The sequence below is a fragment of the Electrona antarctica genome (genome assembly GCF_951216825.1).
Source record: "Electrona antarctica genome assembly, chromosome: 10".
Classification (NCBI taxonomy): Eukaryota; Metazoa; Chordata; class Actinopteri; order Myctophiformes; family Myctophidae; genus Electrona; species Electrona antarctica.
The window spans coordinates 22,116,653-22,260,831 of NC_136791.1; the positions used below are offsets into that span (position 1 = coordinate 22,116,653).

At 43.7% G+C, this 144,179-nt stretch overlaps 3 protein-coding genes across 4 annotated transcripts in view; all 3 read left to right on the forward strand.

Annotated features, from left to right (window-relative positions):
- Window positions 1-2,921, forward strand: part of LOC306931214 (lysophosphatidylserine lipase ABHD12-like) — a 41,678-nt gene extending 38,757 nt beyond the window's left edge. For both annotated transcript variants that reach the window (XM_079512472.1, XM_079512473.1), the window contains one exon: window positions 1,631-2,921. In XM_079512472.1, coding sequence (XP_079368598.1) covers window positions 1,631-1,664 — 34 coding nt within the window. In that variant the 3' untranslated portion in view covers window positions 1,665-2,921. The remainder of the gene's footprint in view (window positions 1-1,630) is intronic.
- A 12,590-nt stretch (window positions 2,922-15,511) lies between these two features.
- dlg5a (discs, large homolog 5a) lies at window positions 15,512-112,995 on the forward strand. Its single transcript, XM_079512514.1, has 40 exons — window positions 15,512-16,333; window positions 41,579-41,647; window positions 44,911-45,097; window positions 48,246-48,392; window positions 54,521-54,704; window positions 57,507-57,623; window positions 58,921-59,063; window positions 61,320-61,398; window positions 61,610-61,840; window positions 63,167-63,397; window positions 65,646-65,830; window positions 66,404-66,529; window positions 67,811-67,943; window positions 69,402-69,529; window positions 69,649-69,827; window positions 71,394-71,497; window positions 74,678-74,770; window positions 74,905-75,066; window positions 75,456-75,758; window positions 76,367-76,632; window positions 77,152-77,464; window positions 80,058-80,163; window positions 81,668-81,812; window positions 82,187-82,296; window positions 82,495-82,584; window positions 85,415-85,583; window positions 90,330-90,492; window positions 93,525-93,658; window positions 94,278-94,436; window positions 95,112-95,295; window positions 96,638-96,786; window positions 100,071-100,157; window positions 100,322-100,405; window positions 101,097-101,158; window positions 103,449-103,583; window positions 104,886-105,029; window positions 106,490-106,617; window positions 107,494-107,603; window positions 111,561-111,670; window positions 111,941-112,995. The coding sequence occupies exons 1-40, from the start codon at window positions 16,024-16,026 to the stop codon at window positions 112,042-112,044; spliced, it is 6,063 nt and encodes a 2,020-aa protein (XP_079368640.1). The 5' UTR covers window positions 15,512-16,023; the 3' UTR covers window positions 112,045-112,995.
- A 17,519-nt stretch (window positions 112,996-130,514) lies between these two features.
- The window catches only part of LOC306931232 (calcium-activated potassium channel subunit alpha-1-like), a 247,320-nt gene continuing 233,655 nt past the window's right edge, over window positions 130,515-144,179 (forward strand). Inside the window, 1 exon segment of the mRNA XM_079512515.1 lies at window positions 130,515-132,059. Coding sequence (XP_079368641.1) covers window positions 131,775-132,059 — 285 coding nt within the window. The 5' untranslated portion in view covers window positions 130,515-131,774.

Consider the following 144,179-nt stretch of genomic DNA (forward strand, 5'->3'; position numbering starts at 1 on the left):
GTGAAAAGGGCAGTCTTGGTAACATGATTAATGTGTGAATTCAAATTATGAGATTATGAGAACTTCTGTCTCATTTAGCTTGAAGGCCCTAGTGAAAGTTACTAGTTCTGATCAGAAATTATTGTCTCCTGTCTTTCCACAAAATAATAGCAAATGCTCGATAGTGGGCTCGATAAGGTGCTCCTTAAGAATATATATGAACGAGCTCCATCCCTACCTAGTCTCTACTAGTCCCTACCTAACATTGTAGTCTAGTTTTTATGTGTTGGACGAAATAGACCAGTATAGTTTTAGTTTAGTTTTCATCAGTGAAAACGGGCAGTCCACGAACATTTATCGTCATAGTTTAATAAGTTATCACGGACACACAGATACGCGCACACACATACGCAGTATGCGCGCACGGACACGCGCATGCATGCAGTGATGACAGGGGTCACGGCCAAATGTGTCCGTGGCAAAGACTTGGTCTTGTCTGTGGCTAATTTTTGATTTGGTTTTACACACCATTATTATTATTATATTGATTATTATTTTGATCATATAATGAAAAGGGTATCTTTGAAAGACAAAGAAGAGCACACTGTCAGACACTTAAACCTTCAACAGGACAGACAATGTCTGTCTATAGACGTCTAAAGACCTCTATATGCGTATATTGACGTCTATAGACGTCTACATTTTTCAGAATGAACAAAATTATTATAATTTTTTAATACAGAATGAGATCATATCGACATCGGTAATATCGGTTATCGGCCATAGCGGCAATTAATTATATCGGATATCAGTATTGGCCAAAATGTCTCATCGGCACATCCCTGGTCTATAGACATCTATAGACGTCTATAGACAGACATTGTCTGTCCTGATGAAGATTTAACCCATTTTGGGCGGGAACCCCTTTTGGTGTTTTAACTAAGCATTATGTTATACTTTAGCTATTGAAAAATAGCAGATCTACAAGCTCATAGCGCGCCACCGAGTGGCGCGCTATGAACTTGTAGGTCTGCTATTTTTGAAAAATCGTAAAAATGTGGCACAAATCTTTGAATATATATTCTTTCAGAAGACTTTTTTATTTATTTCGATGTCAGGTCTAAATGGGTTAAGCGACCGAAACATCGACCTAATAAAGAGCAACATTTTTGTCAAGTGTCTGACAGTGTGCGGGACCTCTTCTTTGTCTTTCAATCAAAGATACCCTTTTCATTATATACTCCCTACGCACCTGTCACCAGCCTTTTGAGGTGTGCATCGGCCTTTTGCTATAGACTTATTTTGATCATAACACCCACTTACTGAATGTCAAGTCTCCAGGTTTTCCTCAGAATATGTATGACAATTATTTACTACGACTCTATGGCACATTAGGAGTCCATTGGTACTAGTGGTTCTCAAATGTTTTATTTGCAAAGACCCCCTTAACGCTGAGAGTGTTCGAATGGAACCAAATGGACCCGCATTCGAACACTCTCAGAGTTACAGTCCTGTTATGGTCATTCAGGGCTATCTATTCATGTGTTTCTGGTAATATTTTTTTGTCCACTCATTTTGTAAAGCCAACATGACGACGAGCCCTGGCTGGGTGATGATGTAACACTGTGTGTGTGTTGTTGTTGTCTTCCAGTGACTTCCTGGGCAAGGATCACCCTCACCCATAGACTGACAGCCAGGGGAGCCAATCAGGAACCACTCTACACAAGCGTGTGTGTGCACGCACGCACACACACACACACATGCACGCACGCACGCACACACACACCATGCATTGTTGCACACAGTGGGTCTCATTTGTGTATTTTGTAAATAATGACGTACGTTTCCTGGTGAAATGGAACAGACTGAACGCGTTTGATGGAGACATTGTGGATGGTTTGGTCACTGGGACTAAAGGTGCTGTAAAGTTATATTCATGGGTCAAAACCAAAACCTTATCGGTAGGAATGTCCCGATCACGTTTTTTTTATTCCGATTCTGATCATTTCATTTTGAGCATCTGCCGTTACAGATTTTTCCCGATCCGTTATTTATATATTTTTTATAGAACACGTTTATGCCATATCACAATAGTACAATATCCCAAATCACAGACAATATCCAGTCTAATATCATGATATGGATATCATTTTGATATTAGTAGGGATGTCCCGATCACGTTTTTTGGCTCCCGATCCGATTCCGATCATTTGAAAATGACAACCCTAAAAGGGACAACCCTACTTTTTGGTAACACTTGCTATGCATCCCACCATGCCTATGAAGCATTATAAACTTACTTATAATGTGTTTGAATCGGATTATAAAGATCTAATATTGTGGGTGCTTGTTCAGGAGTCTCCTTTTTCCCCAGGTGGGTTGCTGACTAACCATTCCAGCAGGCTCTTTCTGCCTGGTTCCACCTTGTTTTTTTGGAAAAAAACTAAAAACATCAAGTTTAAAATAAGAATTTAATGCACAGAATATCAATACGAAGCAACTGAAAAACATGTTATTTCAATGGTAGTGGATGGAGAGAAAGGATTTTTGTCCAACCACGAAACGCCAACCAATGGATGCGAAGAAGGGCACAGCCATGGGCGGATGCCAACCAATGGGTGCGAAGAGGGGCACAGCCATGGGCGGGACTTGACAACGGGTGAATTTCTTCCAATCTGGAGAAATATCCCATTTATCAGCTACAGTTTTGGAGTTCCACTTTTGTCTGCTATTTTTATTTTATTTTTTATTTTTTATGAAATAGCTGGAGAGAGACGGGGAGACTCCTGTTATTAAACAAACACTGTATATGGCAATTATTACTATCGCAATATATGAGCAGTAACGGTCCATAATTGCCTCTCCGAAAAGGCCTAGCTGTCCTTATTCATAATTTATACATTATGGATAATTAGTGTGGACTTAGACTGTTATTCGTCTCAACTGCTCATATAATAATAATATATAATAGAATAATGTAATTTATAATGTAATATAGAGCTATTTAACACTTATTCTAACAAAAACTATTTTCCCTTACTTTTAACAAGTGCAATGAAAGTCGAAGTTCGATGATGATAGCCCAATTCAGCCGTGTCGAACATGGCCGTCGCATGACGGAGCATAAATGACTTATGTTCTTGATTAATGAAGCCCATTGTGTACACACGCACACACACACACGCGCACACACGCATGCACACATACACATTACGCACACAGCTTTCTGAGGTGCTGTTTTGCGTCTCAAAGATGAAGCAAAGGATCTGAACTTTTACAAAGCGGACCCCATTCCTTTACCTTAGCATTCATTCCTACAGGACATGGGATGGTCGCCCGGACAACAGTCTGTGCACTGTGACTGGTTAACACGGTAACCAGGACGATGGGTCTGGAATATTATGCACTAAACCTCAACACAACGTTTTTAAAAGAAAAAAAGAAGGACCTTAATGCAAAAGAAAACACCTTTTGGATTTATTGTGTTTTTTCAACCTTTTGATGGTTTCTGTATCTGGGGGCCCGGTTGACCTCTGACTAGAGGGAAGGCATTTTGAACGATCAATGATGAATCGATCGGAGTCGGCGGAGCAATGAACTCTGGGAAGTGGAGTTTGGACTGGAGTGGCACTGTACATTTGTTTGAGTGTGTGAAGGGAGACGATGTGACGAATTGTGTGTGCGTGTGTGGTTTTAAATTCACGATTTGCAATGTAGGCATTTAGCAAACTGTTTCCAACAATTTGTATGGGTCGGGAGTAAATATCTCTTTTTTACGTTTCCAACATTTAAAAAACAAATATATATATATAAATATAGAATTTCAAAAGATTTAAAAACGTTTAAACAAATCAATTGAAAACAAGTATTTATGAATAAAATATGAAAAATATGCATTGATAAATAATGAAAAAATGAATGAAAAAAGTAAGTAAATGAAGATCTACAAGCTGGCAACACGGCTCCTGTAATGTAAACGAGATGCACGATATACTAATCGGTAGCGTATCGGAATCGGCCATACAAATACCATATCGGTATCGGATTGGTCTAAAAATATTGCAGATTATTTTCACCGATATTGATGACGCAGTAATAATGTGACCATCAATGGCTAAATGCTACATTTCATTTGTGTACTCCTAACTCATCTCATTGAGTAGTTATTCAGTAGTGAAAACAGACACTTGGAACAAGAGTATATTCATTGATCGAATACTGTATTAACAGGCTATAGGGCCTAGGCTTGTTTCCATTGTGGTCCTCTGTATAATATCGGAATCGGTCAGAATTGGTATCGGCAGATATGAGTGACCCTGCAAATAATCGGAGATCGGATATCGGTCATAATTTCATAATCGTGCAACCCTATTGTAAACGGTTTGGATCGTGCAAAGCACGGCACATCATCTAGAACGGTGGTTTTCAACCCTTTTCATGTCAAGGACCTCCAAATTGATACCTGTTATCCCACGGATAACAGGTATCCAGTTTGACATGCATTAGTCTACGGACCCCCATTTAATGGCATTTCCATCTTTGGAACCACAATTTATAATGTAAAATCAATGCTAATTTAACTCGGAGAGTGTACAAATGGAACCAAATGGACCCCTTAGGGTCCATTTGTACACTCTCTGAGTTACAGACCCATAAGGGTCCATTTGGTTCCTAACTATCATTTAGGTGCGGACCCCCTGTAACTCCCTCAACCCTAGGGGTCCCCGGACCCCATTTTGGGAACCAAGAACAGTCGTTTTCAACCCTTTTCATATCAAGGCCCATTATTGAGCCACGGACCACCATTTGATGACATTTAGCCTCAATATTTTGATATCGTTGTAAATGATTTTTCCACAATTCTATGCTGTATTGATGCTGGTACCGTAAGGAGAGATAACAAGCAAACGTTGATCAAAATAAGGATTCTTCTACATTCTCTAATAGTGTAGACTTGTAAATTAAGTAATGCAGATGTTTAGCAATAATTTAACTCTTGAGAGCGTAACATGAAACCAAATGAATAGGTCAGGGTCCATTTGGTTAACAACTCTCCGTCATTTAGCTGCATGTAGACCACCTGGAACCCCCTCAAGGACCACTGGTGGTCCCCGGACCACTGGTTGAAAACCACTGATCTAGAATGTCAGCGGAAATGAAGTGGAACTTTTAAAACAAACGTGTATTTATTTTCTGTCTTTTAGTTTTAAAGCGATCGTGACATAATTGTAATTTTTATTTATTTTTTTGTTAATATGTTTTCTGAGCTCAATTGCACCCAAAATACCTGAACTTTTAACATTCAGTAGATTTTCTGTGGTCTGGGGTTTTCTGGCTCAAACAAGTTTCCTGTGGACTGTGAGGTAAGAGTCCACAAATCCCATATATATGACATAACAATTTGCCAGCAGATGTCACTGTTGAGGCCTGTTTGCTCAATAAAAAATAATTGGCGACCGCGCTGGACCGTTTCAGCTGTGATCACTGACCATGTATCTAGAGTGCACCCCTGAAATGCTTCCGTGTTCCCGGAAGTGCGTCAATTTTGTCGGTCTCGCTTCTAAAAGAGGCCGCATAGGGCTAAAACCGTGGCGTTCTGAACTTCTGAGCCATTTAGTGGCGGCAGGGAAGCCGCTTCACCACAGTTCAGAAACCTGTACACCAGTGACATCATCGCTATGCAGATTTTTTTTAATATATTTAGATTTTTGTTATTGTGAGAACGATGGCTTCCATTATCGCAATGCAACTTTTCAGGACTATAGAAAGCCTTCAGTTTCTATTGGCTTCCAAAACCTTTCAAAAGGACGTAGGCCTACAGCTTAAAATAAAATCCAATCACAAGCTCACGACACGTTGTGATGCGCCGCGATGTGCGCTCGTTTAGCCAGGGATGTCACAATTACGACTCTTGATTGTCAAACAAACAATTGCGATTAACGATATAATTGTGTTTTTGGCATTCTGTTTGGCTTTTAGTCTTCATAATCAAAAATTGCACAGGGCAGATATGACATTTAACTTACAAAGAACTGACTGAAATATTGAAAAAGGAAAAACAGCAGTGACCCGTTATAAGCTTTTCTTTTACTTTTCTTTTTTTTTTAAATGTATGAACGTTTTTTCAACTTGGAAACGATAATGACGATCATGGTCTACTTGTAGTGTGTCTATTGTTTGTTTTTGTTTTTTTGTATTTGACGCTCTGGACGTCGGGACCTTCTGCTCTTAAAGGGACAATTCACCCTTTTTGCAAAAAAAAATATGTTAATGACGTTTAGAAGATTTAGAACACTTTCTTGGGGGTCTTTATGTGTGTAATATGTGGTTTTAGATATTTTAGATGTTAGCAGTGAGCCCAGTGTCTCTGATGTCATGGACACTGGGCTCACTTACTTCCTGGACTACATGTTGTCTCAGTAAGACAGCCCTCCCCCTATCCACAAGGAGGAGCAGTGCACCAAAGCATTATGGTAATTGCAGTCTAGGAAGTAAGTGAGCCCAGTGTCCATGACATCAGAGACACTGGGCTAACTGCTAAAATCTAAAATATCTAAAACCACAAATTACACCCAAAGTCCCCAAGTGTTATAAATCTTCTAAATGTCATTAACATATATTTTCTTGCAAAAAGGGTGAAGTGTCCCTTTAATTGTTACACTGAAGTTGTGCTAACAAAAATGGAAAACAAAGAGACACTTTTGTTTTGCATGCTCTAAAGGTCACACAGGCAGGTCACGATGAGTGGAGTTGAGCAGTGGTGGAAAAGGTATCTCAGTGCAAATGTAACCAAATGGACCTGCAAATGTAACCAAATGGACCTGCAAATGTACAAATAAACACAGAGGAGGTAACTGTTGTACCATATCATGTATGGAAAGTGTGGAAAGTGACAACAAATCAACTCATGAGCCTGGATTGCTTTTCGTCGCACGTTGCATGTGGCGCAGATAACATTATACGATGTAGCCTACAATATCACAGCGGATGAGATGCGTTGAATCAGTTCTGTACCGTGGTAAGAAGCACAAATCAGGCAACAGTAAGCTATAGGGTGACTATATATTATGTATCTGATTCTGTGTGTTGTGTTTGCGGGGAGAAAATCATCTTTATTATAGTCTATCTATTATTTATTAATGTGTTCGGCTTATAGTTGAATGTCCCTTAAATAGAAAGTCAGGAAATGACTTTAATATTTAGGCTACATTCTAGTGATTCTAGTCTTACCAGCTATATAGTTTAATAGTTAATTAAATTCCGAGGAGCCGATGGACAAAAACCTGTCCCTGGACAGCCTCTGCACAGCATAAAGGACTTGTAGCCCAATTGCCAACCAGGCAGTCTGTATAAGCCGAAAGCCGTACAACACAAATGTTGTGTCAAACCATGTGACTTCCATTGGAAATGCATTGGGGCAAGATGTAAACAAACCCTTTCATACATGCATCAATGTTGTATGCTAGATGCGAAGGTGTGAGTCAGGCCTAAGAGTCTCCAACGTTCAATGTGACTTCCATGTTGTGGAAGGCATAGTTACTAGTTACTTTGTAGAGTTTGATTATTATTACAAAACATACAAATTAACGCTTAATTTGAAAATAGCCGATCTACAAGTTCCTGCAGGACTCCAGGATCCTGTAGGATCCAGGACTGTTGGCAGCCCTGGCCATTTCACAAGTTTCCAAATGTATAAATAAAATGCTTTGAAAATAGCAGATCTACAAGTTCACAACACGTCACTTTGCGACATATGTTGTGAGCTTGTAGATCAGCTATTTTCAAATCGCCTATATATGCATAGGGCTGAACTTGTTACTTTAGATGCCAGGGGGCTCAGGGAGTTCACTTTCTGTTTCTGACCCTCCATCTGTGTCTGAGTCTCACTCACACACACAACACACACAAGCGCACGCACGCACAGCTCACACAGCAAGCTTAGTATACACGATTACACACATAGAGAATATGTATTGTACAGTATTGGACACATGACCTGACCAAATGATATGAGACAAGGACTAAGGACAAGAGCAGAATAACAAACGCATCTCGATCGTATCATTGTGCACAGGTGTCAGTCTGATCTGATATAGTATATTGATGGTCATCGTATCCAAGGATATCAATTATGCTAACGCAGATGCAGTGATTCAATACATGTAGGCTACTGTATACAGGGTCAAGCAGATACAGGGCATAGTTCTCTCTTTCCAAAAATATATTCCTCAAAAATGATTAAAATAAATTCCAATTTGGAAGCACATTTCAGGAAAATAATTTGAGCACAATGCTTTCTTTTGACAAGTTAATACATCTACGTGAGACTAGTCTATAGATCGATATGTGCCAGTGATAATATCTTGCCAGGTAAATTCTGTTATAAATAGTAATACATAATATCAAAGTCCTTATATAATGTTAAAATTGAGACCTGAATAACCCCCCCCCCCCACAACTCTCAGTTAAAAGTTCCAGTGTTCCTGTCTTTCTCTCAGAGGCCTTCCACACGAGAACGGCTCAGACAGCGTCACAGAGCAATGGACCTACGACAACAAAAATTAAGACGTTTATCTTGGTTTTGTTGTGCAGCTTCTTTATTTCTGCTGTCGCTCCTTCTGTCGCTTCGGGCACTTCACAAGGTAGAAAGTTTATCTCCATATTAAACTATACAGTAATATTTTTTTGTTTTGTTATGTTTTTTCCCAGAAACTATAGTCTGTCACAGGTTGTTTGTTACAGAGCTGACCAGGTGTGTTTGTGTGTTTAGGAATACTCCAATTCTCTGCTCAAGGACACATCTGGAGCTGGCCCGGCTGGCAAGAATACGAGGCTGCTCGGCGACGTCTTGCCCTAGCCTGGTTAATAAACCAGACCGAATCAGCCGTTGGCAAAAAAAAGTTGCCTGACAGTGTTGTGTGATATTAGTCTGGCTTATTAGCCAGGCTAGTCTTGCCATACTCTATGGTCTTGCCCCACAGCGACTGGCTCCGCTGGCGCGGCTGGCTCGAAGGTCACGGCTGGCCCATGCACGACTGGCCCAGCTATACCCACCGCAGCATTGATGATGTCGAACCGAACGTTGGAAACGCTTTCAACAAAGAGACAGTTATGCTATGCAATTTTCTGTACTTTTACTTATATACTCCACTACATCTCAGAGGCAAATGTACTTTTACTCCACTACAAATATTTTCGTTAATAGTTACTTTGTAGATTTGTATTGTTATTACAAAACACATATTAACCACTTTAGCCCTATATATATTTTTGGACATGTGAAAATAGCCGATCTACAAGCTCACAATTGTATAGTGATGCATTGTGAGGTTGTAGATCTGCTATTTCCAAAATATTTTTATACAATTATTATTACATTTGGCACACTTAACTGAGTTAACTCAAGTAAATTTGGAATTCGGGACTCTTATTTGTAACGGAGTATTTCTACATTGCAGTAATGATACTTTTACTTAAGTAAAAAAATGAGTAGCCTACTTTTTCCACAACTGGAAGTATCAATAGGCCTACTGCAATATAGAAATACTCTGTTACAAGTAAAAGTCTGCATTCAAAATTTACTTAAGTAAAAGTACAAAATGTAGCCTAATTAAAGAGTAGAAAGTACTCATTGTGCAGAATGTTTTCAAATGTTTAAACATCTTTTGAAAATAGCCGATCTTCAAGCTCACAATGCGTCACATTGCAATGCCTTGTGATTGATTGATTGATTGAAGAATTTATTAACAGTTTGCAGAATTACAGTACATTTCAAGCACAAACTCAATACAAAAGCTGTTAACTGTGAGTGGACGACCCAATTAAGCATTACACTTGTTTCCAATAGGGTCCACCATGTTCAAATCATCAAAACATTTAGAGACGTACAAATAGACACTTCTATAGACAGAACAGGAATTCATAAAGGAGGTAAAAAGGGAAAAGAAACATATACAGTGAGGGGAAAAAGGGGGGGGCGGTGGGGGGGGATTCAGATTTTACGGGGGCCAGTTTCGAATTGCAGCCATCCGTAGGTGCCCTTTGAGAGCGGTTTTGAAGGAGTCAAGGGATTCGCATGTCTTAATGACAGTTGGTAGGGCGTTCCACATTTTGGTGGCATAGGAGCGAAAATAATTTAGTCCCTTGTTTGTGCCGAATCTGGGTTGTACATGGTTCGTTGCACTCCCTCTGGTGTTGTGGGTGTGGACTTCGTTAACATTAAGGAAGTATCTAGACAGGTACATGGGTATCTTGGTGGTGTATCGAATCTTGTGGACCAGACCCATTGCAAGATGCTGTACTCTGTCGTCGACCCTAAGCCATTCCAGCCTGTCGAAGTGGGCAGGGGTGAGGTGGGTTCGGGGGGCTAGGTCAAGTAGGAGCCTGACCAGTTTGTTTTGGGAAGTCTGGAGCCTGGTTTTAAGGGCCTTTGAGGTGCTGTGGTACCAGGAGGTGCATGCATAGTCAAAGAAACCCTGTACAAGGGCTCCTGTTAAGGTCTTCAAGGTGTTTTTGTTGACCAGTGAGGAGATCCTGTAGAGGAATCTTGTTCTATGGTTGACTTTTTTGATTACGTTGGTGGCCATTTTATCACCGGAAAGATTAGCCTCCAGGATGGAACCTAGGTAGGTAATTTCATCTTTACGTGTGATAACATTGTCACCCACTCTAACCAAGAAGCCATTTGCCTTGCTGAGATTACTAATAGAGCCAAAGAGAATGGATTCAGTTTTTCCCAGGTGTAAAGATAGTTTGTTATCAGCGAGCCAGGTGCAGATTCTACCGAGTTCAGAGCTGAGGGCATTTTCAACCTGCAGTTTGTCCCTGTCCGAGACCAGCAGTGCTGAGTCATCTGCGAACAGGAACAAGTTGCAGTCACAAGCTGAAGTCATGTCGTTTACATATATTAGGAACAGTAGAGGCCCTAGTATGCTTCCTTGTGGAACGCCAGAGCTCACTGGGAGGGGGGGGGACAGTGTTCCGTTCACTTCCACCATCTGTTCTCTCCCCTCCAGGTAGGATTGCATCCAGCTCACTGATGTGCTATCGAAACCAATTGCTTTTAGCTTGTTAACCAGTATGGAGTGGTTCACGGTGTCAAAAGCCTTTTGGAGGTCCAGCATGACCATGCCGCAGTATTTGCCAGCGTCCACCTCTTGTTTGATGTGGTCGCTCAAATAGAGAAGGCATGTGTCAGTGGAGTGGGATGTTCTGAAGCCAGATTGGAACTCGTACAATAATTTATTAGTGGCAAGATACTTTTCAACCTGTTCATAGACTATTTTTTCCATCACTTTCGAGATGGAACTAAGAATAGAAATAGGGCGGTAGTTGCCGGGGTCTAATTTACTCCCTTTCTTGTGCAAGGGGGTTACTTTGGAATGGCTATTTTCAAATGGCCGAAATTAAGTGGTAAATTCATGTTTTGGAATAATTATCAAACTCTACAAAGTAACTAGTAACTAAAGTTTTCACATAAATGTAGTGGAGTAAAAATACAATATTTGGATCGGAGATGTAGGCCTAGTGGAGTAGAAGTGAAAATTGGAAATACTCAAATAAAGTACAAATATACCTCAAAATTGTTCTTATATGTACAGTACTTGAGTAAAGGTACTTATATAGTTACTTTACACACCACTGCCTAACAGCTATAGCTGCTATATGACTGAGCGTAAAATGTGCAGATGATTAACATCACAAATCCACTTCCTTTAGGTGAATTCACTGTTCCGAAAGATGGCAAGTACGAATTCACCCTTACCATCGATGAGGCGTTGTGGCCTTGGATGAGTACTGTAGAGATCACTCGTGCGCTGTCTTCCACCTCGCAGAAAACGATTGCATGGATGACCCCTCCTCTCCCGACTGACCCCTTGCCCTATCGAATCCCTGACTACGCTGAGCTGAAGGCGGGGGATCGTGTTTATGTCGAAATTCGACCTATGTATGGACATCCATATCCACGTCGATATCCATATGACTATCAATATCCATATCCATATCTATATCCATATCTATATCCATATCTATATCCATATACAGAAAATGCACATCTATATCCATATCACTACATGTATCTTAAAGTGAAGTTCAATGGCACACTCCTTGAGGGTTAGGGGTTAGGGTTAGGGGGTCCCTAGCTAAACTACAGTTTGTAACCAAATGGACCCTTATGGGTCTGTAACTCCACACAGAGTGTACAACTGCCTAACACTACACTCTCAGAGTTAAATTAACATCGATTTTGCAATATAAATTATACCGTATTTTTGCTCCACTACAATCATTTGAAAACGTAGTTACTAATATGATTACTTCGTAGATTTTGATTATTGTAACAAAACATGCATTAACCACTTCAGACCTAGCCTATATACATTTTGGCCATTTGAAAATAGCTGATCTACAAGTTCTACAACCTCACAATGCATCGCCATGCGACCCATTGTGAACTTGTAGATCTGCTATAGTTTCAAAGGATTTGTATCCATTTTATACGTTTGAAAACTTGTGAAATGGGACATTTTGCACAATGAGTAGGCTACCTTTTACTTTTGGTACTTGAAGTTCATTTTGATAGCAATACTTTTGTACTTTTACTCAGTTAAATTTTGAATTCCGGACTTTTTTACTTGTAACTGAGAATTTCTACATTGCAGTATATTGATACTTTTACTTATAAGTAGCCTAAATTATAACATGTGAGTACTTTTTCCACCACTTATGTGTGACCATGGGGTAAAGAATGGGTCAGATTCTGTTCTGACCCATTCAATTAGCCCCATGGCTTCTGACCATCAGAACCTGTGGTTCTGTTTACTTCACAACCTGCTTTCTTTATTATCTGTAGTCTGTAGTGTTGGTGTAATAATTCAAAGTACAAGTTCTTAAAACCAACACACGATGGCGCTGTTGTTCAATAGATGGGGGAGATATAGGGGCCAGGCATCGTTTGAAAATATGAAACTATACCTTATGCTATGCTACCCCAATAAGGTTAGGGCCGAGCCCGACTACATATCTCCTGTCATAGACCTATATCTTTTCAATCAATAATATCTTTGGCAGCGTAGCCAATAATATCTGTGTAATAATAATTCAGCCTTTTTTTTCTTTCTTTCTTTAGTATTATAATTTTAACATACATACGTATTTGTATTGAGTTTGTGCTTGAAATGTAGTACTGTAATTCTGCAAACTGTTAATAAATATTTCAATCAATCAATCAAACCGTCGATTGGCGTTGTACCCAAATGTAACCGATGAAAAGTTCTCTACACAAATGTCAATCAAATCAAATCAAATGTGTCTTTCTGTCATTTTGAGAATGAAACAACCTATAAGGTATACAAGCAGTTGGAAATCCAAACTATTATTGTAGATCGGCTATTATTGGCATGGTGATCATGGTGTTGTTTTCCCTCTATGACTTGTAGAGGGGGGAAAAGACCAGGCTAAGTACAGAGCCAAAGGTCAAGTATAATAAGTATAAGTATAGGGTTTATAAATAAAAATACATTGCATGGATGCACCTGGGACGTATCTTCAGTGATGTTTCCTGAGGTCAACGGGGTTTCGGGTCTTCCAACATCCCTCACTCAGGTGACCCAGCCGGGGTTGATCAAATCCCGATTTACGTCCCAGTAGCTACCCTTGATCAGTCCATCAGGGAATGAGCCAGGCCACACAATCCGTTGCTCCGGAACTACTCTGCCGGTACTGGGAGAACCAAAATCTGGCGCGTGGAAGGACTAGGCTCTGTGGGTTGACTCCTGACGGGGCCCCTCCTACGTCTCACCAGGTCCACTCCTGCTCTCACCAGGCCCAGGACCTGTGCGTTGCACCAGACTCCCAGTACCAGGCACACCATTCAGGAGTGGTGGATTATAATGTCCCTCCCTCCTAAAGGCCTCACCAAGGTTTGTTGGGCTTCCTCACGGAGGACACAGGCTGGGGCGCTAACCCATACTGCTCACCTGGGTGCCGTCTACATTCCGGCTGTCACCTGTCTCTCCGGTGGTCACCAGACTATACCTGGTTGTCACATAGTCTATTCCTATGAGTCACTATACATAGAATAACTATAAATAAAAATACATCGCATGGATGCACCTGGGACGTATCTTCAGTGACGTTTCCTGAGGTCAACAGGGTTTCGGGTCTTCCAACATCCTACCCCTCACTCAGGCGACCCAGCCGGGGTTGATCAAATCCAGATTTACGTCCCAGTAGCTACCCTTGATCAGTCCATCAGGGAATGAGCAAGGCCACACAATCCGTTGCTCCGGAACTACTCTGCCGGTACTCATGCCTCATCAGATGTGCAACCCAACTCCCGTGTTTCTTCAATCATGGGAACGACATGGTATAGAAACTTGTTTCAACGTTTTCCAGGCCAAGGGACCCCTTAGGTGAGAGAGATGATGCAGGGACCACTATTTAATATTGTACAACATACAACTATGTTTTGTTTGATTTTATTTTAAAGAAAGGCTTTAACAATGCAATTCCAAGTTTCTTGTTCATATAGGCTACTTTGCGGCGAAAACAATCTACAAGCTCACAACGCATGAAGTAGGGCCTTGTGCCCGCATTCTCTCCCCAAAAGATGCACAGTCTCTGGCAGGGACAAATTAGCCATTGGGCCAGTGGGGCCATGGCCCAGGGGCCCTTGGCTCTCAGGGGCCCTTCGGGGAAATTGAACCGTGCGGTACTGGGTTTGACGCCCTGAAAAGGGCTCCGGGGCCCTTCATTGGCCATTGATTTTGTTAAATTTAAGTAAAAAATATGATAAAAACACGGAAAATGTTGCGCGCACGCGCGCTATGGGGGACCTGCAAAATGTACCGGCCCAGGGGCCCTGGTGGTGGTTAATCCATCCCTGGTCTCTGGGGGGAGATGAGATTAAGAGGCACCTGAATACTGTGCCCAGTCTTCTACTCTTCTCCCTCCAAAATGCCCACACTTCCAGAAGAGTGGGCACTGCCTTCCCCCACAATTTGCCACAAATGGTGCCCAGATTTCCCTAGCCTCGGCTTCAGTTTGACTTTAGAAAATGAATGAATAAAATCACTGCAATGGTATTTTTTTCTTCTTTTTTTAAATTGGTTCTAACATTGGTTAATAGTACATTTTCTGTCAGAAGATTACTGTAGTGTAGTCCATTCTCATTTCCCCCCACATGGGATTCGCTAAACTAGCCCACTATACACGCCCATTGAAAAGTAATAATAATAAAGGCGTGTTTGTGTAATCCCCGCCCCATTTGACCGTATACGGGCATCTGTGTTGATTGACAGCGGGGCAGCATCAGCTGCTGATGTCAGATTTCGCCATGCGACGGTGTCGCGCGGGCCAACATAGCCCAGCCCCACCATCGATGTACAAGCCCACCGGCGCTGCGTCCGCGGCGCATGGTGGGCTTGTAGATCTTGTAGGAGGGGCTAGCTATGTTCCGGCGCCCGGCCGCCACACTGTCGTACGACGAAGTGTGAGCTACAGCTCCAGACATGGCGGACTAGTACTGGATACAATGTAACTGGAGGAATATCATCAGCATCGGCAACATAGTTGCCGTAGTTTGAAGAGCGGCGTGCAGTTTTTAAATGGTCCACTGGACTCCTGGAGACATGGGGATGTATTCGGGTAAAGTGTACTCGGAAAGAAAGCCCAGGCGACGATATTATGAACCGCTAATACTACACAAGTAAGATGCTCTTTTAGTGCAGTCAGTCAACAGCCCTCTGGGCAACAAATATGGCTTCTTGTGCCCCCCCACTCTCATTTGCTATAAAAATTGATCTCTCCCACCGTGCGACCTAAATCAATGCCCGTTGCGGTTGAGGCGAAGTTCCGTAAATCCACCACGATAAGTTCGTTGTTCGGTTAAATCGGTCGTGGTGTTTTGTTTTAAAGCTACGGGGAGGGATAGAACCACAACACACCTGGACAGACTGGACTGTCTCCATGAGTCTAGTTAGCTTGGAAAGCTACGGAACTATTAACGGCATATCATAATACATAATTTTAAACGGCATTATAATGGAGCCAAAGCACAGAGAGTTGTTAGACCAGTGCCACCAGAACTTCTTGGAGTCCATCACGGACGCCGACCGACTGATAGAGCTGCTGGTCGTGTCCGGGACGCTGAGCCAACTCGACAGGTTCGAGCTGGAGCAGAACTGTTCGTCTAGCGCCGAGAAAGTGGAGCACCTTCTGAAGATGCTGATGGACGACAAGGACAGCGACCACTTCCTCCAGCTCTGCGTGGCCCTGGAGAAGGCGTACCCCGACCTCCACGCTGCCCTCTTCAGCTGCAGCAGCGCCGGTGGACCCGTGGACTCGTCTGGTGGTAAGACTTGGAGTGCTGTTGCTGTCTGACATCTCATCAGCTGAGGACATGCAATAATAGCAAACGATATAGCAAAATGTAAATTACATAATGCAGATGCTTAACAATAAGTTAAGAGGGTAAAATGATTTCGGGTCCATTTGGTTTCATTTTTACACTCAAGAGGGATTTAGGGGTCTATTTGATTATCATCAACTCCATTATTTAGCTGGGGACCACCTCTGGAACACCCATCAAGGACCAGTGGTCCCCGGAACGGTGGTTGAAAACTGCTGCCGGTGATCTTTTAGTGCCTACCTCTGCTGCCGGTGATCTTTTAGTGCCTACCTCACTTCACACCTGTGTGAAGTGAGTGGTGCAACTCGGTGTGGGGGTCCCTGGAACTTCTAGACCAACAGGAACGCACCCAGAGTGCCGGCCCTGTTCCAGCAAGCTGCCCCACTTCCGAAACGGTCGAGAAATGACCGTGTGGGGGTACTGTACTGTCACTGTACTGTACTGTACTGTCAGAATCAGAATATCTTTATTGTCATTGTACAAGACAACAACATCGATTTGCAATCCAGCTCAAGTGCATTTAAAACAAAATACATAATACTCATAATACTCACATATTGCACAGTAAATCTCTTTAGTCCATAAAGTGTCATGCTCTGGGGTAAAAAATATTTTTCAGTCTGTTCTGTATAGCGCCTCCCTGAGGGCATAAGTTGCAGCAGGTGATGACCTGGATGGGATGGGTCCTTGAGGATGCTGTTGGCTCTTCTGCTACAGTGTCTCTTGTAGAGGTCCTCCAGAGATGGAAGAGGACATGCCATGATCCTCTGGGGTCTGGGCCATGTTTATGACCCCCTGAGGTGACTTTCTTTCTGCTGCCGTGCAGCTGGAAAACCACAGAGAGATGCCGTAGGTCAACACTGACTCGATGGAACAGCGGTAGAAGGAGAGTAGCACATTCTCCAATCTCCATTATGTCCATTTTCCTGAGCACTTTGAGAAAATACAGTCGCTGTTGACCTTTTTTCTGGAGCGCAGTGGTGTTTGTTTTCCAGGTCATGTTGTCTGAGATGTTCATGCCCAGGAACCTGAAGTCTGAGACCCTTTCCACCTCCTCTCCCTTGATGTAGATAGGCTGGATAGGCTGAATATTCTTCCTCCTGAAGTCGACTATCAGCTCCTTGGTCTTGGAGGTGTTGAGAATGAGGTTGTTCATCTCACACCATTCTGACAGCACTTGCACCTCTTCCCTATACGCAGTCTCATCCCCTTCTGCAATGAGTCCCACCACTGTGGTGTCATCCGCAAATTTGATGATGGCATTACTCGGATAGATGGGAGTACAGTCGTGGGTGTAGAGAGTGTAGAGTAGGGGTCTCAACACACAGCCCTGTGGAGCACCAGTGCTGATGCTGAGTGCTGAGGATAGATGGGGTCCTACTCTCACTCTCTGAGGGCGGTCTGTCAGAAAGTTTTAAATCCAGAGGCAGATGTGATGAGAGAGTCCCAACTCCAGCAGTTTAGGGATTAGTCTGCCCGGCACAATGGTGTTAAACGCAGAGCTAAAGTCTATGAAGAGTAGCCTGGCGTAGCTCCTTGGCTTTTCCAGATGTGTAAGTGTGGAATGGAGAGCTGTTGCTATGGCGTCTTCTGTAGACCTGTTGGCTCTGTATGCAAACTGGTGGGGGTTGAGTGTGGATGGTAGACTATCTGTAATATGACTCTGGACCAGTTTCTGGCCGGTAGTCATTTAGGCTGCTGACATTTGCCTTTTTTGGGAGGGTAATTATTGTGGAGGACTTCAGACAGGGTGGAATCAAGCCCTGTTGGGACTGGTTGAATATCTTGGTAAAGACACCCGCCAGTTGGTCTGCGCAGTCCTTCAAAACCCTTCCTGTCACACCATCCGGTCCTGCAGCTTTCCTTGGGTTGACCACTTGCAGTGTACGCTTGACCTCCTGCACCTGTACTGTGAGGATGTGGCTGCTGTGCGATGGTAGATGTAATGAGGCAACCTCAAAACGAGCAAAGAAATGGTTTAACTCCTCCGCTGATGAGGCGTCACCGCTGGCTGCAGCGCGGTTGCTGGACTTATAGTTGGTGATGTGTTGGACACCTTGCCACATCTTCTGCCTTGTGTCGTTGCTTCTGAGGTGGTCCTCAATCTCACCCGAAAGAGTGTGTGTGTGTGTGTGTGTGTGTGTGTGTGTGTGTGTGTGTGTGTGTGTGTGTGTGTGTGTGTGTGTGTGTGTGTGTGTGTGTGTGTGTGTGTGTGTGTGTGTGTGTGTGTGTGTGTGTGTGTGTGTGTGTGTGTGTGTGTGTGAGATAAGTTTGGCAATCAATCACTAGGTCACCTATATGTTTCACAGTAGTCATCGCTAACCCTAAACGTGGGCTCTCTAATGCTTGTTTTTTCCCATTGGTAGGCTTAGGCCTGTCGCCTTAATTATGCTCATAACGTGATTATTTGATATGATAATAAATTGCATAGTTGTCATAATTGTTTCCATGTTGAAAAATGTTCATATATTTTCAAACATTTAATAGTGGAAATAGCAGATCTACCAGCTCACAACACGGCACACTCACAACATGAGCAAGCTCATGTTGTGAGCTTGTAAGATCGGCTATAACCAATTTCTTTTCACAAAAATGTTAAAATATAAATTGATTATATATATCGGTATATTATTTGTATATTTAATATTTAGTTAATTGGCATATTTGCCACGGTGCAGGTTTTGTTTACAAAGCTTAAAAGGCATACAGCAAGGCTATTTTATTCATATATTCCGATAATATAGATGACAATAATTGTCGAGTAAGATTTCATGATCGAGGCAGAGCCCTAAACCAGATTTTCTTTTTAGACGAAGAAATTATAGAGGAAAACTCATTGTTATAAGCACACAGCGGTAACCTCGATGTGTTATCAATACCATGCTATTATTATGGTACTTTAGATAGCTGCCTGACTTGTTTCCATGACAACGGGCCCTCCACTGGCGTCATGGTCCATATCGGGGGGGGGGGGGGGGGGGGGGGGGGGGGCGCGCGCTTATCCTACCAATGCATTATTATATTAGGCCTGCATAATTAACTGAAAGTATATCTAAAAATGTATATTTAGAAGCAATAACAGACTAAATCATGTAGGTTAATTGAGAGAGAGTGTGTGTGTGCTTGTGTAAATTACGATTTCATATAGGCCTAAGCAATATGTAACGTAAGAATATTAGGTAATGGGTGATTTTTTTGGGACAATTTAAAAGTGCACCCTGGTGCACACACACACACACACACACACACACACACACACACACACACACACACACACACACACACAGGCTAAATCAGTTCAGACTCAGGGCAGATGCTACGATATCAATAAAAGCAACGGAAGGGGTTCTGTAATACAACTGAAGCAGTTAGCCAAAATAAGTTGTCATCAATGTCATGAGAACCTATATGACTAAAACAAAATCAATAATAATTTGATGTCAAAATGAACACTGGCAAGGAAGGCAAAAGGGCAACCAGGTTTATTGTCCAGTTCTGCCCGTTCAGGGTTTTGCTCTGTGAATGACTGAATCCTCAGGGTTTTGCTCTGTGAATGACTGAATCTGGTGGCTTACCAGCGACATGCCCTGAGGGTCTGAATGCAAGGATGAGCCTAAATATCCAACCAAGGGAAGGAGATGAAAAGTAATACCGCCCTGACACATATTTAAAGTTTAAAAAGAGCCTTCCCGGCTGCCTGGCAGGACTTAAAGCTTAACAAAGTTTAGGCTGGTGCCTACTCGTTCCTTTTAATTCCGAATGACACGGCTATTTGTGATTCCTGACTTGCGTTGTGTCACTTGTGTGCCTCTGCCATTTGCCAACAGGGACAACTTGGCTAATATAGCAGGTATTGCTGAGTCGGTGCCTTGATGCTCTTGCTGACTTACTGGATTTCAGATGCTTCCCTGAGCTTTATCACACTATTGTCCTTGGTGTGGGAACTGCAGAGTAGCTACTCAGCCCCTGTCACACTGAAGCTGTTACATGCAGTGGTAGGTTTTCAATGTAATGAGTCCCAGGGATGCAGGGACGGTCTTTTAGATGAGTCCCAGGGACATTTTAGGAGTCCCACTTCAACGACGTATTTTGCCATTTTTACAAATTGCAGCATTTAACCCATTTAGGCCTGACGTCGAAATAAATAAAAAGTCTTCTGAAAGAATATTATATTCAAATATTTGTGCCACATTTTCACGATTTTTCAAAAATAGCAGACCTACAAGCTCGTAGCGCGCCACTCGGTGGCGCGCTACGAGCTTGTAGATCTGCTATTTTTCAGTAGCTAAAGTATAACATAATGCCATTGCTTCGTTAAAACACCAAAAGGGGTTCCCGTCCAGAAGGGAATGAAATGGGAGTTAACACTCTCATTTCATTTTATACAGTTATAATGTGGTTATATTCATGTAGAAAACGGAAGAAGAAATGATTATGATGATAACTAAAGCTAGCAAAATAAACTAGAATAAAAAAGGTCACTGTTTTATTGCGTCCCTTAAAGGGACACTTCACCCTTTTTGCCAAATAATATATATCAATGACGTTTATAAGATTTAGAACACTTTCCTGGCGTTATTTTTTGTGTCATCTCTGGGTTTAGATATTTTAGATTAACGGATGGCTCTGACGTCAGTGACACTCTTCCGTATTGCTACCGGACTACATTGTCTCCTCACACTGCAGCTAGACCAGCCCCAAAACACAGCCGTCACGGACACTGCGATTTGTTCCACCTACAACCTTCGTTGACCGCACCCCCACATGCGCATTTGTTATTGTGTTTGTGTCATGTCGCCGTCGTCAGCAGAGCAGCACCAGAGAGACGCGCTATGTTGCCACGAATCCCCCCCCCCCCCCCCCCCCCAACTCTAGATTTATTATAATGATATGAAGTGACTTGCCATAAACCATCCATTAACTCCCCATTCATCCAATTTGCATCTGCTTGTATTAAACAACATTAAACTCACCAACATTGCAGCTGTAGGGAAAGCTTGAATATCCACTTTCAAACTGCAAAGCTTTTGTTTCATAAAAATCCACCGAATCTTTTTCCCACTCAGCTCTGCACTTAGTTTTTCTTCTTTTTTAGTTCTATCTCACTACTAGAACTTTCTGACTCTGAGGTAGATAAGATTTTTGGCTGTCAACAGCATCCATTTGTTTTTTCAATGTTGTGGACCCGGAGCGTGGTGAAATAGTTGCTAAGATACGATACTGCATAGTGATTGGCTCTGCTGCATGCCTATGAAGAGTACTGACCAATGAGCTGAGCCTAGCGCCCTTCCAGACACCAGGTTCCAGTGTCTTGCTTTCCTGTTCCTATAGCTCAGTCGGCTGCCCCTTCTTATTACTGCATGGGAGCGAGTGACTGAGAATCACCATAACGCGCTGTAATTTTTCCACGAGACAAAAATACGGGATTAAGTGCGTCCCGTATCGGTTCATTACGGGACAGGTCTTTTAGTTGCCAAATACGGTACGATCGTATCTTAGCAACTATTTCACCACGCTCCGGGTCCACAACATTGAAAAAACAAATGGATGCTGTTGACAGCCAAAAATCTTATCTACCTCAGAGTCAGAAAGTTCTAGTAGTGAGATACTAAAAAAGAAGAAAAACTAAGTGCAGAGCTGAGTGGGAAAAAGATTCGGTGGATTTTTATGAAACAAAAGCTTTGCAGTTTGAAAGTGGATATTCAAGCTTTCCCTACAGCTGCAATGTTGGTGAGTTTAATGTTGTTTAATACAAGCAGATGCAAATTGGATGAATGGGGAGTTAATGGATGGTTTATGGCAAGTCACTTCATATCATTATAATAAATCTAGAGTTGGGGGGGGGGGGGGGATTCGTGGCAACATAGCGCGTCTCTCTGGTGCTGCTCTGCTGACGACGGCGACATGACACAAACACAATAACAAATGCGCATGTGGGGGTGCGGTCAACGAAGGTTGTAGGTGGAACAAATCGCAGTGTCCGTGACGGCTGTGTTTTGGGGCTGGTCTAGCTGCAGTGTGAGGAGACAATGTAGTCCGGTAGCAATACGGAAGAGTGTCACTGACGTCAGAGCCATCCGTTAATCTAAAATATCTAAACCCAGAGATGACACAAAAAATAACGCCAGGAAAGTGTTCTAAATCTTATAAACGTCATTGATATATATTATTTGGCAAAAAGGGTGAAGTGTCCCTTTAAAGGGGCATTCCACTCATTTTCAACATTTTACTATGTCATTAATATACCTTAGAGCTGTTGTGTGGAAATAATAAAAAAGCTGTGTTTCCTAGTGTGAAAAGTATGAAAAAAATCATTAACATGGTGAAACACATCTTGATGATGTCATCAAGATGTGTTTCACCATGTTAATGATTTTTTTCAGACCTCCAGTTCTAGGAAACACAGCATGGGGGGACTTTTTTATTATTTCCACACAACAGCTCTAAGGTATATTAATGACATAGTAAAATGTTGAAAATGAGTGGAATGCCCCTTTAAATATAAACTGCGTTTTGGGATGCAGAATGCACCCTATTTTAATCTTTGTACATGTTCAATCGCAAGCTGCTATTTAGAGTTATGTTGGTGCCGGGTGGGACCACCGACCACGTGTACCATGTCTTCGACTGACCGTCCTGGACACTTCAGGCTTTAGGCCAGTAGTTATCTGTTTTCTCCCCCCGGGGAAGCTCTGATGATTCATATTTCCACATACTAAGAATGAGAACAATGTGTCGACTGTGTTCAACTCGTGCTCATGTCGATTCTTAAAATAGATTTTCTTTTTATGGCTTGCTTGTTCAAAAACGCCAAAATAAAATGGCAGTACAATAGCAAAAATGGCCACATATACACACACCTTTTTCTTCTTTTTACATTTAGTGCAGACTTCTTCAACTATCATACTGTAGGAGGGGATATAACAGCGAGAGTATGTGCAACCTATTTTCTGAATAGCCATTCTTCTTATTCTGACTTCTGAGAGATGACATTTAAGTGTTACTCATTTTGCTGGGGATCCCCATGGAGCTTCCTCGAGCCTCCCTTCCTCTCTTCCATTCTACACTCACCACCGCAGTCAGTGACTCCGTGGCTACCTATGGTGGTGGCTACAGAGGCTAGGCTAACGGGCTGATGTTAATTGCAACTACAGTTAACACCACACCTAAAATCAATACGTTTTGAATGCCATCCTGAGAACTTTACAGCTAAGCATATTGGCACCATGATGTATGGGACAATGAGAAATGCTGCGCGAGCAATGACCATTTATCCATATGGATATATATATATATATATAGTAAGTAATCAAATAAAATGTACTATTTACCAACATGACCTCCAACCTGGAGGTCACAGGGCTTCAGTTCAAGTGGTTGAACTGGAGTGATGCTACAGTAGTATATTGACAAATCTTTGCGGCGAGCGCCTGGAAACCCCGTCAAGGACCCCTGGGGCCTTCCTGGACCACACTGTGAGAACCGCTGACCCACAATAATAGGATGGTAAAGTATAGCACTACACCTGCACCGCCCCCTCTCCCCACCGCTGGGAGTGTGACAGTGATTTAAACCCACTAAGAAAAGGAGGGCAACTCAATGCTCCCTGACAGAATGCAGCGTCCACAATCTATTCTATAAGGTCTGCTCTCTCTCTGCTCGTTTTCACTCTTGCGTATATCGCGACGCTCACTGTGTTGCTTGCTTTCTTGTTCTGCTCCCGGCTCTGCCTCTATCTATCTATTCTAGGGCTAAGGTTGAGCGATATATATGCCCAAATTTCGGCCACCGTCGGTGAATCGGTGATTGCCGATCATATTCACGCCCAGTTCAATTTCTACCTTGCCGTACAGCGGAGAATAGCAGATCTGCAAGCTCACAGACAATGTATCGCGTCCGCAACGTGTTGTGAGCTTGTAGGAGTATAGATTCGGCTTTAACACGGGTAGTGTCAATCACCCGCCTGGGTCACCCCCCCTGGATGGAGTGGGGCAGCTAACAAATATTTCAAGTGGCATTGATTGACAAGGATATGCAAAGGCTAAAATGATGTAATTTAGATTATGTAGACATAGCACTGTGTATTATGCTCATAGTTTCATTGTACAGATATTCTACTGTTAGCTCGGATGCTAGGTTCTTAGCTTGCTTATGATCCTTGATGACTATTTATATATTTGATGTATTACCATGTGTTGTTCTTGCTTACTGTAAATCGCTCTGGATTAAGAGCGTCTGCTGAAAGCCTAAATTGTAAAATGGAGGGATGCACTAATAGATGGGGAGACAGATAGAGAGAGAGAGAGGGGTGTGAGTGAGAGGGTGGGTGTGTGGGGGAGACAACAGGCCTTTTGTTTAGAGTTTGAGCAGGGCTAAAGTACCCAGTCAGCAGCTTGGTCCGTGTACAGCCTCCTAGGACATTATGAGCGGAAGGTGTTGCCATGTCCGCTTATTTATAAGCCACTTTGCCTGGGCTTCTTTTTCTGTAAAGTTGCTTTGCTTGTTAATATTGGTGGTTGTGTTTTTTTTTGGAGATTTCTTTTTCTAAAGTGTAGTTGCTTATTTTGGGGCGGACCTCCAAATTAACGCTTCTGATGAAAGCGAAAGTATCCAGCAGCAGATCCGTAATGGCCGATAACTACTTCACCGACGTGAATTTCGGGGTGTTCAAAATAAAACGTTCGGCAGGGGAGGGGTCAATGGTGGCAAAGAATGAGTTAATATGCATTTGTCCACGGACCTCCCCAAATACATTGTGCCATGTGCAACCTCATCAGATTTATTATTAGAATGTTTCAAACAATATTCAAAATGTGTCACTTTTTTCACACAAAAAAATAAACAAAATAGTCGATGCATAACCCGGTTGGTCGTTTCCCTCGCAAAATCTGGCAACACTGATCACGAGCCAGAGGAGGGGCTGTCAACCAGTGTCCCTCGCTGTCCCACTCCATAAAGCACTGGACAGACGGAATGACTTATTGCCCTGACACTCTGTCACCCCCCCCCCCTCTATTTGCCCTGTCACCCCCCCCCCTCTATGTCTGCCTGTCTGCACGGTGGAGGAATGTAATTACATGTACGTTTACTCGAGTACTGAACTTGAATGGACATTTCACTTTCAAACATGTTTGGGGTCATTGTATTCATTTGATCAGGCATGCCCCTTTCCTAACTATACAAACCCATTGTAACTCTGGGTTGAAACACAAAAGCCAGAGTAGACGTTCAATGTCCCCAATATCCCTTTAAGTAGAATTGTTTAGTATTTACACATTTTGTATACGTCATATCCGTATTGTCCCGAATATAAGACGACTCTGATTATAAGACGACCCCCATTTCTTGAGACTCATTTGTGGAAAAAGAACATTGAATGTCAAATAGTCTAGTTCCCGATTATAATACGACCCCGTTTGTGAGGATATTTCCATTGGGGGAAAAAAAAAAAAGACGATACATGCCAGAGACGACGCTTTTCTCCACTGCATTTAGTTGATGGCTTTAGTTACTTGCTACTATTATACTTTTTTAATATGGCAGTCACAATGCATGGCAGTTTGGTTATTTCTGAATAGCCAAAGTATAGCCTAACACAGGGCTTAAGTGGCATATGATCAATAATAATATAGTCCAATAACAGGATATATTATTATGATTGTGAAAATGGCATTTTGCATACATTTTGAATTTAGACTTTTTTACTGCACACTGCAGTACTTTTACTAAAGCTATCTCTCTCTCTCTCTCTCTCTCTCTCTCTCTCTCTCTCTCTCTCTCTCTCTCTGTGTGCCCCTTGATGACGCACACTGCCCTTCTCCTCGATCGCCCCATTGACTTTCCCCCACAGCTCTTTGGTTCCACCGGTGTGTTTTTTCTTTCTCTTTGGTGTTGTGCTCCTGGTTTGTTCGTAGATGGAGCCATCAATCTCTCACAGTTACTGACATTTAAGGGTCCATTTGGAACCCCCTCAAGGAGTGTCCCTGGACCTCACTTTGAGAACCGCCATCCTACATTTCTTTATTACACAATACACACTGTTATCGGATAGGATTGGCTCAGAATCAGTATCGGGAAGGGAAAAAATATCGGTACGTCTCTAGTTGCTTGAGTTGTAATTTAATTAGCCGCGGCTAATGAGAGACTGACCTAGGGCTGGGTAATTAACCGAAGGGAAAAAATAATAATAATGAAAAGAAAAGAAACGTGATACATCTCAGAAGCTCTCTAACTCCCATTAGTAAATATCAGTTTTATTTTGGTGAAAAAAAGATTAATTACGGTATGTAAAGTCCTGGGTTTCTATGTTGATGAGCATATGAGTTTTGTTCATGGTTCCACAGTCCTCTGAGTCTGCAGGCAGAGCCTTATAGGAGGAGTAATTGGTAAAATCAAGGTACTTAGAGTTGTTGGGTTCTTCACCTAGACGCGTATATCTATAGTGTGCGGCTGAGCATAGGCATGGTAACTCCCCGCCTGCCTCTGATTGGCCTACCGACACTGCCCGTCTTGACTGTCTTCCGAGATACGAGGTTACTCCGTGGTGGGAAAATAATACAAGAGAATGACAGCTTGGCACGTGCGACAGAATGCAGCCTTGTAACTAACTTGTATGTTTTATTTTTGTTGAAGAGCCAAACTAATATTGTTTATGCCGTAATGCCGTTTGCTTATTTGATTGAATAATTGATTGAACACACTTGTACGATGTAATACACGGAATCATGTACTATGATTTGATTTGGGTGTGTACTTCTAAATAAAGTGTTAGTGTTATTGTGTAATAATCTAATTATAGTAAACTAATACTATTATACTAAAAAGGATAAAGGTAAAGGGAAAATAGACCTTTTTACAGTACAATAATGTTTCACGTTTACACATACAAATAAATTACACAATAATCATCACACTTTACACTTTATTTAGAACACACCCAAATCAAATCATATTACATGTTCAATCAATTATTCCATCAAAGCAAACGGCATAAACAATATTAGTTTGGCTCTTCTACAAAAATAAATCTTATAAGTTACAGGCAGGTCTCTTGTATCATACCGATACCCTATACTTCTATTATTTTCCATCACCTCGCAGCAGAGATCAGACTATCCAGCATAGCTATATATCCACCTCAGTGGACACTGGACAGTCAAGACGGGCAATGCCGGTAAGCCAATCAGAGGTAGGCGGGGCGTTACCATGTCTATGCTCAGCCGCACACTAGATATAAGCATACAACACTGGGGTCGTTATTATTATGTCCTGTGAATATGGAATTGAAGATGTGTTTCTTGGATTGGAGCAGGTTAATATTGTGGGGCTAAGTGAGATACCTTTTGATAAGGTCAAACATACTTGGACAGATGAGATCTGGAGCAAACCAAAATGACGTACATATAGGGAAATCAAACATGACTATTATATTAAAACTATGTTTTATTGTCTCCACCAGGCCGAAGGCATGGGGAGAGAGTATGTTTTGCACTCCGTCCGTGTGTGTGTGTGTGTGTGTGTGTGTGTGTGTCCTTCCTTCCGTCCTTCCGTCCGTCCGTTATCAGCTAATCTCCGGCACCGTTGGCCCGATCCATGCCAAACTTTGCACACACACTCCCTGGATGCCAACGACGAACCTCTCCCCCAAATATTCCTCAACGGCCTGTGATAGCGCCACCATGAGGCCGATTTAGGCAAAACACATTTCTGTAGATAACTCGTAAACATTTTATCCATACATCACACAATTCGGTATACACTATCTCCATAGTCATGTGATCAACACAGATCTGCACAATTTCCCATCTTCCATCCTGTTTGGCTAAGATTGGCTTCCAAAGATGATATGATTGGTCCGTTTCGAACAAAATGCCACAAATCACAAACAGTGTCCAATTTCCATTAAATTATACACGCACATTTCCACTAGGCCGAGGACGACATGCCACTTTTTTTTCCCAAATCAGCCTCACGGTGGCGCTATAACAGGCCAATTCCTGTTTTTACCTATAACTGCATCGACAACTTATGTATGTGCACTCCCTAGAGGCCATGGAAAACATTTTCCCTGCATCCCTCCACATCTGCCGGTTATAGCGCCACCATGAGGCCGATTTCTGCAAAACCCATTGTTTATGTAGTCGCACAGATTTCATCCAAATCTCACGCAAATCGGTACACATGATCTCTGTAGTCATGTGATCAAGACGAGCCTGTTGGATTTCTCAGATTCTACACTGATTAGCTAAGATTGCCTTCCAAAGTTTTCAGGAGTAGCCCGTTTTGTACAAAATGCTGCACATGTCCTGCTCATCCAGAATTATATCCTCAGAGATGCTATGAGATGCTATGCTACGAAAAAGTACTGCCCTAAGGGGGTCCTGGATGCCTGTTGAAGACCCCTGAGCCCTGAGGTAAACCATTACATCAGCAATGATTGCGGTCCGGATGTTAGAAAGTCATCACAAAGTGTGGTCCCTATGGCAGCGTCTTTCGGGATACCGGTTCGGTTTCTAGGATTGGCTTGGATCATTTTATGAGATCACTTTCATTCATAGTTGCAAAGATTATATCATTTTCCTATGACATAGCGTAAGACATTAAACTGCAAAAGACATTGTCACATTTTTGGAAATGCTGTATTGTCCATATTGCCTTTGAATCAGCATAACAATATGTCATCATAGGTCAAATATAGCCACCTTGCAGTCACTACACTGGTATTCTTTGCAATAGCAAATTGAGAGCGTTGTTTTTGCCAAATTCACTTTACCCAACTTAATGATCGTAGATTTGTTTACATTGAGTGACAAATCGCTGTAATCACACACACACACACACACACACACACACACACACACACACACACACACACACACACACACACACACACACACACACACACACACACACACAGACAGAGGGATCTGGAGTTCTGGACCCCGAGCTGCTCAGCAGTTCTGACAGGCCAGCTGGGCTGAAGGCTGAGGGCCATTTAATGTCGGCTCCACACATTTTAATGTCACCCCTTGGCTTCTTCCCATGTGGCTGTGTGCAGTCTGTGCACGCATTCACACAGATAGCGGTTCCGGTGAGCCTTCCCGTGTCCAAAACGGTCGAGAAATGTCGGAGTTATCGTGTTGCAGCTTTCTGTGCTGGGACGCGTACATACGGGGGGACGCGTACACATACAGTACATACATACAGCTCCATCTCATGTAATTATTATATTTTGTAAAAGTAAATTTTCTTCCGTAATGTAATTCAAAAAGTGAAACTTTCATATATTCTCAATTCATTGTGCATAAAGTGAAGTATTTAAAACCTTTTTTTGTTTTAATCTTGATGATTATGGCGTACAGCTCATGAAAATCAAAAAATCCTATCCCAATGAATTAGAATATTTTACGAGACCACTAAAAAAATGATCTTTTAAAAGAGAAATGTCGACCATCTGAAAAGTATATTAATGTATGCAGTTAATACTTGGTCTGGGCTACTGAAGCACACAGTGCTGTAAAATATCATAATAGATGGTTGTGTTGAGACAATGGACATGACAAAACACAGTGATTTAGGCCCATGTTATATGCTGGTGTTGATCCACTGACTGACTCATGACTGAATTATTTTTGTGAGTATATTGTGCTTCAGTATGTTGACAAGCTTCATGGCGATGCTAATTTTCCTTTCCAGCTCGATTTGGCACCTGCCCACAGAGCCAAAACTACTAGTAACTGGTGTACTGACCATGGCATTACTGTGCTTAACTGACCAGCCAACTGGCCTGACCTGAACCCCACACAGAATCTAGGTTGTATTGTCAAGAGGAAGGTGTGAGACATTATTAAAAAATAATTTACGGCTGTTATCAAAGCAAACCTGGGCTTCCATAACACCTCAACAGTGCCACTGGCTGATCACCTCCATGCCACGCCCCATTGATAATGATTTGTTCAAAAGAAGCCCAGACCAAGTATTAACTGCATACATTAATATACTTTTCAGATGGTCGACATTTCTCGTTTAAAAAAAACGTTTTTTTAGTGGTCTCGTAAAATATTCTAATTCATTGGGATAGGATTTTTTGATTTTCATGAGCTGTACGCCATAATCATCAACATTAAAACAAAAAAAGGTTTTAACTACTTCACTTTATGCACAATGAATTGAGAATATATGAAAGTTTTTTTAATATATTACGGAAGAAAATGAACTTTTACAAAATATTCTAATTACATGTGATGGAGCTGTACATGCACACCTAGACCACAGTCTTTTTACCCCGCTTCCCTCAGGCAGCAGGTTGCGTTCCCTAAAGACTGAAGGCCTGACATTCAAACAGCTTTTTCCCCACGGCTATCTGGCTCCTCAATGCTGCTGGTGTCCCCCCCTGACCCCCTTCTATCCTTCCTCCATCTGACCTGAACACTTTAACTCTCTGCACTTTCTATTTATTCACTATTGTGTGAATATATGTTTTTATATATATGTTTTTGCACTGTTTTGTCCTGTTTTGCACCAAACCAAATTCCTAACATGTTTACATTTCATCATGGCAATAAAGGCTTCTGATTCTGATTCTGACATGGGGACACACATAGCTCCGTAATGGAGCGAAGGCACCGCAAAAAAAAAAAAAAAAAAAATGGATTTAGCACACATTGAGCTGTGAGTCAGATACTGTACGAAACATTGAGGGAATAATCATATAGTTGCTGTCGGACAGAAACCACCTTATTTCCATATTCAAAGTTTTTGTGTTTTTTTGCAAATGAATGTCCTACTTGATCATACTACAGTACAGCGTCACACAAAAGCATGACAAGTGGTGGACTTGAAACAAGCCTACAGTATATCTGCTGCTTTTGCAAATTATTACATTTGAATCCTGGAAAGCAACAGTTTTGGACATATGAGGTTTCCACCCGATAGGTCATGGATTATTCATGCTTGGGTTGATTGGAGACTATGAATTAATCACGTCAAGGTGCAGCACATTCTTTTTTCCCATTCACACCTGGACCTGTCTGACGGCTCACCAGTGTGCATCCACATGGATATTTTTTTATCAGGGAAACGTTGATCAAAATAATATTTTTTTTGTAGACTTAAGTAAAGCCTAATGCAGTTTAACAATAATTTAACTATTGAGCGTGTCAAATGAAACCAAATGGACCCATGGATCCATCATTTATCTGGGGACCACCTGGAACCACCTCAAGGACCACTGGTGGTCCCCCGGACCACTGGTTGAAAACCATTGTTATAATGGGTTAACCCAGTCCAGCATACACTGACTAGCTCATTGCAAAATATGTGAGTGGAACAAAGGCATCGATTTCTCCCCAGAATACACTGCTCTGAGTCTGGGATGTATATATAATAAAATCACACCCGTGTGAAGTGAGTGGTGCAACTCCGTGTGTGTGTGTGGGGAGGGAGGGGGGTGGGGGCGGAAGTTCCAGACCCACAGGAACGCACTCAGGTGCGAAATGACAGTTACCGTGTGGGGGTCCGGGCCCGGGTCCCTCTACTGTACTGTACTGTCACTGTACTGTACTGGGACACCCGAAATCATCATATATACAGTTAATATGTGCGTGTGTGTTTGTGTGTGTGTTAGGTTGCGCACAGGTGGTGAAAAACAACCATGCTGTTTTCGTGCTCAGACGCACCCAGCCAGCCAGATACCCAGCCACACACATAGCTCCGTAAGGGAGTGGTTGCACCACTCAAAAAGAAAGTGGCTCGTCACAGAGAACCCCCATGCAGTGGGTCTGCAGTGACGGCATTAGAAGGCTCCAGACGGTGTGTGTGTGTGTGTGTGCTCCTCTGGGGGCTGACAGCCCCTCCCTCTGTGGCATCCACACTGTGACGGTGTGTGCTCCTCTGGGGGCTGACAGCCCCTCGCTCTGTGGCATCAACCCTGTGACGGTGTGTGCTCGGTGTGTGCTCCAGAGTTTTTCATCCATGAGCCAGTTCCAAACTTGGAACATTAATTATTAATTGAGTGTGCAAAACCATACCTATATTAAATTGTTTATAGGATCAATATAAGTACATTTTTGCACATGTTCCTATATAATGCCTAATTTGCATATTTATTTGTGTAAGTAATCAACTGGGGAAGTTTCATGGCGACAATTTAATTCTAGGTATGGTTTTGCCCACTCAATTCATAGCTCTGGCTCATGGACTAAGAACCAAAAAGAACTAAAAAGGGCCTGTGACCAGGACCAACTGGCAGCCCAGGGGAAACCAGCTGGTTTCGGAACGCATTTTTGTCATGTCATTGTCATGAGTCGCGAGTGAATATCCTGTTAGTTTTTTTGGTTTCCTAAATGTTGTCATTAGTTATTATTTAGATTTTGTAAAGCCTTCCACAAGTTTTCACGATTTGAAAACCACTATTTCTCTTTTGGACCTGGATAAAAATGTCGCAGGCCGCTTTGTGCAAAACATGTTTTTGGACAGTACACCTACAGATTTTGTCCAAACATCATGCAAATTGGTACACAGTCTCTCTAGAGCCATTCAACGAAACGGGTCTTTCAGATTTTTCAGACTCCATCCTGATTGTCTAATATTGGCTTCCAAAGTTCGCAGGAGTGCTCAGTTTCAAATGCCACAAATCTGCTCTCCATAGTCATGTGATCAAGTCGGGTTTGTTTGATTTCTCATAATCCATCCTGATTGGCTACGATTGGCTTCTAAAGTCTCCTCAACACAGCGTCCGAATGCGGTGAAACTGTGAATGCATAATATTCCCACTAGGCTGAGGAAGAAATGCCAATCAGCGTCATGGTGGCGCTACAACATGCCAAGTGGCGGCACACACACACACACACACACACACACACACACACACACACACACACACACACACAAAACATGTTTATATTACTCCTAAACATTTTGCCAAACATCACACACACTCCTATCCTCCTGGTGGAGACCTGTACCCAGAAGGGCACTTTTTCTAGTTACCAATGTTTTAATTTTGTTCTTTTTGACCGATATTTTGTCCAAAAAAGATTTTCTAATACATTTTAAAAGCTTAGAATCTATCAAAGTTTCTATTGGAGGAGATATAACTTATGAAAACAACATGACATGAAAAAGAGAAAAAATTATAATTGGGGGTCAAACATTCTGCTTATCTGCTTGTGGCCAAGGACTCACTGCTATCTGATCCTCCAGTCACAGCCATGTTAATGGGGATTACAAATTCAATGTTTTTACCTTTCCACATTTGGTAGTTTTAAGATTGGTGAAGATGCTTGGATGTAGGGATGGGACGATATGAAAATGACATGATTATTATGGCAAAAATAATTGCGATTAACAGCATTATCGTCATAATCAAAATATGCTTAAAACGTACTTACTCATTTACTGGCAGAATTGTTTCAGTCTGTATAGTCCCTTCCCTGCCGAGGTCTCCAAGCCTGATATCTTATCACGACGCGTGATGAGCTCATTTCCACTATTTTTGAAGTTCAAGTTGTGAAACAGATTTTGGCCCCCTCAAGGACCCCTGGGGGGGACCCCACTTTGAGAAGCACTGTTCTGAAGCATGGGAGTGGGGGGAGTGGAACAGATGAATGTGCTCCCCCAAGGCAGAGCTCTCCTGACCTACTTACACCACAGAGTAACCTCCCGCTCTCTCACTCGGGGCTATTTAGAACCAATCTGCCTTAATCTTGCTCATGTGACGTCGACAAAATCACCTGTAAAATCTAACGATATTTAGTCGACTAAAACTAGACTCGAACTAAAACATTTCAGATGACTAAAATATGACTAAATCAAAATGTGCTGTCAAGATCAACACTGCCATGTGTCCTGTCTCCGGATAAAGGCCCCGAAAATAACTTGAGGTGTCTTCAGGTCAAATGCCAGGTGTCTTAAGTGTGTTCTTCATCAGGATAGCATCCAGCTTCCTCCTCCCCTCCGTGAACCATCTTGAGCTGCTGCACTGGGATCCGGAACCGAAGGATCCAACATCGAGGAACCATAATCGGTTCCATCACATTTTGGAACCTTTTCCGGGAACCGGTTTTATCACGCTGCCAGAGCTGGTTATGTGGACTATGTGCATGTTGACGTCTGAATATACAATCATAATAACCAGTGGTGAAACCAAATGTACAATGTCACAGAGTTACCGACCTGCAAGGGTCCATTTGGAACCCCCTCGAGTAGCCCAGAGGGAACCTGGACCGCGAGGACCACTATAATAATATGCATGCAGTACCATACGCATGATTGAATTTGTGTTCATCAAAATTATATACAGTATATTTTGTTAAATATATAAAATCCTAAACGATCCCAACCCTAGCTTACACCTCATTAGCATATCATCCCTGTCGTGTGAAATGTCCAAATAAATCTGTTACTTTTCAGGACTAAAAAATAGTAAAATGATCTTTTCGTGCATTTTGATCAAAGATCCTGGGAGGAGATGCATTTTAACTGATTTTCATATAATTCAAAATGGCGGCTTGTGGATCTGCTACTTTAGTAGTGCAGTTAAAATATGGAGATGAGAGGTTTCTGCCCCGACAGCGAGGATATGTAATGGCCCTTGATTAAATGTGTGTGACGGCTGCTTGTGCCACTTGCATCATTCAGATCTACATGGCTCTGGATGCAGGCAGGCGGGCAGGCAGGGCTCAGCTGCTGCAGTTTGTCTTGCAGCCAGGCCGTTAGCCCCGGCCACAGTGTTGCCAGATTTAGCTGGAAATTTATAAGCAACCAGGTCTATTAAAACGAGCGCAAAAAAAGTGGCGAAGGCCACATGAACACTTTATAAACATATACTGTACTGTACATTGGCTTTTTGAAAGTAGATTATCTACAAGCTTACAACTTGCAATGTGAGCTTGAAAGAGCTTGATTGTTTGGGGGGGAATATTTCGGAATATTTATATTTTTTTAAGATATTTTTGGGGGCTTTTTATGCCCTTATTTGATAGTGTAAAAGTAGTCTGACAGGAAATGGGAAGAGAGAGCATGGAGCAAAGGTCGCCGGGATCGGGACTCGAACCCGCAACACACTGGCTGGATTAGCAGCCTAGGTGCCCAGATGGCTACGCCAGCTGCCCGAGCCATATTTAGAAATATTTTGGTCTGTAGGACAAATATATATTTATAATAAACAGTTTGAGATCAACTGTCTGGTGTAAATAACATTCGGAAGGAATCCAAATAAGCCAAGTAGACTTTAGAAACAAGCCCCCCAAAAAATGCGCCCAACAACTACCATTTACAAGCCACAAATGAGCGTACATGGCAAGGCTGAGCCGGGTACCAACTGAGTGTACAGGAAGCAGACTGAACCTCAGGACTGTCCCAGAGTACATTCATCTGTTAGTCAGTGGTGGACTGTAGTGGAGTATATTTAGCTGAGTAAATGATGTACTTTTGCATCAGTGTGTGCTTACTGTGTACACTATGGCTGGTGGATGTACTAGCACAGAAGGTACTCGTTATGCAGAATGTCCCATTTCACAAGTTTTCCAAATATATATAAATTGTTTTGCAGATCGGCTGTTTTCAAATTGTCGAAATGTAAATGGCTGAAAAAGCTGTTAATGTATGTGTTGTAATAACGATCATAATCTACAAAGTAACTAGTAACTAAAGTTTGCAAATAATTATATTGGAGTAAAAGTATACTATTTACCTCTGAGATGTACAGTATAGCTGAGTAGAAGTAAAAGTACTAAACATTGTAAATACTTCACTTACGTTAAGTAAAACAATAAAAACTCACAATTTACTTAAAGGAGAATTCCATACTAGAAAACTTTATTTGTAGTTGTGCATTATTGGCTATTTCCCCTACCACAAGCCCCAATGAATTGAATGGGGCTATGGGGTGTTGTGCTAATTCGCTTATTTCCATCGCTCAAACATCTATTTATTTTGTATATATCCTCTCTTCATAATGTAAATAGTATCCCAAGCGGCACACTTTACTACTTATTTTGATGGAAATAAGCAAATTAGCACAAAAACCCAACCCCCACTGAGGGCTTATGGTAGGGGAAATAGCCAATAATGCACTTTTGCACAAAATAACACCTGGACCTCTTTGGTGAGGACGTAACAACTACAAATAAAGGTAAGAAAACCATCTAGTATGGAATTCTCCTTTAAGAAACAGTACTTGTACTTAGTAAATGTACTTAGTTACTTTACCCCACTGAGTGGCGTCGAGTACCTTGTCTACTACTGACTGCTGCTGACTGTACACAAAGCTTGTTGCGCCACCTCAGGGTTGTCACGATACGTTTATCTGTTGGTTAATAAGGACGTCAGGCCCTGGTTGTGACTGACGGGCCTTGGGACCAATGGTGACAGGTGTGTTGTGAGTGATGGGCCTCCGGGCCAACGGTGGTAGGTGAAATGTCCCTTTGTCTCTCCTGCGGACTAGATACTCCTCTGTTATTAATGAAGGCAGGCTTTATTGCTGCAGTCCAGCGTGTAGACAAATGTTCACCCCACCCCCGAATGAGGCTGGCGCTAATTGCTATGATTAACGGGTGTTGCGTGAGGCTAACTGACCGAGAGAGATATCTGATATGGAATCTATACTCCGTTTGAGTCTGTTAATTAGTGTGGTTTGTTACTAGATGTATCACTGTGTTCCATGATAGCCTCTAGGGCGGTGTTTCCGTAACACAGTGGAAATAGCAGACCTACAAGCTCACAGAGAGTTGCTCACTATTGAATATGCAGGATTATACTGTACTAGAGAGGTGCCCGTGGGGCCTCTACGGCGGTGCCCGTTGGGCACTGGCCTACTTGGAATGATTGTCTCTCTGTGTCCCTTTATTCCTATATATGGAGTTCTGTGTCTGCCCAAATATGGAGTGTTGTGAGGTCAGAACAGGCCAGCTCCATATATGGATGCTGGGTAGGGGCCCGATCCAGAGCCCGGGCAGAGAGGCCTGTTTGGGGCGATTCTGGACAACCGTGGGTCCGACCAACTCGACACCGGGCACTGCTGTGGTGTGGAACGCGTGTGTCGAATTTGACTTGGTGCATTTATAGATAGATAGACTAGAACGGTGCCCGTGGGACCTCTACGGCGGTGCCCGTTGGGCACTGGCCTACTTGGAACAATGCAAGTTGGAATAGCATGCCCCACCCCGATATTATGCGTTGGAGCCTCTACAGGTTCTCGAGTTACGTGGATTACACACACACAGACAGACAGACTTGGTGCATTTATAGATAGATTATAGATAGATAGATATAAGGTATTTTGGTATGTCCTGGGGAGACCCCAAATTTGGGTTCTGAGCTGAAAAGTTTGGGCAGCACTGCTCTATGGGATTTTGATGTCGTTCAAGCCAAATAAATGGTTGTTCTTCAGTGACAGTATGGCTTTGTTGTATTTCTATTGGTGACAACTTTTAACTGTGAAACTCAGCACTTTATACTTGTATGCAGCACTTGATTCAGCACTTTATTCGTTTGTGCAGCTTTTTCATTCTTTTACTCTGGTCCCAATCCTAGAATCACATACAAGATTCAGTACCTCCCCATACCTACACCCCCACCCCATTTGATGCACCCTATGTATGTGGGCTTTTTGTATTTTATTGTCTGTGTCTGTGTCTCTTGCTTGCTGCAAAACCAAATCACCCTCCACTCCAGGGATAAATAGATTTGATAGGGATTCAATAAAGTTGAAAGTTTCCCCGGCTTTTCCTTCTCTGTGCTTTCCTCTTGTGTGTATGTGTGTCTTTGTGTGTGTGTATCATGTTATTGCTGCAGATGACATTACTGTCACTTGTTTCACTGCTTTGAATTGTGAAATCATATAAAAACGCTCCCTCCACTACAGTGTACAGTACACAGGGTTTTTCTCGAACAAAGCTTCACTGTACAGCAAAGATGTGAACAGTTTTTTTCCCCTTCAGTTTGAGCTGGCGCAATGCTTGTTAATTGCGGCGGTTGTCTTCATTTACTTAACTACGAGACCGGGTCAGATGAACTTGTGTCTTTCTTGCGTTATAATGCGCCCAGGGAGAAGTGCATCAGTACAGTCTAGTGCAGTGCAGTGCAGACACACTGACACTGCACAGCCCCAGAGAGCTTGCCAACATGTCTCACAGAACAATATGAAATCGGCGCTCAACGCTGTGTGCTGTGAGCATTAAGCTTCAGGGTATGTCAGAACAGATTACAAGCCTGCTCCTCTCTGCTCTTCTCCGCTTTTTCCCAGCATCTCTCTCTCTCTCTCTCGCTCTCTCTTTCTCTCCTTATTCCCTTTCCTCTCCTTCGCCCAATTGCCTTCGTCCCTTATCTCGTTGGCTCCTTACTAAGCCATCTTGGCCCTAGTGTTCCATCCATGCCTCATTGTCTCTTCCTCCCTGTCCTCTGACTGGAGGGCCACAGTTGAAGTGGCTGGCTCTCACAGAGCTCATCGTTCTTTAGGCTTGGACTAGTCCCTCGTTGAGGGCCGGAGGTTTTAGCTGGGGCCCAGAGGGGAGGCCCAAGATGGATACCCAGATCCAGGGTCCGTCGTTAAGGTTTTTTCATCCTTGCCCTGCAGGGCAAGTAGTACCTCTCAGGTCTACTTGCCCCCCATCTAAATTTCCACGTACCCTACAGAGGGGTATCGTTCCTTAGTTGAAGCATGGACAGTTAAAGCAGTATGGCAGAAACTGAACCGATCAAATCAACCAGTAGTCACAACAGGGTTGGGTTCTAGACTAAACTTTTCCTCCGGTAGCACTGGTGTAGTACTATCCCTTTAAGACTGCGTTGCATTTAATTGACATTAAGCGAGACCTTTGTAGTTATGCAAGCAAACGCGCGCCGTGCATGAGGCAATTAAAGTGAATGTGATAATCGGTCGTCTTTTGTACAACGGAGGCTGGGGTTCGAATCCTCCCGAGTATTGGATTATGTGCAGGATGTAATTTGTAGACGTGAGGGGACTTTATTTGAATATTCTATTTTAATTAACTTGGGTTCTGTACTTCTGTAGTAAAAGTGTTTAAAAGTAAAAAATATCTCTCGCGTAATTATGCCAGTGTGCCAGTGATCACTCTCTCCTGTGCCAATGTTGGCACCCGTGTCTAAGGATGCCTACCCCTGCCTTACCCAATGGTTGTATCCACTTTCAACCTGCCCATGATCATGTTTGGCGTAATGGTGCAGCCCTGCTGTTTCACATCACTTGGTTCATGAGTTGGGAATGTGATTAAGCTGCTACCCATACTGTGCGTACATCCCAAATACAAACAAACACATTATGCAACAATGGCTTCTGGAACAAACCAGCCTTTTTTTTTTTTTAAGTTGTGCCTTTCTGAGATGCTCGTCAGCACAGATCTGTCGCCGGCCATATGGATGCTGCTCTTTCAGAGCGGCGGGGGCTTTGCTCGCGCTAGGAGGATGGGGGATCATCTGCATAGAGCGTCTGCCCCTATGGATTGCAGCAGCACCATGTGTAATAGCCCCCCCACCCCCAAGCTTAGCGGTGTGTGTGTTGGACAGCTATTCCCTCTCTCTCTCTCTTCCAGACAGTGTTGCCAGATTTTGTGTGAGAAACGAGCGCGGCCAGGGCTACGTAAAATGAGCCCAAAAGAAGAAACTAGCAGTATTTATCCACAAGTCCAAAGTCCCTTATAACACTGGTTCTCAATGTGGGGTCTGGGGTCCTTTAGGGGGTCCCAGGGGGGTCCCCTAAAAAATACGTTACAGCATCACAATCATTTCAACCCCTTTATCCATGTAGGCTATTCCAAAGTGAGTAGCAGATATACAGGCTTGTGTAGCCTACATTTCTGTTTTTTTTTAATTTAAATGTTTGATTTCTTTAATAATTATGCATTTTTGTAACAAATCTTCTCTAAGTTTTGGCGGTCCCTGGCACAAACCATTTTCAGATAGGTGGGTTCTGCGGCCAACTCATATAAATTTTGGGGGGGGTCCTTTCCTTGGGGACAATAAAGTGAGAACCACTGGCTTATAATAAGCAGACTTGGCAACGCTGCTCTCTTCACGTGCTTGACATAAAAAGAGGAAATCCCATTTCAGCCGTGAACATTGTGCCTGCGTGGCAGAAACGGGCAGGGACCATATACATCAAAGCACGGTGACAGAGTGGAGGTTTAATGACAATGACAATGGCAGATCAGATTGACAGTGCATAGTGTAGTGGTGGCAGCACGGAACCACTGACACGGAATATCCTTGTCGTCGGCTGCTGACTATTCATATGAAAAACAATCTAAATAAATAATTCTGACTGCATACATTTGAATTTAACCTATTCTGGACGGGAACCCCTTTTGGTGTTTTATTAAGCCTTTATGTTATACTTTAGCTATTGAAAAATAGCTATTGAAAAATCGTGAGAATGCGGCACAAATCTTTGAATATATTATATTCTTTCAGTGCAAACGTTTTTAACTCAAATATTTGCTTCTGAGGGGTTCCTGGAATAACATATTTTCAGATGCGGGTCGGTGGCCAAATTAATTTAATTCGGGGGGTCCTTGACATGAAAATGTTTGAGAACCACTGACATACTTTAGAAACATGGGTTTTTCAGAAAACTGTTAGGATTTAGAAGGTATTTGTAGAATCGTCTTCAGGTCAAAATGGGTTAAAGAATACACATTTGTGCAGGCTAAAGGGTAGCAGTGCCCTTTTAAACTCATATGTCATAAAAAATAGATGTTTGGTAGCTGTTCAAGCCATATTCTTTTGTTTTTGATCCTATAATTCTGCACGCACACGCAGGTACAGATGTAGCTGTATTGGCTGTAATGTGGTTCTGCATAGGCCGTTGCCATTGTTATGTGCTACATATTTTTTCTTTTCAGTGTTTATTGTGCAGATTGTAAAGGAAGAGAGATGGCTCACTCCTCCTTAGCTTAGCTACGTTTAACACTGGAAATACAAGTGGAAAGACACCTGTGATTAATTTACCAAAAAACACCACCGATTAATCGATTAACCCATTAAAAGCATGGGTCATTTTAAGATTTTTGCGTTGGCTTTTCAAAAATAGCAGATGCACATGATTTTTTTTTATAATTTTGAGTTACAACTACTGATTTAGAAGTCATTTGTAGAGTCTGCCTCAGGTCTAAATGGCTAAATTGTTGCACCCCTCAAATGCACTCACTGGCCCTTTGTGTGTGTTGACAGGTTCCACATACAGCGTTCTCTCCACCATGCCCTCGGACTCGGAAAGCAGCAGCTCCCTCAGCAGTGTTGGTATGTACAATGATGACAGAATTAAGGGCATATCTCTCTCTCTCTCTCTCTCTCTCTCTCTAAACGGCACGGTTCATTTATTTTATTGTTTAAATAAAAGCTCTATTTTCAAATAGGAATCATTGCTATAGGAGAGTTTGTTCCATATTATCAGTGGTCCCGTACAGGATACATGGCAAACAAGTGAAGTTGGAAGTGAAACAAATGGAACTGGAAGATTTGAAGCTGAGGTCCTCTGTGATGATTAGATGAAATTGGTGAAATGGGGAGACCCCTGTTACTGAACAAAAATAAAGAACTATCAGATTATAATGTTTTAACATTGTTTTAATCAAAAGACTAAATATAACCCCTGATGAATACCCCACATATTATTATGTATTTATTTTTGAGTGATTGGGTGTTTACATACATTCTTGAATACAGACCCATACACAATATCATAAGCAAAGAGTGTTATCAAGGAGGAACAAGGGGGCACGGTGGCACAGTTGGTAGTGCTGTCGCCTCACAGCTAGAAGGTCATGGGTTCGATTCCCGCTCGGGACGCTGTCGGCGTGTTTCCTCCTCTGCGTCATCAGTGCCCATACCAGAAGGCGGGGTTGGCGAAAGGGCCTTTCTGTGTTGAGTTTGCATGTTCTCCCCGTGTCACCTAGGGTAGGTACCCTCACAAAAAACATGCAGTAATCCTGGTCTCTAAACTGCCTCCCCCTGGCCAGCCGGGGCGCCTGATGGAGGGGAAAGGAACTGGTTGGAATAACATGTTCCTTCCACGCGCTACGTCCAACCAGGGAAACTCCCCCCTGTCAGGTGTAAAGGAGCAACTTGGACACTCAGGCATGAAGGAAGCATGAGTTCAAGTCCGTTGCTCTCCCCATGTCCCCCATATATGGGGACTAGGTTGGCGGAGGGTGTGTAGAGCCCAGGATCACATTAGATAATTGACACAGGGGTGAAAAATGGGTTACAAAATTGTGGGATCAAAATTAAAATTACACATGTTTTTTTTTTTTTAATAATTTTTATCCCACGATTTTGTAACCCATTTTTCACCCCTGTGTCAATTATCTAATGTGATCCTGGGCTCTACACACCCTCCGCCAGCCTAGTCCCCATATATGGGGGACATGGGGAGAGCAACGGACTTGAACTCATGCTTCCTTCATGCCTGAGTGTCCAAGTTGCTCCTTTCCACCTGACAGGGGGGAGTTTCCCTGGTTGGATGTAGCACATGGAAGGAACACATTATTCCAACCAGTTCCTTTCCCCTCCATCAGGCGCCCCGGCTGGCCAGGGGGAGGCAGTTTAGAGACCAGGATTACTGCATGTTTTTTGTGAGGGTACCTACCCTAGGGGACACGGGGAGAACATGCAAACTCCACACAGAAAGGCCCTTTCGCCAACCCCGCCTCGGGTATGGGCACTGATGGCGCGGAGGAGGAAACACGCCGCCAGCACCCACAGCGTCCCAAGCGGGAATCGAACCCAGGACCTTCTAGCTGTGAGGCGACAGCACTACCAACTGTGCCACCGTGCCCCTGAAAAAAAATTACACATGTTAAACATTATGTATTTCAGTAAGGTTGTGGCTTGCACCTCATTCTTACTCAGCCTCTCGCTCGCACGCACGCACGCACGCACGCACGCACGCACGCACGCACGCACGCACGCACGCACGCACGCACGCACGCACGCACGCACGCACGCACGCACGCACGCACGCACGCACGCACGCACGCACGCACGCACCCGCTAACACCCGCACGCACGCACCCGCTAACACCTGCACAGACAAGCTACCTAACTAACCTACCTACGTTGCTACATGTCTATCCCCACCCACCCACCTACCCAGCCTTACCTTACACACACACGAGGGAAATGCGGGAGGAAACAAGAGGGGAACAAACACGAAACCACACACACACACACACACACACACACACACACACACACACACACAAACACAAGGTTCCTTAGGTTATTTAGCACAGGTTGATTCAGCGGCTCCACTCCTCCTACAATGCCTCATAAATTGAACTCCACAGATCGTTAAATTGGTTTTCTGTCCTCAACACCCCACATATTATCATATTATGTTTTACTTCCTAATAAAAAGTAAACTGAAACAAGGAAGCCCAGTCTGAAATGGTGCTGAATAGAAAAAAATAAATGAAATGCCCTTGTAGTTAATTTAGGCACTGCAGTGTAACACAGGTTTCCCCTCCATCCACCTCTTAACGTCACATTCTTGCAGAAACCTCTCAACTCCATATTTCAACGTATTGTTTTTCTTCATAAACTATTAATTCCCTACTTTGTCATACTACACAGTGTTACACAAATGTAGCCAAAATCTGTAGCCAATCTACAAGCTCACAAGTGAGCTTGTCTTGTGCTTTGCTATTGTTTTAAAAATGTTATAAGTAAAAGACTCACCCGAACACATCTCTCTGTTTTTACTAACAACCGTTTCACCGAGTCACCTTATCACCTAAACGTGGAGTATGAATAGGCCTTTAATAACGATTGGATCCACCAAAAGTAACCGTTTTGAACATACAAGGTTTCCATTCGGCGGTGGCGATAAGGAAGGTGACCCTGTTCATTCTCTCCCACTTTTGACAGGAGTCCAAGTGACTCAGCGCCGGTGTTACATAAAGGAAGCAAAAAGAGCCAAATGTAGATACAAAAAAACCTTCCTGAAAATCCTTCCTGTCGGGCAGGAAACCTTGTATCTCCATAATTACAATGGAGATTCAGTAGATTCTTAACTAGTCTCTCTTAACGGTCCGATTCCTTACCGGTTCTCTTCAACGATTCCTATATTAAAGATGACGCAGGCATTATTGTATCCAATATTCATGCAGGTCTGTAACTCAGGGTATACAAAATTGGAACCGAATGGCCTCTTATGGGTCCATTTGGTTCCATTTGTACAAGTCAGAGTTATGGGTGTCCTTGAAATAAATAAAGTTTGAGAACCAGAACCACCGGTATTGTAAATGTGTAGCAGACGTGTGTGAGGAAAAAAGAAAAGGTTCTCCAACCTCACTTGTGACTGGTGCATCATACACAATGATCTTTATAAATTATAAAGATCATTGTGCTTCACCTATGAGAAACAATAGAACAGAACCCGCACAATGTTTTGTGAAAAAATGATTTTTTTTATATGTAATTTAGAGTAGCCAAATATGTTTTGGCCTCTTTGTTTTATCCTCTGAAATGTTTAATCGTGACTGCCCTACTCATGGCTGCAGGGTCGCCCGTCAGTGGCGAAGCAGCGTCGCCCCCGCCCCCCACGGCCATGAACGACAACAACCGCGTGCCAGCGGGCGACAGCCTGGACGCCGTCCTGTGCCAGCTCCGCCAGGTGACCAGGGAGAGGGACGAGCTCCGCAAGCGCCTGGCACTGGCATCGCCTGGCACCACCTTCGACGACTGCAGGTACAGTGGTCACCCCTGCACGCACGGAACGTGCTCGCGCATGGGTAGACTGACTTGTCATTTTGAAAGTAGATCTCACGTCATAAATGTGTGGGCACCCCTGATGTAAGACTAGTAGCATGCCAAAGTTTGTGCTATTGCCATTGAGAATGCATTGGGCGTTTAAGTTAAATAACTCAGAAACTACAAATCATTTAAAAGTAAAAAGTTCCAGCATTTGTCTTCACAGTAAGCTGAATTATAAAATGTGTGAATGAAGTTTCTAGGTGAAAGTGATTTTTTGACGTGCCATAGAGCTGCCATTGAGCCCCATTATAAATTTATCAAATTTGAAAGCACTATATTTTTAAAACTATGAAACATTTCAAAGATTCATTTTCAGGCAAACATGTCCACCGTAAGATGAACCTAAATAGGTTTGAATGGGGTTTCTAGGTGTAAGTATGTAGGACTAGTAGCATGGCAAAGTTTGTGCTATTGCCATTGAGAATGCATTGGGCGTTTATGTGTGGGCACCCCTGCCCTAGGATGACCCGAGGCCCACCACTTAAAAACCACATGCTACAGTGCTCAGATCTGAATTTAGGTGCTCAAATGAACTCAAACTGAAGCAATTCTGTAAAGGTCAACACTTCCGCCTGGGGTCATTTTAGGGGCTGGGACCTCCAGTAAAAGGCCTAAATACTCTCCAAGAGTTGGGGAACAACATATCAAGAGAGTGGAGTGGTAGGCCCTTGGATTGACCCAGGACCAGTGATTCAATGTACCCCACTGAAAAATAGCAGATCTACAAGCTCGTAGCGTGGCACTCGGTGCCGCACTACGAGCTTGTAGATCTGCCCAAAGTTGAAGGGCTTCAACCTTGGGTACTGGGGTAGCTGAAGTTGAAGCTCTGCCCTTCAACTTTGGGCACTTTTACATGTAGGCTGACCCAAAGTTGAAACAGTTGCCAGGGGGACATCTTTTTTCGCCTGGGGACCTCATCGTTGGATATGTTGTTCCCACAACCGAGAAGAGTATTTTACCCTTTACTGGAGGTTATAGGCCCTAAAATGACCCCATGAGGAAGCGTTGACCTTTACTGAATTGCTTCAGTTTCAGGTCATTTGACCACCTAACTTCAGATTTGGGCACAATTACATGTAGGCTGACCCAAAGTTGAAACAGTTGCCAGGGGGACATCTTTGGGCCTGGGGTCCTCATCGTTGGATATGTTGTTCCCACAACCGAGAAGAGTATTTTACCCTTTACTGGAGGTCCTAGGCCCTAAAATGACCCCATGAGGAAGCGTTGACCTTTACTGAATTGCTTCAGTTTCAGGTCATTTGACCACCTAACTTCAGATTTGGGCACCCTAACATGTGGTCTTTAAGTGGTGGGCCTGTGGTCATCTTAGTGGCTAGGAGGTCCAGTGAAAGGCCTACATACTCTCCTAAGATGGAGGAACAACATTTTACAATCTGGGAACCCTAGGCATTTGTATGGCTACAGGGCGACTGGTTCAATCCTACCCTAAATCTAGGCCTAAGACGTGACACCTCAAAGTGGGGTACATTGCATCCACTGGTCAATCCAAGGGCCTACCACTCCACTCTTTTGATATGTTCTTTCCCAACTCTTGGAGAGTATGTAGGCCTTTCCCTGGACCTTCTAGCTCTAGACCACCGGATAATCAGCAAAGACCTCCGAACATCGCACGTTTTATCCAAACCATGTAGAGCTCTGTAGATTTTGAGTTATTCCGCTTTTTAGTCAGCCTGTATAAAGGGAGGTGAACGGCAGCACGGTTGTGCAATCCGGTCTAGGATCGCTAAAGAAGGAGAGGCCAAGCAAAAAAAATAAAAAATAAAAATAAAGAAATCAGCAATCCGGTTTGATATCAATAATAAAGCTTATCAGATGGAACGTTACGCCAGAAGCAGTTGCCGGTTGGATTCCTACTGGCGGAACCTTCCGTCAGAAGCAGTAAATGTGTTAAAAACATACATTAGCCACTTCACCCTCTATGTATTTCGGCCATTTGAAAATAGACTATCTACAAGCTCACAATGTTAGATCTGCTTTTTTCAAAAGATGTTTATACAATTTAATAAATGTATGGTGTAAAGCAATGTGGGTTAATGTATCTTTTGTAATAATAATCCAAATCTATACTACAAAGTAACTAGTAACTAAAGTTTTCAAAAGTAGACAAGGGATGTAGTGGAGTAGAAGTAAAAGTACTGTTTCCACCACTACCGAAAGGTAGTGGTGGGGGGGGGGGGGGGTAGGGGGGGGGGGGGGGGGGGGGGGGAGTGTTTACCTTCTGTGTCAATTTGTCAGTGCAGTTTCTCCAGGATATGGGTGTGATCACTGATCAGGTCCAGGTGTCATGCTCTGACAGGGATAATGTTGACTTTACCTGAGAGAGTGACGCGGGTGACTGCTTCTCAATCTGGATGTGCTCGACAGAGCATTTCTTTATGACACGCAGATTAGGTGGAGGCTACATGGAAGACATCTCTGTTAAACACTTAAATCGTCCAGTCGTTGTTTTTCACCGCCCAAACTAAATCTCTTTTCAGATTTGCACAAGCAGATTGGCAGAAAGAAAATAATAAAATAAAGTATGGTACTTTACAACCGTCGGTCTGTTTCTATTTAGGTTTAATCCATTAAAACAAACCAGAGCAAACCAGGGCAAAGGAAAACGTTATTTTGTGCCAGGGACCCAGTACCTGGAGATTCTTTAGCAGATCTTCAAGCTCACAACGCGTTGCATGTTTTTCATCGTGAAAAAAACTCTTTCCCCAAGATTTTGAAATATCTGATTTCATGTGCTCATGTGACCAGCTTTTTTGGGGCTTGTTTCCATAAACCTGGTTGCTTATTTCTCTCGCAAAAAACTGACACCGCTACACTTGACCCCGACGCTGAAAACCAATGCTGTGGTTTTGCATGGCGTTGCATGACACATGCTTATATAGGAGGTGAAAACCAACGCGGTGGTTGCATGTAAACACATGGCTTTCCATGACACGTGCTTATAGGAGGTGAAATGCGAGTCGGTCGGTGGGTTCGGAGGGTCTCTGCAGACGAGGGTCACATAACAGATTAGCCCCCCCACCCCACCACGTTGACGCCTCACTTTCCCTGTCTTCCCGTAAAGGCCAAATTCCAAACAAGGCGTCCACGACTACGAGCGTCTGAAGAGCCAGTGCACGATGGCCATGGCAGAGCTGCAGTCCATGCAGAGCCAGCACACCACCACCCTGAAGAGATGTGAGGAGGCCGTGAAGGAGGCCGACTTCTATCAGTGAGTTATTCCTCTCCGTGCGTGCGTGCGTGCGTGCGTGCGTGCGTGCGTGCGTGCGTGCGTGCGTGCGTGACTAGCGAGCACCAAAATGTACCTGCACAAGTATAGTAGAATATGAGAAATCCTCCTTTTGAGGATCATGACATTTTTTTATTATTAAATAATAATTAAAAAAAAACATTCAGAACTTTCAGGGAATGCTTGATTTACACTTAGTGTCATTTAGTGATTCTCTCTGGTGTCATGCACTGAATAGCTGATCTACAAGCCCACAACTGCAAGGCGTTGACGGCCAGTGGATCTGCTACTATTTTTCGACTTTAGGCTCCTGGTTAAAAAAAATATTAATAAAGCAAAGAATAGGCCATTAAAAAAATAGCGTATTCTACAAATGCGTGTGTGTGTGTGTGTGTGTGTGTGTGTGTGTGTGTGTGTGTGTGTGTGTGTGTGTGTGTGTGTGTGTGTGTGTGTGTGTGTGTGTGTGTGTGTGTGTGTGTGTGTGTGTGTGTGTGTGTGTGTGTGTGTGTGTGTGTGTGTGTAACCTTTTTTCCTGTACTGCTAAGAAAGCTGTCATAAATAGATAATAGAGATTTTAGCATAATCGTTTCCATTCATCCATGTGAATTCATCTGTTGGAAAAAAATTCATACATTTCCAAAAATAGCCCTAAATACAGTAGCAGATTCACAAGCTCATGACATGCCTTGGCTTAGTTGACCTGTTTTGTTCATAGTACATTGTTCAGACATGATACAGATCAAGTGGAATTGGAAGTGATGACGCAGTTAAATGAGCTGCCAGTTGGAACTGGAACACTATAAAAATGAAGCTGATGATAGGGAAAATATATGTTCTGTTTATTAAAGAGATGGGGATACTGCTCTTACTGAACAAACACTCTATAGCAAAAAGAAAATCTAATACCGGTAATTTCTGTTAATTAAAAGTTTAAGAAATGGTGAACATTGCACACTGCTGTTGTGACCTCCTACATCTGCTGTTGTCACTATTTGGGTCTCGGGGGGGAAACGTCTAATTTCTCCTTTGGGTGTTGACCCAAAAAGTTAGGCAACCACTGCTATAGCTAGTTGTGCTCAGTATGACTGAATGATGAGCATCGTGTTACATGGTGTTACAGCCGCTGCTTGTTTTGATCCGAGGAATAATTGTCCTATTTTTATGTATCGGCTTACTGCAACATGGGACAAATAATGGCTCGGTGTTGCAATTAACCTAATTGGAAAAGAATCCCTCGAAGCCAGAGCCCATTACAGCAATAAAAAGAGAATTGCCTTTGCACACAAAGACATGGATGGCATTAATCCATTGAGACCTGGAACGCATCCATGTCACGTTAGCGTTAGCGTTTTAAACATTATGTTATAATTTAGCTATTGAAAAATAGCAGATCTACAAGCTCATAGCGCGCCACCGAGTGGCGCGCTATGAACTTGTAGGTCTGCTATTTTTGAAAAATCGTTAAAATCTTTCCGAAAATTGTCATGATTTAGAAAACTTTTTTTTTAAAATTTCGACGTCAGGCCTGAATGGGTTAAAACCCCGGGGGAAGGGATGCATTTATGAGATCAAATCGTCTTTATCCCGTTAAAACCTCAAGACCGTCTGTGTCAAAGGTATTGGCTATATATTTTTCAAAAATTCCGTTCAGTCAGATAACTCACGAATAGATTTAACCAATTCAGAATACAAGCGTGCATATATTTCATCTTGGCGTTCGGCTCTGCTACATTTTCTCCCTACACCATCATTAAACATTAGAGCAGGGAGATAGATCGTCACATCAGCGTATGACGTGTGGGTCTTGCGAACACTGTACACCCACATAGTAATGCAGCATATAAACCCCTCGATGTACTGTATGTCCCTTGAGTATTAGCACGAAGCCGCTCGAGTATATCTGAATGAACTAACTCTTAAGCTACGTATCATATACTAGCTAGCTCATAGCGTGTCACTTTGTGTCGCGCTACAGTATGAGCTTGTAGTTCTGCTATTTTTGACATTTCTTTACTCAAATCATTGCTTCTGGGCGGTCCTTGGAACAAAATATTTTGAGAGTGGGGTTTTGTGGCCAAATACATACACATTTTGGAGGTCATTGACATGAAAAGGTTCGAGCACCACCAATATAACAACCTAGGTTTGTTCAGAAACCAGTTTAGAAGACATTTGTAGAATCGGCCTCAGGTCTTAATGTGTTAAAGCACACAGACTTGGGACTAGTGTTCAAAGTCGGCACATTTCATTAGGTTTTTGTTATTTGCTCATAAATTCCACGAGGAAAGAAAGTTGTGAAATAAGGCTTTGTGCACTAACTGTTAGTCCCGTGTTCCCAGAAGGTGTTTGTTTCCTGTTGCGATTCGTTTTTCCATGGGTTTGTTTGGTTGGGGTCGGCGTTAGATTTCAACCGGAGAGACACATGGCACCTTCATATCATCGCTGTCGGGCAGAAACCTCTTAACCCATTTTGGGCGGGAACCCCTTTTTGGTCTTATAAGCATTATGTTATACTTTAGCTATTGAAAAATAGCAGATCTACAAGCTCATAGCGCAGCACTGAGTGCCGCGCTACAAGCTTGTAGGTCTGCTATTTTTGAAAAATCGTGAAATTGTGGCACAAATCTTTGAATATATATTCTTTCAGAGCAAACGTTTTGAACTCATATCTTTGCTTCTGGGGGGTTCCTGGAATAACATATGGGTCAGCGGCCAATTACATATAATTTTTGGGGTCCTTGACATGTAGAGAGGGAGTCCTTGACATGAAATATTGAGCACCACTGATACAGAAACACAGGTAGGCCTACCGGTATTTCAGAAAACTGTCAGGATTTTTAAAATGTTTTGACATCAGGCCTAAATGGGCCTAAAAGTTATGTCCATATTCTGTGTTTTTTCTAGGGGGGTGGGGGTGCGAAAAAAATGGATTCACTCAAATATCGCGAAGTTCGAATCGTGATATATTTGTATTCATTTGATGGTTAGTTTTTTCTGATTTCTTTATTTTTATTTTATTTTATTTATTTCATGACAGTAAAGGGCCTTTCAAACGGGAAGCAATTTTAACGCGTCTATAGTTCATTTTCAATGAGATCTGCGTTGTTTTTTTGAGTGGTGCAACCACTCCAAGGAACAGCAATGTCCCTATGTCCTAACCTATGTCCCGATGTTTAGAGTACCAATAGGGGGTGCTGTTGCAACACTCGCTTCAGACTGGTCAGATTTTTTCTGTACGTGCGGAGAAGTAAAGGGGCAATTCCCATGAATTTGTTGCGCGCGTGCTCGTTATGTGCACGCGCCCGCGACTCACCAGACCTGGATTCTGTTTAACTTTTTTTTTTCCGCTTGTGTTGTCGCGCCCCTCTTGAGCAGGCCTGGAGGGGACTTGTCGTTGATCCAGGCTGTCTGCCTTCATCGCTTCCCGTTTGAAAGGCCCTTAATTCTTTCAGCGCCCTTGCCGTAGATGTAGGTCAATTGAATCCTATTTTTTGATACAACGCTTACCGCCATTGCCGTTGATTAATGCCATGGCAATTGCGCTTTTATAGTGCATTCGATCGATTGAGCCATAATGCTACTTACGTTAGCCGGTTAGCTAGCTATGTTGTTAGCACAGCACTGGATGGCCCATCTTAGATCGTCGTCGCCATAATTCTTTCAATCGCCTGTATCTCATATTCCTTGTCCCAGATGGCATTTTGGTCAAAACAACGTTTCTTTGACGGCACAGAGCCGACGATGTGGAGCTCTCCAGTGCCCCGGTTTGGATTCATATTGTAAACAAGGCCTGTCCAGGCTCCGTTCAGCTTCCTAGGTTAATACTACTTCCGGTAGACTGGAAATGTGGCTTTTCAAAATAAGAGCTCAACTGGAAAAAATGCTGGTGTGAATTAGATCCTAATTGTTCAATAAATGCTAGCGCTGTAAGTGTAAGTGACTGACTGACGTTATCTGGCTGCATTGAAGTGTATGATTCAACTTTTCATGTTTTATATTGTTTATAATTATAAATAACAAATATACGTTCGCAATCGAATCGCAATACTAATCGAATCGGCACCCTAGGTGTCGAGTCAATATCATATCGAATCGGGGGATAAGTGAATCGTCCCGCCCCTAGTTTCTCCCATAAATTGATGTCTTGATTATACTACAGCGTCACACAATGGCATAAAAAGTACAAGCTCGAGCTGGTAGATCTGCTACTTTTGCTACTTTTGCAGATCTATCGTGAAATCGTAACAATGAATCGTGAAATGAATCGTGAAAAGTAACAGTTTTGGACATATGCGTGTGTGCGTCCGTGCATGTGTACACACACACACACACACACACACACACACACACAGTACCACACTACGGTACATACCTACAGTACCTACCCCCCACCCTCCTTTGTTTGGGAATCACTGCTGTATATTTCTGTCCTTGGTATAGATAGACAAAAAGGAAGGCAGTGTGACATGGAGGCTGGTGGGGGGATTATCCTCCAAAAGCCATGGGTTGCATGTGTAACAAGCCATGCTGTCCGGGGGAAAAGCAATCAAACTCAACGGATTATGCTTTCCTCACCTCTGTTTGCACTACCGTTATCGACTTTCGGTGGCGGGCGAGCCCCGTCACTTCTTAAATAATGAAACCAACTAGAAGCTGTGGCGAAATTCCCTTCACTCTCAGCATTTTCTTCCACCTCACCTGGCACGGCCCTGAATAGCATGAGCCCTTATGTTTACTCAACATGAGCAAGTGCCCCTGTACTCACTGTACGACATGTTTGGCAGCAGCTTGCATGTTTCTGCATGCGCTACGGGGGATACACGCGTGCGCGCACACGCACGCAAGCACACACACACACACACACACACACGTTTGTAGTACTGTACTTGTGAGGACGTCAACATTTCAAAATGGCACATTTTTAATGCCGTTTATGAAGTTCTAATGGGTTTGTATAGGAAGGGGTCTGTTAAAAATGAATATCAAATATCTAAATACTGAACTTAAAGTGAAATATCCCTTAGTTTTAACACTTCTGTAGTCGCCAGCATATTTCAAAATAAAGGCGGAAGATTTTACTCTGAAAAGCCCGCCTTCCGTTCCCCCTCCCCAAAACCGGGAGGCATAAAGTTCCATTCATACCTCGCGCTGGTCACGCTAAAGTCTCTCTAGATCTAGAAGCGTTCATATTCCAAACGAGAGGCAGGTTGAAGTCAGAAATGAAGACAGAAGTACAGTATGCCCGTCTGGTCAAAACCATGGAGAGTTCCCTAGATTAGGAAGTTTGCGGAGCCGCAAACAAGGGAGTCCGAGTGAACGGCAGTGCGTTTTTTTATACCAATAAAATACACGACCTTAGCACTACATGGTTTTGATATAAAAGACGTGTATACATATCCAAGGCAAAAATTGTGTTAAATACACAATAATCAAAAATAAATATTGTATTATGGCCAAAACACACCATAATATTTTATTCTAAAAAGTTGTTACAAAATAGTAGGAATAGCCAAGCTTGTAGATCGGCTAGTCACGCTATTTAAAAAAAACTCTCTTCTCAACAATGTTGAATCATGTTCCATCAAATCAATGTTGAATCATGTTCCATCAAATCAATGTTGAATCATGTTCCATCAAATCAATGTTGAATCATGTTCCATCAAATCAATGTTGAATCATGTTCTATCAAATCAATGTTGAATCATGTTCCATCAAATCAATGTTGAATCATGTTCCATCAAATCAATGTTGAATCATGTTCCATCAAATCAATGTTGAATCATGTTCCATCAAATCAATGTTGAATCATGTTCCATCAAATCAATGTTGAATCATGTTCCATCAAATCAATGTTGAATCATGTTCCATCAAATCAATGTTGAATCATGTTCCATCAAATCAATGTTGAATCATGTTCCATCAAATCAATGTTGAATCATGTTCCATCAAATCAATGTTGAATCAAACACGAAAACGTTTGAGAACTTCTGATTTGGAAGGCCAAAGAAATTAAATAAAAATGAAAGAATGATTTTGAATTAATTTTGTAGAATCGGCCTCCGGGTGGTTTCAATGGGCTAACTGTGACCTCTCTCTCTCCCCCCACGCAGCATGCTGCACAGTCGCGTGCTCAGCGAGCAGTCTCCGCTCAAGGAGGAGCTGGAGGCAGCGAGGAGGGACAACACTCAGCTGCTCCTGCAGCAGAACCTCCTGGAGCAGAGCTGCCAGGAGCTGCAGCGCCTCCACAGCGAGGAGCAGAAGGAGGTGCAGGACCTGCGGCTGCAGCAACAACAGGTGCAGCAACCACGACGACCATAGCCTCGGAAACCCAGACGTTTTTATTTCCAGGGAGAGAAAAGAAAGTCTGGGTCCGAGTCCACTTCAATTCGGCATAGAGTAGCGCAAACGTCGATCACTCTGCTGATCGTCTGCACCTTTGTTAAATTGACGCACACACGTACACACGTACACACACACACTCCTCTCTCTCTCTCTCTCTCTGTCGCTCTATGGAGGGACTAGTGGACAAGAGACATCCAGTAGAACTAAGACAAGTCATTATATGCTTCCGAAAATAGCCAAACAAACTACAAGTTCACACGGCGCTATTTTCAGCACACAGCTAATTATAAATTGCAACGCCATCAAGGCCTGCCAAAATAAAGACCTATGATATGCCGTCAACTAAAACATTTCAGATGAAAGCCTATTATACAACAGGTCGTTTCGAGGAAGCAATCTGATTGGTTAAAACAGCCTTCTAGTTCAAACAAGCACCACTCCACACCTAATCAAAACAAATAATTCAGCTGCTCTGTTCTCCCAGAGCGCAGCAAACTCGGTGGCTAGGCTAGCTAGTTTCTTGGGACATTTGTGGTCGTAGTGACTACATCTGTCATTAAAAAAATGTTTTTTCAGCGATTTTCTTAGTTTTAAGGGTAACTGTTGTATAATTCTGAGTTGCTGAAGCATCGCAGGTGTGCATTAATGACGTTAAACCACCCCCTCTCGTGTAATATTGCTAATATTGCTTTCTCCCAGTGTGTGCAGCAGTGGACTGCCATCATGATGGGTCATCTCACACCACCTCCCGTGGGAACACAACACACACACACACACACATTGATAATGGAGCTCCGTAAACCACACACTGAATTCCTCGTCTGTCCATTGGCCAACCCCCCCCCCCCCCCCCCCCCCCCCTGCCCCCCCACGAAGCGACACACTTTGAGCTTGTACATCTGGTCTTTTTGAACAGCCAACGCCGCTAAAATATCTAAAATGCCTCGCATGCTTTCCTGACTTCAACGGGTTACGTTAAAAGTAACCGTATTGGACATACGAGGTTTCCACCTGACAGCAACCATGTGTAAACGTTTCAGAAAAAGCAGAGCCAGAAGGTCAGTTCAATACGCAGTGCGTAAACCAACACAGACATACTGTAGTGTAGGGTACTACGTTGCACATCATCATGACGGATCATTGGCTGTGAGCACAGGTCAGCTGCTCAGCTGTGCAAAGACGTCATTGTGAGCGAGGCTGAGTGCATCCTCAATGACATTACAATGTCTGTGTAGCCCACTGTGCCCCCACGCACGCACGCACGCACGCGCACACACACACACACACACACACACACACACACACACACACACACACACACACACACACACACACACACACACACACACATATTTACCTGTGTTTTTAAATGATCATGTAGATGACAGACAGACCTACCTACCTACCTACCTACCTACCTACCTTTATTGATTCCCACGGGGAAATTTGGAGTGTCATCATATTGTGAAATTCATGTGTGTTGGCATATGCTGGAGCAAGGGTGATGGAAAGTGCCCTGTGGTGTGTGCGCGTGCGTGAGTGTGTGCGTGCGTGCGTGTGAGAGAGTATGCTGCAGCTAGAGCAAGGGTGCCTGGGAATGCACTCATTGCACTGTGAGTGGGTGCATTCATGGGTGTGTGTCAGTGGTGATGGAATAAGCCAAACGCAGTGTACCCCCTGACACACACGCACACACATGCACATATACCCCCCAGGGGTGCTGGATACTGTGTATATTTGTATTGTATGTGTTTTGTTTTGTTTTGATTGATTGATTTGAATTTTTTATTTCACAGTATGTAGAATGGGTACATTTCAATACAATAACTGTTACTGTGGACGACACCATGATTAAGCATTACACTTGTTTACAACAGGGTCCACCATTTTCAATTCATCAGAAATTTTCACGACTGTTTTCTGGTGTACCTTGACCAGCAGAATGAGCTAATCTGGGATGTACCTTTACTTGCTGAGACTACTAGGGCCACCTACTGGCCATATTTGGTACTGCTGGTTGTAAATGCAAACGCCTTCATATTGGGGACTGACGGAACACTGCTATGGCTATTATTGGTGGTATTAAAATTATTTAAAGCTAGCTAACAGTTATCCAATCAATATCGTAGACTTTGTGTTAGGCGTGAGGCCACTGGCCATCTCTGTTTGAAGTACAAACTTGGAAAAGAAATCTGGCATCCCATTTCATCCCTGTGTCATCCCTATGTGTAAGGGGAAAAAACACTTTAAATGTTCCATTTTTGATATTGTCTCTGTCCCAAAGTCCCAAACCCCAACTTTCAAACTTGCATGTGGATCTGCTACTTTTGATCCTTTGGTTTGATGCTGTTGTACAGTCAAGTAGGGCGATAATTGGTGTTTCCTGGGTTAACCCATTTTGGACGGGAACCCCTTTTGGTATTTTAAGCATTGTGTTATACTTTAGCTATTTTTGAAAAATCGTGAAAATGGGGCACAAATCTTTGAATATATATTCTTTCAGCGCGTTTTTAACTTAATCTTTGCTTCTGGGGGGGTCCCTGGAACAACATATTTTCAGATGGGGGTCGGCGGCCAATTACATATATCTTTGGGTGTCCTTGACATGAAATATTGAGCACCACTGACATAGAAACATGAGGTTTTTCAGAAAACTGTCATGATTTAGAAGACATTTGTAGAATCTTTTCTCTGGTCAAAATGGGTTAACATCTGATGATTATAATTGGTGTTTCCTGGGTTACCCTCTGACAGGTGATGAGGGAGCAGGGTTCCTCCGAGGTGCTGAACAACCTGTACGACACGGCCATGGACAAGCTGGAGGTGGTGAAGAAGGACTACGACGTGCTCAGCAAGCGCTACAGCCAGAAGGTGAAGGTCGCCCACACTTCTACCGTTAAATAGATAGTTTACACACCCAATGGAGCCTTGGCTTGAATTCATGGCAATTCTTCTTTTTTTGTCGCCATTGTCTCCATTGAGTCTCCTACCGGCGACTAGTGATACTCTATTCCATAGTTTTGGGCAGTTGCATGTGGCTTGTTTTTACCAAAAAGCACACGTTTTTTCCAAATTGCTATTTTCGACCGAAAATAGACACAGCTCTTAGTTACTAGGCTATTTTCTATTTTATTATTTTACGATTAGAGAATGTGAAGTGGTCAAACTAGCAATATCACACTGTTTCACAAATCTCACACAGCACTTGGCCTTGGCCATGCAAACCTTTTCATACATGAGATTTTATTTTTGCTTTAATCCATGCTTTGCGTTACGTCCGTAAACCTGCGCTGCTGCTGTGTGACAAGTTGACTGTATGTGGGTTGTGATTGTGAAGGTGGCTGCTGTGTGTTGACTGTGGGTTGTGTCATTATGCAGGTGGCCACGCACAACACGTACCTGATGGTCCTGTGTTGGACTGTGGGTTAACTGTGTGTTGACTGTGTGGTGATTGTGTGTTGACTGTGTGGTGATTGTGTTGACTGTGTGGTGATTGTGTGTTGACTGTGTTGACTGTGTGGTGATTGTGTGTTGACTGTGTGGTGATTTTGTGTTGACTGTGTGTTGACTGTGTGTTGACTGTGGTGACTGTGTTGACTGTGTTGACTGTGTTGACTGTGTTGACTGTGTGTTGACTGTGGTGACTGTGTTGACTGTGTTGACTGTGTGGTGATTGTGTGTTGACTGTGTGGTGATTTTGTGTTGACTGTGTGTTGACTGTGGTGACTGTGTTGACTGTGTTGACTGTGTTGACTGTGTGGTGATTGTGTGTTGACTGTGTGGTGATTTTGTGTTGACTGTGTGTTGACTGTGGTGACTGTGTTGACTGTGTTGACTGTGTTGACTGTGTGTTGACTGTGGTGACTGTTGTGACTGTGTGTTGACTGTGGTGACTGTGTGTTGACTGTGGTGACTGTGTTGACTGGTGACTGTGTGTTGACTGTGGTGACTGTGTTGACTGTGTGTTGACTGTGGTGACTGTGGTGACTGTGTTGACTGGTAACTGTGTGTTGACTGTGTGTTGACTGTGGTGACTGTGTTGACTGTGTTGACTGGTGACTTTGTGTTGACTGTGTGTTGATTGTGGTGACTGTGTTGACTGTGTGACGACTGTGCGAGTTGACTGCGAGTTGACTGTGAGTTGACTGCGGGTTGTGTCATTGCGCAGGTGGCCACGCACAACACAGACCTGAGCCGCCTGGAGCAGGCGGACGAGGACAACCGGCGGCTGCAGATGCAGCTGGACGCGCTGCTCAAGCAGCGAGACTCGGCCCTCCACTACCAGCAGCAGTACAACACCTCCCTGAGGAGGTGAGTATCTATATCCACTACCTGCAGCAGTACAACACCGTGAGTGAGTGAGTGGCACCGGGGGTTTTGTTAGGGTCATTTTTAGGATTGTTATTTTTAAAATTTTGATCCCACGACTTTTTTTTGGGGGGGTGGTGGCAACGGACTGACCTCATGCTTCCTTCTATGCATGAGGAGTCCAAGCTGCTTCTTTTCACCTGACAGGGGGGAGTTTCCCCGGCCGGACGTAGCGCGTGAAAGGAACACGTTATTCCGACCAGTTCCCTTCCCCTCCATCAGGCGCCCCGGGTGACCAGGGGGAGGTAGTTTAGAGACCAGGATTACTGCATGTTTTTTGTGAGGGTACCTACCCTATAGGGGACACGGGGAGAACATGCAAACTCCACACAGAAAGGCCCTTTCGCCAACCCCGCCTCGGGTATGGGCACTGATGGCGCGGAGGAGAGAACACGCTCCCAGCGCCCACAGCGGGAATCGAACCCAGGACCTTCTAGCTGTGAGGTGACAGCACTACCGACTGTGCCACCGTGCCCCCTACATTTTTAGGATTTTAAACGTCAACTGATTAAGACCTGAGGCCAATTCAACAAATGCCTTCTAAATCGGTAGTTGTCAGTGTCACACTTTCAAGATTTTTGTCAAAATGTAAAAAAACTAGAAAAAGTGCCCTTCTGGGCACAGGTCTCCACCAGGAGGATGGTGTGTGTGTGTGTGTGTGTGTGTGTGTGTGTGTGTGTGTGTGTGTGTGTGTGTGTGTGTGTGTGTGTGTGTGTGTGTGTGTGTGTGTGTGTGTGTGTGTGTGTGTGTGTGTGTGTGTGTGTGTGTGTGTGTGTGTGTGTGTGTGTGTGTGTGTGAGACGCGGCTTGGCCTGTTGTAGCGCCACCATGAGGCTGATTTGAAAACTGTCAAGTGGCATTTCTTCCTCAGCCTAGTGGGAATATGCATGCACAGTTTCACCGCAATCGGACGCTGCGTTGAGTAATTGTGGCAATTTGTAAAAAACGGGTACAAAGCGGGCTACTCCTGAAAGGTTTAGAAGCCAATCGTAGGCAATGAAGGTGGATTATGAGAAATCAAACAAACGCGTCTTGATCACATGACTATGGAGAAGATGTGTACCGATTTGCGTGAAATTTGGATAAAATCTGAAGGAGTAATATTAGAAAATGTGTTTTACATATGTCGGCCTCCTGGTGGCGCTATAAAGAGCAGATGTGAAAAATTCCATGCAAAGGTTTTTCCTTTGCCTCTAGGGAGTTGGCATACAAAGTTATCCACAGATCCGTGCAGTTAGAGGTAAAAGCACTTTTCGGCGAGTTATAGCGCCACCATGAGGCTGAGTTGAAATGTTTCACGTGGCATTTCTTCCTCGGCCTAGTGGGAATGTGTGTGCACAATTTCACGGAAATCACACGATGTGTCCATGATTTGCAGCATTTTGTTTGAAACTGAGCCCTCCTGCAAACTTTGGAAGCCAATCTTAGCCAATCAGGATGGAGTCTGAGAAATCTGAAAGACCTGTTTCGTTGAATGGCTCTAGAGAGACTGTGTACCAATTTGCGTGATGTTTGGACAAAATCTGTAGGTGTACTGTCCAAAAACTTGTTTTGCACAAAGCGGCCTCCTGGTGGTGCTATAACAGGCCGTTCTGGAAATTCTGGAGCAGAGGTTCATCGTTGGCATCCAGGGAGTGTGTGTGCAAAATTTGACATCGACCGGGTTAACGGTGCCGGAGATTAGCTGTTCACAGACGGACACACACACACACACACACACACACACACACGGACGGACACACGGACGGACGGATGGAGTGCAAAACATACTCTCTCCCCATGCCTTCGGCCTGGTGGAGACAAAAAGCAGATGTACAAGCTCGCAACGTGGCACAAAGTGACGAGCTGTGAGTTTGTATATATGCTATTTTTGAATAGCTAACAACATGGATGCTTTCCCTGTTTTAATGGGTTAACAGTCCAATTCCTCACTAGTTCCCTTTAACAATTCCTATATTAAAAAGAATAATATAATTGTAGCCTTCATTTCCATTTTTGATAAGCACAAATCAAATTCAATCAATGCATACAGTAAATTACATAATTATTTTTATAGGGACCCCCTGGGTTACTTGAGGGGGTTCCAAATGGACCCTTACTGGTTTGTGTCTCAGTGTACCTTTTGTACAAATGCACCCTTTACCTTACGGTTTAGTATGTCTTTTTTTGTACTTTTAGTTCATTTCCTTCCTCTCCCCAGGTTCGACTCGGTGCAGCAGGAGCTAAACAAGTCGTCGGCCCAGAACAAGGAGCTGCAGAGAGAGATGGAACGCCTCCAGGTAGCCTACAGTATTATCTAATGCAACCATCTTTTGTGGGGGCGGGGGGGTGTCCCTGTCCTCGTCCCTGTCCCTGTCTTCGTCCCTGTCCCCAGATGATTTGTGTATCAACCGATACACAAGTTATGGTAATCGGTATTGGGAAGGAAAAAAACGTTATCGGTACATCTCTACTTTTACTCACACGGTGCTGCCATCCCTACACCTTCAGGCGGAGGTGACGCGCCACAAGAACTTCCAGCTGAAGGCGGCCAAGGACTGCGAGCAGTACAAGGAGGAGAGAGACTCTGTGTTCAACGAGTACCGCCTCATCATGAGCGAGAGGGACCAGGTGATCAAGGAGCTGGACAAGCTGCAGACGGAGCTGGAGGCGGCCGAGGCCCGGCTGAAGAACACCTCTGAGAAGGGGATGGCCAGCGAGGAGATGGAGGCACTGCGACAGGTAGGAAACAAAGAACACCTCCTCTGAGAAGGTGGTGGCCAGTGAGGAGATGGAGGCACTGCGGCAGGTAGGAAACCACAGAGCTACGTCATGACAAAACTCAAATAATAGCTGATCTGTGTCTTCACAGCTTGTCGCGGGCTGCGACGCTATTTTAGAAACATTATAGCGCTGTTTCTCAAAGAGTGGGTCGGAACCTATTTGTGGGTCACAGACCAATTGTTATGGGCCACGACTCGAGTGAAAATCCCATTTTCTTTTCCTACATAAAAATATTTCATATTTAAGCATTGTCTCAATTATTCAGGTGCGAACACTATTGGTAACTTAAAGTAATCGATAAATAAAAAACATAAACAAACTTATATTAAATATTTTAGAGACACACAGAGACACACTTCAGGTAATTTCGGTGCATATTAATGACCTTTTCCCCACAAGCAGCAACAACATAACGGGATCCATTTTCATCATCCATCTCCATCTGTTAATATCTGTCCGTCTCTGTCAACTCCAAATGTCCCCTCTGGGACAAACGTCCCCTCTGGGACATACGCTGTCTGGAGCTTCTGACAGATCTGTCAGTTCTTCAGCAGTGAGAAATAAGCAGCCAGGTCTATGAAAACAAGCCCAAAAGAAGCGACTATAGGCCACATGAGGACTTTAAACGTGTACGTAGGCTATTTGAAAATTGCCAATCTACAAGCTCACGACACGCCGACATGAGCCTGTAGTTATGCTAGTCGCTTATAATAAGCAGGCATGGTAACACAGTTCATCAGCTCCTGAATCAGCCTGTGATTGAAGGTGATGTGTTTTCACTCAGTAGATCACAGGACGTTCTGATCCAGTCAAACAGACGCACAAAAATAGACTTGCTCATAATAGCTCCCCAAAAGAATACATGTGTTTTTTGAAGAGCACATCAACATGTCCTGTAGCTGTCATTGGCATCTTCAGGTCGGGATACCAATTTTAACAGGAGAGAGAACTTGGACAAGATACAGATGAAACAAGTGAAATGGAAGTGATGACACAAAGTTTTATAATTTTATAATGATTTTTATCTTTGGCTTTTCAAAAATATCAGATGTACAAGCTGCAGCGTGTCACTTCGTGCCACACTGCAAGCTTGTACATCTGATATTTTTTAACTCGTATTATTTTTTTTCATCTTGAAACTGAGAAGAACTACTAATACTACTCATTAGGTCTTAATGGGTATACATTTCGGTACTGATAAAGCATTCAATCGATCAGATGGATCGATCAAATCAAACTGGAATCCCATTGCCCCCCCCGTCCCCGTCCCCGTCCCGCTTGCAGGAGTTGAACTCGTCGCTGGTGGACCGAGACCGGGCCATCTGCGAGCGGAACGAGCTGCTGGAGAAGTACTGCCGCGAGGTGAAGGACAAGGCGGAGGCCCAGAAGGAGCTGAGCCAGGCCCACAAGGACATGGAGACCCTCCGCCAGGAGAGAGACGTGGCCCGCAAGGAGAGGACCGAGGCCATCGTACAGAGGGACCAGCTGCTCCGAGAGTACTACCAGGCCAGACAGGTACTGTACCAGCACCACCAACACCACCACAAAACACACTACCAGGCCAGACAGGTACTGTACCAGCACCACCAACACCACCAAAACACTACCAGGCCAGACAGGTACTGTACCAGCACCACCAACACCACCAAAAAACTACCCACAAGTAAAAGTATCAATACTGCAATGCAAAAATGCTCTCCAGAAGTCCAGAATTTTACTTGAGTAAAAGTAGAAAAGTATTGGTATCAAAAGTGCTTAAAGTACTAAAAGTGTCCCATTTTATAAAATGTATAAAATGTATTAAAAAAATCTTTTGAAAATGGTAGATCTTGTAAATGGGCTATCTTCGATTCGGCAAAAATGTATATCGGGCGGAAGTGGTTAATGTATGTTATCAAAACATTGTTTTGTAATAATACCGTAATCGAAATCTACAAAGTAACTAGTAACTAAAGTTTTCAAATAGTTAGTAATAGAGTAAAAGTATAATATTTTCCTCTACTACCTTTTGAAAAAAAAAATCGTCATAGTTTTTGTTTTTAGTTGACGACATTAACACTGCCACCAGCACCATACTGGGGTGCCAGTCGTTAACACAAGTGGCGTTTTTCTTTTTGGGAGGCTGAGGTTTCTGCCTTTATTGATAATGAAGAGATAGTGAAGAGGAGAGTCGGGGAGTGACGTGCAGCAACTGTCTCTCCATCGGGCTCAGGAATCGAACCCGGGGCTCAGATATCACAGCTTACAGTATGTCACCACAACCAATGGAAAGTCTCTTCCCCAGTCCAAGACCTTTTAGATGTGACACAGCAATAAGTCAGTGTTTAGACACATGATAAAGAGCTTAGCGGATCCGGTAAGCTGCCAATCGCTGGATTACAACGAGCGCATCGTCCCTAAGCAGGCTCCTCACACCTCCTAACCAGCCCACTAACTATAGATGGCTAGATGTCTCACAGATGTTTTGCAACGTGCAACATTGCAGAGTTATCTTCATTTCGTGTTTTGTGGGGCAGCGGTGGCCTAAGGGTTAGAGGAGCGCCCTTGTTGCCGAAAGGTTGCTGGTTCGATTCCCCGGACTGGCAGGAAAAATCTGGGTGGGGAAGTGATTGTCATCACTCACCCAACACCGCTGAAGTGCCCTTGAGCAAGGCACTGAACCCCCAACTGCTATACGTTGTTATACCTTTCAATCCGGGAGCTACCTCTGTGTCTCATTAGTTGTTGCAATACATGTAGCAACATCATTATTATTTAAGTTTTTGAATAAGAATTTGAAGGTTTTCAGAAATCTGGTTAATGTTAATGTTTTGTAATAACTACAAAGTAACTAGTAACTAAGGTTTTCAAATAATTGTTGTGGAGTAAAAGTACAGTAATTGTCTCTGAAAAGTAGTGGAATAGTAAAAGTATTGAAAATTGGAAATAAAAATATCAAAAGTGACACGTCATCAAAAATCTCCCCTGCCTGTTTAGCTGACGAAAACGAAAATCTTAAAATGATCATAACTCCCGATCTAAATCATCCCGTCTAATTCTGAAAAAATGTTAGACGGCGCTCAGCGGTCCAGTCGCTAGTCGCGATAGATTTATTATTACCTCCCGTTGTTGTCGATCGAATCTAGAGTGGTGTGGCTATTGTTAGCTGTTACACAGACATGCACACCAGCTTCCGGTGCGCCGGTAAAAGTGGTCCGTGCGCTACAAATGATGGGCACCCTGGATGAAATGGATTAAATAGTTCCGGGCTTCTAAGGTGCTATGGAATCGTGCATTTCCCGTCAGTGTGTCCCTGATGTCATCAATATTGGCCAGCAACTCTTTATCTGACCTCAAACCCTTAGATCTCCATATATGGAGCTGACCTGTTCTGAGATTCTTTATGTTGATCCTTCCCCATCCATCCTTCCTCTTCGATGTCTCCCACTTGACCGATAGCTGTCCATTTTAACTCTAGACGGGCCTGGCCCAAAGTTAGTAGTGTAGCCCGGCAGCTGGCGGCTGCTGGCGAAAACTAGAGTTCTCAACAGGCCTGAAAATTAAGATCTTACCCTCCATGCCAAAGCGCCAGCGCTCGCCCAGCAGTCTGCTGTCACCCAGGCAGATGCGTGCATGCGACCTCGCCCTTTAGGGCGAGGTTGCTTCTCGCCCTCGGGCGTCTTACTGGTTTAGTTACTTTACAACACCACTTACAGGCCATACAATTATTTGTTTCAGTGGTGAGATCTTACTTATTCTTGCTTTGAATCCATGCATGCTCTAGAAACAGGACTCAGCCACGCTGGACATGGAGCGTACCAACAAGGAGATGGAGGCGCTGAGGAAGCAGTACGAGGCCATGTCTCAGGAGCTGAAGGAGGTCACGCAGGAGGCCGAGGTGGCCAAGTGTCGACGGGACTGGGCCTTCCAGGAGAGGGACAAGATCGTGGCCGAGAGGGAGAGCATACGGTCAGTCAATGTAACAATGTAATTCAGGGGTGCCATGGATGATGAAGTTGACACTTATTGTGCCCAGGTCTTTATAATTACACCCGTAGGAAGGCCTATGACGTCTGGAGACGTCTTTAGGTCCTTTTTAAATGGTATAATTTAATACCATTATACCAATATACCAATATAATACGCGACCGCTAAAATCCAATTTTTGACAGCGGGCCGTTGCTAGGCAACACCTTGCTCAGCGCTACGGGACATGTTTTGTCATGCTCTGCATTCACTTTCTTGTTTACGGGCGACAAAACTTGCTATTCTCTCTAAATCTACGGCGCTCTCCATGTTTTTTGATCAGAACGCTGACGTTCTGTCCTAATTTCTGACTAAACCAAGCATCTCGTTTTGGAATATTAACGCTTCTAAAGAGAGACCGGCCCTATTAGCGCGAGGTGCTAATGGAACATTATACCTCCCGGTTTTGGGGGCAAATGGAAGGCCAGGGTATACAAAGTGTTAATTACAGGGGTGCCCTGAGCCAAAATAGTGAGAACCGCTGGCTTTAATACGCCCCTCCCCCCCGTCACCCAGGACCCTGTGTGATAACCTACGGAGGGAACGGGACCGAGCGGTCAGCGACCTAGCTGACGCCCTCCGCAACCTGGACGACACGAGGAAGCAGAAGAACGACGCGTCGCGGGAGCTCAAGGAGCTGAAGTGAGTCGTCTGACCCAAGTTCTGAAGCAAAGGTTAAAGCTCCATTCGTTTTGATGGATGTGGATTGTGTTAAGATTGGTATATGATCTATCAGTAATTCCTCCCCTATTTGTGTGAGGTAGATGCCCAAACCACTCTCCTTTGTGTGTCCCAGTGCTTTGTCTTAGTAAGCTCTATCTGTTCGGCATGTGTGTGTGAAGGCGTAAGCTGTGCTATTTTGCCTTTGTAGACATGCCCAAGATTAAAAGTGTAATCCCCAAAAAGTTTATTTTTTATTTTATTTTTTGCTTAAAGAATTGCACACAAGCACACTGTTTCTATCTCTTCTCACGACCACCCTCCATGAGTTCTCTTATGTTATGTAAGGTCTCAGTGCTCCACCTGCTGGACATAATGTGTAATGGCTGCCCACAGTGACTTGGAGAGTGTAAGATTGTTTTAATGTCAGAAGCACCCTCAAGGCTCACCTCCGCAGTGCTCCATGCATCTAAGTGACAGAAAGGCATTGTACGTGTCGTATTTTTAGTTCAAGTATAAATCTTAGTGTCCAAACTCGCCGCCAGAGTGTATTTATTCCAGTCGACGAGGACAAAGAGTGTAGGAAGACTTGCACGCCACAAAAAATAACTATGTGGGCTATAAAGGAGCTGATGTATGGGGGTTTTGCCATACAACCAAGTCTCATGGGTGTTGCTTTTGTTGTCTCAGTCATCCACTTAGTGTATGTTTGGCCGATCTACAATCCACAAGCATGTAAATGTGCTACTTTTTAGAAAACATGTGAAACTAATCTTTTGAGAGAAATCTTCCCTGGCACAAACATTCTTTCATTGTTCAGATGGGGGTCCGCGTAGCGTCTGTCAATCACAGGGCCCTGAGCGCAGACCCTTTTTGGTTTCTGCAAAACGGCCAGCCAGCACTCGAGGCCCGACCGCTCTGCAGAAGACACGCGACAATGTGAATTCACACGACAGGGAATTGTCAATATATTTAGTCTTAGTTTTTATTTGGTTTCCATTTAGTTTTTCATCAGTGGAAAAAGGTAGTCAACGTTTTTCGTCAAAATCAACACTGGTCCATGGCCAAATATATATGGGGCTTCCTTGACGTGGAAAGAGTTTGAGAATCACTGACCTATTGATATTGTGTATGGGTCTGTATTCAAGAATTCACTCAATCACCCAATAAAACAATTATAATTATAAAAAAAAGAGACTCACTGACCTACTCTGAATATATTGAGTAAATAATTGAGTGACGTTCCTGTATGTTCCCATGCAGGGAGAGGGTGGAGAGCCAGATGGAGAAGGAGGCTCGTTTCTGTCAGCTGATGGCCCACAGCTCTCACGACTCGGCCATCGACACCGACTCCCTGGAGTGGGAGACGGAGGTGGTGGAGTTTGAGAAGGACAGGGTAAGGTGGAGGTGTTTGAGAAGGACAGCTGGTAATGTGGAGGTGGTAAGGTGGGCGATACAGACAAAATCAAATGTCTTTGAACAAATGGACAAATCACTTGAGCCATATCTCGATATTTTCCAAAAGCCCAGACGAGACTCAGATTATCTCTGTCAATGAAGCAATATTAGATGGATACCTTTATTATCCCACGGGGGAAAATCAATATTACACGACTCACAGGAGGGTGTGCTTTACCGTGATTATTGGCACGGCAGTGATGTGGTCAGGAACGAGGCGCATCTGACGATATTCATATTGATTCATCATGATTCATATTGTTTGGCATTTCATTCTAGTGTTATCTCTGTTATCCTGGAATTAAATTAAAAACATCAGGTCCCTGTTTATTCAGACGCCAGAAAACGTTCCCAAACTGAACACACAGAGAAAACGAAATGTAACTGTTGGCTAAATGTCATTGTAAAGAATATATTTGATCGAAACAAATTATTATAATAATGCCAGATTTAGTTACTAGTACGTCTGCAAACTTACAGCCTATAGCCACTGCCCTGCCGAAACTCTGTCAAATCAGCACAGCTGATATTTACATTTTGATTAGTTTCATTTGAGAACAGCTAGGTGTGCTGTCATGCTCATAAGCACGTGTAGAGAGCCTATTTCAACCAATCAGATTGCTTGGTCCACACTACCTGTTGTATAATGTTACTTTTTAAAGTTTTTGTCGTAAATTAACACCTTATACTTTATCATAGTACAGTGTCACACGAAAGCATCACAAGTAGCTGATCCACGTTTCGAGCTTGTTGATCTGCAACTTTTTCCGATTTTTGAATTTGAATCCTGAAAAGTAATGTTTTGGACATTATGTGATTCCCACCCGTCACTCGACAGAGATGATATTATACTATAACACAGTGGTTTTCAACCAGTGGTCCTTGAAGGGATTCTAGGTGGTCCCCAGCTAAACGATGGTAACCAAATGGACCCTTATAGATCTTTAACTCTTGAGAGTGTAAAATGAAACCAAATGGACCCGTACGGGTCCATTTGGGTTTTCATTTTACGCTTTGATTATTGTTAAACATCCGCATTATTTAATTTACAAGAAGTCTACACAATTAGAGAATGTAGAAGAATTGTTATTTTGATCAACGTCTGCCTGTTATCTCTCCTATGGTACCAACATCAATACAGCGTGGAATTGTGGACAAAAATCCTATCCAACAAAATATTCAAAGTTTTGGGTCTGAGAGGCTAAATCTCATCACATGGTGGTCATCGTGGCTCAAATGCAGAATACATAATGGGCCTTGATATGGAAAGGGTTGAAAACCACAGCTATAACATGTTCCCCAGCTCTACTTGCAGTGCATTATGTTAGTGGCAGTATAATGTTTTCCAATGAAAGTCAATGAAAGTATTCATTGTTTTTAATTGTAACCATTACAGGACGACATGGATTTGAAGGCGCTTGGGTTTGATATCGCAGAAGGGGTAAATGATCCATATTTACCAGGGGACTGTGGGATATTTGTGACGAGAGTGGATAAAGGAAGTATCGCAGATGGAAGGTTAAGGTGAGACATGCCATGATCAGGGCTGTGTCACGGCCGTGCCCTTTTAGCTGATGATTATTTGTCATGCGAATAAACGATTTTCACTTTAAAAATCCCCTTTTCTTTTTTTTTCTCTTCAGAGTGAACGATTGGCTGTTGAAGGTCAACGACGTGGACCTGACCAATAAGGACAGGAAGCAGGCGGTGAAGGCGGTGCTTAACGGCAGCGCCGGCCCCATCAACATGGTGGTGCGAAGGAGGAAGTCGCTGGGCGGAAGGATGGTCACGCCGGTGCACGTCAGCCTCACGGGTCACAAAGGTACTGAGAAACACCACCCTGTCAGCCTAACGGGTCACAAAGGTATTCAGGACACCCCTGTTAGCCTCATGGGTCACAAAGGTATTCAGGACACCCTCCCTGTCAGCCTAACGGGTCACAAAGGTACTGAGAAACACCTCCCTGTCAGCCTAATGGGTCACAAAGGTATTCAGGACACCCCTGTTAGCCTCATGGGTCAGCGTGATTTTCAAACATTCACATTTCCACCATCGTACGTATTGGATCGGCAGTAGGTGGAGCGCTCGCCTTGGAAAGCGACAGAGACAGAGTTACGCTTCATGGGGCCAGTCCATTGGCGGCTCTTCTACATAGACTTCTATTGAATGGGGACAACCGGAAGTATTGTATGGGGACAACCGGAAGTTTACGGAATGCATTGGAGTCTATGGGCTCGCGCGAGTACATGAAGCACGTGACCGTGCTGTTTTCTGCCCCCTCAATATCGCAACTCTTCTATTAGATGGCTCTGGTCCCTCCTGGCTACAGTATGTGTCGTACTGTAAGTGTCCTTGAGTCACTGACTGAACCCCTAACTGCTCCCAATGAGCAGGTTCTGTGGATGCCTTGCATGGTTTCCTCCGCCATCGGTGTGTGAATGTGTGTGTGGGTGAATGTATTTGTAAAGCGCTTTGGAAAGATGCAGTCCATTTACCATAACTCTGAGAGTGGACAAATGGAACCAAAATGGACCCATGGTGGTCCATTTGGGTCCATTTGGTTCCATTCGTAAACTCAGAGTTACAGACCTCAGACCTGTAAGGGTCCATTTGGTTACAATTGTACGCTCTCAGAGTTACAGACCTGGCTGAAAGGGTCCATATATTTGGTGTGGTCGGGGCCCAAAAAGTTTGGGAACCCTTGCTTTATAGGACACGATATAAAGGCTAAATGCATGCTCCATCACGCGCTGAAAACAGACGGGACTAGCAGACCTGCAGGCTGACGACGCGGCGAATCCGCTGCTCGTTGTCGGTCTGCTTGTCTCTGCAGTCTGCACACGATGACGTATGAATGGGGTCATACTGTCCACATCAACCTCATAGCAGCACACAGAGGTAGGATGACGCTCCATTACTAAAGTTTAAAATTACATAACACTAAAAGAGTGATGGGACACACGGGTACGATAACACTAAATGTCGTGTAGAGGGTCGAGCCATAATAACCTCACGCTAGATTACTTTTAAGACACGGATATATTAACGACGTAGCACTAAATGTCACTAAACTTGGGTATAAATAACACTGAAGGACTCGTAGGACAGACGGGTATAACGTGAAATTAGTATATGTCGTCTCTGTCGGGTGGAAACCTCATATGCCCAAAACGGTAACTTTCAAATTCAAAAATAGCAAAAGCATCAAAGGTAGCAGATCTGCAAGCTCGAAACATCGAGCTTGCAGATCTGCTACTTTTTTTGTGCCACTATGGAGAGATGTCACTTCAATGCAACCTGGTTTTCTTCTGCGCTCTTCACTGATTTGTTTTGTTTGTTTGTCGTCTCCTCTCTTGTCTCGTCTTGTGTTGTGTTGTGTGGCGAGCAGACAGCGGCATCGGTCTGGAGTGTGGAGTGTTTGTGACGGCCGTGGTCCAGGGCAGCCCGGCGGCCAGGGAGGGTTCTTTGACCGTAGGAGACAGGCTGATGGCTGTGAGTCCACCGTCAACACTCCTTCACAACATACTGTACACCACTGTTTACCAAGCAGCAGCAGGTCGGGGACCCATTTGTGGGTCGCATACACACTTTTATGGGTCATGACTCGAGTAAAAATCCCATCTTCTTTTCCTACATTTAGGCAACAAAGTCTTATGCACACCTGATAGTCTCTGAGACGGGTGCATAGGCAGGGATCAGAGTAAGAATATATTATATATATATATATATATATATATATATATATATATATATATATATATATATATATATAGTATTTCAAGGGATTTTTTAAATAAAACATTTTAAATAAAACATTTTTGTATATATATTTTTTGTGGAATGTAGCACCCAGGATTACATTAGACAATTGGCACTGGGTAAAACAAAAAGAAAAGAAAAAAATAATTGTGGGATAAAAAATAGCTGATCTACGAATGAATAAAAGACTAAAGATAAAACGGTGTTGCAGCTTTGCAGAGCTGTAGGTGGAGCTGTCGTCACACACACACACACACACACACACACACACACACACACACACACACACACACACAGCTGCCACAACGTGCCTGCTGTATGCTTCAAAGTCAGGGAATGTAAGCAGGGGAGGTGACAGGTGTCAGAAATGGAACCACGCATGAGACTTTCCTCGTTTGAAGAGTGTGTCCTTGACTCTTTATCGCCAGCGCCAGCCTGCCAGCAGCAGCAGCATTCTTAATCCCTCGCTGGTTTCAACCTCAAGTGAATGCTTCTTAATGAAAGCTCTGGGCTTACTAGAGAGAACACCCGCTTCACCTTTATGGCAGCTGGGCTGCTGCACCCCATTGGCCAGGAGAGCTCATATTATTATCGTCTCGGTCGGGGGGGAAACCTCATATGGTCCGAAACTGTTACTTTTCAGGATTCAAATAAAAAAATAGAATAGCAGATCAACAAGCTTCGACACGTTTCGAGCTCGAGGATCTCGCTACTTTTGTTTAACGCTGTAGTGTGAGTAAGTGGGGCCGTACATTTTACGGAAAGAAAACCACAAAAAGATATGATATGGAGTTAAGAGGATTCTGCCTGACGGCAGTGATATGCCAGATGATAGCTCAGCTGCAACAGCGATTAGCCACGCTAGGAACAGACACCGCCTCAGGACAGATCTGGGGGGAGGGTCACCTTATATCACACCCTAGTAGCTGTTAATCACAATACTGTATCGGGTTATGACATATTGTCGCTGTCGGGTGGAAACCTTGTATGTCCAAAACCGTTACTTTACAGAAAATGAAAAAAATAATTTCACTCCCTCTGTATCACAGTATTGGACAGTATTAAGATGTTGATATTCATTTTGTATTCATATTTAGGGCCCCAAATCACACCTTAGTGTCTATTTCAAACAAAGTGTCATATTTTGACTGCAGCAACTGCCTGTCATAATTTCCCTATCTAATTATTGGACAGTATATATACTGTATATGTTTTTACTTAGAAAAGCAAACTTAGCAACCCGATATTTTCATATATCCAGTGGCTTGGAAAGCGCTAACGTGGCAACCTGGCCTAGTGGGCAAGCAAATCATCTTTGTAACTTATAAGACACAGACAGCCAGACACACGACCGGAGTAGTATTAATTAATCACGGACGACACCCATTTGTGCAGGTAGAGAAAAAAAGAGACGAGGGATTAGCCACTCTGTTTCTCTCTCTCTCTGTCTGTCATTCGAGAAAGGGATATTGGAAACATTCAGCACGTGCGTGCTACAGACTGGGGGAGAGGGAGGGGCAGTTGATCAGCTCTGAGCAGAGCTGGAGGCAAGTTGCAGGAGAGTCGCACTCGCCACAAATGTGACTCTAGACTCGACTCAGACTCGCCCCTCAAAGACTCCAGACTCGATTTGGACTCGAGCTCCGAGACTCGTGGGCTTATTGTGTTGCCCTCGGCATTCATGCGATGGGTTTAAAAAGTCTCCCATTGGCTTAGAGGTAGCCTAGAGACGAGGCAGCCAATCCTGTTTAGGTTGTCAATGTCAAAGCAAAAACATCAATGCTATACCAGTCTGCTAAAGCAGCTGGTAAAAACGAGAGAGAGAGGGAGACATTGGGCCCAAAGAGCTGAATGCACAACGAAATTGAGTGAAATAATCTTTAATCATGTATGAAGGTCTGATAAACCCAACGATCTGATGTAAAGTGTGTGGAAATCTCTGCTATCGCTTTGAACTCATTTTAGGATGATTGCAGCACGTCTGCAAAGATTTAGCCGGGTTGAGCTTCATCATAGCCTGGCAAGGTTATAGCTCAGTGTTTGATTACATATTACTTTTCTTATTATGTTGGATCCTTGTTCATGTGTATTTTCAGACATTTAACCACCTAAACCCTCAAGCCCGCAACAGCTGTCAGCTTGTAGATCTGCTATTTTAGCACATTTTGTGCGAACACTGTCTATATCAACATAAGGCGTTAATTTACGCGGAAAAACTGTCGAAATATTGCAGATATAAGCTTTCTTCCCAACAGTAGCGATATATTACCTTTCCTCCATTTGTATTTGGCAGTGTTTTTCAGAATGAGTCACAGTGTTTATGATGGTAATTCTGTATGTGGATTGCCAAGTGCGAGGGAGGCTCTTCAGTCTGGAAAAGTGCTGTCCTAGATTCAGCAGCGGAAGAAGTACTCGCATTTCTTGCTCGACTAAAAGTATCAATACCATGAATAAATACTCTCACAAGTAAAAGTAAGGAATTAAAAATGTACTTGAGTAAAAGTACAAAAGTTTGGCACCAAATATACTTATAGTACCAAAAGTAGAAGTACGATCATGCAGAATATATTTAGCAAGTTTCCAAATGTATAAAAATCCTGTGGATCTCAAATAGCCAAAATTGGGCTATTTGTGGTTAGTGTATGTTGTAATAATAATCTAAATCCACAAAGTAACTAAAATGTTCTAATTGTAGTGGAGTAAAAAAGTATAATATTTGCCTCTTGATATTTCTCCCTTGAGATGTAGTGCAGTAGAAGTAAAATTATTGAAAATTGGAAATACCTAGATTTCTTTAACGTAAGCATTCCCACACCTTGGTGGTAAAAAAATAAAAACAAAATACATGTAACAGAAATGTTTCTCTTCTCCCCAGATAAACATATCATAAACCTGTCTCTGCTCCCCATGCAGATAAACGGCATTGCTCTGGACAACAAGTCTGTGACGGAGTGCGAGGCTCTCCTGAAGAGCTGCAGAGACTCTCTGAGCCTCTCCCTCATGAAGGTGGGCCGCCGAGTGACGTTTCACAAATCGCAGATTAGGACTTGGCCTGAACAAATGTTTCAGACATGATGGGATTAACATTTTTGCTTCCTCCCTCCCTCCCTCCCTCCCTCCCTCCTCCTCCTCCTCTGCAGTTCTTCCCTCACAGCACGTCGGGCCAGAACATCTTCGAGAGCCTGCAGCGCGACTCGACCGAGAAGGCCAACAACGGGCGCCTGCACCTGTCGGAGCTGCAGTCGCGCAACAGCCGCAACCTCAAGCACAACAGCTCCACGCAGACGGACATCTTCCTCCAGGTCCGGCCTTTCAAAACATTACATTAATCACCTGAACACAGTCAACATCATTTTTAAGCGTTTTCTTAAATACATCATTCGGAGAAGAAAATAACCCAACAGAAAATAACAGAACGACAAGCTCACAGCGCATCACGATGCGACTCGCTGTGAGCTTGTTGATCGGCTAGTATAAAACTAGGATGTACAGTGCGTGGCCTGTGTTGGCCATTGTGCATTCATTGTTTGGAAAAATGTGGTACTCATTATTTGTCATAATCTGCACTGTGCAATTTGGGTTCACAAAGCAAAAAAAAAAAAAGAAGGCAACCAAATGTTCCAAATCCAAATCTACCAAAACGCACTATTTTTTTAGTGGTCAACTAAAATGTCATGATGGTGACCCCCAGGATGCCAGCGTCCCCGCGGACAGGAGGAAGGTGCGGAGCGAAGCGGGCGAGGTTGGGGGAGGGGTGTACGGAGGAGGGGACGTCAGGAAGCCCTTCTCCATGGGCTCCCTCCACGCCACCAGCCTCCGGCCCGCCTCGGACCTGGCCACCCTGGGCCGCTACGGACCCAGTGCCTTCCAGGAGTGCTGCCCCTCCTACGCCAAAGCCACGTCCTCCTTGCCCTACGACCCTGGGTCCCCCTCGACGTGCGTGACGCCGGAGACCGCCCTGGAGAAGAGGCACAACGGGGGCACGTGGCCTAAGGTAGCCAACCCACGTGGCCCAGAAACATCGCTAGATAGAGCCTTTCAGTCCATAGAGGATGCAAATACGCTAATCTGCGCTTTCGTCTTCTCACGGGTCGACTAATGCACTTTTTTCTGGCCTTCCTAAGAAAAGCACTTCAGGCAATGGTACGTAGCTCTGCTACATCAGCGACGCGTGGATTGAGTTTGTTTACAACGTGACAGGGAGACAGGCCAGCTCAGCATTGCTACTACGTGGCTTAGTTCTAACCTATAATGCCTAGCATGCTGATTAAGTTTAAAACGAGTAATACACTGGCTGGATGTCATCTTGAATGAGATTAAAAACAGAGTAGTTCTGTAATCAAAATCAGCTGTGTTTGTAGGAACGAACGAGGTGAATTAAATCAGGATTCATTTTTATTCATTGGAGCCTCGATACATGATCACACGTTCGTTCAAAGGAAGTAATTCTACATTTTAATGGACTTTTGATACAAAAATCCACAAAAATGTAAATGTTCCCATTGTTTTGGCATCTATTGTTAGGTATGGCCATATGATGACCACGGATCTGCTCTAAAAGTGTGAAAAACATAATTTTCCATTTCACTACGTGAAATTAAGGTGATGGCGGCAGGGAGCATGGCGGTCGCTCCAGACACCAGCGGTGGACCGGCTGCCTCTGTGGCATCGGCCCAGCTCTCCATCTACAAGTCTCCCAAACAGAGGAAGTCCATCTTCGACCCCGACACCTTCATGCGGCCCGAAACGCCCTCATCCAATCAGATGGCGGCAGCCGCCACGGCGTGCCACTCCCCGCAGCCGTCCAAGACGGACTCGCTCTCCTCCTCAGCCACGCCCACGCCGCTGGCACGCAGCGACTCCTTCAGGTCGGTGGCGATTTTATCGGCTAAAACTGTGACGTGACGATGTGCTACGTAGGAAAACGACATCAAAACTAACCCGAAACTAACCTATGATGACTAAAACTATAAGACTAAATATATAGACAATTTTGTCAACAAATAGGAAACTAGACTCAAATGTTTTAGGGAGGGACTAGTGGAGAAGAGATCCAGTAGAACTAAAATAAGTAATTTTATGTTTGGTTGCGCTCGGGGCCCTAAAAATAGCAAGATCTACAAGCTCACAACGTGTCACGCTGCGACACGTTGTGAGCATGTAGATCGGCTATTTTCAGCATGCAACCAAGTGTAAAATCAGCCATTATGGCACACCAAAATACATACACAATCGACAAAATAATCCGTAGATTTAGTCGAATAAAATCTTATGATATTAAACATTTCACATGACAAAAATGTGACTAAAACTAAACATTTTAGTCAACCGACTATGACAAAAAATAAAAATAAAGAATGTTGCTGTCCAAATCGACGCCGGCGCAGGTTCAAACACCACAGGCACCAGAGCAGCTCCGCCTCCGACTGCACCGTCACCTCCGCCGACGGCAACCACCAGGGGGCGACGTCGGGTGACGGCCGCGAGCGGGGCGAGCGCGAGAGAGAGAGGGACAGGAACGGGAACCACCACTACTTCCTGGACGGCGTGAAGGTCCTGACCTCCAGGAAGTCCTGCGACGAGGACATTGGCCGGACCAGAGGCGGGGAGGAGCCGGAGGTCAAGAGGCCCCGCCCCAAATCTGCCCCCGCGCTGCGACGCAGGATGACGCCCCAGATTATCGCCCTTCCCACCTTCCAGGTTAGTCCCGTCAAGTGCCTACGCTGCAGCGGGACCCGCTCAAAATTCTTCCTATACTTCCTACTTCTCAATGGTCTAGCACCTTCCTGCCTACACGACTGCCTGCCTAGATATGTCCCAAACCGCCCTCCTCAGGTCCTCCACTGCGGGCCTTGTTATTCTATTGCTGCTATTATTTTAATGTTTTTTTTATGCCTTTGCTTTGCTTTTTTTCCGCTATAGCTCTGTAAAGCACTTTGAGCTGCATTTCATGTCATGAAAGGTGCTACTGTATACAAATACAGTTTTGTTATTATTATTATTACTACTTCCGGGCCTCTTCTGACTTCCATCAACAGGTGTTACTGATGATACTAATGAAGGCTCTGTTCCATTCTGGTCAAACAGAGTCAGGGTGCTGCTATTGACCTTATGCACACCGCTGCCATCTTGCCAGCAAGGTGCTAAGTAGGTGCAATTTCCCATTGACAGCATAAACATAAAAATCCACCGTAGGCCTATACATGTTATGAGCAACTTCCTGTCAAGACATTCCTTGCAGATGATTATTTTTCTAAGTGTCAGAGTTTGGAAGCGCTCATTATCAGTAAAGTAGTCTCGCGTTACCAGACTGTTGCCTCCGCGATTTCCAAAAGCTTCATCATACAGTCTGGGCCAACGAAAAAGGTCTCATGAGTATCCGGATACAGCGGAAGTGGAGCCTCCTCGCCACTTCCGTTTTGTCTTTACAGTCACGCATTTTCATCCTAATATAAATAGAAAACATCTAAGGCTATAGCTTGTTGCTTAGCAGAAAAGGAAATAAAAATATATATTTTCGTGAACGGAAATGGCAGCTTCCGTTACTCAGCTCATGGGGGCTGTAGTACCAGACTCTATATAGGATTCGGAGATTGTGGAATAGTTGTCTGGCTATGCGAGACTATCAGTAAAGCAACGTCCTGCTGCCTCCTGCATTATGGGCAAATTCAAGGAATTTCTTGACAGGAAGTAGCTCATAAAATGTCTACAGTCGATTTTTATGAAACAAACACTTGAGGATAACAATAATAATTCAAGCTTTTCGTACAGCTGCAACGTTGGTGAGTTTGACTTTGTGTAATACAATCAGATATGTGCAGATCTTTCTATTTGGATGAATGGGCTGTCAATGGGAAATTGCACCTAGTTAGCACCTTGCTGGCAAGATGGCAGCGGTCATGTGCATAAGGTCAATTGTGCATGTCGGCTCACTGGAAACACTGCTACACCAGTGGGTCTCAAAGTGTCCTTGAGTGGGTTCCAAATGGCCCCATACGGGTGTGTAACTGTACACTCTCAGAGTTATGGGGGTCCTTGAAATGAAAAACCACTGTAAACTAAATGGAACAGAGCCTTAATTAGTATAATCGCTAACACCTGTGAAAGAAGTCGGAAGAGGCCCGGAAGTAGGAAGAGTTCTTTTTCTTAAATGGCATAATGTGCGTATAGCCTAATGGTCGGCGGACCCAAAAATGGGTTCCCGACCCACTGTTTTGGGGAAAACAGTGCGGTGATGAAAACGCAGACAGACGAAGGTTACAACGCATCCCAGAGACATGTTGAGTTTGATTTCCAAACAACCAGGCCAATAAGGCATCAAGTCATCCCGGACTGCCCGGCGGGGGAACAATCACTTTATCCGTTTTGTGTCAGAATTTACAGCCCTGCCTCTGAGGAGCCTGCCTCTCAAGCCAGGGTGTCTGGGGTGTCTGCCAGGGGTGCTGATTGATGACCCTGCTGCACCCCAAACGCTCTGCTCAGCCACCATAGACAGAGCTGAGTCAGACCACCCCTACCTACTGCAGGCTGAGAGGGGGGGGGAGAGGGAGACGGAGAGACAGACAGATATAGAGGGAGAGAAATAGACGGGTAGAATTTGTCTTGCCGATTATTCATTTCTTTACCCTGCTACATTGTACACGAGCAAAAGTAGCAAAAAGGAACCGATCTACATTACAAGCTGGTGAGCTTGTAATGTAGAGAAAGCAATTTTGGAGAGAAAGCAATTATAATAGGTGGTCAAGTCGGGTCCGTGGGATACGCAAATATTGTAATCAATGAAAATGAAGGATTTGTGACCAAATGGTCACTATGATTGGATCCATCAGAAAAAAGGTGCTTTTTATGTTTTAGTTTGTATTATTATTAGTTTTTTTTAATACATTTCTTGAAAAGTAGCCATTTTGGACATGCCTTATGAGGTTAAACCCGACGGTGACCATAATGTAGGAGGAGGGAAGGACCTTATGAGGTTAAACCCGACGGTGACCATAATGTAGGAGGAGGGAAGGACCTTATGAGGTTAAACCCGACGGTGACCATAATGTAGGAGGAGGGAAGGACCTTGTATGTCCAAAACTGTTCCTTTTTTATGATTTTAACAATGGTGATTTTTTTTTAATAGTCGATCTACAGCTTTTAGATTTCATTACTTTTGTGCGACACTGTATCTTACGAAGTAGGGCATTAATTTACAAAAGAATATATTAGAAAAAGAAAAAGAAATATGGAGATTACAAGGTTTTCTGCATTTTTTTGTGTGTTTTTATGTGCGTGGCCGGCCGGCGGGCAGAGTTACTCCACCGACGAGCACTGCTCTCCAGAGTCCAGAGCGATGCTACGCTGCTCCCCGTCCCCAAACCCATCACACCGCCTCTACACTGGCACCCTGCCTCCTAGTGAGACACACACACACACACACACACACACACACACACACACACACACACACACACACACACACACACACACACATATATTATAATAATAATAATAATATACTTTATTTATAAAGCGCTTTTCGAAAACAATGTTTACAAAGTGCTTTACAGTGTCAAAGGATAACCAACAACAATCAAATGAAATGCATAAAAATAGACAGTGTAAGACAATAGAACCAAGGCATATACTGTACATGGACATGAAAAAGAAATGAGCAACATGATAAATCTAAGGAAAGGCTCCCCAAACCCATCCTCAGCATGGGCTTTGTCCCAACCGTCTACACTGGCCCGCACGCACGCACGCACGCACGCAGGCAGGCACGCAGGCACGCACGCACGCACGCACGCAGGCACACACACACACACACACACACACACACACACACACACACACACACACACACACACACAGTGGGGTGGAAAAAGTACTCTTTACTTATAAAAGTATCAATACTGCGATGTAGACATCATCTGTTACAAGTAAAAGTCCAAAAGTGGTCACCTACAATGCATTTTCCCCATAGACATTTCAAAAAGTATTTATTTAAAGACCTTTTAAGCCAACAAAGCCAACTCGAGTTGTGACAAATCATGACAATAAACACAATATTTTGGACCAAACAAATAATTACAAAGAAGAAAAACAAGAAAAAAAGTGTAACCTGCCGTTTTCTTCTTCTTTCTAATTATTTGTTCGGCCTGTTGTCATGATTTCTCACAACTCGAGTTGGCTTTGTACAACGCTTAAATGGTCTTTAAATAAATACTTTTTGAAATGTCTATTGGGAAAATGCATTGGGAATTATTTCCCTGGGCCCTGGTAGGGGGCGGGACTGCAACGATCTATAGTAATACAAGTACTCAGAATCAGCTTTATTGTCACATCACATTTACAGAAGTAAATAAGTGAGTGAAATTAGTTTATGTGCATCGTTCCCATCGTTATCGCTATTTCTTTCGACTAAGAAAGGGAAGAAGAAAGGGAGGAGAGGTCAAACAAGATAATATATAAAGGTTGCGTGAGCATAGCGGCAGATTTACGCTGTGCATGATATACTTATGTGGCGTTAGTTAATTTGCTAGAAAAGCAAACACATTGTACATGGGATTAGGTGCAAAATGTCCAGTGCAATGAGTGCATAACGACTGCATAATCCACATAATGTAGCCACGCACGCACGCACGCACGCACGCACGCACGCACGCACGCACGCACGCACGCACGCACGCATAATGCATAGTCATTGCGTGCTCATGCCATATGGTGTTTATGAAAAAATAAATTAAACAACATAATACCACATTCTGTGTTCCACCGGGTCGCCAAGTCATTAAAAACAGATCAACATACAGTGTGCAGCCTTCCTGTTCTCCAACCCTTGGTGTGTGTGTGCGTGTGCGTGTGCGTGTGCGTGTGTGCGTGTGTGTGTGTGTGTGTGTGTGTGTGGCTTCGTGGCAGACTCGGCCCACCGGGGCGTGGCGCCGTGCCCGGCCATTACCGCCGTCATGAGGAACCCAGTGTACACGGTGCGCAGCCATCGCGTCCACACCGGAAACTGCACCACCGTAGCCTCCCACATCTGCCACCAGCACACCCACACCAGGTAATGCACGCACACACACACGCGCGCGCATGCACAAATACATTCATTCATACATTTTGATCTGGTTTATCTGCCTCAAATCTTGAGCGAATATGTAGCTCAAGTCCATGAAATGGAAGTTTTTGTTTTTTTTAAATAGCTATTTCTGGGTCAATGCATTTTTTTTGGTTGATGTTTCTTTTGTAGCAATGCTTTGTTTTTTTATTTGATTTCTTAGTATAATTAGACACGAATGTGTAATGTAGATAGATAGATAGATGGTGTATGTATGAATTAATGAGTGCATGTTTATTGTTGTCTTATCCATGGGAGAACCATCCCTTACAAGTGACCGAACAGTGTGCTGTGTTGGTACATGCGTGCTCTCTGTGCAGTCCACAACACCAGGGTCGACTGAGTCTGGACCTGAGCCAGCAGAAGCCGCCCGCCGGGGAATTCTCCGAATCTTCGCGTTCGTCGGCGTGCAGCAGCCGAGCGTCACACGGTACAAACTCACTGCCCTCCAGCGCATGCCTCGGTCAGTCTGACACACACACACACACACACACACACACACACACACACACACCCCACCCTCTGAAAGCCACAACGCACCACAAGCAGGCATCGCCTCGCTCCTGTTGTCAGCCGTGCCCGTAATTAAACGGGCCACCTTTTTTTCCCTCCTGTCCGGTGTGCTCAGGCTCCGCCGTTAACGTCCAGTACCGCATGGAGAGGATCAAGATCCCGGCCACGCCCCGCTACCCTCGTTCCATGCTGGGCTCAGACAGAGGTACGGACGTTTCATACCCTTTTGTGTTCACGCCATAAACGTAAAACTACAAGTTTGGAAATGTGTGTTTTTGGTAGATTATTTCTGTTACAGTGCTTCTTCTTGGCGATAACTTTAGACCGTTGGAAAGCCTGTTTCTTTTCCTTTTTAAAGAGGGAGTGCCACAATTTTTTCAGTTTTTCATGTGTATGAGGTGACAGTACTTCATTAGGGTGTCGTTGTTATGTGCAATGATGTAATAACTGTGTATTTAGGGTTTCTTCCTGGAGGCTGAACCCTTGACAGTCAAACGGGCCAATGAAATAAACAGTGATATAGTGATATCACACGATCACTAGCAAACCCACTTGAAAACAAATTAAAATTAAACCTGAAACTTGAAAACAAAAAGTCGGAATGGAATCAAAACCAATGAAAATAAATAAATACTCACACACTCCCGTAATGTGCTTCGAGCCCTGCGGCCTTTTAGATTGTGAGTCATTGCAATAAGTGAATGAGACTTGACATACAACGCTGCAGGCATGCCCTTTGCTCAGTAAATCTATCACTGGGGTTGCAGGTGTGTCAGTTTGAGGCTTTTACCACCCCTGTCTGCCGCACGGTAATTTAGGAGAAGGAAATTGATTGGTGGAAAAAGAAGCTGCAGCCTTTAAATAAAGCGGTGGAGTGTTGGTGTGAAGCGCATCGATCATCTCTCTGCACCAGCGGCCGTCGACATGTTTCTAGGCACGTTTCAAGCCCCTGCAGATCCCCTGTAGTGATTCTCACACTAGGGCCAGGGGTTTGTGTGCTGTGACGCAAGTCCACAGGGGTGCTGCAAGAATACTTTGATAATATTTGGAATTCATCAATATCACTTGAGTTTAACCACTTAGACCCTCTACACCAGGGTTGCCAAAAAGGTAGATCGTGATCTAACCAGTAGATCACATGACATGCCCCTGAAGAATATTTAATTTAAAGCTGCTATAAGCAATATGTCAAAAAATAAATTGGGTATTCAGACAGCCAGCAATGGGTAGAACGCTCCCCAAAATAATTCAGTCTCTGTGACACATCTAGGGGCCACAATCTGCATTCAAAGATGTTCCTAGAAGCTTTGTCATTGGTCGAAAAAAACCCGGTCGCAATGACTAACCAATCAGGAAGTAGACAGGCAAATCGACCAATGACGAAGCTTCTAGGGCAGATTGCGGCCCCTAGATGTGTCACAGAGACTACATTTTTTTGGAAGCGTTCTACCCATTACTGGCTGTCTGAATACCAAAAAAAAAGGTCATTACAATTTTGAGCTTTAAATGTAAAAAAAAAAGATTGACATCAAAAGGGCCTTTTAGCTCAAAACCACAATGCAATATTTTGTTTTCAAGAGTGTTGCTGTGCACAAAAACGTTGGTAGTATTACACATTAAATACAAAAAACTTGACATATTCCATTTATCCCACTCTATTTCCCATTCCAAGTGCATTTGGAACTCTGAGAGTTTGCAAATAGAACCAAATTGACCCGCATTTGTACACTCTGGGTCTGGTGTTACTTGAAAATGTAAAAGTTCCCTAACCAGTGTCCTATCTTGCACAGCGCCTTATCCTTGTGCCTAATCGTATTAGGCATTTTCTAGCCACTAGATAGGGCCGCAAGTCTACAGACCAGATCCGACGGTGTGGAAAGATAGGGCTCCAAGGGCCCTATTTTAGCCAGTGTCTTACCCCTTATTCCAAACTTATTTTAAATAGTTCGAATAACCAATGTACAAGCTCACGTGTCAATGTAGATTGGCTAGTTGAACGATTTTTAAATGTTTCTCAAAATAGTAAAAAGAAAAAAAATTGCAAAGAAGTTTAAAGGACAACTTTGTTTTTGTTTTTTTCAACCAAGGTTCATGTTTTAGGTTATTAGAGAAAGTAAAAGATGGTGTTCTTTTTCTTTTTCTTTTTCCTTTGCTGCTTTCCTTCGTTTTAGCTATTTTGACAGGTGGGTGGGGGCATTCGAACAAGTAATACAGCTAAATATGTATTTATTTATTTTTACAACATTTTACTGCGATTTATTTTCTTTATTATTTACTATAGTCCTACTAGACACCGGAAAATTACATGTGGCCACAAAAGATCATGGGATCTATTGAATGTGAAGGGGCCGGTGACAAACTGACATATTGAGCCTATGACACACAGTATAGCATCCCCCTTCACATTCAGTAGATCCCATGATCTTTTGAGGCCAGATTTCCCATGGGATCTTGTAGGATTATAGTAAATAATAATAAAGAAATCGCCGTAAATTTGTAAAAAAAAAACCAAACATATTTAGCCACTTGTTCGAATGCCCCTGCCCCTCTGTCAAAAATAGCTAAAATCAAACACTCATCTTTTACTTTCTCTAATAACCTAAAACATGAACCTTGGTTGAAAAAAATAAATTGTCCAATTCTCTACAGACCAGCTCCGACCGTGTGGAGAGGAAAAAACTAAAAGCAACGGTGTGACAGTACGTTTTAACAGCGGGAGACCAACGGCGAGCATCGCTTGAATTTCATTGGCTATCGTCGACGTCGCCCAAAAGATGAATTATTTTTATATTTTCGGCCGACGTTCCCCCGCCCAGTTTTCGACCATCGCCTGCTATCGCCTCTATCGCCAGTAGTTGCCGGGTCCCATTGACAATTAATGCACTTCCGGAAATTTCGTCTGGCTGTCGCCCGCTGTTAAAAGGTACTGCAACAGAACCGGTTCCTCAATGTTGAATCCCAGTTCTGTATCCCATCCCTATGTGGTGACAGAGAGACTCTTCCTGTATCTTCTTAACCTCTCTCGCCCTCCCCAGGCTCTCTCTCTCAGTCGGAATGCAGCAGCCCCAGTCTGGTCACGCCCCCGCAGTCGCCGCTCAATCTGGAGACCTCCTCCTTTGCCAGTAGCCAATCGCAGGGCTCCATTTCCACCCTGCCGCGCATCTCTGTCAGCCCTGTGCCAATCGGAGATCGCAGGAAAGACGGGTAGGTCCAGGAAAACTGCTGCTCATGTTTAATTTACTTTCACATGTTTGGGCTCATTTAACGTCTACCCAGGCTTACCTAAGTACTGTACTTAAGTACGTTTTTTAGTATACTTTCCGCGTGTGTGTGTGTGTGTGTGTGTGTGTGTGTGTGTGTGTGTGTGTGTGTGTGTGTGTGTGTGTGTGTGTGTGTGTGTGTGTGTGTGTGTGTGTGTGTGTGTGTGTGTGTGTGTGTGTGTGTGTGTGTGTGTGTGTGTGTGTGTGTGTGTGTGTGTGTGTGTGTGTGTGTGTGTGTGTGTGTGTGTGTGTGTGTGTGTGTGTGTGTGTGTGCATTCACCAGTAGAGCCCTGTATTGCAGTGGGTCCTTGAGGGAGTTCCAGGGGGTCCCCAGCTAGATGTTAGTTAGGAACCAAATGGACCCTTATGGGTCTGTAACTCTGAGAGTGTACAAATGGACGGGTCCGTTTGGTTCCATTTGTACACTCTGAGTTACATTAACATTGATTTTACAATACAAATTGGGGTCTCAGAGATAGAAATGCCAAATTAGCCTAATTCAGTTCAAACTGGCGGCCCTTGGTTGAATCTTCTCTTTGGAGGTCCTTGGCATATATTTTCAAATGGGGGGTATCCACAGGCTAATGAGTATCATTTTGGGGGTCCTTGACATGAAAAGGTTTGGGAACCACTGCTGTACTGGATGAAAATGTACCAATGCTTAATGCATTGTTTTCTCCCCTTCAGGAGCAATAGTGACACGCTGTCTGTTTTGCAGTCGTTCATTCATTTACTGTATTTGTCTTTCTTCTTCCACACAATGTGCTCGTCTCTCCATTTCTCCGGCTGTCACCATTATTACATGTCACTTTGACCAGTTAATTGTCGCTGGAATAATTGCAGGTGTCGAACGTTGGAATGTTATGAATAGAAATTACATTCCACATTAATTTTAAGCTTCTTAAACAAAAGGTGCACAGCGCAGATATGACAAATAACTTTTACATTTAATTGAATTAGTTAATTGAATTAGTTAATACTAATATCACAAATCGTGGGAAATTGTCGATCTACAAGCTCAACACATTTCTGTTAGAGCTTGTAGAGCTGCTATTTCTGCTATTTTTGAAAGTACCGTACATGAACATTATTCAACATGATTATGATCATGATTATGACGATTACTTGTGATTATCTCAAATAATTGTGACAGGCCTATTTCTCCACACCTCACTGCTGTCTTCTTCTGGCATCGTGTTCTTTTTCCTGTCCGCGTCTTCTGTTGGTTCTGTCCTGTCCTGTTCCCCCCCCCCCCCCCCCCCCCCCCCCCCCCCTCTCTCTCTCTCTCTCTCTCTCTCTCTGACTTTCTCTCCCTCTCCCTCTCCCTCCCTCCGTGCCTCTCTCTCTCCGTGTGTGTGTTCTGTAGCTCTTCCATTTCCAGATCTCTGTACCGTAATCGATCTTTTCTGAGGATTCCTCTGGCTGCAAGGCCGAGGTTCTCCTCTCTCAGGAGCCTCAGGTTGGTTTTCACGAGTGGGATGCCCCCCACAACCCCAAACACCCCCCACCCCCGACACGCCGTCCCCCCCACCCCCAACCCATTCACACACATGGGCATGGTCACTGTCGGGCAGAAACCTCTTATCTCCGTATAGAGGGTATATGCGCATGACATCATCATCATCATCATGCCCAGAAGTTATGCGGGAACGTGTCAAAAGACTACTTTCTGGCCTTGATAGTCCATACATCCAAACAGAAAAGTCCGATTGCTGAAATCTGATTGCATTATTAAACAACGTTAATCTCACTTTGCCACTCACTTTGCCATTCGATTTGCCACTCACTTTATGCATGCACATACCCTATATAATTATTTTTTTTACCTACTTGATTACCACGTTTCTATCTTGTAGATCTGTTACTTTTGATGTTTTTTTGAGTTGTGCAACCACTCCAAGGAACAGCAATGTCCGTGTTCAAGTTTGTGTGTGACTATGTGACCAGTACCAATGAGCACCAAAAGTGGCGCTGTTGTGCCAGAAACAGAGAGAGAGAGATCGTGTTAGAACCAATAGGAACTGAAATTGGAACGATACAGAGAAGAAATTGGAACGATACAAATTGGAACGATACAGAGAACCAATAGAGGGGAGTTGCACCACTCGGTTCACACGGGTGTGATTTTTAAATTTAATGTGAATCCTGAAATCAGTGAAATGTAAGCGTTATGGACACGATGAGGTTTCCACCCGACAGCGATGGTATATATGCAGGACGTTGGCGACGTTCATGTGTCCGCTCGGAGCACTAGGTGGCGGTGTTGAACAATCCTGTCCGATTTTAATTTGAGGCGTAGGGAATGTGCTGATTCTCGCCCACCCACCCCACGGTGCACAGATGGTGTCTTGATGGCTCGGTGCATGCTTATTATTGCAATTTCATGGCTCCACTGGGGAAAAAAGAGCGCTGAGAATCGTAGCCTCAGGGTTAAAGCCGGACTTGATGGCCCAGTGTTTGCTGTGTTGTTTGTGTGGCTGTGTGCATGGATTAAAGTTCTCAGTCGCTATGACTGATTTCAGTCATAATTTGGATTCCATTGAAGCCAGCATGTCTTCTATGGAAGCATGTTGCACAGAGAAAAATAGCCAATCTACAAGCTCTCAATGCATCGTGTCTGTATTTAGGCTATCTATTATCTACTATTATTTATGCATTATGTTATACTTTAGTATAGAGTCGCCGCGCTACGAGCTTGTAGATCTGCTATTTTTTGAAAAATCTTGAAAATGTGGCTCAAATCTTTGAATATATATATTCTTTCAGAGTGAGTTTTTAACTCGAATCTTTGCTTCCACGGGGTTCCTGAAACATTTTTTTTCAGATGGTGGTTGGCGGCCAATTACATATAATTTTTGAGGTCTTTGACATGAAATAGGTTGAGAACCGCTGACATAGAAACATAGGTTTTTCAGAAAACATTATTTTCTGGGTTTAGAAGAATGTTTTATAATCGTCCTCGGGTCTAAATGGGTTAAGATCAGAGAGCATTTGAAGTGGTCAAACTAGCAGTAGGTTCTGATGGATTGTCCATAAAACCCTAAAACCTCAAATCAAAGGTCAACCTGTGACTTCTTCACTGGGTTGGCAGTATGTAGAACAGCAGGAACCATATTACTGCTAAAGCATTATTTTACATAGTGTTATTTGTTTAGCCCATTCAATCTGGGGAAGCATCTGTGTCCCAATTGTTTTAACCACTAACCATTATTTTGTACTTTGGCTATATTAAAACACATTGACTGAAACAATGCTGGCAGTCGATGTGTTTTAATAGCCAGTCTGTGTGTCCATTCAGTGCCAGAGGTCCCTTCAGTGAGGTGCCTTTATTGAAGGGGAAAAAATTACCCCAGGTCTTAACCGGACGTTAGCTGAAGGCTACGTATGCAATCCTATCGCGCCTGAATTGCGGACCACCCGAGGCATGAATTCTGTAACCGTGACCAGCAACGCGTTACTTATGAGCCATGAGTAAAGCTTTAAAGTAAAGATTTGATCCTTAACTAAATCTGAGAAATGGAATCTGAGATAAGAGAGCGGCAGTCAAAGTAATTTAGAAGACATTAGTAGACATCAGCCTCAGGTCTACCGTCTTAACCCATTTTGGGCGGGAACCCCTTTTGGTGTTAGCATTATCTTATGCTTTAGCTATTGAAAAATAGCAGATCTACAAGCTACGAGCTTGTAGGTCTGCTATTTTTGAAAAATCGAAGAACCACTGACATAGAAACATAGCTTTTTCAGAAAACTGTCAGGATGTAGGAGACATTTTTAGAATCTGATCTCAGGTCAAAATTGGTTAATGTGTTTATCCATGTGTGTGTATACTGTATATCAGCGTGGCGACGCGTCTTTTGACGACGGCATGGCCGAAACGGTACCGCGTTAACTCGTCAATCTGCACTGATGAATGTTGTTCTGAGATGGAAAAAACTCAATCCTGAGTTTCTGGGGGGACGTCGTGGTCTTGTTCTGCTCACTGCTTCCACGCTGCCTGTTGTGAGATTATATACTCGGCCCTGAGCTTCTGGGGGACATGGTCTTGTTGGTCTCACTGCTTCACGCTGCCTGTTGTGAGATTATAAACTCAGCCCTGAGCTTCTGGGGGACATGGTTTTGTTCTGCTCACTGCTTCACGCTGCCTGTTGTGGCTACTGCTGCTGCTGCTGCACTCCTGTCTGCCTTCATGACCTCACACACACCACACGTCCAAAGGTCAGCTTGACATGACTTCACAATATCACACGTTCATTCAGTTCTCATCCACCTGCTGCTAGTGGTTTTCCACCCGGCCGGCCCTCGTACAGACACGTTGATAAGTTGACCACAGTGTGTCTCTCTCGCATATCGGCGATGTTGGGGTGGGGGTGGGGGGGGGTGGTGGGGGGCAGAAACCTCCTATCTCCGTTATTCTAACTGTTTTTTGTTGTTTCTCTTTTCATAAATTAGCGCGCTTCTTGATCACACTATGGCGTCGCTCAAAAGTAGCTGATCCGCAAGCTCAAAGCTTGTAGATCTGCTACTTTTGATGACTCTTTTATTTGAATGATGAAAAGTAACAGATTTGGACATATGAGGTTTCCACCCCGACAGAGACGATGTCATGTGTGTCCTCCCACACAGTCCCTCTCTGGCTGTGATAGCAGTGGTTATTCATCCCGGTCCCCCCCTCCCTCCTCCGTCCCTCCAGGCCGTACTTGGAGGAACCTCGTAACGTTGTCGTGCACAAAGGGGCGGAGCCACTGGGGATCTCCATCGTGGGTGGGGAGAACGGCGGCGTCTTCGTGTCAAAGGTCACTGGAGGCAGCATCGCACACCAGGCAGGCCTGGAGTATGGAGACCAGTTACTGGAGGTATGAAAAATGTGACCAGATTTGACTGAGAGCCTGCCATCGCGCAAATTCAAGCTTTTCACCAGAGGAGAAATACTTTTTTTTCTTTTCTTTTTGAATGAGTTAATATCACAGGCAGACTCTTCACATACTAGAGCATGTCTGAAATAAGTGTCAGAGCTGAAATCAACATGTAAATATGAAATAAATGCTTAAACATGTAGCTAGGTGTAATGTAGCTAGGTGTAAGGCATCAGTAAGCAGGAACTGGGGATGGCAATGAAGGACCAGGAAGTCTGGCGTGATATTGTGAAATCCACGATCTCGACCGCGGTCGAAAAATGATGATGATGAGTTGTAATGTTAGATACCACAGAAGTGAACCTTTCAAGCCTGTTTTTTCAACTCGTTGTTTTCTGCAAGACATTACTCTATAAGCCATATCTCCAAAAATGGTGGGTCAAACTGAACAACCATATGACATGAAAAAACTGAAATTCAAAAATCCAAAGGCAGTCCCTCAGTCAAATTTGTTCACAAATGTTTGTCGACTACCTTTTTTCACTGACCAAAATAAAAACTAAATAATAACTACGCTCACGTGACTAAGTCTAAACATATTGACAATTTCGTCCAAAAAAAAACTAGACTAACTAATAGACTAAAATGTTAGGGAGGGAGTGGAGAAGAGATCCAGTTTATGTTTGGTGGCACTTGGGATTTGCCCAGGTTAACAATGGTATTTAGTGGTGCTTAACACTAGCATGTCTAAGCAGTCAATCTGACTGATTTTGAGGTGGATTTTCTTTGCCCATGGAGTTCTGAGAAAGTTCCCCATCCATGACTTTTCCTAAATATTCGATTAGTTATTTTTTTCATCTGAAACGTTTTCTAAATATGATTTTAGGCACAATTATACCTATATGTCTGCTAGCAGTCATATAGATTTATAGGCTCATAATCTTTGTGCGATAGTGGAAAGTTGCCGAAAATAGCAGGTTTATAAGCAACGCCTGAGGCGTTATGAGTTATGTAAATCGGAGGATTTTGCCCACCAGCGACGACTTAGTAAAAAAACACTTTTCAACATCTCTTCATATAATCGGTCCTCACTAATGTTCATGATAAAACACCACCATTTTTTTCTACTCAGTCTGTGTCTCATCCGACAGTTGGAGACGGGCAATGTTCTAGCTAATGGGTCATTTGCATTTCAACTGCCAACGCCTGCATGCCAACTAATTCAGTGTAAATATGTAGGCCTACTTACATCACAAAATGTACTCAACATTTAGACTAAATGTTGTTTTAGAGGTTATATCACGGTTTGGAGCAATAACAATATACGTGTCTGACGCACGGCTCTCGCGGAGGCACGTCTCATCCATGCAATGTTCATGAATCCAAGTAACTGCCGGTGATGTATGCGGAAGTGCATTTTAGATAATGCTGTAGGACTATTTGATGCGTCACATGACTTGACCAATCCTATGGTATATAAACCGTGCTGCTGCTGCTGCAGCTGCTGCTGTTAGAATGGGATGCGGACCTCTCCGATGGCACAATCATATTCATTTGAAACCTGTTACACCCATACACGTGTAGCCTATGTTTCCCCATCTATATAAAAATGACATGACAAAATGACAATATATAACTCTAATGTCGTATTTCGTCTGACTCTGAGCAATGTGCCTGGCTCTGGCTGTTACAACAACGTGTGGTATTTTATTGGCTCAAAACAAAGTCGGACAGTGTAACTTAGGCTACTCCAACCCAGACCCAGTGCCCACCTCTAAATGTTGTCTGTTGTTGTGTCAGGGAATCTCAGGAAAAAGACCCTCAACTTGAGAAATTATGTCAATTCCACTCGCTATTTTTCTTCCTTTTTTTTTAAACCGCGGGAGATGTCCGTTACAGTCCAACTCACTCACGCAGTTGATTTGATTGACACCCGAACAGTAACACGTTGACATGTCAATCTTTCCTTAATAAAACTGTTATTTGGTCCAAAATGATTTTTATATATATAATCCGTTAATCACACAATTAAAGACCAGGCAGACCAGGCGGTAATTACCTCGCGCTGTGCAAGGGTATTCAATAGCGCTCACATCGTCACTATAATTATAGTTTGGTAAACTGAAAAGAAAAAGGGAAAAAAAGTTGAGTTGTCCTGAGTCCTGAGTTGAAACAGTGCCCGATGGCGCTGCCTTGAATTAGTTGGAATGTAACATTTAGAAGACAATGGCAAGTCGCCAACCCCCGTGGCGGGCGGGAGAGGTGTGAAGATCATTAGAAGAGATGCAGGGAGAGAGTGGCCAATGGAATTGCACGAAAAACACGGCCATCTTGACCTTTCAGCCGTCAGAGTAGTAGGTGAGATGAGTTCAGTCATGCTAGTGACATGCCACGGCCCGCAGCCTGCATGCAGGGCCCTGTGTGAGACCATTTCAAATAGGTACAGCTGTTGCTTCCGTCAAACCCACATTCATAGGTCACCGATTTCAATGTTAACGCAACACAGGAACCCCCGCTAGTGTTTTTGGTCATCCAGCAGTTTCTTCACCATCGGTGATTTGATCAAATCAAATCACCATCGGTGATTTGATTTGGCTTTTGTTCTAGACTAGATCGAGGTACTAGACACTTTTGATTTATATTGAACTCATTGATGAATTTTCTTTTTTTTTTTGCTAGTGAAAACCGATTAAATAATCTGAGACCGAACCGATAGCGACATTTTTATGGATGGTTTGGTCGATTCCGATTATTCTACCGATTTATATCGTGCATCCCTAGCGTGCGAACACAAAACGTGTCATTCTTGATTGTGTAACGCACGCGCGAATCACACATGGCGTAGCGCCACGGCCCAACGAGGGGTTGATCTGTCACTTGATCTACCTTTGATGCTTTTGTGTGACGCTGTAGTATGATCGAGTAGGGCTTTAAATTTACATGGAGAAAAAAAAACACAAAGTTAAAACACGTAGATATGTAGGAGGATTCTGCTCAATGGCGACGACATGGTCACTCTTCTCCTCTTCCAGTACAACGGCATTAACCTGCGCAGCGCCACGGAGCAGCAGGCCAGGCTGATCATCGGACAGCAGTGTGACACCATCACCATCACGGCTCAGTACAACCCTCACATGTACCAGCTGGGGAACCACTCACGCTCCAGGTAACAGCTTTTTTTGGATATGGCAATCTTTGTGCGATACTGGAATGTTGCCGAAAATAGCAGATTTATAAGCAACGCCTGAGGCGTTATGAGTTATGTAAATAGGAGGATTTTGCCCACCAGTGACAACTTAGTAAAAAATAACAAAAAAACACCTTTCAACATCATGTAATTGGTCCTCACTAATGTTCATGATAAAAAAAGATTCTACTCAATCTGTGTCTCTTGGGAGGGCTGTGGGCAGTTCAGAAACCCGTCCACCAGTGACATCATCGATGGGGAATCCAAGCTAATTGAAACTGCCGGCTTTCTAGTCCTGAAAAGTTGCAATGCGAAAATGGAAGCCATAGTTCTCACAATAATACAAATCTAAACATTTTTGTAAAAAAATCTTGTTTAAAAAAATGTTTTGCCTAACGATGATGTCACTGGTGGACAGGTTTCTGAACTGCCCACAGCCCTCCTATGAGACACAGACTGAGTAGAAAAAAATGTCATTTTATCATGATTATTAGTGAGGACTTATTATATGAAGATAGGTTGAAAAGTGGTGAAGTGGTCCTTAAAACAAGTACTTGTTCCAACGCTGTTGTTTTTGTGTGGAACCGTGTTGTTGCAGCTCTCGCCTGTTGGAGCCCATCTGCACCCAGCCCCTCCCCCAGGGGGGCGGCGACAATCACTCCATCGCCATCGACACGCTCAGCGAACAGGACGAGGGCACCCTCACCCCCTCCTCCAAGCAGACCACCCCCACCGCCAGCCCACACAGCTGTGTTAGGTAATGCCAACGCACACACACACACACACACACCAGTGTTGTTTTCGTCGACTAAAACTAAGACGAAAGATGTTCGTCGACTACCTTTTTTCACTGACGGAAACTAAATGAAAACTAAGCAATGAAGACAATTTCGTCAACAAATAAAAACTAGATGAAAATGTTAGGAAGGGACTAGTGGACAAGAGATCCAGTATAAGTAATTTTACTATTTGTTGCATGCTGAAAATAGCCGATCTACAAGCCCACAACGCGTCGCGACACGTGGGCTTGTAGATCAGCTATTTTCAGCACGTTACGACGTTAGATCAGCTATTTTCAGCACGTTACGACATTACGACGGCATCAAGGCCCGACAAAATACATTTTGTTCGACTAAATCAACTGTAGATGTAGTCGATTAAAATCTTATGATATTTAGTCGACTAAAACTAGACTAACACTAAAACATTCCAGGTGACTAAAATGTGACTAAACCTAAATGAAAACTATTTAAGAGACTATGACTAAAACTAAAATCTAAATTTGCTGCCAAAAACAACACTGACACACACACTCACACAAGGACCCCCGGTTTACTATGCATTAGGGCCACAAAAAATAAAAAACAAAAGTGTGAACTTGTAGATAATAAGCGGTCTAATGACGTGGTCCCCCCCACACACACACACGCAGGGTGCCCCCCGAGGGCGTCAGGAAGGCGGGTGAGCCTCGGCTGGTGACGGTGCGTCGCCCCGGGGTGGAGGTGGGCGTCACGCTGTGCGGAGGGAACCTGCGGGGGGTCTACATCGAGGGCCTGGAGGAGGACAGCCCTGCCAGGGGTCCCGACGGCCTGCTGCCGGGAGACCTGATCCTGGAGGTACTGTCTATGGGCTTCTTTTGGTTTCATTATTATTATTACCACATTGAGATGCGAGACCAGATTCTACACAATACCAACTTTGATGAGGCAGTAAAGTATTGCTTTGATTTAAAAAAAGCAGTTTTTAAAAAAGGTTTTATTGATTTATTAATATATATATATAATATATATATTTTTTTTTTTCTTCGTTTCTTCATTTTCTTCTTCCTTTACTGAAAAAAGAAACTTTTGGGGTTAGCTGGTTTCTGCACGCGCGCGCGCACACACACACACACACACACACACACACACACACACACACACACACACACACACTAAATCACTCATTGTGCTGGCTTAGCATGCTATGCTGACTTTGAAGACACACACACACACACACACACGTTGGTGAACGATATACTCACAGAGACACCGCCCCTGTTCATTATCACACTTTTGATTAATGATGACCACGAGGCTAAAGTGCAGTAACGGCCAAATGGAAGTGTTTTTTGTCCATTGAAGCACACAGGAGGGAGCGCTCCATTGCCGGTGTGGTGTGTGCTGCAGGGGTCAGCACAGAGCACAGTGCCAGCTGAATATCAGCACACCAGGGGTCAGCACAGAGCACAGTGCCAGCTGAATATCAGCACACCAGGGGTCAGCACAGAGCACAGTGCCAGCTGAATATCAGCACACCAGGGGTCAGCACAGAGCACAGTGCCAGATGAATATCAGCACACCAGGGGTCAGCACAGAGCACAGTGCCAGCTGAATATCAGCACACCAGTGCCAGTATCTACGCACATCGCCGCTGTCGTGCAGAAACCTCGTATCTACATATTTTCCTTTTTTGTCCTTTTTTCCCCCTTTTTTGAGTGGTGCAACCACTCCTATAGATGTGTGTCCATGGCTGGCTGTGTCCGAGCACGAAAATAGCGTTTGGTTGGTTTTCACCACCAAGTGTCACTGTTGTGCAGTCTAACACACAGACACATATTAACTGTATATATGATGATTTCGGGTGTGACAGTATAGTACAGTACAGTGCCGTAGAGGGACCCCCACGCGGTAACTCTGTCATTTCTTGACCGTCCCACAAAAACATGAAAACTAGCAGATCTGCAAGCTTGTAGATCTGCTACTTTTGCTACTTTTGAAAAATCCAGTTTTGGATATATGAGGTTTCCACCCGACAGAGACGATGTCCAAAACTGTTCCTTTTTGTTATTATTTTGCAAATGTTTCTGATTTAGAAAGCAAAGAAGACTTACACACGGATTAAAGTTCTCATGTCCGCCATGACCGATTTCATCGAAGGCATTTTAAGTAAAAACGACCCCACCCACCATACTTTCAGTACAACTCGGTGAATATGAAGAATAAGACTGCGGAGGAAGTTTACGTGGAGATGCTGAAGCCGTCGGAGACGGTCACGCTCAGGGTGCAGCATCGCCCCGATGACTTCAACACGCTGGGCAGCACGGCGGGAGATGGCTTTTATATCAGGTACTGTTACCTTCTACTTTCTACTGCCTAGAATGACACTTACTGATGAATATGTATTTAAAGATGGAGTGCCATGATTTTTTTCCACACTAAAACATGATCATCAGGTCTTATTGTTATATAAGGAGGAAGAAGTTTTTCAAAAAAGTGTACAGTATTTGTTAAAATGTCGTTTTTATGTGGGCACCCCCACCAGTTCATTAAGTATGCCTGGTTTGCCTGGTGGGTGGTGATGGGTGGTGATCCACCTGAACTTAAGCTGCACCCACAGCTGTAGTTGTATGATAAAGGGGGAGGGGTTAGGGGAGGGGCTGATAATGTGATATCACTAGATTACTTTTTTCATTGGCACGTTTGACTGTCAAGGGTTCAGCCTCCAGGAAGAAACCCTATACAAAGTCAATATACCATTGCACATAAAAACGACTCCAGGGTGTCTAAAGAAGTACTGTCACCTCAGACAAAACTGAAAAATAAAAAAATTGTGGCACTCCATCTTTAAGTGGCACTGTGTAACTAAATGTGTAAATAAAATGTAATGTACAATCTGTATGGTAAAGCATGTTGATACAATATAACTTATACAATTTGGGTGGTTGTATTTTGCCTCCCTGTTCTTCTATTGAGACATTTAGATGGTGTCAATTTGTCAAATGCCATGTCTCACCTTGACGCATAGGAGAAAGGAGGGACACCCGCACACCGCCACTTGTCAGGTTCAAGAGCATTTATTTTTAAGGAGCAACGTTTCGGTCTTGCGACCATCCTCAGGCTCGGCCTATATATTCCTCAAGCCTGAGGATGGTCGCAAGACCGAAACGTTGCTCCTTAAAAATAAATGCTCTTGAACCTGACAAGTGGCGGTGTGCGGGTGCCCCTCCTTTCTCCTACTTTGTATGCCTCGTCACCATCGCACCTGCTCCAAATTGTCTACCGGGTGTGCGGAAATCTCTCTATAAGTCACCTAGACACATTCATTTGGACCTAGTGGTCAAGATTCAAGTCAACCCCTGGGCAAGCAGGCAGGTCAATGGTAAAAATGTCAGCTCTTGCGCAGGAAACCAGATTTCAAATCGAGGTTAGGAGAGTAAAGTTACATACATGTAGTTGTTGTGACTCGAGCGTGTGTGAACCAAGTGCACAGCAAGGAAGAGGCAACGGGAGGTTGTATTTAGGATGTATTTAGGGGAAGAGGGGTGAGGCCTCCGTAGGCTGCTCCACACAGCTCGAGACCCGGAATCACTGGAGAGGAGTCAGTGACAGGTTCACAGGTGAGAATACAATGCACAGCAACTATGTGAGTTTAACTGGCTAGCTCTAAACACTAAGAACCTAAGCTTGGCTGGCTATAGAGCGTCGCAGTCCCGCCCCCTTTCATGACGACGTGAGACCCAGAAGTGAATTCACCGTTCATTTTCTCCATAGGCTTTTCAAAAAGTATTTATTTAAAGACGTTTACGCCGCGGACAAAGCCAACTCGAGTTGTGACAAATCATGACAACAAACACAACATTTTGGGCCGAACACATAATTCTTCTTTCTAATTATTTGTTCTGCCCGAAAAATTGTGTTGTCATGATTTGTCACAACTCGAGTTGGCTTTGTACGAGGCTTAAAAGGTCTTTAAATAAATACTTTTTGAAATGTCTATGAGGAAAATGAAGGGGGAATCATTTCCTGGGCCCTGGTAGGGGGCGGGACTGCGACGCTCTATACTTTACCAACCATGTAGACTGGTGAAGGTCTGACGCCGAGGAGGTGCAGGCAGGCCTGGCTTTTGTATAGCCTCAGGTGCCGATTGAAGACGCCGATCAGCTGTGGAGATTGGCATGGGGAGACACCTGTGCTGAGGTATGCTGTGGGCAGAGCCATAGAGTAAGACAGAGTTACGACATTGAGGGTGCAGAAAACAACCCGGTCACTGTAAAGCCTATAGACTACAATGCATTCCATAAACTTCCGGTTCAGGCCTTTGTCACTATTCGCCAATATGAGTATATGTAGAAGAGCCATTGGACTGGCCCCATGAAGTGAATAGAGTTGTCATAACTCTGTCTTACTCTATGGCTCTGGCTGTGGGGTGCTCTGGAACAGGGGAGGCGGTGCCTCGGGTAGAGTGCCTGGATGGTAACCGCAAGGTTGCCAGTTCGAACCCGGGCTCCCCCAGAGTTAGTGTGAAAGTGTCCTTGAGCAAGACACTGAACCCCTAATTGCTCCTGATGTGCTGGTTGGTGCATTGCATGGTTTCCGCCGCCATCGGTGTATGAATGTGTGTGAATGGGTGAATGTAATGCACAATCTATGGAAAGCGCCTTGGATAAAGGTGCTATATTAATGCACCATTTACCATTTTACCATTTTAACTCTCTGGTGGTGCGGAAGGGCATAGAGCCCCCACAGCACAGAGTTGTGGAGATGATGGGGAGCGAGACGTAACAATAGTGCAGCTTCAATCATAGACATAAAAAGGTAGACGCCTCTTCCGGCTCTGGGGCAAGTGTCTCTGTTGAAGGCAAACATTTCCAGAGATTCCTTGCCCTTGTATAGCGGAATCGGAAACGGGACGTTCGGTAGGCCAATCAGAAGCAATGTAAACTTTTGTTTTCTCATGCCAATAAAGCTACCTTTGATTGAATTGATCAAAGTCCCGGAAAAGACGCGCTGTGATTGGCCAGTAGTCACTTGAGTGGCAGTGAGAGACATGGAGGAGTCGCATGAGTGCCCTCACTTGGGCAGTGAGGCAGCGTGCCTTCAGCACTTTCGCTTGACTTCCTGCCTTCAATGGAGACATGTCGCTCCAATGAACTGCAGCGGCCAATGAGGCATCTATTTTGTGGTTCAACCACTCCTATAGACAGTGTGTGTTCCTGGGTCCCTGGCTGTGTCCCTGGGTCCGAGCACAGAAATAGCATATTGTCACCACCAAGTGTAACTGTTGTGCAGAAGAGCTTGTACAGTACAGTACAGTACAGTACAGTACAGTACAGTACAGTACAGTACAGTACAGTACAGTACAGTACAGTACAGTACAGTACAGTACAGTACAGTACAGTACAGCACAAGTACAGTACAGCACCACTCACTTCAGACGGGTCTGATTTTTTTCTATATCTATGGCTTTAACCCTGATGCTAGACGGGAGGGTGTGGAAGCTAGGCTGCGATTCAGGTGTCCTCGAGTTGGTGTTGTTGGCTAGTCCACATTGATTATTATTATTTATTTTTTTAATAACCAATTCAATGGATTAGTTTGATGATTAATGATGAATTGTCCCCCCAATGCAGAGCACTTTACGAGCGGGTGGGCGAGGCTGACGGAGAGCTCAGCTTTAAGAAGGATGACATCCTCTACGTGGACGAGTCTCTGCCAAGGTCGGCACACTTTAATTTTTCATTAACTTTCATTTGTACTAAAGTCATTTTGACTTTAGTACAGTGTTCAAGTTTGATTTAGTTATTAGTCATACTCTTTTGAATAAAATCCCATTTAGTTTGAGTCACATTTTAGTCATCTGAAAATAAGGCTCTGTGCTCAGGGGCTGCTTCGGGACATGGATGGCCTGGCAGCTGGATGAGAACGCCCAGCAGATCCAGAGAGGACAGGTCCCCAGCAAGTACATGTGAGTTGAGAGTGTACGCACGCGCTCGCACGCTCGTACGCACACACACACACACACACACTCTGATGCTGTAGTATGATCAAGTAGGGCAGTCAGTTATGAAATAAATTAATTTATCAAAATGCCAAAGTATATAGGTTAAAATAATTTAGCTTGGTACCCCACTTTGAGAACCAGTGGTTTAAATAGTAATTTAGATTCCATCTTTCTTTTACACTGAGATTCAACCCTTAACCACTTGTGGCCCTGTTCTGGGCCAAGTCAAAATTGGCAATCTATTTGGCAGAAATAGCCGATCTAGACCTCTTCACCGAAGATTTGGTGTAGAGGGGGGAAATGAGTGGTACAGGGATATAGCGCTTAAGTGGGCATCTCATTATTGCCGCTTCTGACCTTTTCCCATTCAACCCTAACCTTAATGCCCAACCCAAAATAGCTCTCCTCTCAATGATATTTGGGAAACCGTCATGACGAGGCGATGACGTTTTCTGTTTGGCTGTGCCTATTTTGGGGCTAGTCATTTTACCACTCACTAAAGCAGGGAAAATTGCAAGGTCACTACGTGACGTTGGGACCTCGTAGATTGGCTATTGTCAGACAGAGGGACACAAGAGTTCTTGAACCTATTATAGCTCCACTCAGTGACTGTGTGTGTGTGTGGTGTGTGGTGTGTGTGTGTGTGTGTGTTCAGGATGGACCAGGAGTTCTACCGCAGACACAGCGTGACGGAGATGAAGGAGGATGGTGGTTCTGGTACGTTCAGACGTCACCATCCTATTTTCTTTTCTTTTTTCCCCCACAATAATCACATCTCGGAGATTTAAAATGACAAAAAATGTAAAATGTCCTCCGTCATACACTGGGAGCAGTGACCTTTTGCTGAGCTGCGTGTGCAGTAAACACATACTTAGGGGGGAAAACATACCTGTAAAGAGCACACTTTTTTTGTATTCTACACCCAAAAAATGTTTTGCCAAAAATAGCCGCTCTACAGCATATTTTGATTATCGCGATAATATTCGTTAAAGCAGCTATAACATGAATTTTAAAACAGTTTTTAATATTTAATATCAAATTGTTTATGTCCCTCAAACTTATTGTCTCCACCAGGCCGAAGGCATGGGGAGAGAGTATGTTTTGCACTCCGTCCGTGTGTCCGTCCGTCCGTGTGTGTGTCCGTCCGTCCTTCCTTCCGTCCGTCTGTGTACAGCTAATCTCCGGCACCGTTAACCCGGTCGATGCCAAACTTTGCACACACACTCCCTGGATGCCAACGATGAACCTCTGCCCCACATTTTCCAGAACGGCCTGTTATAGCGCCACCATGAGGCAGCTTTTCACATTTATACCTAAAACTGTACCGATCTGCGTGAAACGTTGCATGCACACTCCCTAGAGGCCAAGGACAAACCTTTTACCTGCATTTTCCGCATCTGCCTTTTATAGCGCCACCAGGAGGCCGACTTTTGTAAAACACATTTTTTGATATTACTCCTCCAGATTCTGTCTGCCAGATTATATGTCCTTAATGTTCAAATTATTTTGGCCACAATAATCGCGTCTGCAAACTTTTCACCATTCAAATTCAAAAGTAGTAGATCATACAAGCAATGAAATTGAATGCTCAATTTCTAATCAATGGAGCAATTATTTTAACTTAAGGTAACTACACAACCCACATCTCTACCAAAGTGTTCTTACCATTTCCTCTTGTTTCATGTAATGTTTGCCTTTGTTGCTTGCCATAATTACTGCTGACGTGGTCATTGTGTTCCCTGACATGGTTGGGTTGTCATTGTGTTCCCTGACATGGTTGGGTTGTCATTCTGTTTCCTGACATGGTTGGGTTGTCATTGTGTTCCCTGACCTGGTTGGGTTGTCATTGTGTTCCCTGACATGGTTGGGTTGTCATTGTGTTCCCTGACATGGTTGAGTTGTCATTGTGTTCCCTGTCATGGTTGGGTTGTCATTGTGTTCCCTGTCATGGTTGGGTTGTCCTTGTGTTTCCTGACATGGTTGGGTTGTCCTTGTGTTCCCTGACATGGTTGGGTTGTCATTGTGTTCCCTGACCTGGTTGGGTTGTCATTGTGTTCCCTGACATGGTTGGGTTGTCATTGTGTTCCCTGACATGGTTGGGTTGTCATTGTGTTCCCTGTCATGGTTGGGTTGTCATTGTGTTCCCTGTCATGGTTGGGTTGTCATTGTGTTCCCTGACATGGTTGGGTTGTCCTTGTGTTCCCTGACATGGTTGGGTTGTCATTGTGTTCCCTGACATGGTTGAGTTGTCATTGTGTTCCCTGACATGGTTGAGTTGTCCTTGTGTTCCCTGACATGGTTGGGTTGTCCTTGTGTTCCCTGACATGGTTGAGTTGTCCTTGTGTTCCCTGACATGGTTGGGTTGTCATTGTGTTCCCTGACATGGTTGGGTTGTCATTGTGTTCCCTGACATGGTTGGGTTGTCATTGTGTTCCCTCCCTGACATGGTTGGGTTGTCATTGTGTTCCCTCCCTGACATGGTTGGGTTGTCATTGTGTTCCCTCCCTGACATGGTTGGGTTGTCATTGTGTTCCCTGACATGGTTGGGTTGTCCTTGTGTTCCCTGACATGGTTGGGTTGTTATTGTGTTCCCTGCCATGGTTGGGTTGTCATTGTGTTCCCTGACATGGTTGGGTTGTCCTTGTGTTCCCTGACATGGTTGGGTTGTCCTTGTGTTCCCTGACATGGTTGGGTTGTCCTTGTGTTCCCTGACATGGTTGGGTTGTCATTGTGTTCCCTGACATGGTTGGGTTGTCATTGTGTTACCTGACATGGTTGGGTTGTCATTGTGTTACCTGACATGGTTGGGTTGTCATTGTGTTCCCTGACATGGTTGGGCTGTCATTGTGTTCCCTGACATGGTTGGGCTGTCATTGTGTTCCCTGACATGGTTGGGTTGTCATTGTGTTCCCTGACATGGTTGGGTTGTCATTGTGTTCCCTGACATGGTTGGGTTGTCATTGTGTTCCCTGACATGGGTGCGTTATCATTCCCTCGGTGCTCGCAGGGAAGACGGTGTCGGCCGCGGCCCGCCGCTCCTTCTTCAGGAGGAGACAGAAGCACAAACGCAGCAGCTCCAAAGACAGCAAGGAGACGGTGGCCCTGGACGCCGTCAGCACAGACTCCATCCCCTTCCTGGACGGTAAGTGGTTGCAGTGGCGGCAGTGGCTCAGGGGTAGAGTGGCCGCTTGGGAACCGCAAGGTTCCCAGTTTGATCCCGGGCTCCCCCAGAGTTAGTGTCGAAGTGTGCTTGAGCAATACGTTGAACCCCTAATTGCAGCTGATGAGCAGGTTGGTGCCTTGCACGGTTTCCTCCGCCATTGGTGTATGAATGTGTGTGTGTGAATGGGTGAATGGTAATGCATGTAAAGTGCTTTGAATAAAAGCATTATGCACCATTTACCATTTAAAGGAGAATTTCGGACTAAAAGGCTTTCTTACCTTTATTTGTAGTTGTTACGTCCCCACTAAAGAGGTCCAGGTGTTATTTTGTGCAAAAGTGCATTATTGGCTATTTCCCCTACCATAACCCCTCAATGGGGGTTGGGTTTTTGTGCCAATTCGCTTATTTCCATCGAAATAAGTAGTAATGATTTTTGAGCGATGGAAATAAGCAAATTAGCACAACAACCCAACACCCCATTCAATTCAATTCAATTCAATTCAATTCATTGAGGGCTTATGGTAGGGGAAATAGCAAATAATGCTCAAAATTACACCTGGACCTCTTTGGTGGGGGTGTAACAACTACAAATAAAGGTAAGAAAGCCACCACAGCCAAAGATGGTGGATATAGAAAGATAGGCCATCCCAATTGTCGAGGCGAAATGGTACACGAATGACATCCAAACGGTCTCATAAGTGGGCGCCGACATCTGATGGCAGATCTATCTTTACTGGTGCTAGATCCCGCTAGATTTAGTCATGAGCTCTTGTAAATTATTTTCATTGGTTCGATGGTTAGATCCACCATATTGAAATTTTGGCCGATATCGATATCCGATACTATGCATGGTCAAATCGACCGATACCGATATTTTACATTATTACCGGTTTATATTATATTTTTATTGAGCTTTTTTTTGTTTTTAATTTTCAAAGCCATTAACGGTCACATTATTATTGCATCAATATAGATGAAATATCTGTGAAATTTAGGTCCGTATCGGCGAAATAATATCGGTCAATATCGGTGAAGAAATATCAGAATTAATTTGATATAATTGTATTGAAAAAAATGATTTTGACAACAAATGTGGGGTCCTTGGTACGAAAACATTTGAGAACTACTGCTTTGCGCTGTGCATAAATTGTTGTTTTGCCTGTTGCGTGTGTGTGCTTGCGTGTGTGTGCACGTGTGTGTGTGTGTGTGTGCACGTGTGTGTGCGTGCGCGTGCGTGTGTGTGTGTGTGTGTGTGTGTGCCTGTGTGTGTGCGTGCGTCAGACTGTGTGAGCCTAGCGTACCAGCGTGTCCAGAAGGTGGAATGTGCTTCTCCGCGGCCCGTGCTGATCCTCGGCCCGCTCACTGACCCCGTCAAAGACATGCTGGTCAGCGAGTCCCCCGGCAAGTTCTGCAGATGTGTGCTGGGTGAGTTCAGCCATAGCAACACACAGAGACTAAGTTCTGCACATGTGTGCTGGGTGAGTTCAGCCATAGCAACACACAGAGACTAAGTTCTGCACATGTGTGCTGGGTGAGTTCAGCCATAGCAACACACAGAGACTAAGTTCTGCACATGTGTGCTGGGTGAGTTCAGCCATAGCAACACACAGAGACTAAGTTCTGCACATGTGTGCTGGGTGAGTTCAGCCATAGCAACACACAGAGACTAAGTTCTGCACATGTGTGCTGGGTGAGTTCAGCCATATAGCAACACACAGAGACTAAGTTCTGCACATGTGTGCTGGGTGAGTTCAGCCATATAGCAACACACAGAGACTAAGTTCTGCACATGTGTGCTGGGTGAGTTCAGCCATATAGCAACACACAGAGACTAAGTTCTGCACATGTGTGCTGGGTGAGTTCAGCCATATAGCAACACACAGAGACTAAGTTCTGCACATGTGTGCTGGGTGAGTTTAGCCATATAGCAACACACAGAGACTAAGTTCTGCACATGTGTGCTGGGTGAGTTTAGCCATGTAACAACACACGCAGACTGCTGGAAGAAAGCAGCAATACCACATTGTAGAATACACAAGGACAAGTAATTATACATAATCGTCTAATCGCAATTATTTGAGGTAATCGTAATTATTTTCATACTTAACATAAAAGGCTGACAGGTGGAAACCTCATATGTCCAGGATTCAAATTCTAAATTGCGTCCACGCAGCATTTCGAGCATGCAGATCTGCTACTTGTGATGCTCTTGTGTGACGCTGTAGTATGATCGACATGAGCATTAACGGGAAAAAAACAAGTTATAATATGAAGGTATTAGAGGTTTCTGCCTGGCGGCGAGGATTTGCTCTTCTGCGTATTCCCTCGTTGACTCAAGGCAGACAGACACAACCTACACACCTCTTTTCATTCCCTACATCCTGGCGTGTAAAATTGTTGCCTCCGGCTGTGTCTGGTGGATGTTTTTGAGTCTCCTCCTGAGTGCTAATTTGTATTCTGAGATTATTTTCATTTCAAACCTTTATTTATTCTCGAAAGACAAGACATTGAGGTCACCCTCATTTGCAGTGTTGTCGAGATACAATATCATTAATATTTCAAAGCAATAAACAAAAACAGAACAGTAACTAGGGTTGGGGGATCCCTTAGGATTTTAACGATTCTGGTTCCTTAACGATTCCCGCTTAGCCATCCGGATGCCTTTAACAATTCCTATATAACAAATAATAAAAAAGGTATAATTTTGATGGACACAAATTCAATCATACAGACAGTATTGCATACATATTTTTGTAGTGGTTCTCAAAGTGTATACAGGTCTGTAACTCTAAGAGTTATGTTGTGCCATGGATGGAGCCATACATGGTCCCTGTTGAAGAGCCTTGGTTTTAACTGTTGTGTGTGTGTCTGTGTGGGATCCACAGAGGTGATGAAGGCATCTCAGCAAGCCATCGAGCGAGGCGTCAAAGACTGCCTCTTCATCGACTACAAGCGCAGGAGCGGCCATTTTGACGTGACAACTGTCGTCTCCATCAAGGAAATGACGGAGAAGGTGCTATGTCGTTTCCTTCATCCTTGCCTGATTATAACATTGTGTCTGTCGGGTGGAACCCTTGATGTCCAAAACTGTTACTATTCAGGATTCATGTTCAAAAACGGCAAAAGTAGCAGATCGCAGCTTGCAGATCTGCTACTTTTCATACGTTTGTGTGATGTTGTAGTATGATCAAGTAGGGTGGTAATGTACGAAAAAAAAGTAACCGTTTTGGACATGGGTTTTCCCCCCCGACAGAGACGAAGACGATCCTATATAAAAAAAATGTCCCCCTGTAGCCGATACTTCCATGTATCCCGTCATAAAGAAATATCCCCCTGGCTGTATCCCGTCATAAAGAAATGTCCCCCTGGCTGTATCCCGTCATAAAGAAATGTCCCCATGGCTGTATCCCGTCATAAAGAAATGTCCCCCTGGCTGTATCCCGCCATAAAGAAATGTCCCCCTGTATCCCGCCATAAAGAAATGTCCCCCTGGCTGTATCCCGCCATAAAGAAATGTCCCCCTGTATCCCGCCATAAAGAAATGTCCCCGTGTATCCCGTCATAAAGAAATGTCCCCCTGGCTGTATCCCGTCATAAAGAAATGTCCCCCTGTATCCCGCCATAAAGAAATGTCCCTGTGTATCCCGTCATAAAGAAATGTCCCCCTGGCTGTATACCGTCATAAAGAAATGTCCCCCTGTATCCCGCCATAAAGAAATGTCCCCCTGTATCCCGCCATAAAGAAATGTCCCCCTGTATCCCGTCATAAAGAAATGTCCCCCTGTATCCCGCCATAAAGAAATGTCCCCCTGTATCCCGTCATAAAGAAATGTCCCCCTGTATCTGACACATCCATGTTGTCCAACGCTGTCTGTCAAATACACTGCAGGACTGTCACTGTCTGCTGGACATCGCTCCCCACGCCATCGAGCGCCTCCACGCCGTTCACATCTACCCCATAGTCGTCTTCATCCGCTATAAGAACGCCAAGCAAATCAAGTAAGTAACAGACAGTCTGTGTTCAAACTATAGGATCATCCTATAGTTTACCGAGACACTACACTGTCTCTCTGCATTCTATGATCCTATAGTTTACCGAGACACTACACTGTATCTCTGCATTCTATGATCCTATAGTTTACTGAGACACTACACTGTCTCTCTGCATTCTATGATCCTATAGTTTACTGAGACACTACACTGTCTCTCTGCATTCTATGATCCTATAGTTTACCGAGACACTACACTGTCTCTCTGCATTCTATGATCCTATAGTTTATTGAGACACTACACTGTCTCTCTGCATTCTATGATCCTATAGTTTACCGAGACACTACACTGTCTCTCTGCATTCTATGATCCTATAGTTTACCGAGACACTACACTGTATCTCTGCATTCTATGATCCTATAGTTTACCGAGACACTACACTGTCTCTCTGCATTCTATGATCCTATAGTTTACTGAGACACTACACTGTCTCTCTGCATTCTATGATCCTATAGTTTACCGAGACACTACACTGTCTCTCTGCATTCTATGATCCTATAGTTTACCGAGACACTACACTGTCTCTCTGCATTCTATGATCCTATAGTTTACCGAGACACTACACTGTCTCTCTGCATTCTATGATCCTATAGTTTACTGAGACACTACACTGTATCTCTGCATTCTATGATCCTATAGTTTACTGAGACACTACACTGTCTCTCTGCGACGGGCAGCAAGGATTCCACACGAAAAACAAAAAAACAGCTGTTTCCATCCCTTCCACACTAAACAATAATAAAATCATATAACTGATTATCAAACGACACAACGTAGGCTATAGATTCACTGTAGAGGCTATACATTTGTATCTCTTACAGTATGTAAATTAATTTACTCAGTCAAAACAAAAAGGGAACTTGCGCGACGGCAGCAGCAGCATCCTCCGCCCACCACACTAACATAAAATCATTTATAATCAAATAAATAATCATACAGATGTAATGTACAGACATACCAGAAATGAAGAAGTCACCATAGGTTCAGGGGCGGCGAGGAGGGCTTGGAATCACTGTAGAGCAGCTGGGCAGGCTATTTAGTACAACTCCACTGGCGGCGTTCAGACAACTTTACGGCAATCCGTCCAGACACTGGCCGGGTCATCTAAGCTGGGGGGTACGGCTTGTCATCGCTCCTCGATCGGGCGCAGTCACGGCTCGGTCGAGGAACTGGGACTGGGTCATCGGAGCTGGGGGGCGGTACGGGGACATCGTCCGGAAGACCAGGCTCAGATTCATGTCGCCAGCAGAAGCCCCCTGGACGAGAACTCAATGTGTTGTAGCGGAACAACACGTGCATCCGCCATCCAACGAGCCATCCAACGAGTCTGCCGAAGCGAAGGCTGACTTGAGCAGCAGGCACACTGGCACAGCACCCCGGGGAACGGGTAGGGACTGGGAGCATTTTGTTGGTTTCTTTAGCGCCATCGCAACGACAAAAAAAACAAAAGACTACTACACTGAACAATAAATTAGCGGACACATATGGAGTCAGAACACACTAAACTGGACTGACACACAAATAAACTAAAATCTATACTGAACTAATACTACAAACCTCGACTACTTATCGAGGCTACTACTAGCCTCGATAACCAGCTGGCTACTACAAACTACAAACTAACCAACATTTCAAAACAGAGACAAGCAAGAAAACACAATCAGAAATGTTGACATGATACAGGGAGCAAAATATAAGCATGAAAGAATAAAAAAGAAAAGAAAGCTAAGATAAAACAAACATTATATGGACTCAAGTGGGATTAAAAGCCAAGGAAAATAGATGAGTCTTAAGTAAATACAATTTTAGACGGGGCAGATCTAATATATAAGACACCTAGACACATGATTTTCAATAGAAGAGCAGGGAGACCAAATTCAACCACCCTATTTGTATAACTTACAATTAATAAAAGTCCCTGCTGCATCCGACGGCAGTAAAAGGACTACAGACTGAATCAATGTAGGCAGTAAATGAGTTAAAATAAATGCATAATACAGCTTTAATGTGATAAGACTAGCGCTTCTTCCCTTCAGACCAATCATAAGTTATGGTGGGTGTTGTAAGTACTGCTTACATCCCGTCTTATTTAGCTATTCAGGCTGTGTGTGCATTGGCCATCGCAAAGCCAACTGTGCAATATTTTTCCATAACAGCTGTATATATACAGTATATGCAGCGTAATGGCTTTAATGATGAACAGCACAGTACCTCAAGAGTATTGATTGTGCTTACACAAGTGCAAATTGTGAAAGATATGTTTTTTAAATATACAAATATTTTCATGAGCGACATTGATGAACTGTGGTCTAAATTAGTTGTGAGGTTTCAGGAAATAAAAGTAAGAAATATTGTCCCGACTGAACTCTTACATTTACTAAATGTAAGTATGGCTGACCATTGTCCCGACTGAACTCTTACATTTACTTTAAATAAAAGTAAGAAATGTTGTCCCGACTGAACTCTTACATTTAGTTTTCATAACTTAATTAAATTGCAATCCATTACATGAATTATTTATTTAGCTCGGCTGCAAAACAAAAACAACATGTAAATCCATATACTGTTAGAGAAAACGCAGAAAAACATATCGGAGCGGCTGTGCCGCGCCAACCCTTCTTCTGTTTGTACAGAAAGAATTAACCCATTTAGACCTGAGGACGATTCTACAAAATGTCTTCTAAATCATGACAGTTTTCAGAAAAAACCTCTGTTTCTATGTCAGTGGTTCTCAAACTATTTCATGTCAAGCACCCCAAAAATTATATGTAAACGGCCGCCGACCCCCATCTGAAAATATCTTGTTCCAGAGACCGCCCAGGTGCAAAGATTTTAGTTAAAAATGTTCTCTGTGAAAGCATGTATTCAAAGATTTGCGCATGTATTGCGATTTACGATTTTTCAAAAATAGCAGATCTCGTAGTATGAGCTTGTAGATCTGCTATTTTTCAATAGCTAAAGCATAACATAATGCTCAAACCACCAAAAGGGGTTCCCGCCGAGAAAGAATTAATTTGCAAGAGTTCAAAACGTGTTTGGATTTTGAGCAGCCAGCACTTTTTGGTCTGTATACTTTTCCCGAGGGAGACCTTGAATGAACACATATCTACTATCCAAGTGCACTTCAGAATGAACTGCACAGAGCACATAATGAGACAATAGAAATAGTGTGTACAGCTTACTTATGTCCTACCTACCAGTTCCTCCTGCCAGCAAATAATAAGCTTTCTAAATCTATTTTACAGTAACAGCCCTTGTGTGCTTTTGTACATCCAAACGTCTACGCAGATGGGTGACAAATTAAAGTAAAACCCAACATATATAAATTACCAGTAGAAGCCTTAGATACGTTTCACGCCAACTAAAACGGGCCCCGTCCTCAGGGGTGCCCCGGCTGGCCATCGACTAAAATGTATTTTGGCGGGCCGTGATGTAGTTGTAATGCCTGGTTAATACATAGCTGTGTGCCGAAAACACCAGATCTACATCTCATGAGCTGTCGTGGCTCTGTAAAATGTACAGATATATGTGCAGAACAGTTCCCACTACCAGCTTTTTCTGACCGCAGTTGTCGCTGGCAGAAAGCAGCACGGTAGACATATTTAACCTGATGAGGCTTCTCTTCTCTTCTCTAGCCCAGCACAAAGCTGGTAAAAGCAGGATACAGTACGCCATAGACAATGGGAAGTGGTGATGATTATTTTCCATTATTGCACTTAACGGCAAGTTGCGGTCGGTGCAGACTTTCTGTGAATGGGCGAAAGGCAAAGATTTGTCTTTTTTTGTAGGTCTGAAGCTAAACGGTTCACCTGCAGTGCAATCAGGCTGTTTGGTTTGTTTGTTTTGTATTGTTTGTTTTGAACACCACTTGACCCTCCCTCCCTCCCCGTGTGTTACTCTCTGCAGGGAACAGAAGGATCCGGCGTATCTACGGGACAAAGTCTCTCAGAAACATTCCAAGGAACAGTTTGAAGGCGCACAGAAGATAGAGCAGGAGTACAGCAAGTACTTCACAGGTTAGTATTGTAGACAAACATAATTACTGATGCTGGTCGCTGTCTGTGTGGGGCATATGTTCTCTTGATAACCGTTTCCATTCATTTGTATACATTTATCTCTTGTGGTAATAGCCGATCTTCTCACAAAGATGAAGATCGGCTATTTTCTTTAACTCTTAGCTGGAGACCACCTGGAACCCCCTCATGGACCACTGGGGGTCCCCGGTCCACTGGATGAAAACTACTGATGATCTACCCCACTGCTAACCTTGTGTGTTTGTTTCGTAGGTATTGTCCAGGCTGGCACCCTCCCTTACATTTGCACTCAGATCATGACTATAGTTGATCAGGAACAAAGTAAAGTCCTGTGGACTCCCCTCGGCGCCCCCTAGAGGACACCCAGCTGCCACTGCAACGACAGAATGACTGCGCCCGCTCCTCTCCTCTGACTCACGGACACTAGTTAGTAGTGGGTGCAAATCCAAGGTACACTACAGCGAGCTACTCTTGTAAATTATTGATATTTTTTTATTTGTTTTTGTTACAGTTTGTAATCAGAGGCCTCCTATTATTCTGATTTGTTCCAGAGCAGCTTAGTAGCACTGGATCTTGACATTAAAGAAAGGAGCAACGTTTCACCCATTTTCAAACTTCTCTTCACATTGGTCCTCACAAATTCCCATTCTAAGATGACACGATTGCCATCTACCCTCACTGCGTACTACATATCATTGGTGGGCTGTGGACGGTTTAGAATCCTGTCTGCACAAATTACATAGGCCTAATTGAGGGGGATTGCAAGCTAATAGAAACAACAGCCTTTCTCTTCCTGGAAAGTTGCCATGACGACATAGAAGCCACTATTCTTGGACTAATAACAGACAATAATAAACGCTGGTAATCTTGTTTTGAAATAACCAAACTTTCTACCACCAATGACTGTCCACAGCCCTACTCTGAGACGGAGTGGGTAGACCGAAATGGTGGCATCTTCTAAAGAGCACTAGCAAGGGCCAATGATGTGAAGACGAGGTGGAAAGTGGGTGAACAGAGTCAAGACTTCACTCAGTCTTCCCTAAGGGTTTATGGTAGTGTTTTTGTAATGCTGCGTCGTACAGTAGGTATCTGTTTACAGTTCAAAAGATGTATGTTGTTAATAAATGTTTTGCTTGAATGCCCCCCCCCCCCCCCCCCCCATCTACTCAACCCAAATTAAGTTCAGCATCCATGACCCAGAACCTGTGTACTATATTGCTGCGGTCGGGCAGAAACCTCTTTATTTCCACATTCTTTTAGTTTTTTTCATAAATGAATGTCCTACTTCACATCACACTACAGCGCAGCGCAAAAGTAGCAGATCTGCAAGTTGTTTTGTGTTTGTGGAACTGCTACTTTAGCTATTTTAGAATTTGAATCCTGAAAAGTAACGGTTTTGGACATGAGGTTTCCCCCGACAGAGATGATATGCCAAGTGCTTTTGGATGGAACGATATTAAACATGTTCACGTGATGATTAGTGTGCCCATGATGATCAAAATATGCTTAAACCTCTTAGAATGCCACTCTCGGTATAACCACTTAACCGAGCATCCATATTCTGGAGGGTAACATTTGCCGTTGCAACGCGTTGTGAGCTTGAAGATCGGCTATTTTCGGCACCGAGATTTGGTGTTGAGGGGGGAAAAACGTACATCCAAAGGTGCAAAGTAGGCATTAAAATAGGTATTAGTATGCATTGAACTCGCAAAGCAAGCTGTGGAGTTACTGAACTATCTTGCCAACAGTAATGTCCACGGAAATTGTGAGTCTCTCTCCACTCAAAACGTTGTTTTCCTACAGTTGACTTTTGGCTTGTTTCTTCTACTATTAAGGGTTAGCCCAGAACCTTACATAACATGAAACGTTACAGAAACGTGTGTGTTTGTGGTTGAGAAGGGGGGACATGTTAAACAAAATATCTATCATATACTATTTTTGGAGGTGGACTTTAATTAACGTGTGTTGATGTTTTGTTCTATGCATTTTGCTTTTATGGTAGCTGGGTGTTTGTTTGACGGACTGTTTACGGGCCTTTTCAGAAGTGCCTTTTGGAGAAACATGTCTGATCCCAAATCAGCCCCCGTGTCATGTAGCCAGTGAGGAAACACAGTGGTCAACAGTGACAAAGTACACTGAATACTGTACTTTACTTTTTTGTCCTGTTTTTTTTTTCTGTTTTTTTTAATACAAACATTGTACTTTTTGACTTGAGGTACATTATGAATTAACCACTTGAGCTTTATTTAGCTCAAGTGGTTATGATTTTTTTTTGATGGATTAGAATTTTGGGTTAAAAATTGTCAAGATTTCAATCCAGCAATGCATTGATATTAAGAAGCAAATGACTTTGTGTTTTTGTACTTTTAAACATAGGCCTACTTAGGTTTTTTTGTTTGTTTTAAAGCATGCACTTTTTGATCACTTGAGTATTTTTTTCAAGGCAAGTACTCCAGTAACGTTTTAACTCAAAGTATACATTTGATTGAGCAACCTTCCGGCCAGGAGTATCTATATACTTTGACTCAAAGTACTGGCGAGGGAGTATAGCGTATAGCGCCGTACTAGTCCAGTCCACCGATGGGGTGGACTGGACAATTTTGCAGCTGTCTTCCTCCAGGACAGGAACGCTCAGCCTCCTTAATCAAATGTTCTTCCGCTACTTGATGTGTGCCGGGGGGCTGTTTTTTTTTCTTCCTTCTTCTTTTTTGGGACTGCATCCAGTGTCGAGCGCATGACAATGGTTTTGAGGGTTCCTGATATAGGCCGTAGGACAGGCGGCCAAAGACAGGTTTAAAGGACTCCTCAGAATGCACTCCAGGGCTACTAGACAGACCACTGTGTATCTTATCTTATCACGCCGTTTCTCAATGTTAAGGTTCCGCGGACCACCAGAGAGGGAGGGGGGGGGGACAGGACAGAATGGACCCTTTAACGGGGTCTGTAACTCGAGAGTTTCCGTACACACTCATAACTGTTACTGTACACAGGTCCCGCAGAGCGCCATTCACACTGAGCACCATAGCTCTGATGATAACGGTATATCGTTGCTGTCGGGCAGAATCTCTCTTATCTCCATATTTTAACTTTTTTGTGTTTTTTCGTAAATGAATGCCCTACAGTACTTGATCATCCATACTACGGCGCCGCACAAAAGTAGGAGATCCGCGAGCTCGAAGCGTGGCACAAAGCCACACGTTTTCAGCTTGTAGGTCTGTTACTTTTGTCGTCTTTGAATTTGCAGCCGCAAACAATGTTTGGATCACTTTCAGCGCGATCATTATGAACGATAGAACGATAGAAAGAAAACAATTATGAGAACTGTTGGCTTTATCTAATGATAGCCCCAACCCCTTATTAATAATCAGTCAGATTGTCCATAGTTAAATCCAGTCTTCATGCACAGAGATCCTCCTCTCTCCATTTAGTTTATAACTTAATTATCACTATGGTTATATAGCGCTCTGTCTCGAATGGTCCCTATAAAGGTCCATTTGGACCTCTGGTGGGGCCCCCGAACCGGACATTGAGAACGGGTGATGTGTCACACTTATCTTCTCTCTGTCACAATATTTAAAGCAACTATAGAGTATAACAAATATGATATGCATATGAATTCAAACACACACACACACACACACACGTACGCAGTATATTAAAGTATGTATCGCTGCTGTCTATATATATATATACACACATGTATATCTTGTGAGGAGAGATGTATTTTCACTAGGTCATAGAGGCCTAGATGCATTCAACTGTCAAGTCACGTCTTAGCAGGTTATCTCCTAAAATGTTTAGGTGTTTTTGTGGTTGGTTGTCAGTCACTTATTGTACTCCTAACAACAGAGACCCTATGGAGCAACATTTTACAGGGTAATATCTTTATGAAGATTTTCCTGGGATCTGTTTTTTTCAACGTCACTGACTTTTATTGTTATTTAATTGTTTAGTTGTTTTCCAAGAGGCACGAATATTGACTAAAATATTGTGCCCTTCTTGAACCATATCCTGTATGTTATTGTGCCAAAATCCACTACAGCGGACTTCACCCTTGTTTATTCCTGTTGTTTTGCACTTGTTTATTTGTGAACCGTAAACCTATTACTGTTGCTAGGTAGACTATGAATAGGTACTATAATTTCTACTGTAACTAATTCACACACACACACACACACACATTCGAAATATATATATATATATCTATATATATATATATATCGAATCAGTTCGTTACATTTCATTCATGGCCTTTTGTTCTTCATTGGAGAAAAAGAAAATAAGATTCCTCATATGAATTATTGTTGGAAAAAGGGATTTTCTTCTTGCACATTTTTCAGAGGTAAATCAGTCCTTGAGTTTTACTACTACTACACACGCAAAAAACTTAGTCACAAGCAAATTGTAATGTTCCTATTTTTCTGAGTAGGTAGCTTATGTTATAAAAATGAGAGGGATGCAATGTTAAGAGAAACACTCGACGCCAGGTACTGATTGCAATTTGTTTCTTTTCTTTATGAGCAAAATAATGTGATTTGTATGTTTTAAGAGACATTAACATGAGAATAAAACTCATTTTCTCTATCACAACATGGACTGACTCAGGCTGGAGTCTCTTATTTCTATATTGTGTCTATATTTTTTGAGCGGTGCCTCCGCTCCATTACACAGCTATGTGTGTCCCATCTGTCCCTGTATGCACAATACGTGTCCGAGCACGGAAAGCTGCAACACGGTAACTAATTTCTCGACCGTTTTGGACGCGGGAAAGCTTGCCGGAACACCCACATCAAAACAACACATATAGCCCATAACACCAAGATAAAAACATGACGTCCCCACTGTATACACAGAACCATCCTATCGGCGGGGTAGTTTGGTTCAATGCTGAGATGGCTGAGGGGACAAAACTCCTACCGTCTAAAACTGGGGATGGTCAGTGCCATTTGATATTGAAAGTGCTAACCGTGTGATGGCTTTATTGGCACATATCAGAAAGTGTGGTTGTACGAAGTCTGATGATCTTGGAAGCATACGGATTATGACTTGATCATACTGCAGCGTCACAAAAACATCAAAAGTAGCAGATCTGCAAGCTTTCGCACCGCGTTTTCAGCGTGTCGATCTGCTACTTTTGCTCTTTTTGAGTCCTGAAAAGGAACCACCCGACATAGACGATTTATTACGGTAATTGCCTTTCCTCCCGAGCTTTCAGAAGTGGAGAAAAGGCATATTCAGCTGACTTTGTCTCTTAGAAGACCCAATTATTTTCTTTTCGAGACAGCTTTGATTATCCTCTTCTGATGAAACACTGATGACGAGAGCCGAATAGAAATACTCTAAAGAATTGAATTGCTAAACACTTAAAAGTCTACTTATAGATTGTCCGTGTGGAGTGCAATTATCAGTACCAACATGCAGCAGAGCTCATTCTTTTCATTAACTTGCTCTTTTGGGCCTCCAACCATGTATGCCAAAGGTTTGAACTTTGAATGTTTCTGGATCGTGTGTGTGTGTGTGTGTGTGTGTGTGTGTGTGTGTGTGTGTGTGTGTGTGTGTGTGTGTGTGTGTGTGTGTGTGTGTGTGTGTGTGTGTGTGTGTGTGTGTGTGTGTGTGTGTGTGTGTGTGTGTGTGTGTGTGTGTGTGTGTGTGTGTGTGTGTGTGTGTGTGTGTGTGTGTGTGTGTGTGTGTGTGCGTGCGTGTGCGCCGTTCTGCTCGCAGGGTGTAGTGATGCGTCTAGTGCAGCATGCTAGAGAGACGTTGCATGTAGGGATGCATGTGACCCTCCTCCCGTAGTCCCTGCCGCTGACCAACACATGCAGTCTGGGTGAAGGAAGCCGGGTACGTAAGTCTTCCGAGGTCAGTACATAGCCTCTCCTTCACCAAGACTCCTATTGTGGCAACGCACGGTAACTGGCATCTCGTGAGACCAGGCTACACCAGTATAGGGGATCTCGGAGCAGCAGTGGTCCCTATAGAGGTGGGGTGTGCAGGCCCTGGCACCCCATCAACCACTGCCATGTGGGTACGCCCGGGTGGGTGTATGGCTACGGGAGTAAACCCTGAACGATACATCTGTGCATAGGGGATTGACATTGGGCAGGATACTAGACAGACCGGATCTCTGGCAGTCTCCCCTCCCCTGCAACTCCAACCAGCAGAAGGTCGTCATGATTCTCATGCCACTAAAAAAAGATTGAGGCATGGACCTTTGGATCTTTGACGTTGTTTGTACGGTGCTCCCACGTAGAAACTACCGCAGAGATGTTATACAGTATGCATGGTGTGCCCCATGACCGGGATCCCTTTTGCGAACTTCTCCAAAACATTCAGATTAAAGTGTATGTTTTATTGGTATCTGAGATGAATTATCAGTCAATTCTAAGACATTTTTACACCCCATAACTCATACTGTACCTGTCAACACTGTCCTCCTTGGCTCCCTGATTTGAAATTTATCCTGAAACTCTCCAGATTTATTTGGTTTGTAATTGATGAAATTACAAAATATATGCCCATAACTTTCCTATATGCTATAGTTAAACCTGACCAAAGTATCAAACACCCTGTTAAAATGCACCAATATACAGGAAATTACATATACTGTGTTCAAATGTTTCTGCGTTTCTTTGTTCATATCTGTGTATCAGAAGCTTGCCTTCCCCCTTTCACCCATTTTGGGTGGGAACCCCTCTTGGTGTTTTCAGCATTATGTTATACTTTAGCTATTGAAAAATAGCAGATCTACAAGCTCGTAGTGCGGCACTCAACTTGTAGGTCTGCTATTTTTGAAAAATGTGGCGCAAATCTTTGAATATACTTTCAGAGTGGACGTTTTTAACTAAAATCTTTGATTTTGGGAGGGTCGCTGACACAACATATTTCCAGATGGGGGTCGGCGGTCAATTACATATAATTTTTGGGGTCCTTGACATGAAATATTGAGCACCACTCATATAGAAACATAGGTATTTCAGAATTTTGAAGACATTTTTAAATGGGTTTGTGTACTGTTTTGGGGTAACTTTGGGTATCTAGAAAAGCTCTATAGAAATGGCATAGGCCTAACGGTACTTGTATTAATAATAATAAAGAAGAAGAAAAGGACCCCCACTACGTACTGTATACAATTGTTTTTCTCTCCATGTAACTTGATAAGTCGAGGCTTTTAAGCCTTTTAAATCTAGCTCGCTATATTTAGCTGATTGTCTCATCAATGTTTCTTGGCCGTTGAGAGATTTGAGAAGATATAGCTTGGAATTATTTCATTGTTTTTTTTGTTTGTAAATATACACTCAGGATTTATTTTGCTGTAAACTGTCCTCCAGGACATTCACTATCTTGATGCTGTCTGGCAGAAACCTCTTATCTCCATATTGTCACTGATGTCATGCATGTGGAACGACACTGACCGCGCAGGTGTTCTGTCTTCATACGCATTCATAATAACATGTGTGTGTGTGTGTCTGTCTGTCTGTCTGTCTGTCTGTCTGTCTGTCTGTCTGTCTGTCTGTCTGTGTGTGTGTGTGTGTGTGTGTGTGTGTGTGTGTGTGTGTGTGTGTGTGTGTACGTACTTGTGTGAAGTGAGGGGCGCTCTTATCATCATACATCACATTCTGTGCTCAGCCATTCAAGGCCTCACTCACACATAAGACACACTTGTGTCCTGTGTGTTGTGTGTGTCATGGCCGCCTCAATGTAGCCTGGCTAATAAGCCAGACCGAATCAGCCGTTGGCAAAAAGAAAATTGCCGACAGTGTGATTTGAGTCTGGCTTATTAGCCAGGCTAGCCCAAGGGGCCAGTGAGGCTATTCAACGTTGAAGCTCTGGGCCCTAGTGGTAGGAGGAGGGACTACAGGCGGACCCGTGGATTCATGACCGGGAAACCCCGTGCAGCTGGGCTTTAACGTTGAGCGCTCGGTTGCACTTCCGCATTTGGTGGTCAAATGCGGAAGTAGACGTTCTGAGACGGTACTTCCGGCAGTCTTCCGGGTGCTTCAAAACGCCACTGAGCAACTTCCACTGACATGAATAGCTGGGGGGCGGAGCTTCGCGCCAGTTCAGTCTCTATCCTTTTATATACTCTATGGGCTAGCCTCAATGCATTTCCAATGGGAGTCACATGGTTTGAAGACACAACCTTGTTGCATGCAAGGACTGTCTAAAGAGGACGAGACGCGAAGACCGTACGGGCGACGCCATGTTGCTCGATGGTGCTCCATGGAAGGAAAGAAACATGCGCAGTTGAGACCAGGAAGTTGTACATGCACAAATTTGGGCATGTACAACTTAACTTAATTTAATGTAATAATATTTGGACTGCTGGACAGCTGACAGTAGGCTCTCTTTACTCTTAAAAAAAAAAGAAATATATATATATTATATTTATGTATGTGTGTATATATATATATTTTTTTTAAGAGTAAAGAGAGCCTACTGTCAGCTGTCCAGCAGTCCAAATATTATTAAATTAAATTTCAGAATGGTAGACCTGAGGCCTACCATACCATTGCGTGGCACATCTATGCACAAAATGTCTATGTTCACAGGCTTCTGTGTGCGGCCTAGAGGAGCAACTGAGCATGTGCAGCACTACAAGTCTTACACCATATGCTATTCAAAAATAGCAGATCTACAATAAGCTCACTGTGAGCTTGTACATTGCTATACATTTTAGGGGGGAGGGGGGGGTCTCTGGAACTACATTTTCTGATTTGGGGGGGGGGGGGGGGGGGGTCGTCCAAGGCCAAATTATTATCCATCGGGGGGGTTCGTCTTGTCACGAAAAAGTTTGAGAACTAACTTCTATATACCCATTCGGCTATGCATATGGCCGCCGCCCTACACCTCGGCCAGCTGGGAGGCTAAACGGATCCGGTAGTAACAATCATAGTCCCAAAGAGGGACACATGTCATGCAGTCACACGGCGGCAGGGAGTGAACGCGGGCGGACGGGCACATGCTGCATACATGTCACTGTATATCATCGCTCGTGTTTATCGCTGGCTCAGCAGTAGGATCTAGAGGGATTGATTATCCCCCTGCAAAGGGCCAGCTGTTGGTATGGCCAGAGCTAGTTCCTTCAGCTAGCCCCCCTAAAGTCCCAGCGGAACTTAACTGGCGGCTCCCTGTGCTGACAGATCATGGGCTTATGACATGAGGCCCGTCAGGTGGTAGTTCCCACAGGAACCTTTGGACATTTTTCAGCGGTGGAACTTTGTACTGCACATTGGTTGGTTTTTTTTAAAGATCTGAGGTTCGATTCTTGAAATCAGTAGTTCTTTCAAACTGTTTCGTAATTAAAAAATGATTAGTGCTTTCAAGATTTGTAGCAGATGTATAGCTACAATAGCAGATTGTACCCTACAAAGTGGCGTGCTGCGAGCTTGTATAGCCAACATAAAGTAAAAAAATGGCACAGATGCTTTCCCGGTTTTAAAGGGTTAAAAGTAGCAAGACCGCAATAGAGAAATATGGGTTTAAGTAAAAGTCTTGTACTCAAGTAGAAAGAAGTGTGACACTAAAATACTAAATGACAAAAGATTAAAGGTATTTGTGCAGAATGTCCTATTTCTGAAGTTGAAAATGTGTCAAAACCTTTCTTAAAAAGATATAACCTCACAAAAGTTGCAAGCTTATTAAGATCAGCTATTTTTGAGTAGACAAACTATAAAGTAGGGCTTAATTGAATTCTGTATATTATGCTTTGTAGGAATATAATCTGAACCTACATAATAACTAGAAACTAAAGTTTACCAATACTTTACCAAAAGCAAAATGTTGCCTCTGAGATGTAGTGGGGGTAGAAATAGAAGTACAGTATTAAACTGTAGGCCTATACTTGGCTTGGAAGTAAAGTAAAAGTAGTATGAAAGTATATGACACGAGGAAGGGAGGACTCAAGGCAGGCTCCTGCACTATGAAGTTGCTAATAAAAAGCAAGCACAACCCAAGTAAAATAGAACAAAACGGAAGTGAAGCCGTGCCTAATATGATGACGATAGTCTCTGACTTAAACGAGAAGAGAAAGGCCACGTCGTACTTTGACTACAAAGATCCGTGGCTGTCAGACTGCCGTCTTCTCGGGTTTCAGATGAGCTGTCAGCAGCTGTGTTGAAACACACACCCCAGCGGGGGGCCTTGCGAGAGCCCACCACTTTCTAAAACAGGCCAAGGAGGAGACGGGAAGGACACTGTGAGCGTATAGTCGTAGAAATGCATTTTTATATCATCGCCGTGTTGGGACAGTAACCTCTTATCTCCATATTTTATCTTTTGTGGGTTTTTTCTGCTGTAAATTAACGGCCTACTTGATCACACTACAGCATCAAAAGTAGCATATCCACGCAAGCTTCGTTTAGAGCTGGTAGATCTGCAACTTTTGCTGTTTTGGGTATTTGAAAACAGTTCCATAAACATATATAGCAAAATCGGTTTAAATCACCCTAACCCTACTATACTATACATCTGCTACTGTATTTGAAAATATCCGATCTACAAGCTCACAGCATGTAGCAGCAGTGACTATAGTGAGTCCTCAGAAGCACATGCAACATATGATAGTTATGCAGTGTGGCCATAAAGCTCTCCAACGTTGCATGTTGTGGGCCATGTTTTGATGTTTCAGGGCATTGGGTGTTCTCGCCTCAGTGAACCCAACGGTGGGGTGGGGGTGGAGGGCTGTGACATCACTGGCCAGAGGACCCATAATATGTCAGCTGGGTTGAGGAATTTGGAGGAAGGAGAGAGCCTGGAGCTCTGGACATCCAGCCAATCAGTAAGAGCCAGCAGTAAGATGTGTCCACTAGCATGCATAGCTGTGAGGCTAGCAGCACCACAGCGATGTTCATTTATCTTGCCTTCTGTTAGCACCAGAACAAAACCCTATAATGGATTGCATTTTTATAGCGCTTTTCTATGCACTACCTGTACGTGCCTACTCAAAGCACTTACAATGGTCCATTCATTCATACATTGGGAGGTGAAGCGGCGAACAGTGGACGCCAGCGTCCTCACTTCCCACATTCACACATAAATGGTGGCAACCACTGGAGGCAATGTGGGGTTCAGTGTCTTGCCCAAGGACACTTTGACATGTAGACAGGAGGAGCCTGTCTACATGTTCGAACCGCCGACCCATGGATCATTGGACGACCTGCTCTACCTCCTGAGCCACAGCCACAGCCACCTCAACCCTAGTTGTAGGCTTGAGTAGTGAGTCCACTAGTGTTATCGTAATTATTCCCGGAGCAGTTTGCCCTCTGGACTGTGGCGTCATGTGGGTCAACCAGTAGGAAGACAGAGGGAGGCGGGCCATGTAGGTCAATAGCCTACATCATAATCGAGTAGAGTCGAGCCCACACTGTTTCTTCAGGAACAGTATTTTCTAGTTACTTGTGCAAGCAGAGCGCGCAAGTACTGTGTATGTCGCGTATGTCTGTGTTGTCCATCGGCCAATCGGGGACCACCATTCTTGATGACGTAACTAAGGTACGCGTAACTAAGGTACGCGCGCGTGTGTGTGTGTGTGTGTGTGTGTGTGTGTGTGTGTGTGTGTGTGTGTGTGTGTGTGTGTGTGTGTGTGTGTGTGTGTGTGTGTGTGTGTGTGTGTGTGTGTGTGTGTGTGTGTGTGTGTGTGTGTGTGTGTGTGTGTGTGTGTGTGTGTGTGTGCGCGTGTGCGTGCGTGTGCGTGTGTACACGTCGGGGTAAGAATGGTGGTCCCTTATTGTCTGTTGATGGTGACGTAACTAAGGTACGTTTCAAGGTTGGTATAAAGTCAATAACGGGTCAAAGATTTAGAACAGCAGTTGTAATAGACATTAGTTAGTAGCAGTACTTGCGCGTTCTAGTTTATAATATGTTTACTGCAGCCACTGTTGTTTTGCTTGTAATCTCTCTCTCTCTCCCTCTTTATCCCGTCTTTCTTTCTGTCTCTCTCCTCTCTTAACATTTGAATGTCTGTGAATTCACATGAACATTACTAGAGGGGGGCCGCCAAGTCTTTATGTAATAGGAACTTAAAAACAACGTATTTATTTTCTGAGATGTTTGGTGTAGTAGAAGGGGGGAAAGAGCAGGCCGGGAACAGCGCCAATGGTCAAGTTTCATTGAGGGGTTAAGTGATGACAGTGCTCTCAAACAAGTCTATGAAGCTATCTATGAAAAAGTTAAATCTGCAATACAATTGTATACAATATGTAGTGGGTGGGGGGTCCCTGCTTCATCTCTCTCTCAGCTAAGGGGCCCTTGGCATGGAGGGGGAAAGGAAATGACCAAGCCATCATCTACCTGGACTGTGACAGTTCCTCATTTGACCAGATGGAGGACAAGCTAGCAATGCTTCTCACTGGTCAGGCAGTGGTGGAAAGTAACCAAGTACATTTATTCAAGTACAGTATACTTGAGTTAAGTACAATCTTCAGGTACTTTTACTTTTCAGGTACTTTTGAGATACTTTTAGGCTACTTTTCTTATGGTGTAAGCCGGGCTACAACATTAAACTTATACTGTCAGTGATACATCTCAGGGGCAAATATTTCTACTCCACTACAAGTATTATAAGAAAAAAAATCAAGTGACTTTGTTACAAAACATACATTAACCAATTAAGCCATGCTTTATACTTAGTCTATTTGAGAATAGTCGATCTACAAGCTCACATTGTGTCTCATTGAAAACCTTTGTGATATGTACAATTAAAGGCACAGGCGTGTACAGTGGTGTCAAGTCAGAAATACTTCTGATGGCATATCAAAGTGGTGTCCGGGGACACCCTGTGATCCTTCCCCTGGCAAAATGTAGTTAGCATAGCATAACAATCAGTTTAACCCTTTTTTAACCCTATTTTATACTTTTATACTTTTATACTTGGTTATTAAAAACCTAGGCGACCAAGCATCACAATGCATTGTGAGCTTGTAGATCTACAAAAAAAATATCTTAAAAAATATATAACAATAAAGCAGAATTATTTGAACATAAATGTTCTGTTGCGGACGTCCACCACGGCCAAAGGCCTATTAATTTGGAGGTCCTTGACATGAAAGACCTGAAGATTTACTGCTACAGCAGCTATTTTTGAAGAGGCAATACTATTCCTTGGAGAGTAAACTTCACCTCAGTCGTATATCTTCTTAGCACCTTAAAACTCTCCATGCATGTTTGCTTTTCAAATGATCTGAGCACAAGATCTGCTGTCGTAACTCTGCGATTCAGCCAAAAGTTGTTTGCAGTGGTGTAATCCTTACACTTCTTTAAGTGTACCTTACACTGTAAGCTGACAGCTCGGTGCGCCGGTTCTTGTATTTTATTTTTTACTGAGAATAAGGTTAGAAATAAGTTCAGAGTTTAGGCATAGTTTTACTGGGGTTAGGTTTAGGAATATGGTTAGGTTTTGGCACCGTCTTACGAAGGTTAAGGTTAGGAATAAGGTTAGGTTTAACCGTTTAAGCATAATTTACGAAGGTTACTTTAGTTTAGTTATACCAGGCTGATACGCCGGATGTACTCCCGAGCGAGTTGGTAAAGGGCATTTGATCAGTCTCCAACTGACCAATGAGCCGGTCATCAAATTATTGGATCAGGAATGCGATAAAAAAAAGAAGACCCTTGTGGGTCTTCGTCAGGTATGTCATACCTGACGAAGACCCACAAGGGTCGTAACGTTGTTTCAATAAAGAATTTTCCTGGGAGCAGAGAAACAGTGTGCGGACATCCCTTCCTTTTCCAAAACAGGAACCCAAACTAGTGAAAATAGCCGATCAAATGGGTCCCGACCCAGTGTATGGGAACCAGTGCTGTAGTAGGCTATATGAGTACAACTCAAGTCTCAAGAGACAACTCAATATCCAAGGCAGGTACGTGCAGAGAGTGTTAGAGACGCAGGGGCTGAAATCTCGTAAGAGGGCACTTTTGGACAAAAATAGCGGGGTGCATACTTAGTTTAGACTAGTCATTGGTTAGACATAAGGTTGGTGAGGGGTGCGTTAAGACGACCGGATTAAGGTTGGTGAGTGGTGCGTTAAAACGACCGGATTAAGGTTGGTGAGGGGTGCGTTAAGGGTTGGGATTTAGGTGTGCTGCCCCATGGGAGGTTAGGGTTACCCCCTTTCTGAAACCAGCTCCTCGCCACTCGACCCTACACACTTGCCCTCGAAATGCGCGTTCACGCGAGGCTGCGCCATATTAAGTGTCGTCCGAAACCAAGCAGCCTTGAGTGGAAGTGGCTTATATAGCCCTCAAGAGCGAGTCTGTGCCGATCTAGACCATAGAGTATAAAGAAGGATAGAGACTGAACTGGCGCGAAGCCCCCCCCTAACCAATGACTAGTCTAAACTAAGTACTAGCAGCGTCGCGTCTTTAGAGCTTGTAGATCAGCTATTTTTGGGGCGCAACCCAGCACTCTTTAGCTAGTGGAGATGCGGTGTACGACATGGATTTCTAAACATATTTGTTCAACGCAAAATACTGTGTTCAAGTTCAGGAGACTTTGAAAAAAAAAGCAATTCTCCTGAATGCTGCTTCCGGCATGGCATGGAAAGCTCACTAGGCCAGTAGGCCTGTGTCACATTGCGACGCCTTGTAAGCTTGTAGATCGGCTATTTTGGAATAGCCTACGCGTATAACATATGAGTGACATATCTATCTATAAATGCACCCACCAAGTCTCTGTGTGTACGTCTGTAATCCACGTAACTCGAGTACCGTTCGCCCCACCGACTTCATATTCGACACACACGTTCCACACCCCCACACCACAGCCTGTGGCCGACTCAAGGCCGGGCACCCTGTGGTCCACAGGGTGCCCGGCCACACCCCCACACCACAGGGTGCCCACACCCCCACACCACAGGGTGCCCGGCCTTGAGTCGGTCGGACTCACGGTTGGCCAGAATCTGAAGTGCACATTCTTCATAATGAGCACTTTTGTTACTGTAAGTATACCGTCTCAGCATGTCGGGTAGAAACCTCATATGTCCAAAACAGTTACTTATTTCTAATTCAAAAATAGCAAAAGTAGCAGATCTACAAGCCAGATACATCTGCTAATTTTGATACTTATGTTTATGTGTGACACTGTAGTATGATCAAATAGGGTGTTACAGGGGACAAAAAGTTTAAATATGGAGACAAAATCAATAAACATAAACGATATTTTTACGTTAATGCTTTGCTATAGGCTACTTTTAACTTCAGTACGTTTTTGAACACAGCACTTTTGTATAGGGGTTAGGGGTTACTGTGGTATTGCTACTTTTATACTTGAGTCCAAAATGGGAGTAGGCTTCTAGGCTACTTCTCCTGGCACCGAGAATGTGTATATGCTCCGGGACATTGGTATTATGTAACACCTGCATGTGACATGAGCCTGTGAGTGCCAACACACTGCAATGCAACACAATGCAATTGTTGCATGATTTCATCAACTGTAGCAGGACGGCGTATATTTTCAACATGCATATATCATCCTTAGGTGACAGGTATAAATGATGAAAAAACAAAAGTCTGAAAAACAAACCAAAACTATAATTGAAATAGCCTAGTAAGCCTACTGAATATAGACCAATCCACAGAGGGGTGCCCTGGGCGCGGCCATTACTGAGGTGTACTGATTAGCTACACCTGGCCTACATCCTGGCACTGCTCCATGGGGAGCTAACCAGTTAATCATGTTAATGGTACACCTCAGTAATGGCGAGCATGAAAATGGTGGTGGGTTTGTGTAAATGGTCACGCCCCCTTCCTATAGTAATACGGGATAAAGTGCAGTTTTAGACCGGAGCGGAGGGGCGCCATGCCAAGCGAACTTGAGCCACGGGAGATACCACTGAGCAGTGGCCTATCACAGTGCATCCTTGCAAAAGTGCACTGGCCAAACAGTGCATCCTTACGCAAACCCACCACCATTTTCCCATAGAGTCTTCCTAAAATATTTATATACAATATTTTAAGCCTGGAATCAAGCCATCCAGGTTCCTGGTGAATCATAACCATAAAACATTTGATTGTGTGTCAAGAAATATTTGAGAACCAGGGTAGGTACCCTCACAAAAAAACATGTAGTAATCCTGGTCTCTAAACTGCCACCCCCCAGCCTGATGGAGGGGAAAGGAACTGGTTGGAATAACGTGTTCCGTCCTACTGGGGAAACTCCCCCGTCAAGTGAAAAGAAGAAAGAAAAAGAAATATTTGAATATGTAATTATTATTATTACCGGTATTATTATTATTATTATATTTTTTTCTAGCCTAATATTTTTCTAAATGGAAAGCAAGGTGGCAGGTATGCACCTACAGGTGTGTAGGAGAAGGACAGCCAAGTGCCTGACGTCATGTCATGATAAAGAAGAAACTCCCACACAGGAAAACTCAATGGGAAAAATGAATGGGATTTCTATCTGACTGTGGAACCACAAAAATGGCCGCCACTGCTAGGCCCCCTATATAGGGCTTTAAGTGCATGGTTAATGTTGGTTAAATTTAAGATAAGGGAAGGATCGAAGACCAATTGTTGCATATAAAATGCAGAAGGGACAATTCATGGTTTACTAATGATAAAAAGGACTGTATTATACTGTATTACTTATTACTTCGATAGCCAGAGCTATAACTATAAAACTGTAAAAATACTTTTGAAAAGCAATCAGAGTACAAATAAATACTCAGCCTCACAAATCTAGGCAGAGAGCCTCTAACAATTGGCAAAAATGGTTATTAAACCATTTAGATGATAAAGTTAATAATTAGCTTTAACAGGAATACTTTTAAGAGAAAGATCAATATCCAAATGTTACCTTAAGCAGGAAATACTCTTTTAGAAAAATACCTTTAAATACCCAATAGAAAAGATGAGACCACCAGGAAGAATGATTGTCCAGTCAGAGCAAATATGTTTTTTGTCGATTCATTTTCAGTTCAGAGAGCACAGGACAGATCCCACATACAGCCAAATTACAAAATGTCTCTCTCCCGTGCCACAAAATGGACACGGTATATATATCATTTTAATCAGATAGAATACGCTACACAGAGCAACGTGTCAAACAACCAAAGGATGATTCACTTTCACTTCCTATCCAAACCAGGAAGCATAATGTATGGGATATGTAGTTAATCATGTAATGTAGTTCATAATTCAAAGTTAAAGCCCACCAGCTAACGTAACTAGGAGACAACTTGTCTGCTCTGGCAAAGCACCAAGGCCGAATAACAGGGTGTTTTCCACAGAAAGGCAGACACTCGGGGAAACAACAATTCTTTATCTTACTCGCTGACTGGGGGAGAGTGAGATTTAATACTATCTGTTTTATGCTGGGGCAGAAATGAGATGTAAACTCAGTGGGATACAGGGCATGAAAAATACATGGTCATTGGGAACATGGAAACTTCCATCCACAAAATAACAGATCTACAACAATTCAAATGTATCCATCAGTTAATTGTCATGACTCCTGTCAAACTCACCTCAGAACTCAATGACGTTGTGTAATTTGTCCCAACTGAAGTGGGGGCATTTACAGTAATAGAGTACTTCCAGAGGAACCAGGGAGGATTATTGACACGTTTATTGCCCGGTGACCTCCAAGAAGGGGTCCGGACTCGGAGCCTAGTGGCAGATGGCTGCGTGCACCTGCCATGCCGCCACTGCTGCTGCTCTGGGCTGTATGGGGTCAGTGCTATTCAGGGCCCTAAGCAAGAGACACCCTCATACTCCAGCTTACACTGTACTACTTGAATACAGTGGTTCTAAACCTCGTTGCATTTCAACACCCCCCAGCCCTGACCCCCCTCCCTCCAAACCATGTTCAACCATGCAGGCGTCCCAATTTGCTTTGCATGACATTATTTGCGAACGAAGTGATTTGCAAACGAAGTGATTTGCGAACGAAGTGAGCACTAACTATAGAAGCTGGCCAAAACTGTCTGTGTGTCTGTGTGTCACGCTGTAACACCACCCGCCCGCCACCAGAGGGCAAAAGATTGGGAGCAAACTGAAATTGGAACAGAGGTCTGTGTCTGTGTGTGTGTGTGTGTGTGTGTGTGTGTGTGTGTGTGTGTGTGTGTGTGTACATGTGTGTACATGTGTGTGTCAGACTGCCACAACACTTCGTTCGCTTCCCACGTTTACTCGTCTTACTTGATGATGAATGATGAATTCCTGTTCTGTTCTTTGACTATATAGAAGTGTATATTTGTACGTCTCTAAATGTTTTGATGAATTGAACAAGGTGGACCCTCTTGTAAACAAGTGTAATGCTTAATTGGGTCGTCCACTCACAGTTAACAGTCTTTGTATTGAGTTTGTGCTTGAAATGTACTGTAATTCTGCAAACTGTTAATAAATATTTCAATCAATCAATCAAACTTGTAGGTAAACATGCTGTAGCTGTGCGTGCGTGACACACACACACACACACACACACACACACACACACACACACACACACACACACACACACACACACACACACACACACACACACACTTTTGTCAATTCAAAGGGCTATTGGCATGAGAAAACATACGTTTACATTGCCAAAGCACAATTCAACAATACACACACACACACACACACACACACACACACACACACACACACACACACACACACACACACACACACAGTGTGTCACACACTACATACATATATTACTTTTTCCTCAGGCTCTGCCCTACCTGCCTGGGCCCCACTTTGCGAACCCTACTGCTTTACATGCCCCCCCCCCCCCAGCGAGTGCGCGCGTGTGTGTGCTTGCGCGCCGATCGAGCGGCTCTCTGACAGGCGCTATCAGCTGGCCGCTACAAACACGAGCCTGTCGTGAGTCGTCTCTCTGCAGACGCACCGAGGGAACGGAACGGGGGGACACAAACACGCCAACGCTTCATTTTTACGCAGCACTAGAGACAACAAATTTGAATTGGACACATAACAACAACAATAAAGATCGACGAAAAGAAGAACCACGCACGCACGCGCCCGGCAAGGTTATTATTATGTGGGCGACGAGCGACGCACTGCAGTGGACACGGACAACACAACATTAGCCTATATTCGCAGACTTGTTGAAATTATAAAATCGCTATATCGCTCGTCCTCGTCGTTTTCAATGAAAAGACAACCCGGTTTTTAAACCGTCCCAAGGCTTTTTATTATCGATTAGTTTGACGCCGAAAAAGAAAAAGTGAAATCGATTCTCTCTCCGCCGCGTCGCCAGTGGTGTGTATATCATCGGCAGGCAGGGTATACCCCCTCCCTCCTTCCTTCCCTCCCTCTCCTCACCCATGGAAGACGGCTAGTAGAGAGGCGGAGGACGGAGGAGCGCTCAGTCACAAGAACAGGAGCTACACTCCTGTTTTAGTTTTTTTCTTTAATTTCCCTTTAACCAGGACATAATTATTGGCAGCCGCGTTACGGCTGCAGGAAACCGAAGACGCCGCTGCATGGTGTGTGTTTTTCCACCACCACCACAACCAACCATGGCACTCGGCCTCCTCCTCATGACAGAAGAATCGTCGGGACAGCCTTCAGAATAAAAACAACTCCTTCTTCGACGTTCGTTCCGTGCGTGCGTTGGGTCGGGTTCGTCATATTGTTGCGGATTTAAATGCCTGTCGTCTCCAAGCCGGGGCCACGCAACGAGCCGTTTCTACTGTGGACCGTGGCTTCGTGGCGCGGTGGTGGTGGTGGTGCTGTGCGGCGTTCTGCTGCCAGCAGCCAGGCTGTGACACCGACACGGCTGGTGGAAGAAGAAGCGTTCCATTATATGTCACTGACATAAAAGGATAATAATAAAGGGGGACTAACATTATAGAAGAGAAGAAGGGGGTACGTGTGAAGGAAGAAGAAGAAGAAGCAAGGCCGATTCGAATATTTAATTTTAATTTTTAATTTATTTTCTTATTTTCCAAGCATATAACATAACAACACAACATAACATAACATGTCTGGTGGTTGGTGGTGGGGCTGGGGTCGCTGGCTGTGCGCGCAGCAGCAGCAGCTCCTCCATGCAGTGTCCGTGTCTCCATGCTAGCCGACCACCTGCACCCGCGACCATGGCACTGGCAGCAGCAGCCCTGGACCTGGCTCTATGAGGACCCAGCAGCAGAACACTGTCGATAATAACGTGAACCCGCCCCAGTCCCAGCCGCTCCTGGTGGACCCCCCTCCGCCCGCGATCTTCATGTCGAGAATGGAAGACGTGGTGATCCCCTTCTCGTCCGAGGTGCCCTGCGACAACAATGGGCAGCGCATGTGGTGGGCTTTCCTCGCGTCCTCCATGGTGACGTTCTTCGGGGGTCTCTTCATCATACTGCTCTGGAGGACCCTCAAGTACATGTGGACCGTGTGTTGCCACTGCAACGTCAAACCCAAGGTAGAATGCCGCGCGTGCACACACACACACGCAAAAATCCCCCCCCCCCCCCCCCCCCAAAAATGAACATCTTGGATTGGCACTGGTACTTAGTCGCCCCCCCCCCATCATACACCAAATTGTTAGCCAATAGACACATCTATAGGAGCTGTTCAGACGCTTGTACTGTAGATCGGGTGTTTAAGTGTTAATAATTATGTCAATTGTCAACCCTCATTGGATGCTGAGTACACTGTATTATTTTTGGTTTACCCCCCCCCCCCTGCTGTAGCATACTGTGTACAGTACTCTGTAGCCTACTGTTCAGTAGGCCTTCTCTGTAATCTACTACTGTACACTACAGTAGTATTCTTGTACATTACTGTATAGTCTACTACAGTACAGTACCGTGTAGCCTACCGTAGGCTACTGTACAGTACTCTCTTGCACAGTAGTCTGTAGGCTACTGTACAGTACTCTTGCACAGTAGTCTGGGCTACTGTACAGTACTCTTGTGCAGTAGGCTGTAGGCTACTGTACAGTAGGCTACTGTACAGTACTCTTGCGCAGTAGGCTGTAGGCTACTGTACAGTACTCATGCACAGTAGTCTGGGCTACTGTACAGTACTCTTGTGCAGTAGGCTGTAGGCTACTGTACAGTACTCTTGTGCAGTAGGCTGTAGGCTACTGTATACTGTCACTGACTGGCCGTGAGGGTCCGCTTCCTTTGCACGACACATTTAGTGCACTTTTTGGTTGTATTTTCTACTATGTGAACGCCGGGCCTGCTTGCTAGGCCCTGGACTGTACTGGTTGGCGATTGAGTTTCCAGTGGCCTTCCCCTCACAGCGTGTGAGTGACACACTGGTTAATTGAGCTGCTTTGCCTCAGGTGTGTGTGTGTGTGTGTGTGTGTGTGTGTGTGTGTGTGTGTGTGTGTGTGTGTGTGTGTGTGTGTGTGTGTGTGTGTGTGTGTGTGTGTGTGTGTGTGTGTGTGTGTGTGTGTGTGTGTGTGTGTGTGTGTGTGTGTGTGTGTGTGTGTGTGTGTGTGTGTGTGTGTGTGTGTGTGTGTGTGTGTGTGCTGATCTATCTGCAGCTGTGTGCCCCAAAATATTTCTATGTCACACCTCCCCCCCCCCCCCACACACACACACACACAGCCCAACCTTCATAGGGGGGTGGCATGACATAGCCTACAAATATTTTGGGGTCCACACAGTCAGAGTTGCACAGAACAACAATCTTATTTAATTGTAATAGCACAATCCAGCCATGTTTTCATTGCTACATGTTATGTTTGACCTCAATACGGACACACACACACACACACACACACACACACACACACACACACACACACACACACACCATGGTTGCTCATTGCATTGCAATACCCTCCTATTATGTATGCATAGATGGACCACTCAACATAACAGCTGTCATTATGTCGGATGTGGCGCTGTATTAAATTGCAAGCTCCAATTAAAGAGTTGATGTTACACAAGAACTATAAGGTCGGTAATCTCTTACTCAGAAACATAATGGTTCTTTGAAGGGCTATTACTGTAGGTGATGGTTTAGTAAATGGTTCATGTTTCTCATATGATACTAGAATCCTTTTTGTTTTGCTTTTGCTTTTTTTTTGCAAAGTTCTTTGAGGAACCAAAAATAAGCAACAAACCATTTTTCTTGGCGGCCTCTTTAAACTCTAGCCTCTTTGGGCTGAACAGGCGAACATTAACCACGAAAATAGCAGATCTACACAGCTCGCAAACACGCCACAACCCGCCACGTTGTGAGCTTATAGATCCGTTATTTTCAGAGAAAGCTTTTTGATGTAGAGGGGCACAAAACGTGGGAGACCCCTGGAAGGCATGAAGTATCGTCTCTGTCAGGTCGGTGGAAACCTCATATGTCCAAATTCCAAAACAGTTTCAAATTTGTGTCGCGAAAGCGATGCGTTTTGAGCTCGTAGATCTGCTACTTATGATGCTTTCATGTAACACTGTAGTATGATCATGTAGGGCATTAATTTACAGAAAAACTTGCAGTCGGGTTTCTGCCTGACGGCGACGATATTCTAGGCAGTGGTTAAAGGCTTCTGTATAGAATCATTTAATTATACGTCTGGAAGGTTCTTTCTGGAACTGGATACTACGGTTGGCACCTGTAGTTGAAGGGGAGAATCAAAATAATAATAATAAAGAAGACATGGGGACAATGGGGATCTTTTGCAAGGCGCTATTTCACACATTCCACCATAGCAACCTAATGAAGTCGGCTGGGGATTATTATATACCTCGTTAACACGCTGACATCAATGCATGCCCTTTCATAGCCTGTGATATCTCTCCCTGCAATGTTAACGCCCCAGATTATAAAGGATCTGGAAGTGCATCTCGCAACGACCTCAACCTTTTTGGACCGGAGCATTGGCAGCCTCCCCTTCAGATGGGTGTCGTGGGCCGGGCGTTGTGCACGTTTATTTCAATGATCAATCCATAGATTGTGTCGCGGCTTGGATCAATGGAACTAACGTAGTTAGTATGCTTTATTTTTCTCTGTGTCATGGTAGGAGAAAGGGAGACGAACAACACGTGTGCTCGTTAGTCAATTTACAATTTAGGCATTTAGCAGACGCTCTTAATCCAGAGCGATTTACATTAAGCAAGAACAAAAAAATATATATAAACTATGCATAAATACTTTATAGTGCTATTCCTACATGAAAAAAAGCTATAAGTCTACATAAAATGTTATCTAAGTTATATAAGTTGGGCCTTTGCATATGCCTGTGAGGTCGTCGGGGCTAGGGCAAGTGCTACGGGCCATGATGGAGTCTGAAGAGGTGGGTTTTCAGACTACGGCGGAAGATTGGGAGTGAGTCTGCACAGTTCTGATTGCAATGGGAAGTGCATTCCATAGTTTTGGAGCCAGAAGGGAGAAGTTGTTACTGTAGCGTTCGTTGAGTAGCCTACATACAGGTTGAATCATGGGGTGAGTCATGTAAACCTCTGCAAAGGTGTAAAGCCAACTCATCCCAAAATATTTATCGAAAACCGTCATTTTGAACCAATAACCGACTTTCTCAAATGGGTCATGTAAATAAATAAACCAAAAAGCTGCGTTTAAAAAATATTGTTTATGTATATGGGATGTACATTATGGTTGATGTTCATTATTATTGTATTATTATTCGCAATTAATGATCTGTGTCTCTCCTGCTGTTGCTCTGCTGAGGCTTGTTGGCAGAACACAGCCCTTTTTCCATCCATTTCTGGCTATCGTGAGATTCGTGAGTGGTGTGTTGTCGAATGGAGCAGTGGTACTCAAACAAAATTCCCACAATTTCATTTTTATTTGATATACATATCAAATTGACTTACATGTCAATTTGACTGTGGACCCACATTTGTAAAGATGATGTGACGGGACCCTCATAAGAAGATTTTTTGGTTTTTAAATTTTTTTCAAAAATAGCCGATCTACAAGCTCACATCTGCTATTTTTTAAATATCCATGGCATAAAATAGAATTAAAGTGGTTAAACCGATTTTTATTATTCTTAAAATGTTTTGTTAAAAGAGTATCACAATCATTTTAACTGCACTTTATCCATATTTTCGTTGGCTATTGCAAAAAATATCCAATATTGACATGCCCAAAATTGGGACCAAAACGTTATCATCTGCTTAAAGTATCGATAAAAAAAAATAAAGGAATCAAATGGATTAGTTGGATTAACTGGTCCACCCCTCGGTGCTGTAGTGTCTGTGGCCTTTCCACCGTCTGCTTTTAATTACCTCCGTGGGCATCTTGTCCATCAAGGCAGTCAGCTGTGACCAAACAAATCGAAATAGACCTTCACATTGTAGCAGTCAGTTGACACAGTGTTGCTCAAACCTTCTCGGTTCAAGGAACCCCAAATTGTTTTGGCCCACGGACCCCCATCTGAGAATATTTTGTGCTAGGGAAGGAAATATATTGTTGCTGTCGGGCAGAAACCCCTTATCTCTATATTTTAACGTTTTGTGTTTTTTTTTTGGTAAATTAATGGCCTAATTGATCACACTACAGTGTCAAACAAAAGCAACAAAAGTAGCATATCTGCAAGCTTGCTTTGAGTTTGTAGATCTGCTAATTTTGCCTTTTTTGAATTTGAATCCATACTGCTCTGTACTTGCATCTGGAGTGTCTACTACTGTGACGATGTGCTTACGGTATATGCCATAGCCATGCACTAGACGATGTGCTTACGGTATATGCCATAGCCATGCACTCATCGCCCACCATACTGTGCAGAGTGTACAGCGTGTGTCAGAAGATGATGACAATAAACCCAGGGCTGTGTGAACATAACGAGGCATCCATCTTGTAGCTCTGCTGCTGTTGTGTGTGTTCTGGTTTGCATCTCCTGTCTGCTAAATCCCTCCTTCCCAATCCCAACCAATGGGTCGGGACCTTTTTATTTTCTTTTTCGTGGCAGTCGTGGACCAATTCTTATGGGCCGTGGCCGTCGTATTGCCCACCGTGTGAATAAAATGTATTCCCGCCACACTTAATAAATAAAATCAATTAAAATCAACTAAAAACTAATGTAATTTCAATTTAAAATACGGTTTCTGCCTGACAGTGACAATATCAATTCGGCCGTCCCCTGGCCTGACGGTGAGAAACACCGCTCTGCAGTCCTCTTGGGTGACTTTGGAAGGGGGATTGACACTTGGCCGCTGAGGGAAGAGGCTTGTTAGGAGTATTAAAGGAGGGAAACCGGATCTGCGTTCAGCTGACTGCTGAGGCCAGTGGCCATGTTGGTATGTGTCAGACTGCTGAGGCCGGTGGCCATGTTGGTATGTGTCAGAAATGGGTTGCATAGTTGGAAGGTGGGGGTGGTGGTGGTGGGCAATACTAGGAACTCACAATCAGAGGCGAGAAAATGCATGTGGAAAGTGGGAGAGTATATGGCTCTCGGTGGGGAAGGTGGAAACTTGGGGGAGATGCAAAGATGAAGGGGTGGGTTGGGTTTGGGGTGAGAGGTGGTGTTGCATAGCGTGGTGTGTCCTCGTCCTCACTCTTTCGCCTGTCGTTGACTCACAGCTGTGTCCCCCGTTCTCACAAACGCTCCTCCGTCTTCCTCTCCAACAGCGTTATTAAGACCTTAGGGTTGGCAGGGCAATGGACCATTCGCTAAAGCCCACCCCAAAAGCCATTGTCCGATGCCAATCCAAATAGTTTAGCAACCGTTGCTAAGCTGGGCAAGCTTCCGTCACCGCATAGCTGTCAATGGTATTTTGCTTGGCTGTGCTGTTGAACACAACACAGCTTAACATTGGGAAAGTTCCACGACTCACCCGCCCAGGTGATGGCAATAATGCACCGTAGTCTTACCGTGAGAACTCTGGCCGTTAAAGTTGCTTGAGTTGGATACTGTTTCTCCCTCTAACATTGCCTCATATTTCTAGTTCATTGAAATAATGTCATGCACATTTTTCCAGTGCATGGGCTACTGCAGGCTTTGTTGACTAGATTCAGAAGACATTTTGAAGCTCTTGCCACTGAAATGATTGATATGGAGAAATCCCATCATTCAACATGCATCTCAATGGGTGAGAAGCAGTGGGTGGGGGCTTATCCAAACCCACATTTAGAACCAATAACCCACATTATGATGGGACAATCGAATAATTGTGAAGCAGTTTTCTTATTTATTTATTTAAAAACAATTCTATAATTAGTTAATATCAATCAACCCAGAAAAAAACGATAAAAAAAACTTAAATTGATTGGTCTGATAAACACAACCCTGTATTATGCAAAATGGCTTATCTATAAAGCTCACAATGCGTCACATCACAACTCATTGTGAGCTTGTAGATCTGCTATTTTCAAAAGGCAGAAATATATATATATATATATATATATACTGTAGGGCAGAAGTGGTTAATGTGTCTTTTGTAATAATAATCCAAATCGGCAAAGTAACTAGTATTCATATACTGTAGTGGAGTAGAAGTAGAAGTACTGAAAGTTGGAAATACCTCAAAATTGTACTTAAGTACAGTACTTTATAGTAAATGTACTTGGTTGCTTTCCACCACTGCCTACAGGCTTAATCATTTACAAGAGAAGGAGGATGAAAATGATAGAATGGAAAATCTCCAGTGTCGAGGGATTTGGCACCTGAGCCACGGACGGCATCATGTTGTGCAAAAAACATCAAGTGGTTTGTGGGTATTTTGGAGCCAGTGTTCCCTCAGGTTCTTTGGACCGTGAATCGACAGACACTCAGGGCTGTCACCATGACAAAATTCAAGTAGACGATTACCTAATTGTCACACAAATAATTGCGATGACCTATTTCATTGTGTTTCTTGGCATTGGAACATATGAATTCAACTTTACATTTCTGTTTGGTTTTTAGGCTTTGTAATCACAAATTGCACGGCGCAGATAATGGCAAATGACGACCTGTAACTTTTCATTTGGAACCCTCCGTATCGGAATCGTTAAAGTTAACCGTTAAGGAATCGGAATCGTTAAGAGGGAATCGTTAATAGCGATGGAGTTCGTTAATTTTTATTGATAACGATCACCTTATCGATAAGGCTTATCGAGCTGGGTTCTTATCAAGCCCACTATCGCAGTGGTTCCCAAACTTTTTTTGTGTCAAGGACCCCCAAATCGACATTTAATAGGCCCTCATTTGAAAACATATGCCAGTGACCCCGATAAGGGACGATTTTTACGGCTCTAGCAGTGGTTCCGAAACATATTAATTTCATGGACCCCCCCCCCCCAGTTTCACACGCATTATGCTACGGACCCCCGATTGAATGGCATTTCTATCTCTGGTACCCCAATTTATATTGTAAAACCACTGTTAATTTAACTCTTGAGAGTGTACAAATGGAACCAAATGGTTCCATTTGTACACTCTGAGTTACAGACCCATAAGGGTGCATTTGGTTCCTAACTCTAATTGGGAACCCATGCACCCATCGAGCATTTTATATTATTTTGTGGAAAGACGGGAGACAATAAATTCTGAACAGAACCAGTATATTTTACTATGGCATTCAAATACAGTACTTTTCTAACAGACGGAAGGCAATTGACCATTTTACGGGTGCAGTACGTAGTTCATGCGCAGACATGCGGACGCATGTCGGACTAATGCTCCGTCGGAATTACATGCAGTCCCCCCTTTTTACCAATAAAATAATATTAAAGAAACTGTTAACTGCATGGTTACCGTCACTTTAAAAGCGACATGTTTGTGCCAGCATGGATGATTACCTCTGTTGTCTGTGTGCCTGTGTGTGTGAAATTCAGTGTAAACTGTAAAGTGCTTTTGGATAAAGGTGCTATATGAATGCAGTCCATTTACCAGTTAACCGTCTGCCTGCCGCCATTCATTAATCCCTCGATTGCGTATTGCCAAGGTTTTATCGCGCGTAACACTTACTTTGAAGATCCAAATATCCGTAATCGCATTGTTCCTGTGAAAAGCTGCTGTGTGTGGTATCATGACCGGTTGTTGTTGTCTCGCTCGGCGGTGGAAAAAGCTGACCGCGAGTATCACAGCGCCTGCTACAGGCCGTTGAAAACGCTTGTCTGGGACAAAGCGTCCTCTGCAATGTCGCTTCTGTGAGATAAAGCCGTCTGAAACCAGAGCCGGCAATGTAAGTGGATGCGCGCGCATTTTCAAAATGGCCGCGCCCATTGTGTCAGAAGCATAACAAAGCTAACTGACGGTAGATTTCGATACGATCGTATTAAAACATGCATTAATTAATACATCGCTGTTAAAACGGCTTTTCCGTTTGTGGCAGGCCACAAGATTCTACGTTTTAAAATTCCTATGTTCCCGGCAGGCCTCGTGTTAATAGTGCTTGTATGGTGAGCAGCACTTTCAGTCTGTAGGTATTTGAATTCACGCTTACTGTTTATTTTATTTTTTATTTTATTAAAAAGAAAGAAAAGTGAACAACCAGTAGTTTTAACTACAGTGACCCTAGTGTCCCTTTTCTGGGGCAAAGATTCGGAGGAAATGGCTGTGTTGCAGCGCAACGCATTGTGAGCTTGGCTATTTTCGGCGAGAGTTGGAGGGAAGGAATAAAGGAGCGCCTCTAGTATTGAGCCCTGGGGTACTCCGGTCATATAAGGGGTTGTTAAATTCAGAATTCTAAAAGGTTTTCTGCTACTCGGTGACCCAATGGGAATTTTGATCCTGCAGCAAGCGCCAGGAATGGATAAGTTATGGTAGCTGCTAGTATACAGTAGCCTATACAGTATATACAATTATTCCCGTACATTTACATAATTGGCATTTTGTTACTGTCGGGCAGAAACCTGTTATGTCCATATTCAAACACCCCCCCGCCCCGTAAATATAACGCCGTAGTTTATCATACTACAGCGTCACACACAAGCATCAACGCAGCAGATCTACAAGCTCGAAGCGTGGTGCGAAGTGACACATTTTGACCTTGTAGATCTGCTACTTTTGCAATTTAATTTATAATTTGAATTCTGAAATGTAACATTTTTGGACTGTTTCCACTTTCCACCCTACAGCAGCAATATAGATTATTGGTGCTCGGCTTGACGGTTTCACCAGAGTGCATTCACTCTATAAGATTGCATACATTACTCTCTGCCTGTACCAGAGCAAATCCCATGAATCTGACCCTCGCTCAGTCCTATACCTTAGGAGCACTTCACCCATTTTCAATCTTATCTTAATATAATTGATCCTCTCTAATTAAGCAATACTATTACACGAGAGGGTGTTCTTTATCATCATTAATGCACTTCTGCAATACCTTTCAGAACTCGCCCTAGTGTACTATTTAACAGTTACCCTTAAAACTAAGATAACAGTTACCCTTAAAACTAAGATAATCGCTGAAAAATTAAAAAAAATGCAATGACAGATGTAGCCACTACGACCACAAATGTCCCAAGAAACTAGCTAGCCTAGCCACCGAGTCTGCTGCGCTCTGAGAGAAAAGCACGGCTGAATTCTTTGTTTTGATTATCCGTGCCATTATCGTGGTTTAAGCACGGCTAGAAAGCTGTTTCAACCAATCAGATTGCTTCCTCGAAATGACCTGTTGTATAATTCTCATAAGATGGCACAATTTTCCTCATTTGATGGAATGTGGACAGAAACCTGTCTACAGGGACATCATCGATGCCATGGAAGGTTGATGTGCGGAAATGGAAGCCATTCTTACAGCAATAACAAGTAATAGACATATAATGAAATAGGTTTTAATCTTGTTTGAAATTACCAAACCCACCTTCTGATTTAGCCGCAATTTGCAACTCTAGATTTTTTTATAATGGGATGAATCTAGAGTTGCAATACCCTCCATTGACTCCCCACTCATCATTTTGCGTTTGCGATCTGCTTGTCTTAAACAACGTTAAACTCACCAACATTGCAGCTGTAGTCCAAGCTTGAATTATTCTCTTTCAATCTGCCGAGCTTGTTTTTCATAAAAATGCCCCGTAGACATGTTATGAGCTACTTTCTGTCAAGAAATTCTGTGCAAGTGATTATTTTTGCTGGAGTTTGGAAGTGCTCGTCGTAAGTCACTGAATGTCCCTGCATGCATCTGTTTCGCATTTGCACATAATGCAGGAGGCAGCAGCGCGACCCCTTGATACAAACGAGCGCTTCCAAACTCCAACATTTCTTATTCTTGACAGAAAGTAGCTCATAACATGTCTACGGGGGATTTTTATGAAAAACAAGCTCGGCAGATTGAAAGAGAATAATTTAAGCTTGGAATACAGCTGCAATGTTGGTGAGTTTAACGTTGTTTAAGACAAGCAGATCGCAAACGCAAAATGATGAGTGGGGAGTCAATGGAGGGTATTGCAACTCTAGATTCATCCCATTATAAAAAAATCTAGAGTTGCAAATTGCGGCTACTTCTGATTATGTCCATGGTTGACATGTTTCTGAACTGTTCACAGCCCTCTGAGACACAGAGCAGACAGAAATGGTGTCATGTAACAGTATTAGTGAGGACCAATTAGCCTATATTGATTGGTGTGTGTGTGTGTGTGTGTGTGTGTGTGTGTGTGTGTGTGTGTGCGCTGTACTTGCACACGGACATGAAGCCAATTTGTCCACTTTGCCCAAATTTAAGCTGTTAAATTAACAGCAACAATTTTCTCTTATTTATTTATATTCTTTTGAACGGCCATTACAGGCAATGGGATCTGTAGTCCTTGTTGCCGTTCCATAGCCCAGATGGACGGTGGGTGCATGTGGACTATACTACTAGTGTGTTAGAACAGAGAGTGAATGCAGTGTAGCATTACTGTTCCATAGCCCAGATGGACGGTGGGTGCATGTGGACTATACTACTAGTGTGTTAGAACAGAGAGTGAATGCAGTGTAGCATTACTGTTCCATAGCCCAGATGGACCGTGGGTGCATGTGGACTATACTACTAGTGTGTTAGAACAGAGAGTGAATGCAGTGTAGATGGACGGTGGGTGCATGTGGACTATACTACTAGTGTGTTCGAACAGAGAGTGAATGCAGTGTAGCAGCCCAGATGGACGGTGGGTGCATGTGGACTACTACTAGTGTGTTATAACAGAGAGTGAATGCAGTGTAGCATTACTGTTATGGGTTCCATAGCCCAGATGGACGGTGGGTGCATGTGGACTATACTACTAGTGTGTTAGAACAGAGAGTGAATGCAGTGTAGCATTACTGTTCCTTTTCAAGTGACGTGGTGGACGGTGGATAGCAGAGGTGCATGCGTCTGGCGGCTGGGTGTAAATGTTGTTCCTCTGTGTATGCCCTCGTGCTTGGCAACGGGCCATCTGCATTTCGCCAGAGCAGCAGAGAGCAACCCGGCCTACCCAGTGTTTCCATGTCTGCTTATTAGAAGCGACGTTGGGCTCGTTTTTCTGTAAGGTTGCTTGTACTGTAAATATTGGGGGTTGACGTTTTTTTTGGGCTTGCTTCCAAATGTTTTCAATTATTGTTTTAAACAAGTTCTCAAACATTTGCAAATTAATGTATATATCTCCGCAGACCCCGAACCCCATCTGAGCCCTCTTGTTTTCTAAATAGGCCTATAATATCAAATATATAATATTTCACCTTTTCTTTAGATCTATGCAACACGTGAGCTTGTGGATCTTCACATTTCTGCTGCATATATGTTGCTCACATGGCCTATATAGTCACTTCTTTTGGTTTTGTTTTCATAGACCTGGCTGCTTATATCTCTCACAATATCTGGCAGCAGTCTCCCCCCCCCCCACCCCCGCCATCAGCTGTCGCTCTCACTAACAACCTCGCACCACCACTATGCCTAACCCGGGCTCCGCAGTCTTTGGAAGGCTGCCATAGCCAATTGGAAGGGAATCTGAAAAATATGCATCTTGGATCGCACGACTCCAGGGACACACTGCACCGAGTTTGCGAGTTTTGGACAAAATAGTCGAGTAGTAGCAAACGGTGTGTTTTGAAGAAATACTGTCTGCCACAAAAGAGACTGGGCCTATATGGGGACATGGTCCAAGGAATCCTGCAGGGATAAAACAATATTTGGGTTTCTTCTGTGGCCTACAGGGAACGGTAACTGACACACGGACGGGCACGTGTATAGCTACAGGTCTACATCAGGGGCCAACGTGATAGTCCAAGGAACCCTGAGCTGAGAGAGAAGCCGGGACCCCCACTACACATTGTTTAAAATTGTGTTGCAGATTCTACCTTTCCATAGATTTCATAGATGGCTTCATAGACTTGTTTGACAGGATTCATGTTAATGTACATTTTCAGACCTTTAAATTGTCAATACTTAAGACACTTGACCACTGTACTTAAGTCTGCTCTTTTTCCCTGTTCACCAAGCCTCTTTGCTGAAAATAGCCGATCTACAAACTCACAACAACGTCTTACAGTGCAAGCCAAGGTGAGCTTGTAGGTCTGCTATTGTTGGCTTATGTTCTACTCAGAATAGGGATGCTAGCATTCACGTGCTTAATGTAAAGACATAATAATAACTAGAACTGCACTCTGTCGAGTGCCTACTTGCTTGTTGCACACAAGTAGGCCATAAATGGCCTACTAGTGCGCAAGCAGGTAAGTAGGCCAGGTAAG

Excerpts from the sequence above, each read along its gene's own strand:
- dlg5a (XM_079512514.1), top strand. The coding sequence starts at position 16,024 with ATGGAGCCAAAGCACAGAGAGTTGTTAGACCAGTGCCACCAGAACTTC. Across the intron at positions 59,064-61,319 it reads TACAACACCTCCCTGAGGAG|GTTCGACTCGGTGCAGCAGG; the intron begins GTGAGTATCTAT and ends TCCTCTCCCCAG. Across the intron at positions 69,828-71,393 it reads CAGCCTCACGGGTCACAAAG|ACAGCGGCATCGGTCTGGAG; the intron begins GTACTGAGAAAC and ends TGTGGCGAGCAG.